The sequence below is a fragment of the Prinia subflava genome, chromosome 24 (genome assembly GCF_021018805.1).
Source record: "Prinia subflava isolate CZ2003 ecotype Zambia chromosome 24, Cam_Psub_1.2, whole genome shotgun sequence".
Classification (NCBI taxonomy): Eukaryota; Metazoa; Chordata; class Aves; order Passeriformes; family Cisticolidae; genus Prinia; species Prinia subflava.
The window spans coordinates 4,440,638-4,580,334 of record NC_086270.1 but is presented as its reverse complement, the minus strand read 5'-3'; the positions used below and the strand labels follow the sequence as shown (position 1 = coordinate 4,580,334).

At 49.3% G+C, this 139,697-nt stretch overlaps 6 protein-coding genes and 1 non-coding gene across 14 annotated transcripts; 5 read left to right on the top strand and 2 right to left on the bottom strand.

Moving 5' to 3' along the window:
- Positions 1-30,791: 30,791 nt before the first annotated feature.
- Positions 30,792-32,942, top strand: LOC134561714 (cbp/p300-interacting transactivator 3). Its single transcript, XM_063418945.1, has one exon. The coding sequence runs from the start codon at positions 31,089-31,091 to the stop codon at positions 31,698-31,700; it is 612 nt and encodes a 203-aa protein (XP_063275015.1). The 5' UTR covers positions 30,792-31,088; the 3' UTR covers positions 31,701-32,942.
- An 11,750-nt stretch (positions 32,943-44,692) lies between these two features.
- On the top strand, positions 44,693-80,343 carry PPP1R8 (protein phosphatase 1 regulatory subunit 8). 3 transcript variants are annotated; one of them, XM_063419011.1, is made up of 14 exons: positions 44,693-44,869; positions 48,534-48,603; positions 50,381-50,480; positions 52,224-52,361; positions 53,231-53,274; positions 55,036-55,141; positions 55,536-55,608; positions 55,771-55,849; positions 68,803-68,863; positions 72,708-72,861; positions 73,440-73,660; positions 75,370-75,514; positions 76,610-76,674; positions 77,742-80,343. In XM_063419011.1, exons 1-14 carry the CDS (start codon positions 44,758-44,760, stop codon positions 78,093-78,095), a joined length of 1,722 nt encoding a protein of 573 aa, XP_063275081.1. In that variant the 5' UTR covers positions 44,693-44,757; the 3' UTR covers positions 78,096-80,343. The 3 variants fall into 3 exon arrangements, with proteins under 3 accessions (XP_063275081.1, XP_063275080.1, XP_063275079.1); XM_063419010.1 differs by lacking the exons at positions 68,803-68,863; positions 72,708-72,861; positions 73,440-73,660; ... (1 more) ...; positions 76,610-76,674; positions 77,742-80,343 and adding an exon at positions 56,331-57,767 and having other exon boundaries at positions 55,767-55,849; XM_063419009.1 differs by lacking the exons at positions 44,693-44,869; positions 48,534-48,603; positions 50,381-50,480; ... (3 more) ...; positions 55,536-55,608; positions 55,771-55,849 and adding an exon at positions 59,305-59,437.
- Positions 70,423-70,578, top strand: LOC134561892 (small Cajal body-specific RNA 1). Its single transcript, XR_010083005.1, has one exon. It is a non-coding gene; the product is annotated as a small Cajal body-specific RNA 1 (non-coding RNA).
- On the bottom strand, positions 78,583-89,302 carry SMPDL3B (sphingomyelin phosphodiesterase acid like 3B). The gene is made up of 7 exons (XM_063419008.1): positions 88,813-89,302; positions 87,310-87,407; positions 86,683-86,826; positions 85,975-86,147; positions 85,649-85,829; positions 83,788-83,921; positions 78,583-82,775 (listed from the first exon to the last, which is right to left on the bottom strand). Exons 1-7 carry the CDS (start codon positions 89,103-89,105, stop codon positions 82,392-82,394), a joined length of 1,407 nt encoding a protein of 468 aa, XP_063275078.1. The 5' UTR covers positions 89,106-89,302; the 3' UTR covers positions 78,583-82,391.
- A 236-nt stretch (positions 89,303-89,538) lies between these two features.
- RPA2 (replication protein A2) lies at positions 89,539-93,938 on the top strand. The gene is made up of 9 exons (XM_063419118.1): positions 89,539-89,651; positions 89,788-89,900; positions 89,974-90,075; positions 90,154-90,267; positions 90,936-91,010; positions 92,033-92,146; positions 92,430-92,540; positions 92,625-92,719; positions 93,345-93,938. The coding sequence occupies exons 1-9, from the start codon at positions 89,636-89,638 to the stop codon at positions 93,427-93,429; spliced, it is 825 nt and encodes a 274-aa protein (XP_063275188.1). The 5' UTR covers positions 89,539-89,635; the 3' UTR covers positions 93,430-93,938.
- A 577-nt stretch (positions 93,939-94,515) lies between these two features.
- On the top strand, positions 94,516-100,880 carry XKR8 (XK related 8). 2 transcript variants are annotated; one of them, XR_010082982.1, is made up of 4 exons: positions 94,516-94,907; positions 95,459-95,655; positions 96,368-97,292; positions 100,746-100,880. XR_010082982.1 is itself a non-coding variant. In XM_063419116.1 (3 exons), the coding sequence occupies exons 1-3, from the start codon at positions 94,612-94,614 to the stop codon at positions 97,093-97,095; spliced, it is 1,221 nt and encodes a 406-aa protein (XP_063275186.1). In that variant the 5' UTR covers positions 94,516-94,611; the 3' UTR covers positions 97,096-99,820. The 2 variants fall into 2 exon arrangements, 1 of the variants encoding a protein (XP_063275186.1); XM_063419116.1 differs by lacking the exon at positions 100,746-100,880 and having other exon boundaries at positions 96,368-99,820.
- Positions 98,286-139,378, bottom strand: EYA3 (EYA transcriptional coactivator and phosphatase 3). Of its 5 annotated transcripts, XM_063419111.1 has the most exons (19): positions 139,284-139,366; positions 137,202-137,321; positions 127,801-127,895; positions 125,874-125,917; positions 124,694-124,773; positions 122,141-122,207; positions 121,203-121,345; positions 116,846-116,983; positions 112,243-112,325; positions 110,685-110,868; positions 109,803-109,942; positions 108,031-108,114; positions 107,376-107,465; positions 106,007-106,065; positions 104,864-105,021; positions 103,247-103,361; positions 102,753-102,874; positions 102,401-102,501; positions 98,286-101,561 (listed from the first exon to the last, which is right to left on the bottom strand). In XM_063419111.1, the coding sequence occupies exons 3-19, from the start codon at positions 127,831-127,833 to the stop codon at positions 101,481-101,483; spliced, it is 1,722 nt and encodes a 573-aa protein (XP_063275181.1). In that variant the 5' UTR covers positions 127,834-127,895; positions 137,202-137,321; positions 139,284-139,366; the 3' UTR covers positions 98,286-101,480. The 5 variants fall into 5 exon arrangements, with proteins under 5 accessions (XP_063275181.1, XP_063275180.1, XP_063275182.1 ...); XM_063419110.1 differs by lacking the exon at positions 137,202-137,321 and having other exon boundaries at positions 139,284-139,378; XM_063419112.1 differs by lacking the exons at positions 137,202-137,321; positions 139,284-139,366 and adding an exon at positions 134,599-134,808.
- Between the last annotated feature and the right edge of the window lie 319 nt (positions 139,379-139,697).

Genomic DNA, 139,697 nt, shown 5'->3' with positions numbered 1-139,697 from the left:
GATCTGCTCCTTGCCAGCCCTGGGGAGGTGCCAGCACAGGAGTCACAGCAGGGTCACCCCAGAGCTGGCAGGACAACACGGCACTGCTGTGAGTCACCCGTGGCTCTGCCAGAGCTCCTCACACGGCACTCAGGGTCACCTCTGGAGACCAAGGCACTGAGGGAATGGCAGGGGCTTTCAGCCTCTTGTGGGTGTCCTCTCAATGGCCCACACTCCCAATATGCACCCAAAGGCCACAGCTTCTCCTCGCAGCTTGTGACACCCCTGGTCACAACCCCACTGCTCATCCCAACTCTTGGGGTTGCTTTTCCCTGAGATTCTCCTCGGGGTTGCTGTTCCCTGAGGTGTGGAGGGTTTTTGAGCTTCTCTTGCCCGAAAGGTCTCATGCCAGAGCCAGAGACGACAAACTGAGCCTGCCAGTCCGTGTTTCCAGGGTTGTTTATTCTTTCATTATCTCTCAGTTCTCTCTCAGCTCTGAAGGGCGTCCCCAGCAGAGCAGGACACGGGGGGGACTGGGCAGGTCAGAGGGTCCTTTTGTACCATTCCCTGACCCAACCACTGTCCACAATGAACTTTTTATTTACAAAATCTTACCAATACTTACTACCTATGTTAACATGTCATTTCTACTCTAAACTAATCCTTGAGATCCAACTCAGCAGAAAATGGGGGACGAGAGCAAGAACAAGGAGGACAGGACCACTCCCCAATTCCTCCATCTTACCTCTTCAAACCCATATACTAAAAATCCTGGATTCTACATTCACACTCTGTGATAAACTAACTACTATTTATTTCTAATTCCCTTGGTTTGTGATTCTTCATACAATGTGGGCATTCACTCCCATGGCCAGGGATCAGAGGCAGTGCCCTCCTGGGCTCTGTGTGAGGCTGGCTGAGCCCCTTGTACAGATCCCAGACCCCCCTGTCCGGTCTCCAAACCCTCCAGGGTGGCCAGAGGGATGTCCTGGACTCCAACACCCCACATTCCTCAGCCCTGTGGGGCCACAGCTGAGCTGTGGGCTGAACACAGCATGGAGAGCAGAGGGGAGTCTGAGTGAGCAATGCAGGAAGGGCAGGGGATACTGAAAGCAGAGAGGGAAAGGCACCCTGAGGAAAGGGTAGCAGAGCACTGGTGAGCTGCTCCTCACAACCACCAAGTTAAAGCAGCTGAACTGGCTGTTTGTAAACCCAGCTCCTCTGAATCTTTGGAAAAGCATTCAGTAGCTGACTGAGAGAAAACCTGCACAGGACAGAGCAGCTATCACCCCTATTCTGATCAAGCCGCTGAATGATCCCAGGAGGAACTTCACTCAATCAGAACAGCAGGAACTTGACAAAAATCCCAGTGGTGCACCAGGGGACACATCAACCCAGCCACTGCTGCAGCCAGCAGGCAAAGCCCTGCATCCCTGGAGCAGCTGCATGGACACCGGTGAGGCTGCTTGAAGCACAGATGAATGCATGTTCTCAAGAGCTAATTTTGTACAGGCAGCAGGCCTGAAATAGCAGCTTCTGGGAAACATGGCCAACAGGCAGGGAAATGAGAGCGTTCCAAGCCTGGGTGCTGAAGGAGTTCTTGGCAGTGTGGCAAGGAAGGTTTGGTTACTGTTGAACCAGCAAGTTTGTGCTCTTGTCTTTTGCTCAGAGCTCCTCTGAAAGCAGCTGAAGGGCAACCACATGGCTCCAATGGGAGAGTGGGATTGCAGGATGAGTCACTTGGCAGAGGACAGTCCATGAGTGACAGAGATCCCATCTTGCTCCAGGAGTCACACTCCTCTGTGCAAAGAGCTTCTGGGTCTAAGAAGTCACATTCACTGCCTTGAGACTGAAATCTGCCTTCCAAGACCCCTTTTCACCCTCAGAGGAGAGGGAAAGGTGCCAGCATGCTGGGTTCACACACAGCACACTGCTGATGGGCACCACCAGTGGGAACAACAAACAGGGAGTTAGATGGAGAAGTTAACATGGCTCCAAAAAATTAACCTGCAAAAATTTCATCAGGGACAGTTGGTCTCAATGAAACTTCAGGCACATTCCTAGAAAAACTTGGAGGTTTTTTTCACCTTTAAGATCAGGCTTCTTCTTGTCTGTGTCTTCAGTCAGTCTCTGTTCCTTTGTCCACCTGCACATTTTAAGAGCTGAGTTCATCCTGCTGGTAACCAGGGTGCCTGGGTCCTGTGAGGGTGGAGGAGGCACTGTCCTTGACTTCTCTGTGAGCATGAACCAGTCACCTTCCCCTTGCAGACCTCATTTTCCCAGCTGGAGATGGTTTTATTTACCCACACTTGTCAATACACTTTTACAGCCTGGGTTAATATTGATTTCCAAGTGAATGCATTAAACCCATATCTAATCCTCAGCACCCGCCCAGAGCTTCCCTCTCTCCCAGCACTTCACAGGTCAACTGCAAAGCAACACAGATGCATTGGGAAGCTTCTAGAAAAGCACAGTTCTTTGCTGCAGCTGCCCTTCAGAATGACCCCTGGGACAGGTCACAGCACCCAAGGAGATAACTTGGCTTCTCTGGATGCATTTTACTCTTCACAGCTGTGCCTCCTGTCACTTTTTCCAGATCTGCTCTTCAGGAACAGGTGGCTGACCCACTCTGGACACCTCTGTCCAAGCAGAGCCCAGCACACATCCCCCATTCCCACCCACCCCTGGCTTAGTAGGAGCAGATAAAATCAGAAATATTGTGAGAACAATTACACAAAGGGGTTATGTTTTGTTTACATCCTTGCACGTGTCTGAGCAGCTCTGCTGGGCTCTGTGGGTGTGTGCATGGTGCTGTCCCTCCTCAGCCCCCTGCCCCCCTGCCCGCAGCCATCGCTGCCCTCTCTGCCTGCCCCATGGAAACAGGGAGGGGCAGAGAGTGTCTGGATTCCATAAGAAGCTGAGATCCTCACACTGGCAGCATTAATTGCAACTTTTAACCTTTAATTATAGGTTCCCTTGGTTTCCACTGTGTATTTTCAGCTGACTGCCTGTGTGTTTCCATAGGTCATACATGAACTCACACTCAAGCAATGGCAGAACCACTCCAAGTGATCCAGGCCAGTTTGTGACCTTAATAATCTGCTATCCATTTACAGGCACCTGGAGAGAGCCCAGGTGAAAATCCAAGTGTTCCCCACTGATTTCATCCCCTGTTAAAGCAACAAGTCCTAAAAATGGCCTCAAGCAGTTTAGGAGAACAAGAGTCTCCTTCACATCAGCAAAGTTGAGCCTTTGGGGCCAGTAATCCACAGGGAAGTTGGGACCTTCAGTCACACAAGATCCTGCTCCAGTGGAGCTCCTTCTAAATGGACTGCCAAAAAGATTTGATCATATGCAAAAATATGCAAATAGAGCTGATTGCTCTGAGTCACACCCTGTGTGCTTCTCCCAGTGCCCACGGCTTCACAGGAATGCGTGGAGCAGGGACAGCACAGGGGCTTACCTGCCAGAACTGAGTCACATCATGACAGATCCCATCCACATCCCTTCTTTGCAGTTCCCTGCTCCCTTCCCAGTCTCTGCTGTATGGAAGTGCCCTTGTTTGGGGGTGATATCAGCTGCCAGGGTGGGTTTGTACTCCCCTTGGAGCAGCATGGCTCCAGGCCTGGAGGGGAGCAATGGCAGGGCACAGCAAGAAGGGAGCACCCTGAGCTAGTCCCAGCACTCTTCCAGGAAGCTGGACCTGCAGATCTGGGCCTTAATTAGGACTTCAGACTCTGAGCACTGGATGCCCATTATCTTTGCTGTGAGGGAGGCAGCTGCTTCCTTCAGCTGAATGACGGGTTGTGTGACCCAGGAACGAGAGCCCATGGCGTATTTTGTAAGATCAACCATCTTCCCCTGAAGATCCTCCCTCAGAGCTTGCCAAAGGGACAGGTCTGACTGGACAGGAGTCACCTGGCCATTCCCAGAACCAGGTGTGACCTGTGCCAGTGTGCCCTGTCCTGCCCTCCCAAACACAGCCCCGTGCAGAGCCACTCCCTGCCTTCCCTGGAAGGGATTTGCCACGGCAGGGACGTGCCCGTGGGATGAGTGCACAGGAGCCCCACGTTGGGATAGTGAGGAGCAATGAGCTGAATCCACCCTCAGAAGGCAGGAAGGAAGCAGCACTCAGCCTTCCCCAGCCTCCCAGGACAGCCTGGCCAGGCCCAGGTGTCCTGGCTGCCCCACCCCAGCTGCTGCTGGGACATCCTGAATCACTGCAGGACATCACATGCCTCATCCACCCTGGCACTGGGCATCACAAAATCACCTGCAGATGCTTCCTCCATCTTTTCCCGTGGGTTATGCCTGCCCCAACCACAGAGGGCTTGGAAACTTCCATCTGTGTTATCTCATGCACCAACTGGCTCGAGGAAAAGAGCAGCAAAACAGCCCAACTGCCCCTGAGGCTGCCAGCTGGGCCCCCGTGCATCACCCCCTGGCTGGGTTATGCAGGTGTGGGGGCATCAGGGGCTGCTGTTCTGCATGCACAGCTGGCCCTGCATGTGCAGGGGCAGGGAGAGGGGCTCAGCGTGTGCCTCCCACTGGAACCCCCTCCAGCCTCCTCTCCCTGGCTGTGCTGGGTGGTGCACAGGCTCCAAGTGCCCCAGTGCTGTTTGCATCTCATCTCCACTGGTACATCAGCCAGACGCCTCCCAGGCCCTGGGATGCAGCCCACAGGTCCTGGCAGAGCCACATTCCTGGGGCTGGTTGCAAAGGGCCGGTGGCACAGATGGGAGACAGATCACAGGATCATTTAGCTTTGGAAAGACCTCCAGGATCATCAGGTCCAACCTGTGACCACTCCCCACCTTGTCACCCAGCACTGAATGCCACTTCCTTGCTCACATCCAGGGATGGGGACTCCACCACTTTGCTGGGCAGCCCCTTCCAATGCCTGACCACCCTTTTCATGAAAAAAATTCCTTCTTGCTGTTCAACCTGAACCTCCCCTGATGCAAACTTGAGGCTATGTCCTCTTTTCCTGTCCCAGTTGCCTGGGAGAAGAGGCACACCCACACCTTGCTACAAACTCTTGTCTGGTAGTTGTAAGAGTCACAAGGTGTTGGAGCCCTGGGCACTGAGAATTTCAGACTTTCTGTGCTGACAGGCACTGATCCTCAACAAAACTCTGCATCTGACCTGAGGCCTTGGAGAAGGCTTCCAAAATTGAGTGACAGCACTGGGATTGTGGGTTTGTAGTTTGATTAGAAGTGTGTAATATCACATGGTGAAAAACTTAAGAGTTTAAGGGTTTAGAATGTAGTAATGTATATAAAGCAAAATGGAGGATTTAGGGCAGAGGCCAGTCCTTCTTCTTCACCTTCTTCTTCATGGGTCTGGGTGGTATTTTGTAATTGGGTAGAAAAATCCACATTGCGGGCCATGGGTGGTTGATTATTGGGTTAAAAAGTAAAAATAATTCAGGTGTCATTTCATAATTGGACAATTTGTTCTTAAAAGACCTTGAAAAGAGATAGAGATGGCCATTTTTCACTTTGTTAGCTAGAACTCAACTTGTGAGACTGTATTATAGATTAATAAACATCTGAGTCCAAATATGAGCTGCGTCTCTCAAGCATTTAATTCCAGCTCTAACAGAAGAAAAGAAGATATAAAAGCCACAATAAGGTAATCCCTGGGACCCAAACCTTGTGGGACCTAAGCAGTGACTCCCCCGGGTACAGCAGGTCTCCCTGGCTTAGCAGAGCCCTGTACCTGGCATCAGGCTCTGGCATCCCCACAGAAAGGCCAGCCTGAAAGTTTCTCACCAGAGCTGATAACAAAGGGCACACACGGCTCCCTCCCAGAGAACCACCCCAGGGCAGCTCCTCATACAGCAAAACATCTCACAGGACAGCAACAGGGCTGGGGAGGAACCAGAGGAGCTGCACCAGTGGTGCCATGCCAGCCCTTTCCTGCCTGCCCCACCCCAGCTGCTGCTGGGGCACCCTGAATCACTGCAGGGCACCACCCAGGGGCACAGGGCAGTGTGCCTGTCCATGGCATGGATGTTTCTGCTACACCTGCCCACACTCCCATCCCATTCCCAAGGGGCTTTCTCTTTCTTCTGCCCTGTCAGTACCTCTGATGCTGTGCCCTGCAGCCTGTGGTCCCTGGAATAACCAGGTCTCCCCCATCACAGCACCCCATCCCAGCCATGATCTCGCGTGCACAAGCTTTAAACTCCTTCCCTGTGGCTCAGCCTGTTTGCACTCACCGTGGCCACAGACCTCACTCAGCTCCTTAACTCACACCTCACTGGGTGTTGCTTTATATCCAAAATTGCAGGATGCTTTTAAGCAAGGTGTCGTCCAGCTCTCATTAGAGCCAGAACAAGAGCTGCTGTGGCCTTGGGAGGATCCAGATGAATCCTCTCTGGGTTCCCTGTCTATACACAAGCTCATTCTTTAGCTCACCAGTCACAAGGGGTTTCATTCACATGTAGGGAAATTACCACATTTGTCCATGTCTGTTACACACATCAGAATAAAACTTTCGAATTCCATCTGAATGGAGTCCAGCCCCTAAGGGACCAAAACCTTTTCTTCACAGCAGCCCCTGTCTGAGCCATGCATGAGCACTTGGAGATGTTCCCAGTGTTTAACCTGAGTCTGGGAATAGCTGCCATTCAGCTGGGCTGCATGGAGTTAAAGCCTTTATCAAACTCTTCACCAGAGCAGTCCATGGAGGCTGATCTGCCCTGGGTGGGTTCTGCACCACCCAGCCTGCCCAGGGAGGAGCTGGACTTTTGCTGTGTGTCCTGCTCCTGCTGGGCAAGCAGGACTCCAGAGTCTGCAGAGAACAGGGCTCAGACCCTTGGCCCTACAGCTCTTGGGCCTCTCTGTTGCTTTGGCTCAAACCAAACTCCGACCCATCACATAAACAATCCAAACTCCACATGTGACTTCCCAGGGTGATAAGAGGGAAAACTATGGGCATCAGTATAATCCCAGCTGATCTGAATGTTGATAAAATAAATAGCACATGAATATTATCACAGCCACAGGACAACATAATTACTGGTTGTACTAATGGGACCACTGAGGCCCAGAGCATCACATGTCTGGGGTGGTGGAGGCCTCTGATTCATATGCAGCAGCAGCCAAATATTCCATTCCACAGCTTCAGCAGAGAAGCCACCCCAGGGATTAGAGACAGAGGATGGTTTGGGTTGGAAGGGACCTTACATCTCATCTTGTTCCACTCCCTGCCATAGGCAGGGACACCTTCCACATTCCACCATCCCACGGAGCTCCAAGCTCTGTCCAACCTGGCCTTGGACAATTCCAGGGAACGGGGCAGCCACAGCTCCCCTGGGAAACAGAATCACAGGGTCACAGAATTGTTAAGGGGACCTCTGGAGATCATGGAGTGCAACATCCCCCAGGGAGGGTCACCTAGAGCAGGTAGACAGGAACACATCCAGGAGCATCTGGAATGTTTCCAGAGAGGGAGACCCCATGACCTCCTTGGGCAGCTGTTCCAAACAGAGGCTGGCTTAGCAATAACCTCTGCCAGCTCTGTCAGCACCCATGGGTGCATCCCATGGATTTATGGGTGTCAATCTGGCTGATCTCCAACCATCTGTGTCCAGGTGGAAGTCTTCCTTTCTTCAGCCTATCTCCAAGGTCTGTGACTCCTGAGGGCCAACCTCAGCAGTTCAGACTGAGGCAAAGGAGGCATTCTGGAATTCCACCTTCTCCGTGCCTTCCCCCTTCCAGGGCCTCACCACTTTCACAGGGGAGAATTTCTTCCTAATATGTCATCTAACCCTGCCCTGTCTCAGTTTGAGAACATTCCCTGTTGTCCTGTGAAGGGTTCAGGGACTCCTGACTGCTCAGGGCATTCCCAGCATAGAACCATCTGTCCAAAACAGAAGCAGGGGCTGGAAGGGAGTCAGACACTTCCCACCCAGGACAGGCCGGAGTCAGGCTGCCAATGACTGAGGGATGGAAAATGATGGCTGAGGAGGGATGGAGGGATGCTGTCCCTGTCCTGGTCAGGGCATTTCTGAAAATTCAAGGGCAGTGAAAAACCCCCATTTCCCTGCACCTCACTGGTGCCTCTGCTTCCTGAGACACTCATGTCTTTTCCCAGCTTCACCTGAAGAACAACTGCCCCTCCCTGCTCTGTTTCTCAGCAGCAAAAGGACTACAAATAATTGGTAATAAAGGAATTAAAAGTGAGCCAGAGGGAATTCATAATCCACAACCCACTGCAGTTTCAAACTTGCAGAAAAATCCTTTCAGCAGCACCAGCAGTGTCTGATTTGGCTCCCCAGTGATGAGATGGAGCCCTTTGCTTTCCCCACGGGGGTCAGTCCTATCCCCATCTGTGCAAAAGGGGCTCAGCCTGTGCCCAGCTGCTGCCAAGTGCACTCAGACCCCACATGATAAAAGGTTTAGATGTCATTCTCTCCTGCATTACATCACATTAAGTCATGTGCTGTCACCCCACACTGTGTCAGCTCACCAAGCAGCCGTGTCCTGGTGACTCAGTCATTTGGGCTGAAATACAGTCCCCTCTCCCAAGGCATTCATGTCTGGGTGACATCTGAAGAACACACAAAATTCTGTAATTCTCTGAGTAACTGTCTTCTAGGTGCAAAAATGAAATATCTGAAAAATGACAAGAAAATTATTCATTAGCACATGAGGTAACATTGACACAAAGAATACCCATTACAAAAGTGGTGTCAGGGAGCGTGTCCACCACTGATCCCATCAACTAAACAGCACACACTCTCAGCCTCTGATACAGATGAAATTCTCTAAAATCTCAGGGAGACATCACATTTCAAGAATACTTTCTCAGAAATAACAGACATTTCTGCCTCCAGCACGCTCTGAGAAATTTCCTTCTGCAACAGCTCTCACTCCTCCTGCCACTCACAGCTGTGTCACTCCTCATTCTCAATTAACATGAAGCCATGGCACTGTTATTAGGAAAACTCATCTCTCAGAAGGGTCACTGCAATTTAAACCTAACTTCAGCCCTGCCTTTCCCCTTTGCTACAACTGAGTATAAATAACTTCTGAAAATATTTTATCATCAATTTTTGAATCTGGGCACCCCATCTAGCAGACTTTCCTGGCTGCTCCCCATCCAGAGGCGTTTACACCCCTGCTCTTTGCTCTGGCCTGTGCAGTGCTGCTTTCACAGGTGGGGTTGCTCTGTGGGTGAGAGTTGCTCTCATTTTTCACACGCTGCAGCAGAGCTGCCTGAGCACAGCCGAGGACCACTGGCACTGCTGATGAGCTGGAAAAGAGTCACAAAGCTGATTATAGTCTGTCATCTTCCCTAACCACTTCCAGCAATTAGATTTAAGGACTTTCTTACTAAATTTGCAGAAATTGCTTCCTTTCCTCCTGTTCCTCTGAGCAAAATCAGCAGAGCCTGGTCCCAGGTCTGCCCACTTGCATTGTCAGGACAAACAGACCCGAGGCACCCAGGCCAAACCACACCTGCAGACTGCTCAGGCAGAGCCAGCACCAGCTCCCCCAAGACCCTGACCTTTTCCAATAACCCAAGCAAAGAGAGCAAGGATATTTACCTCCAAGCCAGGTGCGTGTCATTCAGCAGCTGAAGCAGCCTCAGTTCACAGGCAGTGGGTGCTGGACTCAGGTCAGGGACTGCTTGGATTGATGCCAGCCAGCTCCAGGGATTTGTGGACTAATTTCCTCCCCTTTCTCCTCAACCCCATGCAAGCAGTTCTCTTGCAATTTAAAGCCCTCTAATTCTGCCAAGGCAGGGGCTGCCTTCTGTGGAACAGCCCCTTCCCTTGCACCAGGCACTGGCTCTGGCCATGCAAACAGCCATCACACGGGGCTGGTTTGCACAAAGCACATTTGCAAGGTTATTTTTCCCTGAATTAGCTCAACCAGCATTAGCACTGGGGCAAGCAGGAAGATGCCAGCAAGGGCAGGAGCCCTAGCAGGGTCATGGAAGCCTCCACTCAGATTAGCTCCAGCCACGGAGTGAAATGGATGCAGGAAAGAGAAGATCTATGTAGGGGACAGTTCATCCCCTCCCTGCCACACTCGGTGTTCCTTCCCTTCCCTCTGTCCTTGGCATAATACAAGCTGTACCTTCCCTCTGCAGAACACGTATTTTTCTTCCTCTTGCAAAGAACCAGGCAGGAGGCAGGAGCTGTACCAGAGTCCTTCTTCCCCAGGAGACAGACCAGCTGACACCCTGCAGAGGAGTGCAATCCATGGTGTGTCCTTTGTACATCACACACAGAGAACAAAGAAACAGAGCTTCTAGAAACATTCCCAAACCACAGGGATGGCAGAAATCTACCCAGAGCCTGAGTGGATGAACATGGACCTGCACAGGCAAAAGCTTTGTGGACCTTTTGGGCTGGAGAGAGTGAGTAGAAACCTAAAGGTCTGTCCTCCTGCTCAGTTTTCTCCCAAAGAAAACTTCAGGTCTAACAAAGCTATCTCTCAGCTCAGCCTGTTTCTTGCAAAGCAATGGGAGCCCAGGAGTGATTTCTCATGCACCATTTTGCCATTAGCTACTCTGCAAAGAGGCAATGGATGTCCAAGAAATGTGGCTGTATGTGCAGAGCAGAGCAAGTGCTGCTACCACATCCCAAAAGAGAACTCTAGTTGCAGCAGTTCTCTTTATTTGCTTTTTAGCTGTTTTATTTAGCACACATGTTCAGCTGGCAGGAAAGGTCTTCATCACAGAGTAACTTCCCTCAGTGATGGGCCCAGAAACCCTCCCATGCTCTGGTCTTGGCCAAACACAAGGCTCAAATGGCCCTTCTGTCTCTTCAGCTTTCCCCCAGAGGGAACCTGGTCAGTGGAAGGGTTCTGGATGGTTTCCTCACACCTCCCTGCTTCCTGTGCCCATCCTACACATTTTTCCCTCTTCATGGGGAAACACAATCATGCTGGGGATAGCCAAGACTGAAGCCCCAGCACTGGAGCCTTTTCCCCATGAGGCCTGTGCTGTGGAGCAGCTTTTCTCTCTCTGTGCCACTTCCCCACATTCCCTTGTCTTAGGAAATGCAGTACTTACAATTTAGAAACATTCTGTCAACACATATCAATTTTGGCAGTTTTTCAATTTAAAAATCTGTCACTTTCCCCCCACCCCTCCACCTCACCTGATCCCTGCTCTCATGTCAAGTCTGCTTTTTAGCTGTAAATACAATGCTGCCACTTCCAGTCAAACAAAAATATCCTCTGTATCCTCAAACTGGCTTAAAGATCATTTAGAGCATAATTTTTAAAAATTATGGGAAAATTAGCTTGGTGTAATTTGCCATGTATTCTTGAGCCTGCAAAGGTTCATTTCTGTCCAAGGGTCTCCACCCAAGACTCTTCTTCCTAGGTGACAGCTAAAGCTCAGCCTGGCATGAATGGAGCTTCCTTGGGGACCAGAGCTGGCGTGAGCACAGATTCTGTTTTCAAGTCGAGCCCTGGGGCTTCCCAAACGCAAAACCTCAGGCAAGTTCCTCTCACAATGACATGCAACATCAGCTGGGTGCTGCCTTCTGCCCTGGGCTCTGCCTGGTGTGGGAGAACCCAGAGCATGGCCAAGCAAACGTGGCAAACCCTAAACTGGAGAGCAGGAGACGAGGTGTGCCTGGCAGGCTGAGGGAAGGGATTATCTGCCCTGAGTGGGGCTAACCTGGAATATGGGGAGCAGTGGAGCCCAGCTCAGGAGGGACATGAGGAAACTGGGGAGGGCCGGGAGCTGGAGGAAGGGGCTGAGCCAGAGTGGCAAAGAGAAGGCTGAGGGCAACCTAGCAGCCCACGTGGAAAGGGAGAACTTCATCCCATCCTCATCTCAGAATTTTTCAAATCTAAGCAAGGCAGACACAAGCAGCTTGGCCCAGTGCTGGGAATAGTCTTGCTCCAGGTGTGAGGCTGGGCTGAAAACCTTCAGACATCTGACACCAGCACTTCAGTGATTCTGCAAGGCTCCCTGCCCCTGCTCTGCACCACTCAGTGCCACTGGAAAAGTTAGAGAGGAACCCAAACAGCTGTGTCCCTCAAAATGCTGTCAGGATTTTATCACTCCCTCAGGCTGCAATAGGTACAAAATATTGTGGAGAAATACTGGAGAGGCATGAAGAGTACAAAAAATGGGTTTTGTGGTGTCCACAAAATGGACCAGGCTCATCTCCCCAGCCTCTGGGGGCTGAAGGGCAGGGGAGAAGAATTGAGGAGACCAAGTGCTGCCCTCAATCCCAGCACACGCTCACCTGAAATACCACAGCAGCACCACGGGAACGGGGCTCTGGCCAGTCCTACCCACCCCAGCTCTCAGGACAGAGAGTTTGGACACATCCCCAAACATGGGTTGCACACTGGGGCCCAGTGCCTGCCTGTCGGAGTCCAGGACATCCCTCTGGCCACCCTGGAGGGTTTGGAGACAGGACAGGGGGTCTGGGATCTGTCCAAGGGGCTCAGCCAGCCTCACACAGAGCCCAGGAGGACACTGCCTCTGATCCCTGGCCATGGGAGTGAATGCCCACAGTGTGTGAAGAATCACAAGCCAAGGGAATTAGAAATAAATAGTAGTTAATCATTGAGTGTAAATGTAGAATCCAGGATTTTTAGTATATGGGTTTGAAGAGGCAAGATGGAAGAACAGGGGAGTGGTCCTGTCCTCCTTGTTCTTGCTCTCGTCCCCCATTTTCTGCTGAGTTGGATCACAAGGATTGGTTTGAGTACAAATGACATGTTAACATAGGTAGTAAGTATTGGTAAGATTTTGTAAATAAAAAGTTCATTGTGGACGGTGGTTGGGTCAGGGAATGGTACAAAGGGTCCGGGACCCTCTGACCCGCCCAGTCCCCCCCATGTCCTGCTCTGCTGGGGACGCCCTGCAGAGCTGAGACAGAACTGAGAGATAATGAAAGAATAAACAACCTTGGAAACACGGACTGGCAGACTCAGTTTGTCGTCTCTGGCTCTGGCATGAGACCTTCCGGGCAAGAAAAGCTCAAAAACCCTCCACACCTCAGGGAACAGCAACCCTGAGACCTGCCCTGCAGTGTGCCCACCTTTCCAGCAGCAGGAGGGCCCCTCCACACAGCCCAGGGGCAGCAGCAGGAGCTTCCCCTGAGGCCCCAGGTCAGCTGCTCTGACAGCCAGGACATCACTGCAGGAACAGCAAAGCCAAAGAGCTGGCAGCACTGGAAGCAGACACAGGAGATGGCAGAGACTGTCCAGAACCTGGCTGGAGCCTTCACACCATCAGTGTAGCCCCAGAGAACATCCAGCAACCTTGGAGTCCGCTGAGGACAGCACAGGGTTGGGCCCAGATCTCATCCAGAAGGCAAACTAAACCTGCTTTGTATGTTCTTGATAACTTCTGTGCTTGCTAGCACATCATGCAATTGACTGAACCTCACCTCCTTTTGTCTGGAAGCTTCCACATTTTAGAAGGAGCCCAGCTGAACAGCACTAAGGGTGCACACTGAATTGGGCCCCTGATCTGGCCTGTGGATGTCTCACCAGGCACTTCCATCACCAGTTTGTGGCTGGGAGCCATCCCCCTGGCCCACTGCCTGCTCCTGTGGGGGTGCAGAGCTTCCTTGAGGGCTGTCAGAGAGCTCAGCCACCCAAACCCACTGCAGCCCCCCTAACAGCCCCTCTCCAGGGGAGCCACCTCCTGCATCACCCAAAGCAGCATCCTCCCACCCAGCGCCCCTCAGTCAGACAAGGGCTGGGACCACCCCCAGGACAACCTCACTGCCAGTTCCTGAGTGCTCACCCTCCTCCTCCTCCTGCCTCTACCCCAGAAAGCCCCCACGGCTTTCCAGAAATGCTGAAACGTGGCCAGTCCAAGGTGGAGCATCCTGGCCTGGCTCTGCCGCCTGGGCTGGATGGAAGCGCCAGCCCTGCCCGGGGACAAGGGGGGCTCTGGCACAGTGAGCCCCCAGCCCCTGCCCCCAGCTCACACCCTGCCTGCACCCTGAGGCTGCTGCTGCCTCCTCCCCGGTGGGGAAGCAGCTTCCTCCTCGCAGAGCCCACAGGAAGCACCGTGGTATTTATAGAGCCCTGAGAGCGCCGTGCACAAACTCGGGGAAAAACCTACACTCAGTCAAAAACAACCTCCTGCACCAGAGCTGCTCTGGGAGCTGGTGCCTTGGGACATGTTCCCAGCACTCTTCTGGGCCCACAGGTCCTGGAAGGAGGTTGTAGGACCTTCTCCACCATAGAGATGGGATGTGGAGCCTTCCCAGGACTGTTTCTGACCTTCTCTGCTGTCTCCTCCCCATGTGTCTCCTCCCATCTCCCACTGTTTGTCATGTTCCTCCTTCTTCCATCTTTCTATCCCTTTCTTCTCATGATCTGTGTGATCAAAGCTACTCCCACCTGGCCACGTGCACTGAGCAAGGAAACCAAAACACAGAGGAGTCTCCTCACAGGATGGGAGAAGAAACCTGCTGCCCTGCATGGGGTGAAGAAGAGTCAGAGCTACTCATTGACAAGTGGCAACATGTGCTCATCTCTCTGGGACATCCCTCTCTAAGGGGCACAGACCCCTTCCACCAAGAATTTCAAGACATCAGAGTTTGACTTTCATCTCAATTTTTGGAAAACAAATTTTGCATTCATTATTTTAGAGAATTCCAAGTTTCTGTTCTGAACTTGAGATCATTTTCTGCCATCACAAACAGCAGGAAAAACATTGAGATTTCAAAATATCCACTTCAAACGGAAACCTGGAAGTGTTTCATTCTGAAAGAGCTCTGAAACAGGTTCAATTACAACCCTCAGCTTTTCTTTCCTGAATGAATTCTGATTCATCTGACCCAGTTCCGTGATTTCTTAGTAAGTTTGTCTAAGCTGAGGCAATAGTAGTTCCAGGAATTTTTTCCCAGCCACTTGTGGCCCTAACCTGAAGTCCACTTTCAAGCCCAGCAATGTTCATTTCCATCTGAGCTGGAGGTAGCCTTGCCCTCAGCTGTGTCCTGCAGTCTACAAGACACAGGGGATGATGATCCTCCTACATCTCACTGCAAATGACCCCACCAGCACTTTTGGCCCTCTTCTCCCAGTCCTACAGCTGGCCAAGCATGGCCAGCAAAGCTCTGCTGTGGCTGGGAGAGCCAAGATTATCCACCTCCCACTCCAGAGGGATGCAGGGGCACGCAGAGCCCAGGCTGGATGTGCTCACAGCAGCAGAACCCTTGGAGGAGCAAAACTGCTGGACCTTTCCCAAGGCTGTCCCCCAGCAAGAGAGCTGCGAGCCAGAGGTGACCCAGTGGCAGCTGGCTGTGCTGAATCTGTGTCTGCAAGTGCTCTTACCTAAAATTCCTGCCAGGGAGCCAGTGCTGCCTCAGGAAGGAAAGTTGAGCCTGTGCTACATGGCTCAGCTGAGGAGACAAACCACTCATTCCTTGCTCCTCCACCATGGATGTGGAATTGGCTCTCCCAGCTGGGCTGGAAATGGGCAGCATGGGCTGGGTCCACTGGAGCCGTGGGCTTTCCTGAGCTGCTCCACTGGACTCAGACCCATTTTTAGGGACAGGTAGGCTCTCATGTTTAACAAACCTGCTGTGGCTGAAAGCTTGGTCCACCAGAAAAGAACTCTTTGCTTTCCTCTGCTGTGTCCCAGCTCTGCAGCAGCACAGGGAGAGCAGGAGACCCTGAGGCTTGGGCTGCTTCAGAGAAAGGAGGGGGCAGATGACTAATTCCACCTCTCCACTCATCCCATCCCACCCCACCCCACCCCACCCCACCCCATCCCATCCATCCCATCCCATCCCATCCCATCCCATCCCACCCCACCCCATCCCATCCCATCCATCCCATCCCATCCCATCCCATCCCATCCCACCCCATCCCATCCATCCCATCCCATCCCATCCCATCCCATCCCATCCCATCCCATCCCATCCCATTCCATCCCACCCCATCCATCCCATCCCATCCCATCCCATCCCATCCCATCCCATCCCACCCCATCTCTAGAGTCAGGGGCACAAACAAGGAAGCCTGGAAGGATTACAGTAAATAGCATTTTACTCTACGGGCACAATGCATGAAATACATATGAAATCTGTGCTACAGTTCCATATTCAGGACTTTTTTTGGATTAGCAGAACCCATTGTCATAGCTGCAATGAGCTGTCAGTTCCAAAATACCAGCAGGGAACATGAAAAGGACTTTTGATGTGACAGAACTCAAACTGGCATGGATTTTGCCAGTTTGCTGGTGCCATTCCTCAAAGCTGAGCCCACAGGGACTGGCAACAAACCCACCATACATCCTCCTTCAGCCTGGTGCCCTTCTCTCTGTGTATATGTGCAAATGTGTGGCCTGAAAATTCCTGCTTGCATCTGGGAGCTGCAGAAGATGCACTGGAGAGCAGGAGCAGCTTTCCATGACCCCAGGTTGTCCTAGCAGAGTGCTGAGACAATGCACCTTTGCCTGTAAACCATCCTCTCTCCATCCTCTCTGGGAGGCCCAAGCTGTGGCAGCATCTTGGAGATAACTTCTAACACAGGGATGGATATTTGCACAGCTCTCTCTCCTGGAGCCAGGCCAAGCTGCCTGTGGTTTGTGGCCAGCAATTACAAACGTTACAGAAGAAGACAGTATTTGTTTAACTGCTTGTTCTGTCAATACTGCAGCTTGCAAAAGCCCAATTGCACAGCCAGAGCTGGCAACAGGTTGGAAATCATCTGTTCTTGCACCAAGAGTAGGGGCTGATCTCCTGCAAGGTGGGATTGTGCCAGGCTTCACTGCTCTGGAGATCGGGGGGGATGGGATGGGATGGGATGGGATGGGATGGGATGGGATGGGATGGGATGGGATGGGATGGGATGGGATGGGATGGGATGGGATGGGATGGGATGGGATGGGATGGGATGGGATGGGATGGGATGGGATGGGATGGGATGGGATGGGATGGGATGGGATGGGATGGGATGGGATGGGATGGGATGGGATGGGATGGGATGGGATGGGGCTTTCTAGGTGAGGTTGCTCTGCTTCCCTGTTACACTCTGAGCCATTCACAGCCATCCCATCAGACCTGCTCCTCTGTGCCAGGATAACACTGATAACAGGATAACAAAAATCACCCCATGTTCGTGGGGTTTCAGCACAGTTTGGCCCAGGTTCATACCCAGAGCAGAGAAGGAGCAGCACCCAGAAGCCCCAGCACAGGGCTGAGCCCTTGGCCAGAGGCACAGGGAGCTCTGAACTCTGAGAAAACCTTCAGCAGACATCCCTGCAATCATTTCTGGTGCTGTTATCTTGCTAATGGTTTCCTCATCATCTGTGTTGATGTGAGGATCGACACAGATCCAGATGGAGTGTTATCCACTGGTACAAGAACAAAGCCTGGAGCCCTGGAATGGCACAGGTTGCAAAAGCAGAGGGAATCAGAAGCCCTGTGTTTTATGGTGTATCAGGTGTGGCTGGTAGCTGTGTCTGTGGACTCTTGCCAGGATGCAGGAAGGTTTTCTGGTGGAGCTTGGGATTCAAGAAGCATTTGGACAACATTCCCAGGCACAGGGCGGGATTCTGAGGCCAGTCCTGTGCAGGGCCAGGAGCTGGACTCGATGATCCTTGTGGGTCCCTTCCAGCTCAGGAGGATCTATGATTCTAGGAAGAGTTCAGCACAGTGAGAGAGGCAGGCAGCCCCTGGCAGCCAAGACCCTGACTCTGTACAGCACTTCCACGCCTGCTTTGCAGCCCAGTTCCACTTTCCTCTTTGTGAAAGGCTTCAGGTTTCTTTTTGTGATGGCTCGAGCTTGTTGTGAACCAGAACTGAAGTGTTGAGCTGGACAAGCTGCTGGTTTCGTTGCCTCTCAGAATAGCAGCTCTATTTCCTAAGCCTTATTTATAAACTGCTGCTGTTTGGGGTTTTATGACAAAGATAGCGAGCTCAGGAAATCAGCAGTGGTTTCTGTTATCTGGAGCACAGCCACACGAAAGAGGGAAGAGAGTGTCATACTCCAGGAGCCTATTCATGGAAACTAGTATCTCACTGCTCTGCCCCTTGAGAGACAGATATTTATAATCCCTCACACTTCCTCTTCCTGCTCCTTGCTGTCACCAGCTCCAAAACCTGCTCATACTTCTCACCCCACAAAAGAACTGGCAGGGGAAGGCCACCTCTCTTCACCTCCTCCACTTCCATTGCTCACACCTTGCACAGAACAACACAGAAGAGCTGCAGCACCCCAAGTTGTGTCCAGTGGATCTTCCCACCTGCTGGGGTGCTTTGTCCTGGCCTTGGGGGTGCCCCCATAACCCAGGCACACCTCACACTCCTGCCCAGGCACAGCTCAGGTCCACACAAACCCTGACGTGTCCCACACCTCTCAGAGCCCAGGGCAGGAGGGTGCAGTGAGGAGCAGTGGGTGGGTGGGCAGGGCAAGCAGAGCCCAGGGCTCACGGTGGCTGCAGCACAAGGACGGGGGCACCCACGGTGGCTGCAGCTCCCAGAGGCAGCTCCCAAATGCAGCAGTGAGACATCAGCAGCACAGCCCTGCAAGGCACTGCCAAAGGGGCTGGGAAACCCAAGGAGATCTCGAGGTCTCCGAGAAGCAGTGCCCAGAAACTGCTGCACAAACTGCAACACAGAAATGGTGTGGAGTTACTGGAGCAGACAGGGCCAAAAAATGAAGGGGTTGGAGCATCTTCTATCTGAAGAGAGGCTGAGAGAGCTGGGACCCCTCAGGTCCAAGAGGTCCCTGTTCCCTGTGGCACAGAGCTGAGGAGGACAGATCATCTCCTGGCCCAAGAGAGGAGCCAATGGAGGCACAGGACAAGGCCACAGCAAGGTTTGTCAGGCTGGAAGATTTTAGAGCTCAGAGCAAGCTCAAAGCCTGGGAGACCTGTGCTCCCAGTCCTGCCATCACAGCAGGAGTGTGGGCAGCCCCAGTGAGCAGTGCAGACCTGTCGCTGTCACCACGCTGAAATGACCACAGGACACTTGGAACTTTGAAGAGATCAGAGCAGGGGCCAAAAGGCCCTGATTTGTTTATTTCATTCTATTATATACTTGTAGAAAGGTGACTGTGGATTGGAGGGTGGAATTCCCACCTCGCAACCACATTGGTCAAAAGGACTGTCAACCAACACTCTCCTCTCATCAAGAAGAGTGCAAAACAATGACAGTGTTTACAAAAAACAATCTCTTGTTTGCATGAACAGAGCGTGAGAAGTGAAAACTTCTACTTTAATATGAATGCTCAGAAAACTAGAAAAACTCATAGCGACACAGACCTTTGCAGTGATTCAGACCTTGATCTGCAGCTTTGGAGCAGCTTTGTCCTGACACAATTCTCCAGCCAGACCACTCCAGGGTGCAGCCACAGACCTCACCACAGCCCAGGTACGATATCTTAAGGCAACTGCTCTGGGGACAACACCTGAGTGGGTGCCCTGAGACAGCAGCAAGTGCATTCAGCCACCAGAAAAGCCCCCTGTGCACAGAGCCCCTCACCTGCCTTGTCCTCCCCTTCCCCCAACATCACCTGGCCCAGCACACACCCAAAGCTCAGGACCCAAATGCTGCACAGTCCAAAACATGGGCAACACCTGCCACATTCCTGAGCAGTGACACTGGGTCACCCAGGCACAAGCTCAGAAGCATTCCCCTGTGGCTATGGGGCAGGGGCTGTGAGACACACTCTGAAATCTGGATGAGCCCATGGAACACATGGGTTGTGTTGTCTCCAGTGGATGGTGATCATTCCAGGAGTGCCTGCCAAGTCTGTGTGCTGTGTCACCTGCTCCCACACCTTGAGAAGGAAACTGCATCGCTCATACAGCTTTGGGGAAGGGGATCTTAGCTGGGAATGCTGCAGGAACCTGTGCAGCTGGGATCAGCTGCTGATGTGGGGGGAGTAGCAGCAGCTCTGTGCTGCCTTGGGCTCCTTTGCAGGGCCCACATCCATGCTGGACCTTGCCAGTCCTCTGGATCCAAGCCCAGTCCAAATCCTCCTACCTGACAACATCCAGCTGAAAATGCCCAGAGGAGGTCCCAGACACTGCTGGGGCTGCACTGCCCTGGACACAACTTTGGCTCCTGCTGTTTCTCCTCCTCCTGGTTGCTCCAGCCTGGTGCTCCTCTTTGCTCTGAGGGAGCTCAGCTCCTGAGGCACGAGGCCCTTTGGACCTTCTCATGGAGACTCTGGATCTCAGCTGGCAGGGGACTGCAGTGCCACCAGCGTGGAAGCTCAAAGCTGGTCCAGATTGCTCTCCAAAGCTGAGGGTGCATCACATGAGAGATCATGGACCAGATTAATGCTACATATCCATAGCAGGAAGGAGAACTTGCTTCCCAGCCCAGTGCCCTTCTTCCCTGCTTATCAAGAGCTCCAGCACGAGATGAGCTCCTGTGTGTGATGCTGGAAGTCCCTAAAGCATCAGGTAACTACACCAGTGAATCCAGCTGCCTGCAGAAATGCAGCCGTGGAGCACAGTTCTGTGTGCTGTTCCCTCAGGACAGCAGTAACACAGCCACCTCACCCCAAGGCAGGGGAATTCTTTCACAGTGATGCTGAAAAGTGCAGCACAACCAAGCCACAGGAAGAAGAGGAACACAGGAAGAGTTGTGGTGCCCAAACCTCACTCAAAACCTCCAACTTTGTCCCAGGTGAGAGGCCTGTAACTCCATGCAGAGCTGTCCCCCAGCCTTACACTGATGTTTCCAGGGAGTGCAGGTTTTTAATGTGGATTTTCCCATTACAGACCCTTAACTTTTCCCTAAAGTCATTTCGTGCTCTCAACTGCAGAGCCCAACTCAGACCTTGCCAAGGCCAGAACTGGCAGCACTTGCAGCCACTGGTGTCAGGAAATGAGACATTTAAAGGATGCCAACATATGACTGGCACTATCTCATGTCTGTGCTGGGTGCATCAGGGAGACCTCAGAGACAGGAGAACCCCAGAGCCTGGCCTTGGCCACTTCTCCACTGAGATACAGGAGAACCCCTTGAGACAACCCCGCCCTGTCCAGAGATTCAGCAGCAGAGAGAGATGGATGGGGCAAGTGGAGGAGGGTGGGGAGTAGGGAGGGGTGCTGCTCCCACCCCTCCTGTGTCCCTGCAGCCCGGGCAGGAGGAACAGCATCAGAGTGTGCAGCTACAAACACCTTTCACAAGCCCACAGCACAGCCAGGGCAGCAGGAGGAGGAGGTTTCTCTCCTCACCTGACAGTCTTCTACTTTCACCAGCTCATCCCTTACACAACCTTCAGCAGTCAGTGCTCCCAAAAAGAGCAATCAAGTTTTAATCCTGGCAATGGCAGCAGCAGCACGAGCTGTTTTCCTAACATCACAAATGCCAGTAGAATTTCAGTGGACACTGCCCAGCAACGTGCATTTTCGGGCACCACACATTTTCAGTTGACTCCCAATAAACAAATAACTCACTCAAGCGTCCAGAAAATTTTCTTGATATAAAAAGAAAACCTGTCCACACGAGAACTGGCGTTCCTTTGGCCACAGGCTCTGGCTGATCTCCACGTGCCCTGCAGCAGGCCAGCAGTGCTCTCTGACACGCTGCCCTGCTGACATGACAAGATCACTGAAGCTCAGGCGGGCAGCAGCAGCAGGGCTGCTCCCTGAGATAGGCACAGCTATGCCTCTCTCACCACAAACACCAACAGATGTTTTCTTCTGTATTTCCAAGATCATCAGCAGGTTCCTGCTCCCTCTGTCAGCTTTTACCGCGATAAAAAGGAGAATGGGTGATGCAAGAAAAAATTGTTCTTTTATTTCTTCTAAACAAAACAAATATTTTCATGTGATTGGTTCGCTGTTAAGCAAAAAATTACCTATCAGTGAAATCCCTGGTTTAGCTGGCAGGTTTTTCTGCTGAAGCTTGGCCTAAGAAGAAATGTCCAGCTCCAGAAAGATGTTGTTGCAGATGAAGGAAACAGCAGTGTCCCACCACAAGCACCTTCTCCCCAGAACTGTCTGCAGCCTCCCGAGGTTGTTCAGGCTCTGTCAAGGGCCCTGGCATCAGCCTCTTGCCAGCTTTTCTCCTCTCTATACCAGCAGTTTCTCACACAGCAGTGACTCTGTCCTGTCCTGCCCCAACCTGGTGGCGACTCAGGGACCATCATCAGCCCAGAGCCTGAGCCAGGGGCCAGCAGAGCTCACCTCTGCTGCAGGAGAGCAAAACCCAGGGGTTTTTGTGCCAAAGCCCAGTGAAGGGTCTAGAAGAAACAATATGAGGAGCAGCTGAGGTCACTTGACTTGTTCAGCTGGACCAGAGGAGACTGAAGGCAAGGGACACTGAGAGCTGCTCATGAGGGGCACTGGAGGGGCAGCTCCCATCTCTGCTCTCTGACCAGGGGCAGCACCCAGGGCACGGCTGGAGCTGGGCCAGGGCAGGCTCAGGCTGCAGAGCAGGGAAAGGTTCTTCCCCAGAGGTGCTGGCACTGCCCAGGCTCCCCAGGGAATGGGCACGGCCCCGAGGCTGCCACAGCTCCAGGAGCCTTTGGACAGCACTGCAGGGATGCACAGGGGGGATTGTTGGGGGTCTGGGCAGGGACAGGGGTTGGACTGGATGATCCTGGTGGGTTTTTTCCAGCTCAGGAAGGTTCTACAGTTCACTGAAGTCCCTGCTGCAGGCTCAGCCCACATCCACCACACTAAACTCAGACACACAGGACAGAGTCTGAAGGTCTCCTCTGACAGCAAAGGCTGTGGTGCTTTGGCCTGGCTGTGGAGGAGCTGGTGAGGGGCAGGTCCCCAGGCGGTACCAGGGCTGTCCCAGGGGCACAGGACTGGGACAGCTGCACATGGCCCAGCAGAGCCAAACCCCGGCACTGCAGAGCTGAGGTGCAGCCGCCCAAACAGGCTCCCCACGAGGGACACTGTCCACGCTCCAACACCTGCAATGCCAATCAGGTGACAACAACACTGTTTGTTTTCAGGAATACTGAGCTAGTGAATAACAAAAATAGGAACCTGACAAACAAGATCCAGCGACCTGGATCCCAGGCAGCTCTCCCAGGACAAAACTTTCAGTTGCCCTGAGTCACCCGCCCTGATCCTCCCCTGGCCACGCGAAGCAGAGCTGCCAGCACCCAGCCCATCCACAAGCTTGCATCTTCCCAGGGCTTTGCTGGAGTCCCTGCTCAACACCTGGACTCATTAATGCACTGGAAAAGTGCTTGGGGATCCTAATGCAGTCAGAGAGGGGCACGTGTGACACTGGATGCTGTAGCCATGAGGGTCTGGAAATACCAGCAAGAGTTTTGTTGCTACACCAACCCTGGAAAAACAACCACTGACATCTCAAGAGGAGGTTGCATAACACAAAGGAAAGAGAAGGCAGATAAACAGCACCAGATATTCCTAATGATAATGAAAGAAACACCATTCTATAGCCCCCCCCAAAGACTCACCACCACAGCCCCCACTACCACAACCTCCAAATGCAAGGCAGTTGCATGAGGCAACAGCAGAGCAGAGAAACCGCCACAGCTAATCTGCCTCGGCACAGCAGCAGTGCAGGTGCCTGGAGATAACAAGAAATAACCCTGAACCTCTCTGACTCCCTGCCCCAGACAATGCTGGGTCTCACTGGACAGCCCTTGAGTGAGAAAGCCCCACTGCTGTCCATCTCCACTGAGCCCACCAGCACAGCAGGTCCTGGCAGGTCCTGGCAGGGATGGGCAGAGGGACAGGGCATGGCAGGGCAGAGGGACCCAAGAAGAGGCAATCTTGACCCATGATGAGACAGGACACAGGAGGCTTCTTGCCAGGGAAACCTCAGCCCTGCTCTGTCCACCTGTGCCTCAAATCCAGCCTGAGGGAAACCATGGTGACCAGGTTTTGTGCCAAACCATGGTGACCAGAAAGGCCTTGCAGTGATGACCACAAGCCTGGGCAGCAATGTGAGCCAGGCCTTGGGCAAAGCAGCTTCTTACCCTGAAGCAGATCTATGGGTCACTCACATGAGAAGGGGTGACTCCTTGGCTTGTCTTTAGAAGGGAAAGAACGTGCTGGGGCACCTGGACAGGACAGCCATGGGACTGATGGGACCCTGCAGGAGCAGAGCCCCATGACCTGGCCAGGGGACAATCCCTTGGACACCAGAGCAGCCAGTTCATGGTCTGTGGACCACAGGCTCCATACAGAAACCTGGAAAACTCTGGGGTGGAAAGGAAGAATAGAAGTGGGAAACACCAACAGAGCACAAGCAAGGCCTGTGCAGGCTGGTGGCTCAGCTGTGGCCAGGACAAGGTCAGTGCCTCAGTTTCCCCAGCCACAGACCTGTGCTGGGCAGGGATGACAGCACGGGGAAGAGGTGAGTGGTGACACGTGCAGCACTGAGGCAGGAGCTGGTGGCACTGGTGGCCCTGCAGCGTGTCAGAGGCTGTGCTGGCAGACTGCTCTGGCAGGCTGCCTGCTCCTGCCATGCCCAGAGCAGCTCCTGGAGCCCTCTGGGCCGGGCTCAGGCTGCACATCCACGGCTGAATGGTGCTTGGGCTGCCAGCCCTCCCCAAAGCAGGACAGATTTTCTGTTGTCAGACCCTTTAGGGAGGTCCCTGAGGGTCTGAGGGGTGATAAGTGGAACCTCTGGGCAGGGTGGGGACAGGCAGCTGTGTGGGCTCAGGTACCATGATACCTGTTTTGGGTTTGGCTCTGCCACAGGACAAGAACCCCTCTGGGCCTTTGAGGCTGAAGTGCAGCCCACCCCAGCCATGGTACAGCCCAAAACCCAAAGCAGCTGCCCTGAAAAAGTCAGGATGCAGAGCAGGAGCTCACCAAGTGCCAGCCCCACCCTGCAGGGCATTCGTGAGGACAGCCCAGAGCCCACTGCCCCTCCTGCTCCCCGCCAGCATCCTGGCCCCAGCCCCACAGGGACATCCAGGGAAACACTGGGTGGTGCTGAGCTTGCTGTGGTCACTCTCCACGAGAGCAGGAACCAGAAGCAGTGGGCAGAGCAGGAAGCAGGCCCAGAGGAGAGCAAACAAGAGAAAGCCATTGAGGAAGCTCGTGTCTCATTCGTGTGCGTCTCAGCCAAAGTCCAAAGCAGGAGGCTCTTGCAAAGGACACTGGAAAAATTCCAGTGATGTTATCTGCCCCCACAGAGCAAGATTAGCCCAGAGGGAAAAAAAAAAAAAAAAAAAAAGGTTGTTTACAAGCTGGGCAAGCCAGCCTGGTGGTTGGAGCACACAGGGAGCTGGTATCAGCTATGCCTGCCCTCCCCAGGGAGCACCAACCCCTCCTCCTGGCTCTGGCCTCAGCCACCTTTGCACCCTTTAGTGCCCTGGCAGGTGAGACGCTGCTGAGGGGCCACATCAGTGCACACAGGAATCTGTGCACCCTGCACACGTGTGCAAGGGCACTGCACGCCCACCCGTGCACGTCTGGCAGGCTCCCACGGAGCTGAGAGGGAGCACAGCCTCCCCATCCTGGGCATCCCAGCAGGGTGAATGGCTCCCCAGAGCTGGCCAGTCCCCAGACCTGCACCCAGTGGGGCTGTCAGGGATCAGCCCACCCTTTTTCCTCTCCAGTGGGCTCCCCTTGGCTCTGCCCAGCACCTCCTGCTTTTTATGAAGTGTTTCCATCTAAATGCAGATGAGAATCACAGGCTAATGTAGCACCTGGATTCTGCTCTCCTGGAGGACCCTTTTACCAGGCAGAAGTCAGGGAGAGGAGATTTGGGGCTGCTCTTGGGTGAATGCTTGTGTGGCTGCTGTGTGGCTGTGCAGCTTCTTGTGCTCAGAGAGGAGCCACATCTGAGCTATTTGCTTTTCCTCCTTAATATCTGGGGTTTTTAAAATCTTAATGAAAAGTCTTTCCTGGTGCACACCCATAGTTGCTCCCAGAGAAATGAGAAAAGCCACACTCATCCCATCCCTCTCACCTGAGAGGCATTTGCTCCAGGAAGCTCCATGCTGGCACGAGCCTGTTCCTGCCCTCCCCGTACTGAGGGATGGTACAACACCATGGTGTGCTGGGCAAAGTCCCTCCCTGTAAATCACCTGTGGGCTGACAGCTCCACAGACCCATCACGGGGCAGGCAGAGCTGAGGCACCTTCCCAGGAGATGCTGCTCTGCCCTCTCACAGCCCCCAGGGAGCTCAGACCCACCACACCCCCGTGCTGGCACCCACGGCCCTGGTGAAACCACGGAGTCCCCACATCCTGCTCAGGGAATGGTGATTATCACCTTAATTGTCATGTCAGACCCATCTGGGCACAAGAAATAGGTTTGGGAACAGGGTGTCTCAAAGGATGTGCTGTTGGCCAGTTCCTTTTGTCAGAGACATCTGTAAGTGTGACTCGGTGTAAAGAAGATTAATATTTCATTTAAGTTCTGAATCTTGGTTTGTTGACACACTTATTTAAAGCCAAACTGAAGAAATTCCATCAGATTTGCTCCTGGTTCAGTATTTATAGCTCCTTAGTCTCTGCTGGACTTCTCAGCTTCAGAGTTGAGTTGCAAACTGTGATGGTCCTTAAACAAATGACAAACAACATTGCACCTCCTTCTCATCTCCTGCTTGTCAATAAACAGATCTGCTGGGAAAGCATTAGATGTGCAGCAGAGACTCCTTAGGATCCTTCCAGACCTGGTATAGAGACCTTCAGCAGCTGACAGTGAATATTTGATTAAACTGTATGTCCCAAGACAGTCAAACATTAGGTAGAAAAACCCTCAAGCCCTTGGCAGTGCAGGGAGAGGCAGCAGATGTGCCCCAGGCAGGCCGTGAAGGAACCAGATCGTGGCAATCCTTGCACCAGAAAGGGCAAAGCAGGCCCTGTGGGTGGGCACTGTGGGCTCTGGGACCCTCCAAGTCCAACAGATCTGTTTAGCCCCACTCTGCCTGGTTTGCAGCCCCCCTTTCTCCCCAGGAGCCTGAACCAGCAAGGAGCTGGCTGTGGGCTGGTGAACCTTGCAAGGTGGAAGTCTTTGCTTACAGAAAGCACATGCCTGTGCTACCTCTGATCCCTGGGGAGCTGGGGGGCAGGAGTTCCCCACCAGAATACCCCTGGAGCTGCACAGACAGTGCATGATGAGCAGGCAGCAGGTGTGTGGAGGGAGCACCTCACATAAAACCATAGGTGACTCCGAGCTGTGAGTCAGGCTGCCTCCTAAGAGGGAAAAGAGAAGATCTGCAATGTGCTGGTGGCCAGATTCCTGAGGTTCTGCCCACCCACATGGATGCCTTGACGTGGGACAAGGACACATGGACAGTGCTGCCACATCCCCAGTCATACCGGGGCAAACTGGTGCCACTGGAGCAACAATCTGACTAATTCCCAACCTGGGAATGCACCCTTGATAACACAGGGCTGATGATACCAGTACAGCAGAGACCTGGGAGTCTCAGTTTGCACCCAAATTTAGGAGAAAACGGTCTGAAATGAGTGTTTCCTCTAAAGAGAAAGGTTCTAGTAATCCCTTTTCTCTGATAAGAAATGAACACTAGTGGGTGAAAGTGAAAAAACCCAACAAAACTGGTTATTAACAAAAAAAGAGCAAACCAAAAAACAAAGAGGTGTCCACAAGGCACAGAAAAGGTTTGAATAAATGCTAGATATCGAAATTTTGAACCTTAACCCCCACCCCTCCCCAGACCATGTGGCCAGGAGGCAGAGATGGTGGCTGTCCCCCTTGGTCACAGGGAAGGGGAGCAGCAGGAGCTCACACAGCCTCCCAGGCAGAATAGATGGAACCTCTCTGGCGTGGGTCCCCTCCTCACAGCAGGCAAAGCTGGTGGGTTCTGGTGTCCTTTCTCATGTTGGTTCAGCTTCTCCAAGGTCTTGGGTTCAGGGTGGCCCCTGCCAGCTCCCCAGATGCACCACAAAAAAAAAAAGAATCAAAGCCAAAATAGTTCAAGGAAAAAAAAACCCAAAAGCTGCCAAGAGGATTCCCAGTACAGCCTCCAGGCTAGGAGAAGGGGAAAAAACTTCTTGCTTCAAGCCAGCAAAAAAACAAATCCAACAAAAGGAACAATGTCATGTCCTGGTCCACACCAAAGCCTGAGCACGCTGGAGAGAGAGGGGTGAACCAAACCATGCAGGAGCCCAAGGGTCCCCGCCCTGGGTCCATCATAAAGCTCCAGCAGCCATTTCTGGGCATAAAGCAGATGTTCAGGGAATAAAGTATCATCAGAAAATCACTCCAAGCCATTGGGGAAGTCCCATGCCAGGAAGCCACGAACGACACACTGATGGAGGTGGCTGATGGGGTGACTTCAGCCAGGGCTCACTCAGGCCCAGCAGCCCAAGGGCTGGGTCTGGCAGCTGATCTGCTCTCTCAGAAAGGCCACTCTGTCCCTGGGCTGATGGCAGGGCAGAGGGGACACACAAGCCTGGGGTTAGATGGGTCACACACAGTGTTTGTAAATGTGGCTGCAGAGGTTTGGGTCCTTAACCCTCAGCACAACCAGGACCCACTGGTTGTTGTGGGCCAAAAGGGCAGTGAGAGAGATGCTGCTAGAACTGGTCAGCCCTTCCCAGCTCTGCTCCCCAGACACCAGCTGGGGCAGTGTGAATTGCAGCAGGCCCATCTAAGCTGGGCCCTGTAAAATAAAATATTACTGGTTCAAGAACAGAGAGCACAGGAAAGTGGCACACAGGTGGCAAACGTGGAAGCTGTGGATCTCTGGACGCCTCTGCCCACCACAAAGCCTCCCATCCTCCCATCCCCCTGTGCCCTTCCCTTCCTGCAGCCACTGGTTCTTCCCAAATACCCCAGGTCATGCTGGGGAAACCTTTAGGGACAATGGCACAAAGCTGGCCCACAGCTCTGTTTCTGGTCAAACTATTTTCAGACTAGAGAAGTGGCTGGTTGGTCTTACCCTTGTAGGAGAGGGGGCATGAGTGAGGGTAGAGATAGAGGGGACCTTCCCATTTGTGTTCAGCAACTGTTTTCTCATCTGCTGCTTTCTTTCCAACATGAAGGGCAATTTACCACCTTTGGGGTCTTCAGAAATGCAAATACCATGGAGAGCCCTTTCCCACCTGGTACTCGTGTCCAAGAATTCCTGCCCCTGCCCAGGTCTTGCAGGACACACCACACCTCTCCTCCAAGTGAGAGATGTTTTCATGGCTGGATGCCTCTGAAAAGACAAGGGCAGACACTCCCCTGGCATTTATTCCTCACCTGGGTGTGCATCTGCATGTGAACTTGTAGGCAGGCAGGTGTATGTGTGTGAGCGTGTGTTTATTAATACTAGAAATGCATTTGTCAAAATCTCTAGAGTTAAAAAACAATCATTACGTAATTATACTGAACAATTAACCAACTGATTCATCAGCTAGAGGCTCACCAACAACACCTGAAACCTTTCCCAGCCACCTAACAAGGCAGAAGGTGGCACAAACAAAAGCAGCTCCCAGAATGTCCTGGAGATTATTGGACCTGTGCTCTGTCCAGGTAAGAGAAGACACTTTCCATTCCTGGCTGCTGGCATCTTGAAGCTGAAGGCTCCAGGTGTTACCTGCTCTGAGCTGCTGGTTTAAAGTGTTTCAATACAGAAATATTCCTTATAGGTAATCCTCTGGGTCAGTACCATGGCTCAGAACTCCCCTGAGGCGCCCCTGCTGCCTGACTTGCACCTTCCCTCTGCTCACCAGGGTCTGCCAGCACCATGAATATGCAGAAGACTTGAAACTCCATGAAACAACCTTCTCCAAGCCAGCAGAAAAATTCTATCACTACCAGTCCCGTGGTCTGTACTGGTTAAGAGCTGGCTGGGAGATGACAGAGATAGAGACAAAGAATGAAGTTGGGGAAGCAAGTTGAACTGTGTCATTCCCTGCCTTCCAAGCAGGTAACTATGCAACACTAATATCTTTCATAAAGAAGGCTCTAGTTCCTTCAAAACACAAAGCAGACGAGGAAGATCACTGCTGTTGTTTCACACACTACTGGAATGCACCACGTCCTGGAGGGAGCACCAGAGCTGCTGTAGCCTGGGCCCACAGTGGTGTGATTTGGGTAGCAAAGCTCAGCAGGTGGGAACGTGGCCTGCACCAGGAGCCGTGAGACAGAGCTCATCTGAGGTGGACAAGACACTGCTGCAGACAGTTCCACCAGCAAACCCCGGCATGTGCAATGCCCTCAGCACCACCTGTGTTTGGAAGGGTGCTCAATCCTTGCTGGGAAGATGCTGCTGACACAGTAAGCAGCCACGCAGCTGTTGTTATGATTTTCAGACGGCACAGGAATAACGTGACTCTCTGTATGATGGTAAAATGAGAGCAAATCTTTATTCTTCTAAATTCTACTTTTATTGAGTAGTTCGGTACAAGAACATGATTGGTCGTTAGAGTTTACACCCTTTTGTAAACATTTCTCACTTCCCAAGGATTGTTTTTGGTTTCCTCCTTAACATTTCCCAGGCCACTTTCTCAGGCCTGTGTGAAGGTAGCATGTGATGATTTCACACACAGCGGCTGCCTGCTGCCTAATTTCAGACTATTGTCACTACCACACGCAGCTGATGCCACCAACTATTCCCGGGCGCTAACCTCGGCCCTGGGAGCACCTGACAAAGGCGCATCCTTCAGGACAGACAGGGAGCACCGCAGTGGGAGCTGACCCCCAACCAGCCAGCCCGTCAGCGGGCACGAAGAATTGGGCAGGGGCCCTGGGAGGAGGAAGGCACCGCAGAGGCGACTCCGGAGGGCTGGCGTGTGCCGCCCGGGTGTCACAGGGATGCAGCGGCGGGACCGCCGAGCGGGCAGAGCCAGGGCAGAGCCAGCCCCGGGCCCGCCGCGCCTCCCTCGCTCCGGCGGCGGGGCCGGGCCGCCCGCCCGCGCTCCAATGGGCGCCGGGGCCGCCCCCGCCCGCCCCGCCCGCAGCGCTATAAATGCGGGAGCGCGGCCGCCGCTCCCGGCCAGCTCAGCCCGGCTCGACCCGCGGAGCTGAGCCCGGCCCGAGAGCGGAGCCGTCCGCCGGAGCCCCGGAGCGGTGCGTACGGCGCAGGCACAGCCCGGCTCCCGCCGAGGCTCCCCCGCTCAGCTTCCCCCGCCCGCGGGCTCCAGCGGACGGAGCGGAGCGGAGCCGTCCCCCCGGGCGGAGGCGGGGGCTCTCCGGGACCTTCCGTCGGAGCCGGCTCGGCGGCAGCGGGACGCGGGGCCGTCCCCGGGAGCCGTGCCCGAGCCGCTGTCGCCTCGCGGGGACCCGGAGCTATGGCCGAGCACATGATGATGCCGATGAGCCACGGCGGCGCCGGGCTGCAGAGCTACCGCATGGGGGTGAGCGGGCTGCAGGGACCCCCGCAGCACGGGCAGCATGTGCTGAGGACGCTGCCCGCCGCGCAGATGATGCCCTACGGAGGGGCTGGCATGGACGGGGCGATGCGGCCCAGAGCCAGCCTCGGCGGACAGATGGGGCACCACCAGATGCAGAACGCGATGATGTTCAATGGGCCGGGGCAGCAGCAGCAGTACATGGGGCCGGTGGGCACCCAGCAGCTCATGGCCAGCATGCACCTACAAAAACTCAACACCCAGTACCAGGGGCACCCGCTGGGCATGAGCAACGGGCCCATGGGCGCTGGTGCCCAGCAGTACAGAGTGGGGCCGGGCCAGCACCCGGGCATGCAGCACATGCCCTCGCCAGCGCTGACGTTGAATGTTATGGACACTGATCTTATAGATGAGGAGGTCTTGACATCCCTTGTGCTGGAACTGGGGTTGGACCGGATTCAGGAGCTGCCAGAGTTATTCTTGGGACAGAACGAGTTCGACTTCATTTCAGACTTTGTTAGCAAACAGCAACCCAGTGCCATCAGCTGCTGAGGGGCTTTGAGCTCCTCCTTGTGTCTTGGTGGTTTTGAGTTTGTTTCTAACTTTTCCCCACCTGCCATCCTCCTCCCTCCCCCCTCCTCGCCCTGTCCTGGATTCCTGCCCTCCCCAAAGGGACAATCATCGGACACTGGCTTGCAATGGATTGCTTTTATCTTCTGTGTGTTTTGTCTGTGTGGGAGTTTCTGGAGAGGGGGTTGGTGCTCCCCAAACAGAGAGCAGAGCAAGAGCTCCTGCTGTAGAACTGCCTCTAAATGACATTGACAGGATTTCTGGCTTAAGTAGAAATAATGGACTTACGACTTTCCTCAGCTAGGCTCGGAGCACAAGAAGCCATAGGCAGCTGGCAGCCCTGCTGGTAGCTGGATTTGCTCGTGGATTCTGTGGTGCCAGCGGAGTTGAAGGATCCTGAGAGAGAATTGTCTCCCTGGTGCATGGTTTGAACCAGTTTTCCCTTGCAGCCATGGGTGGGGTTAGTTATTTGTTGGGATGTTTTGCTGTGACAGTAAATGGGTCTGCAGTCATGTCTGTTCAGCTCGGGAAGGGGCACTTCCCCATAGCAGGCTTTTTTCTAACTCGCAAAAATAAAGTATGCCTTGGGGAAGGGTGTGCGTTTGTTCCTAAATGTTCATCTCCGTGGAACTTCAGATCTTGGACCTGTATTGCTAATCAGCTGTAAAATTTACCAAGTGTTTGAGGTTGATTCAGGCATGAGGCTTAAAGCTGCAGTCTGGCTCCACTTTTTTCCGCCTCTGAAACCAAATAAAGACCACGTAACTGTATATTTCAGTTCTAATCTTATTTATTTTTCCTGTGATTATTTATTTGCAAGGGCTCCTTTTGTTATTTGGCTTTGGGACTGCTGGGAAAGATGCCTGGAGAGTACTGCAGCTTTAAGATGCTGGCTTTGGGGAAAAGCAAGCCTGGGATAGTTTTCAAGCTGCCCTGCAGAATAGCCACTTTAACTCGAGATCGTTATGCTGAACGCGCAGGACTCTAAATCCAACACCTTTCTGAATGTGATAAAGATGGCTCGATTTCCAATCCCCTTGCTCGGAGAAGGTGAGATGTGCAAGGCGGCGGGGTTGGGTTTCCTCCGCTGGCTCCTGTTTCCCGGCTCGGGGAAGCTCCGGTGACTCCTGGCTGCTGCTGCCCCCTGGTGCTGCCGGACCCTGGCAGCTGCCCCTCGGCGAGTCGGAATGTACAGATGGATTTGCGAATAAACGCTGAAATCTCTCCCGTGTGCGTTTGTTCAGTGCCCGTCTGCAGGCTGCGGACCACTGGGAGAAGCGCTGCCTTTGCTGCTGCTGGGTCACCTGTGTGCCCCGCCTGATACTCGAGTTGGAAGGATTGGGTTTCTAGTTTAATGCTTGGAAAAAAGTCCTTGAAGTGTGGCTGCAAGGATGAGATGCTCCTCCTCTGTGCTGAGGAGAAATTACAGATGTGGATGGTGTTGCACTGTTGCAGAGTGGCTGCTCTTGCTGGCTGAGCCAGGTGATAGAATCATAGAATGGTTTGGGTTGGAAAGGACTTAAAGATCACCCAGAGCTGCTTGGACAAATGGGCTGTGACTCCATTTGACTGCAGCTCTCTGCTGCAGTTTTCTGTACCACAAAGCCTCTAAAAATCAAGACAACCATTGCTCTCCTACTCTTACAGGGCTTAGATATTTCTTTTTAAAAGGTTTCCAGGCAGTTCCTTTGCAGAGTTGAGGTATATGCCCAAGTGTTCCTTTCCTGCCCTGTAGCAATGGGGCTGTGGATGCTTGTATTGGAGTGGCTGAACCACTTTGAACTGTGTCAATGTCCCCTGGGCTTGTTCCTTGCACAACTCAAGACCAGATATTAAAGTCCCATACTTTTGATGGTTATGCCTGTGCAGTCTGGAGACCTGGTCAAAAAATAACTGGTGGAGCTTTGTTGAAGGTGGGAGAGCCCTGCTTAGGCTGTCAGCTCTGTAGCAATGGGCTCTTGGACAGCTGGAAGGATTTTGTTGTCTCTGTGCAGCTGCAGGTTGTAGGTAAGCAGTGAAGAGTGGGCAACCTCAGAATAAAAGTAATTAAAGCACAAAATAAGTGTTTTCTAGGCTGTCAGTTCTTTTTGGGGAGTGTAGGCTCTGTGGAACACACCACTGTAGCCTACAATGTCCCAGTTACAAGTGGGGAGCTGTGTCCAGCCCACAGATGAGGACTATCAACTCTGCAATTTCTGCAGAACTTTCCTAGGAACAGGTTTCTGTGTGATAAGCTCTTGGCACCTGATGGCCAGAGGAACGTGTCTGTACGTCCTCTCCAAGGGCTGTGCAGTGCCCTGGGAAAGGCGCTGTTGATTTAAGTCAGAACTGATAATGTGGAGTGACTGGGGGTTCAGTCAGGATTTTCTTGGGTGTCTGTCCCAGCAGACTCAGTTGAGATTATTTCAATGCTTCTTGACTATGTCACCCCTTCATTTCCCCAAAAGACCCTGTTAAGTGTGGTCAGTCTATGATTTTCTAGAAAACCCAGGTCAAAACCATTTATCATTTCTGCTAGAGGCCTATTGCTCCTGTCTGGGCTGGACTGGACAAGTGCTGTGATCACCTCCTGTGTGATGCTTTCTTAGTCCAGGTGTTGCGGGCTCTGTGTGCCCTGGATCAGGCACACAGGACCTGCACAGCAGCACAAGCTGCAGCTTGAACACCTCAGGTCTCCTCCCCACTCAGGTGTGGGGCACCCTGCCTGCCCAGGTCCCCTGGGAGGGTGACTGTCCCCACACTGTGAACAGAGGAGCCAGGTGGCACAATGGGACAACCCAGCTACCTGGCTCTGCTTTCTCAAAGGTCACCAAAAATATAACAGGGCTGAGTTCTGCTTTTCCCATCCAGCTGACACGGAGCTCTCCCTCCCACACCAGGCAGGAGGGCAGCAGAGGGATCCCCAAAGCTCTGGCAGGGACTGCAGAGCACTGCACACTGCTGCTGAGTGACAGTGCCCGTCAGTTTGGGAGCTTGGAGGGTGTGTAAGTGAACTCCTCACATGGAGAATTTGTGTTTACAGACAAGCACCTCTCCTCTGAGGTACCAGGAGATCATTTTCTATGTTGTAGAAGAAGGGAGGTTCACAAACCCCACCCTGTCCCCTCGCCTAGGCTGGATCCTCTGTAACACTCCAAATGGGTTTTGTAGCAATCTGTGTGATGTGCAGGGCTTGAGGCAGCCTTGGGAGCATGTGAGGGTGACTGCACAGAAAGACAAGGCCTCTCTGCACATCCCTGTCTCTGGCCACGTGCTCTGGGGGTGATGAAGTTTGTTGATAGCACAGGGTGATGCAGAGTTACAAAGGTGAAAGTCTGGTGCAGAGCTGGTGGAGGATCTGCTAACAGTGAGTGCCCAGGCAATACCATGAGCAATGCTTGGTAAATACAAAATGATGGCTAAAGGGTTAATCCTCCTTGACTTCACACAGTGCTGGGCTCTAAACTAGCCACAGCCACTCAGCAAAGATCTTAGTGTTGCAATAAATGTTTCTGTGAAAAGCTCAACTTGCTGTTCAGGAGGAGCCAGACAAGCAAAAGGAGAGTTAGAAAATCATTAGGAGATGGATGAAAAGTAAAATCAAACAGTGAATGCCGTACAGAACTGACAGACCATTCAGCTGCATCCTGTGCACTGCCCATGATGGTGAATTGTCAAAAATTCTGCTCTGTTTAGAGAAAAATGATAATGCAGAACTAGAGAATTGGTAGAGGAAGAAGAAACAACTGAGGCAGAGTAATGTTTCTCAGAAGAAGCTGCAGAATAGCTTGGGACTCCTCAGTCAGGAAGGAGCTGGGCAACAAAAGTTTATAATGTAAGTGAAAGAAGGTGACAGGAAATTATTTTTCCTAAGTGTGATGGGAGGTATCTGCTGATCTCTGTAAACTTGGCAGAGGCCAGGGCCAAACCCGAGTGAGCAGAGGAGTTTCTGCAGGCAATGTGTGCATCATCCAAACTCTTTCTGACAGTGTGGCAGGTACATGGACACTTGGGGATACCTGAACATTTCTGTACGACCAAAATCTCTGATCTGTGGTTCAAAAGATCTCCTGAACCAAAGGTTCCTGACTCAGAAACAGGGGGTTTTGTTTGGGAGTTTTTTGGAGGGGTTTTTTTGAGGGGTTTTTGTGGGTTTTTTGTTTGGTTAGGTTTGTTTGTTTGTTTTAAGTCATAGATAGATTTTCCTTCAGTGGTGTCTTGTGCCAATGAAATCCACAGGGGAGAAATCAAGGTCTTTGTAAGAAGCTTAAGCTCTCTAAGCTCTTGTTCATTTTAAATCTGCCGCCCCCTCACTTTGTCCAGCGTCCCCAAATTCCCAATCATTTCTTGTTCATCTTCTCCACATCAGTAATGATTCTGCAGCTCCTGAGCTGTTCCCTCCTGAGTGTCTCCCTGTCCAAGCATCACTGTGTGCTGTAGATTGTGATCACCTTTTCCTGCCCTGTTTCTATCTTTATGGGATGGGGGAGGGAGCAGCACTGCTTTAAGCTGTAGATAGATGTGTCATGGATTTCTCCAATGCTATAATTAGCTCTGGTTGTTCTATATTTCAAACATCCATCACAGAACCACAGAAATATTTAGACTGGAAGGGACCTTTTGAGGTCATTCAGTTCAATCCTCTGCTCCAAGCAGGACTGCATTCAAAGGCAGGGCAGGCTGCCCAGGGCTTTGTCCAGGCAGATTTAGAAAACTTGAGGGGATGGGATTTGTTTGGAACCTTGTTTTAGTGCTGTACTGCTCTTCTTTCCTAATTTCTCCATTTCCCTTGATTCCTGCCTAGCACAGGCACTTACCTACTTTATCTGGAGACCTGTGCAGAGATTCCAGATCTCTGTCCCAAGGGTTAACACCATACCATAGCCCTGTTTGCATGTGCTGGAAGGTTCTCTCTCACTCTTGGCCTGGGAGGTGGTGTATGTCCACCCCCACATCATCTAAAATACAAGTGCCAGTGTTGCCCAAATACCCAGTTCCTAAAAACTGTGCCCCAGTTCTATCCCTTGGTTTCCTCACCAGCTCAGGCAGCTCCCAGGGTCATCCTCAGTGAGGAAGCTCTGCCACCCACACTGCAGCTGCCAATGTGCACAGACCAACCCCGTCCTGCCATGAGCCATCCCTCCCTCTCTGCTGCTCACAGGCTGGTCCCACACAGCTCTGCCTTGAGCCTCCCCTCCACCCTGGCTTCAGGAGACAGCGCTCTGGGAGGTCCTGGAGGGCTTCCATGGTACGGCGTGCATTCGAGGAACAGGCAGGCACCCCTGTGACTGTCAGGGTGACACACTCCTGAGCTCCTGTATTTTCTTTTTGTTTTAGGGCTCCATTTCTCTATTATTTAATGCTGGGTTTGCATTTGCCTCGAAAGTTTGGAGTGAGGAGTCCCATGTGCTCCTCTTCCTCACAGTTTTTGCACTGCTGTCTCCTCAAGCCTTTAGAGAAACGCCTGAGTTTCCATGAGCAGGGGTAAGCTTTGCTCTGTTTCTCTGCAGCACTCTTCTGGGGATGGTTTGTTCCTCCTCAGAATAGCCAGAGTAAGAATATACTCTGTTCTTGTGACATCTTGACTTTGCCCAGCAATTCTCTGGACTTCCAGAGGGGTGAGGAAGAAAGGGGATTTTACAATTTACCTCACCCTAAAACTCCAAAACACACTTACTAAGAAATATTCAAATAGCTTTCGTATTCTTGGCTACAACAGAACTGTCTCAGATGTGGTTTTCTCATCTAGAAAACTGGAGATGCTCCTGGTCAAATCCTGACCACTTGTAAAAATAAAACTATGGCTGTGCCTGATGTCATCCTGTGCAGTTCCCAAAACAAGTCACAGCACCTGCCTCAAATACAAGCTGGCTGCCAAGGATACCCATCACACAGACACTGTCACCTGCAGCAGAGGATGCTAGAGGCTTTCTTGGCTTCTTCTGTAAGAGCCAAATCTTTAGAATGGAGGGCTTGGGGCTTTCCAGAAAACAGCTTATTTCAAATTTAAAAAAACATATCTGCCTGGTGCAGTGGACTGTGAGGACTGGTGTGACTTACACAGCATTGCCTTGGCACTGGGTAGGAATGAGAAAACCAGAGGCAGGCAAAGGTCATAGATTGAACATACCCAGGAACATCTTCCTTCAGCTGCCAGTGCTCACATCCAGCAGCAGCCTGAGGCTGAAAATGTTCTTTTCTCCTTTTCCTGACCTCTGCCATGTGTGAGGGAATTCCCCATGCTCAGATGCACCTCATACACTGTGCTTACATACACTGCATTCAAAAGGCAGCCTGTTCCTCTCCTCTCCTCTCCTCTCCTCTCCTCTCCTCTCCTCTCCTCTCCTCTCCTCTCCTCTCCTCTCCTCTCCTCTCCTCTCCTCTCCTCTCCTCTCCTCTCCTCTCCTCTCCTCTCCTCTCCTCTCCTCTCCTCTCCTCTCCTCTCCTCTCCTCTCCTCTCCTCTCCTCTCCTCTCCTCTCCTCTCCTCTCCTCTCCTCTCCTCTCCTCTCCTCTCCTCTCCTCTCCTCTCCTCTCCTCTCCTCCTGGGTTTACCCTGCAATGCCAGTAGCAGGGCAAAGAACCAGGCAACAGGCTTGTCCAGGGAAAACAGCGTGAGAAATAGGTAACAATTCACCTCTTTGTTATTGACAATGCACCAAATGGAATCTGGAGTCACAACAGGGCAGATTTGGCCCTTTGCAAAACATGTTCTCCCCAGGTAGGAACCAGTAGGCAGTGAAGTGCAGTGTCTGTGTGTGACACAGGGAAGAGCTGACACATCTCTGACACATCACAGCACGTGCCCCATGATGCCCAAGACCGGGGATAAAGCTGGATGCCCTCCTGCTGCACCTTCTCCACCATCTGCTCAGAGAAGCACTGCTGGAGGAGCAGTGGGAGCTCGTCGTGCCACCACTCATCTCCACGTCCCCATCCACCACCCAGGGCAGCCAGCTCAGGCCTCAGTGTGGATTCACAGGCAGGGCTCTGCCTCATGTTTGCTGACTTGCTGTTCCATCTCTCAGGTGTGTGGATCATGGGGAAGGACATCACAGTCAGAAGGAGCAATGCAAGGGGCTCTGTATCACTCCCTAGGCCAGGCAGATCCCACTGTGGAGTATTCCCAGGGAGTATTCCCACTTTTCTGAACCCAAATCCCCAGTGCAGCAGAGATTCCCAGGAGCCTCCACATGTCTCTGCATGAACAGGGATTAGGGAAAGCAGCTCTTTGCCAAATCCAAGTGATATTCCAGAGACAAAGGACTAAGCCCACAGTAAAAGCTTTGCAAGTGACTGCTTTCGCAAGCGTCTGATCCCAGCCCAATTCCCAGGTCAGCCTTTGCCCTGAAGAAGGGAAAACAGGGATCTGCACCCCTTGCCTTTGATAATGTGCTGTTTTTACAAAGCCAGTGGTTACCCTGTGGTCCATCTCAGCAGTATTTGCATGCTGAGGGGCTCCTCTGGGGCACATCGTTGTTTGGCACATTACAACACTCCCGATTTTCAGATGCTGGTTACAGTCTGCCGTTAGGTTGCTTCATAATTGCTACACCAAGGTATGGACCAAGTCCTGCTTTTCCTGTTTCAACTGCAAATACAAAATTCAGTTGATTGCAAGGCACTGTAGTGAGCTGAGGAGAGTTTTGACAAGTCAGCCAAGTCCCGTATCAGTTGTATGTGTGCAGCTCAGAGGCAGGGGGACCTTTCCTTGTGCAGGGGCTGTGCTGCATCCTGCAGCCTCCGGATGGATTATTATTTCCTTTCCAGATTTGCCAAAAATATCCCTGAGTTCACATTTCCAGGGAATTCTGCAAGTTCAGCCTGCTGCAAACATTCATGACCTGCTCATGACCACTGAAATACCGGGAGGGTGAAGAGACCTCCATATAACAGTTTTCTGATCTCCCACGCTGCTGGCTCTGATCCAGGGTCCATTCTTGCTGCTTCAGCTGCAAAATGAAAGCAGATTTCCCCATGGAAATCTGGCTCTCCCTGCATGGCTGAAGAGCTGTGTGTCTGCCCCATCCTCTCCACATCCCTCTGCACACCTCTGCCTTTCTTCAACAGCACAAAAAAAATCCAAAAGAGTTTTATTTAATAATTTAATTGGACAGAGGGTTTTATTTAATTCTTTAATTCTCATCTAAACCCCTGTGCTGGGGGTTTTGCCAGGCACACTGGCTTTCTGTGTCAGAGCCACAACCAAAATCCATCACATCCCTACAGGTAGGAGAATACAGGTAGTAAGGCTGCAGTACTGTGAGCAGTGCCAAGAGCAAGCCTGCTTTGTCAAGAGGGCACAGGTAGGTAAGGAAAGGAACAGTAGTTTTAATAACTAAACCTAGCTGCAGCTTCCTCAGAGTTTCTGGAAGGGTTCGAAAGAGGATCTAATTGTCCCTGAAGGAAGAGGAGCTCAGCACTGCCCCCAAGGCCACTGGCCTGCTGGGCAAAAACAGGGAGGGAGGGAAAGTGTTGCCCAGCATCCCAACACAAACTGGGTAAAATCCAAAGAAAGGCATCTCATGAAGATGGGATTTGAAGGTGCCTATTTCTCCTTTTTCACAGGTGTTGGGAGCAATGGGTTAAAAAAAGAAGACTGGTGAGGAGGATTGTAAATACTCAATTGACCTTGCAGCTGGGAATAACCCTTGATAAAGCAGGGTAAGCAGCAGACCAGGGTTCCTCCAGCATGGTCCAAGTTTGTGTACCTCTGGCTGTTTCTTTGGGGATCCCTGGGACAGCTTGGTAATGGGAATTAATTTGCTCTTTGTGCTTGAGCCATGGCTTTGTGGCTGTCCTGACTGCCTGCCTGTGCTGACTCACACGACCCAGAAGCAAAGTTAGCCAAGGCTCCAAGGCTCTGTTTTAGACATCTTGGAGCAGCCAAATCCCACCTCTAGTGTGTGGATGCAGTGAACACTGCACTGTTCAGCATCTTGGAAAGATGGAGCTACAAGTGCTCCTGATTTCTGCCCGTGCACCACAGGGATCTGTCCCTTTGGACAAGCCCAGCTGTGTCACACGTTAAAGGACGACTGCCACAAACAGCCAATTTCTCCTGCAAAGCTTTTGTAAGGATTCAGGCTGTGAACAGCACCAACTGCACAGCCAAGGGATTTAGGGCTGAATTAGGTACTCACTGGAGTTTGACATTTCCAAAGAGTTACTACAAGCTGTTGGTACAGGAGCGTGCCTCCAGCAGATGGGCAGCAAGCCCTGCTCTATTCACTCCTGGCTGAAGGATCTCTGGGTGAGCTCAAGGCAGCAAAAGAAAAGCTGCAAGAGTGCCTGGCCCCCTGCAAGGGAAGGCTCAGTACGGCAGGCTGTTTATAAATAGCCAGTTTCAGGAAAGGGCCTTTTCCGTTCTGGTGTCAGTACGCTGTAAAGAATAAACAGCTTTCAGGGCTGAAAAAAGCCCTCGTCTTCCCATGCAAAACCTGCCCCCATGTGCTCGGCAAGCTCCAGCATTTAGGGCACAGCTGGGGTCCCCTCAGCCATCAGGGAAGCAGGCAGGACACCCTGAGTCACATCCTCCACAGAAATGTTTGTGGCAGTTTTGACGTGGCCACCAGGCAAAAGGCAGGCTCGTTAACACAGGATGTGCAATCAGGGCCCTCATTTCTGGACTGCTGACCTGAGTTATGCTCAAGAAGGGTTGAGCATATTGGAGTAGTGCCCAGGGTGTGAGGGCACAGCTTCTCATTAAAGAACATTACCACACTTCCACAAATCACCTGAGCTGGACTGTGGGTTAAATACATGGTATCCCAGAGGAAAAACAGGTGAATACTCTGCCAGTGTGAGACTGACAACAACAGATCTAAGAGCAGTGGGAGGGAGCCTGCAGCTTCTGCTCTGAGCACTGGGCAGCTCAGCCCAGCAGAGACCCATGGGAACTTCTTTATGGACTTGTCTAACTCAAAACAGCTCTCAGACCTTGCTAGTGAAGATACAGTTTTTCTGGAATCTTGGCACTTTCTGGAAAGCATGCCCTGACTTTTCCTTTTGTCTTCATCCCTGGGAACCCAGGACTACTCTGATGCCCAGTGCAAAGGGGTTGGAAGGGACAGGAGAGGATTGCCATTGGTAGGGCTGGAGGGGACGAAAAGCCCTGTGTATAGCTGGGTCCATCGCCACGGCAGCATCTTGAAGTCAGCCCTTTGGAGTAGCCAGTAAAGCAGAAAAGAGTAAGGAGAGGGTGAGATCAGCCTGTCCTCCCCATCCCAGCATGGCTGTCCCCAAACGAGGAGGGACGCTCAGGGCCTGCGGAGTGATTGCCTGGGGGCCATCGGCGGTGACCTCGCCATGGTACGGGCACCGCTGATCACCCGTGCTGCTGATGGAGCCAGCGCGGGCAGGAAGGGTCCCGGCACCCAGGGGCACCCAGGGCCACCCGGAGCCACCCAGGGCCACCCGGGAACTCCCGCGGGGCGCTGCTGCCCCCTCGCGGCACTGGGCGAGAACCGTCCCGTCCGGCCCCAGCCCTGCGGGAGCGAGGTGAGGGGTGCCAGGCGGTGGGTACCGAATGCTGGGTGAGGAGTGCCGGGTGCAGGGTGTCAGGTGCGGGATGCGGGTTGTGGGGAGCGGGATGCGGGGAGCGGGATGCAGAAAGAAGGGAATGGGGTGCAGGATGCAGGGAGCAGGGAATGGGGTGTGGGATGTGGGGAGCAGGATGGCGGGTTCTAGGTACTGAGCGCTGGGTGTGGAGTGCTAAGTGCGGGGTGCTGGGTGTGCGGTGTCAGGTGCGCAATGTGGGGTGCCAGGTGCTGGGCACTGAGCACTGGGTGCGGGGTGTCAGGTGAGGGATGCGGGTTGTGGGGAGTGGGGCTCGGGGTGCCAAGTGCTGGGCACTGAGCACTGGGTGCAGGGTGTCAGGAGCAGGGTGCTGGGTGTGGGGTGCGGGGTGCGGGGTTCGGGGTGCCAGGTGCTGGGCACTCAGCGCTGGGTGCAGGGTGTCAGGTGCTGAGCGCTGGGTGGAGAGTTCAGGGGAGAGTGCCAAGACCTGGGTGATGAGTGCTGAGGGTCCTGGGGTTCACGACTCTGAGGTCCCTTCTGCAAAGCAGGTGCTGGCCCCGTCCTTCCCACAGCCACGCTGTTTGCTCCAGAGACACGGTGATTTGTGGGCTGTGTGTAACGGTGGTGATATCTTCACCCTGTGCACCCTCAGAACACACAGCAAGGAGCCTGAGCCCTGGGAATCCTCCTTTACTGAAGCAGAACACTGTAAGCTTCAGCCTACAGCAGTACCATGGGGATTCCCTCAACAGATACTGCTGTCACTTTAACTCCTCCTGCAAAACTCCTTTCCTGCCGCATGGGCTCCCCGTGCCCCATCTTCCCACTTCCATTTATGTCGCAGGTTGGTGTGAGCGTGACTCCCAGAGTGGCATCTGGGTGGGCAGACAGGAAAGTTTCTGTTCTTTGGGAACCTCACCACCCTCGCAGGGAAGAATCCCTTCCCAATATCCCATCTAACTCTGCCCTCTGGCAGTGGGAAGCCACTCCCCCTTGTCCTGTACCTCCATCCCCTGTCCAAAATCCTTCTCCAGCTTTCCTGGAGCCCCTTCAGGCACTGGAAGGCCTCAATAAGGTCACCCTGGAGCCTTCTCTTACTCTATTACACAAGTTTCATCCACGGCCTTGCTCCACATTTACCATTTTGACCTGTTGTGGATGCTTCTGAAATTAAAATTTTTTTGTTGCACCAAGCATTTCTCAAAGAAATATTTCCACTCTTACTTTACGCACACATCCACCAACTTCTTAAGTTCTTACAGCGCACGACCCATTTTTTTATTCAAAGATTGGATGTACTTCCCTTAAAGTATTACAACTCCTGCAGCAGGCAGCAGGAAGGGATCTCCTCTTAAATAGCTGTACTCTTGATTTGCAAGCATTTGCATTATTGCTGGTGGGATTGCTCGGTAGTGGAAGCACAGCTCCTCCTCACCCAGGCCAGGTGGTCACCGCAGCCCTCACCCTGGCAGGGCTACTTTGTCCTGTACCAAGGACCAGCAGGGCCAGGGAGGTGACTCCATCCTGCACTCGGTCTTGATGAGACCACACAGCCCCTCACCTCAAAAAGGACATTTATCTAAATGTCTCTGGAGCGTGTCCAGAGAAGGGCAACAAGGCTTGCGAAGGCTCTAGAAAAACATGGCTTATGAAGAACTGGGTTTAAGTCTCGAGGAGGCTCAGGGGGGATCACATCGCTCTCTACAATTCCCCAAGAAGAGGTTGGAGTGAGGTGGGTGCCGCTCTCTTCTGCTGTGCCCGCAGTGAGGGGACAGGAGGAAACAGCCTTTAGCCAAGACAGCGGAGATTCAGATGAGATACTAGAAAAGTGTTCTGTCAAGCACTGGAAGGGGCTGCCCAGGAAGGTGGTGGTCACTAGCCCTGGAAATGTTGCAGAGGTGCTGAGATCTGGCGCTGGGTGGTGTTTCGGTGGGTGAGGGGTTACAATGGCAGTGCTGGGCAGATGGTGGGGCTGGATGATGATCCAGGTCTACTCCCACCCTTGACGACTCCGTGGTTCCTCTCTCCAGCACTGTCTCCCCTCACTCCAGCCCTCACTGCCCCGCTGTCCCCTCACACCAGCCCTCCTCCTCACTGCTCTTCTCTCCCCGCACACCGGCCCTCTCTCCCCTCACTCCAGCCTTCGCTGCCCCGCTGTCCCCTCACACTGGCGCTGTCCCCTCACAGAGGCCCTCTCCCCTCTCTCCGGCCCATTCTCCTCTCACACTGGCCCTCACATCGGCCCTCGCTCCCCTCACACTGACCCTTCAAGTCACCCCTCTCTCCCCTCACTGCCCCTCTCTCCTCACTCCCCCTCACTGCCCCTCTCTCCCCTCACTGCCCCCTCTCCCCTCACTGCCCTCTCTCCCCTCACTGCCCCTCTCTCCCCTCACTGCCCTCTCTCCCCTCACTGTCCCTCTCTCCCCTCACCCCAGCCGCGCCCGCGTCGGCTCCCGCGCTCTGGCCCCGCCCCCGGCACGCAGGCGCGGCGGCCGCGCAGGCGCGGGGCGGGCGGGCGCTGTCAGCGCTCGCTCCGGCCCGGCCATGTCGTACGGGCCGCTGGACCCGCGCGGCCCCGGGGCGCCGCCGCCGCCCCGGGACTTCGGCGGCATCATCCAGACATGCAGCGGCAACGTGCAGCGCATTGCGCAGTACAGTGAGTGCGCGGCCGGGGAGGGACGGGGCGGCCCGGCCCGGCAGCGCCCCCGGGCCGGGAACGTGAGGGTGCGGCGGGAGCCGGGGTGGGCACAGCCTCCCCTGAGCGGCGCCCGGCAGGGCTGCCCGGGCCGGGCGGACCCGGGCTGGGCACACGGCATCACACGGTGATGCCCAGCCCGGCTGCAGGGCGGGGTGAGCGCTGTGGGCGCTCTCAGTGAGTGTCTGTCCCTGTCACCGAGCCTCCCCTTCCCCCGCGACACCGGCACCTCGGCCGGTCCGGCCGCTCGCTGGCATCGGGTGCCCTCGGTGAGGGGCTCAGGGTGCCCTCAGTGAGGGGCTCGGGGTGCCCTCAGTCAGGGGCTCCGGGTGCCCTCGGTGAGGGGCTCGGGGTGCCCTCGGTGAGGGGCTCGGGGTGCCCTCGGTGAGGGGCTCGGGGTGCCCTCGGTGAGGGGCTCCGGGTGCCCTCGGTGAGGGGCTCCGGGGGCAGCAGGAGCCCGAGGTGTCTCCGCGCTCGGGAGCAGCTGCTGTGCCGGGGATCTCGAATGGGGATGGGAAGGTGCGTCTTTGCCCCTCGCTGTGCTGGCAGTGTCCTGCTCCCGGACAGGATGTCCCTAAGGACACGGTGTTGCTCCTTCTTGGTCGAGTGGTTGTCGTTAGAGAAAGTTGTGGGTATTGTGTGATAATCACAGAAATGTCAGTACTGATTGCTGAAATGCTGCTCGTTAAAGCAGTCGCATCCAGGAGAGTCTTTGATGTAATCCTTCCTAAGGATTCCCGAGGATACAGCCTTTGCTAAAAAAGACATTAATTGTTCAAGTGCCCGTGCAAGTTTTTAAGGACAAGATCAGTTGAACGTGTTGGTTCATCAGTAAGCTGGTGACTTCTCTGATGATACAAAGCTATTTATGTTACTGAAGATGCTTTGCTCAGTCATGTTCATTTCTCCTTAGTGTAAGCATTGCTGAATTGTCTCAAAGTTTGCCAAATAACAAGGCTTGTTGAGGTATTTAAATTTTTTCCCCTTATTTTTTTCCTTTATACTCCTTTCTTCCTTGCACGGGATTTCTTTGAGCCTCCTGTTGTAAGCAGCTCAGCTTCTCTCTCTCATAGGACAAGCTTGTGCTGTCTCATGACCTGCAGCCATCCTATCTCCACGCGCTGCCTATCTCAAGTTAAACAAATAGCCTTACAGTTTTACCGAGGTGGGTGGGAACACACACAACATCTGACTTAATGTTATAGTAGTTAACTTTATTACACAGTATATAAAAGCTTTCCGTTCAAGCCTAAGATAAAAAGATACATTGAAGCCTTAGGGCTATCCTCATTTCTTCTTCCTCTATAAGGAAAAGAGCAGGCAAACAGTATGCACAGCTGAGTGTTATTCACTTCTTTGGGGAGTCTCTGTGGAGTGAACATTTCACACAAAATGTACAGAAAACCGGTGGCCTGAGCTGGCAAAACTGTTGTTTGCTCAGGTAATGTAGCAGACTTGAAGCTGGAGGAGAGATTGAAGTGTTTCAAGAAATCTTAGCTGTCAGGTAGTGAGTGTGGAAGGCTCTACAGCCTGAAATTAAAAGGCCTTGGAGATGGATAGCTGTTGACTTAGGAGTTCTGTGTGTTGGTGCATACCCACTGCCCAAAGAATAAAGAGCTCCTGCCTCTTCCTTTCCTTTCCCAGACACTTTATTCTCATTTTGTGTAGTCTGTGTGCGTTGCTGCTGGCTGAGATAAACTAAGCAAAGAGCACTGCTGACCCTGGCTCAGGGCAGGACAGAGCCTGGCCTGGAAATAGGACTGTGCAAGAATCTCCCCATGCAGACAGAAATAAGTCACAGAATGTCTGGACATTATGGCACAAAATGCTGTTTGCCAAGTCCTCGGCATCCGCACACAGAGTGCAGTCCTTGTGCCGTTTGTCACCAGCTTGACTGAATTTTTCTGACCTTCCTGTGTCTGACAGAGCTGTGAAATATGTGCAGTCTTGCTTGCTGGAAGCCAGGCTCAGTGTATGAGGAGTTGCCAACAAACTCCTCACTGTATAACCTGATAGAAATCTGAAATTCTAGGTGAGATTACATTTGATAGATGTAAAATCTAATTACTGGCTAATTACTGATTAACTCATATTGCAGCTTTAGCTGAGCTGCCCTTGTTATAAGCCATTGGACATCCCTTTAAAAGAAGTGGTCAGTGTAGGGATCTGATGCTTCTCCAGCAACACATTTAATCAGCTGCAGAGGCCCCAGGCTGAAAGCAGAAGTTCCACAGGAGGGTCTCTCTGATTTGAAAGAAACTCTTGTTAAACTCGTGGGATAATTCAGTTCAATTCAGTTGCCTGTGGAACTGTATTAAGGTGATCCTCCCTGGTCTTGCCTCTCCCTGCATGATGCAATAGCACAGATTTCATCATTGATTTGGGACAATCAATCTCTGTGCTGCTCTTGTAAGTGCTGAGCCCAGCACTTCAGTAATGATAAAAACTGTGCTGCTGCAGAATAAAGTGGATCAGCTTCTTGATCTGTCAGAGAGGAATTCTAAGGTAGAGGGAGTGAGGAGAGAAAATGTATTTGCTTTTCAGATAGGTTAATGGTTTGATGTGATTCATTGTGTGGTTTCATGGTCATGAGTGCCTACATAAAGAAAATAGTGGGAAAACATTGGAGATAAGGGGAAATGAGGTCAAAAATATCTCTCTGAGCTACGACGTGATTTCAGATTGACAAAGGCAAACCGTGAGGTGCACATTGCTATCTGTTGTTCTTGAAAGGTTATTTGTGCCAGTATTGTGAAAGATTTGGACTATCATGAGTAGAAAAATTCAGGTCTGGGGCCAGGGGAGCTTTGAAACTAAAAGCATCACTTGGCATTTTCTTTCTATTTTTTTTAAACAGAGCACTAATAATTTAAGTAACTTTAAAATAATGTAAAAGTGACAACACAGCGTAGTGAGGTTTTTCTGCAGCAGTGATAGCCTAAAATACTGAAATAGCAAGGCTGGTAGAAACAGCTCTGTTAGCTGGTCTAAAAAGGAAAAGGAGTGCACAAGCTCCCAGCTCCACTGACTTCTCTTCAGGGATATCTATGCCTCACTATCACTTTCTTGTCTGAAAGTTCTTTTTTTAGGCTGGATCATGTATAGGTGGGGATGTTTAAAATACACTTTGCATTTCACAGAATCCCAGAACAGCTGGATTTGGAAGGGACCTCTGGAGTTCATCTGGTCCAACCCTGCTAACCCAGGTTTCCCCTGAGCAGGTTGTGCAGGGTGACATCCAGGCAGGGTTTGAATATCTCCAGGGAAGGAGACTCCACAGCTTCTTGTGCAGCCTGTCCCAGCTCTGTCACCCTCTCAGCAAATGAATTTTTCATCATATTTAGATGGAACTTGCTGTGTTTCAGTTGTGGGTGTTGTCCTGTGTCCTGTCTCTGGACACCAGTGAGAAGAGGCTGGCCCCATCCTCTTGCCATCCACCCATAAGATACTTGTATATTGTTAAAGCAAATAATGTAAGTGTTGCCTTACTAGGTTAAGTCAGATATTGAAATAAATTTAGCTTTTAGCTTTCTTTCAGGGGAAGCTAAAAGAATACATTCAAGAAGGAATAAAATATTTTTGAACTTGTCTTACTAATTTGTTCTTGTTATCTCTTTATCTTTAGCTGCTCAAATAAAGAATTTGATGAGCCAGCTGGGAACCAAGCAGGATTCCAGCAAACTTCAGGAAAATTTGTGAGTATTAAATGAGCAAACATTGGCATAGATGTTCTTTCATTTCTGTCTGTGTTCTTAGAGATAATGGGTTACTTGCTTTGGGGTGATGCTTTATTAGATAAATTTAATACAGTCCTACAAACCCAGAATAACTAAGTAGTTTATTGGACAAATGAAGGTATTTCTGCAGGACTCTGGAGAAACCATTCAAAACTGCTGGGTAGGAACAGTTCTCTCTAAGTTTTTCTTCTATATAGTTTTTCTGTAGTTTCTTTTAGAAGCAGTAGTAGCTCAGCCATGCACTAGCATTCACTGTCCTCTGAGGAACAGTCATACTATCTTCCCTCATGGTTCGGAAGAAATGAGTGCCATAGCAGGTATTTGGTGCTCCCATTACACCAGTAACAAAAAACAGTCAGGGAGCCCCATAACTGGTGAAAAAGTAGCTTGTAGTACAGATGGATTTAGGCAGTAGAAAGATTAGCAATCATATCTGGCAGACAAAATGTCATATGTAATTTCAGAAGAAGAATATGCCAGTGGGGGATAATGTGGAAGATATTTAAACTGGTGTAGTTCAAACTGACCCCTGGAGAGACTGTACAGGGGCTCTCTGTGTCTGTGCATCTTTTACAAACTCGTGGGGAACATAAATATGTTTCCACATTATGGAAAGAATAATTCTGGTCATCAAAGAAAACTTGAAACTACATTCTTCCACTCTCTCTTTATGTGACAGTACCTTGAATCCCTGAATGCACGATTATCCTGGTTTTTATAATAGTGATTTTTGGCTAAGTTCATGACTTGTGGTGGAAGATACACATACGACATTTGAAGGATGAGCTCAGGGTCCAATGGGAGAAAAAGGGATTTGTTTCCTTGAGCTGCTCAGTTGACTCAATCTCTGTTTAATCAGTAGATTAAAGAATTAATCACTGGTGACCAAACAAATGCCTTCCCATTTAATGTGAGTGCATAATCTCTCCTCTTTGGGGTGAGAGTGGCTGCACCCCACAAATTGTCAGCTGCCGTATGAACTTGCCAAAATGCATGTATGGTTTGTTTAATTCACATATACACCATATAAAATAATGGAGCCTTGATTTGTGTGTCCATTGGGCCAAGTAAGTGACTTTCACTTTAACATCTTGTACCCACTGAATGCAAAAGAAATTGCTTCTGGTTTTAGTATTTTTTCCTCCTAGTTTACAGTGTGGGTTTTATGTAATAGTATTAGATTCTTCACAAAAATAGCTCCATATTGCAATGTTGTTGGAAAACATAAAGGCTCAAGGGAAAGCCTTGCAATTCCTGAAGTAGAAGCTGGATTGTTCTTCTTTCTGACCACTGTTTTTCACAAAAATGAAGAATTTAATATCAGAATTCCTGAACTTCTATCAAATTATATTTAACCAATAGAATTAGTGGTTGTCAAGTGAAGAGTTAGTTACTAATTGGTGCCATAAGGAATTCACCCTAAAAGAGGGATTATGTTCACTGAATCAAGTTGTTTCTCTCTTATGCCATTGGAGGAAAAGACATTTTTACGCTCCTGAATTATACTAGTTAGCAGGGAGCAGAGAAATTATTTGAATCTTTTTTTAAAAATGTAGTTCAGAGTCAAGTTGATGTTAAAACATAAAGTACAACTCTGATCCTTTAGGTTGAAAAAAACCTGCTGTAAAGCTGTGTGATCTCAGAGCCCTACTTAGTCATTATTCTGGATGCTGGAATGCTCAGTGGCTGCTTTTTAGGTACATCTTGTGTAACAGCTTTGGAATTTGTGTTTCAGACAACAGCTGCAGCACTCTGCAAACCGCCTTGCCAAAGAGACCAATGAATACCTGAAGGAGTTGGGGTCTCTGCCACTTCCCCTGTCTGCCTCTGAACAGGTAGGCAGGCAGGACTTGCTGGACATTATTTCTACATCACTCATTTCATGAAACTAAGGTAGACACAACATCACAAAACCTGAACTGGCACAGCTGAAGAGGCAACAAAGGATGATGGTGGTGCAGAGAAACTCTTTAAGCTGGCTGTATCCTGGCTGCTTATATGACACTGGGAAAACCACATTTCCCAGGGGGAAATAGGTGTAAAACCTTCCTGCATGAGAATAAGAGGCCCTAAATGTTTGGGGAGAACTCAGTATGCAATCCTGGTTTTCTGAGTTAATTTCTGAAAAATAATCTTGTTTGCAAAGTGCCTGGTGGTGCAAGGTAGTGTTTTAGGATAAGAATTCAGAGCAAACTGCCTGTCAGTGTGAAATGTGAGCATGCCAGAAAGCTTTCCCTTGCATGTGATTTATTACTGGTGGAGGGGAGGAAGCTGACTCACTTTGCTTATATTTGAATAAAGCAAAATACGATGAGGCAAAGATGATGATTTTCTCTTACCAAATAGTAGTTCCTGCTCCCTGTGGGACAGGGAAGGAGCAGTCCTCTGCTGCTAGTGTCGATTCGCTGCTGCCTGCTTTTGGGATTCTGTTGTAGGATGATCTGGGCATGTGGGTCAGCAGATGTTGTCTTGGTCTAATTCTGTATTTAAGGTTTTTATGCAGTTGGAATCATGGTTGTGCTGTGCTGGTTTGTTCAGCAAATATTTTTCAGTTAATCTTCTGTAGTGAACAAAATCCTGTCATGTGCATCTCACTGAATGCAGCCCAGGGAAAATTCAGTCAAAATCTCCAGAAGCTGGAATCATGCTCTGGCAGAAGGGTTGTTGCTTCCAGAGGCTTCAGATGGAAGCTTCAGTGTATTATGAGGCTGCTGTAGTGGCTTATTATAGCAAAAATATAATTGAAAATACTTATTTCCTTGAAATGATTGTTGAATTGGTACAAGCTCATTGCAGGATTACAGTCCTGGAAATCCCACAGTTTGAGCCAGCTGTTGCAAATCTCTCTATCAGAAAACGTAAGAACTGACCTAATGTTGTCCTTGGGACAAGCTCTCCCACAATTTCTTCTTTCCCATCACTGGACTGTCACAACACTCAAAGGAGATTTTTATTTACATTTATTCTTTTTTTTTTTTTTTTTTTTTATTTAGCCTCCTGTGGAAGCTAAATAAATTGTCATTGTAAAATGAGAATTATTGCAACTAATGTATTTGGAGAAAAGATAAACGGAAATGGTTATCAGGACTAAAGATGTTATCTGATCTAATAACAACAGGCTTGTAGTGTGGCATGGTTGGGAGAGACAGCTTAGGAGACTGGGACAGAGGGTGTTTTCGTTAGTTGGAAGTGTGGAGCTTCCTGTATTTATGAGAAAGTTTAAGTATTATGGGGTTGACTAAGTGAAGGAATGGAGGGAAAAGGCATTGTAGGTAACTGAAAGGTGTGTAGTTAAATGTGGTGAGTTACTGGAATGTGATTAGAACAAAACTAATGGTGTAGCTCAGACTTTAAACTAGATTGAAAACTGTCCTGCAGCTGGCAAGGCATGGAGCATTGCTTTAAGGAATTAAAACACGGTGGGCTTTTTGTTCTATCCAATGCCCCAGACCACTGGCACCAAAAGATCACTGAATGCCAGCATCCATTGTTGTTGTCATGATGGTTTTTAAGAGTCTGACAGTCACTTTATAATGAATGGGAGTATCTAAACTCTTGTTTGTGTTTCGATTCTTCAGCGCCAACAGAGGCTTCAGAAAGAACGATTAATGAATGACTTCTCCACGGCCTTAAATAATTTCCAGGCAGTCCAGAGGCGAGTGTCAGAGAAGGAAAAAGAGACTGTAGCAAGGGCAAGAGCTGGCTCCCGTATTTCTGTAAGTATTTATGGGAATTTTGGAGTGATATAATGAACTATGAGTCTTCTGAGAGATCTTGTACTCGCCTTCCAACGTCATACCTTTCTACTGACACCTTACTGAGTGAAGCTGAGGCCTTGGTGCAGTAGTTTTCCATTCCTGGTGTTGGAATTAATCTCCATTTGAGTCTGCTCCAGTGTCAGTGTAGAGGAGGGAAGAAATCCTGGTAGTTGCAAATGTTGCAGAAGATGAAGTCAAAGCATAGTGAACAGCAAAGTATTGCAGGCTACTCTTCACTTCATGTCAGCCCTATGCTCTAAAATTTAAGACTCAGATGGAAGCTTACCACACCTTAAATTACATCTCAAATCTCACACTGTGTTGCTTTATATTCTTATAATTTCTGTCCTGCTAATATCTCCAATGTATGTTCACTGTTATGTTTTGACAAACCCTCATGGCTATTAGAATTCATAATGAAATGGCCAGTGAAAGCATTTCTCTCCTCTTGCCTCAGAGCTTTCTGCTAGCTCTGCATTCTTAATTTCTGCAAGGGATCACTTTTGTCCATTGAATTATGCTCTAAAGTTTTTGCTTCATGTTGAGAAAGGAGGTTACAAACTTTGACAGCTGATCCAAGGACATGGACTGGCTGCTTTTGATCATTCAGTTGCCTCTGATTTGCAGAGACAATCTGAATCGAAAAATCTAAAGGTGAAGCTAAAACTGATCTTACATATCCTGAGTTAAATCTGAAAGCTACAGTGACAGTGGCATTTTCCAGGAACTCTCAGGACAGTATGTGCCTTGGTCCTCAAGATGCTGCTGGTGATTTTGTGCATGGTGCTGGTAGTCTGTGAGAGTAGTGACTCATTTATCTCTTCCAGGCTGATGAGCGATTCAGAGAAGAACAGCTTGTTTCATTTGATAGGTAATAACTTCTTGTACTCTTGAGGTTTTCACTGCATATAACTAAAGTTTTTATGGTGTGATATATTACTGTAACTTGGGCCAGGCTCTGCTGGCTGAATGCAAAGCAAAAAGAGTTGAAAAGCAACTATTACAGCACACGCAATATACTATGTAAAAAACTGCATATGACAGTATTTTATCCTCCTTAAGTACAGAACATGTGATTACTACCCTGAGGGGAATAGCAGTGCCCTTAGGATGTGGCCTGGTGTTCTGGCCTGTAAACACAAGATTTCCAGAGAGGATTTCACTCACTGTGACTCTTTCCACAGAGAGCTGCATATTTATATTATGGGTTTGGATCTTCTTTAGCAGCCCAGTTGGAGCTAATAGCAGATGAGGCTGCCTAAAATTCAGAAGTCCTGGATGTTGTGCACTGGCAAACTAACCCTGGAATGTGCACAAGACAGCAGTACTGTCACCTGTCAGATATTTGTACTGCTTCTGCAGTAACAGTGTGCCTGTGTGGTAGATGGCTTTGTAAAATGTTATATCAGCTCTGCAGTGTGGTCAAGAGAGCCTGAGCCTCTCCAGAAGTATCTGTGATTAATGTGTCAACTGGGCTGAAATCTGTTGGCCGTGTCTGTATAAATCCTTTGGCTTTGTGAATCAAGAGACCTCGCTTACCTCTCATCCTCCCTCTGCAAGCTGCCCTTCTCCTGCTCAGCTGCTTGGTGTGTGTCCCTTGTCAGCCCTGTGCTTTCCCTCTGAGCCAGGGTGAAACCCCAGGTCCTGCAGGTGCTGGGATGGGTTAAAGGCCTTTCACACTGAAGCAGTGGGACCCAGAGATAAGAGATGATGGCACACAGCAGCTATTCCACATTCAAAGCTGTTCTTGTGTGCTATGTGTCAGAAACTTCTGCTTGTGAGATCTGCAAACCCTGTGGTCATCTCAGAGCTGAATTACTTTAATGGTCGGCTGTGTCTGACCTGTTCATGTAGTTTATTTTCATTTTTGAGCCACTTTTAAGACTTTAAAATTTACTATTTAGTGTTGTACACTGGGCTGGTACAATGTTTTCTGGCAGACTTCTCTATTGAAAAGATGGAGATGTTGCCTTGAAGAACATTCTAAGCTGAACATAGAGGTGGCCTTGTGTTATAGATGCTGGCTGCACTCTAATTGATGTAATTTCTGCAGCAGTTGTGAAGAACCAGCTCATCAGGAGAGAGGTAGACTGGGATGCAGACTTACTTGAGTTATAATATCTCTTTTGGTGTGTAATTTAATGTGAAGTTCCTACTAGACTAATGAATTGAAATACTTAAGCACTTAAGAATCTTTGAATCCAGATGCTTTTCAGGTGTTCTGTTCTGTTAATGTGCTTGCAGGCTGCTCTCTATCAGAGCTTTCACCCTGATTTCTCCCATTTAGAAGGATGGTAAGAAGCAAGGAAGGTACAAGTATTTTTTAGAAAAAGCAGAACTGAAATAGGCAGGTTTCTTCTATATTGCTGTAGATAACTTTTACATTCTAGAACAGAGTGTGCTATGCATGTAACTGCTTTTCAGTGTCTTCATGCTGCCTGATCTGTCCCTTTCTTCAATTGTTCCAATTTGTGACTTGTCACAAATCGATCCTGTCCTTGTACACAATGACAGGGCCAAGAATCTGGGGGTTGCTCTGTAGGAAACTCTTCAACTTGAACTCATTTTGCCATAAAATGCAGCATGGAAGTGCCTGTAGTCAGAGAGAGACTGACTTTCCCTCTCTTTCCAGTGGTGAAGATTGGAATCAGATGCAGTCTCAGGAAGAAGATGTGGCAATAACTGAACAAGACCTTGAACTCATTAAAGAAAGAGAAACTGCAATCAGGCAATTAGAGGTGACCAGTCGATCAGTTAACAGTACTGGGAGATAAATCAAATGATTTATTAATTATTAATTAATGGGATGGGCTGAGGAGAGCTGATGGTGGAGTAATAGAGTTCCTCACAGAGAGGATTGATGCCAAGATAATCTCCCTGCTCCTGTTGAAGGAGATATGGCAGGAGCAACTCATGTTGCAGTGTTCATAATGTGCTAATTGCTGGTGTGATTAAACAAATATTCAGTAGCTGGAGTATTTTAGGCTCCATATAACATCAAGTCACCTCAGTCAGTGAATGCTGGTGTCTGTTCTTATCCTTTGAGTGATGGTCAGAAGAAGTACTAAGAGTGAGGATTAGAAAATATTGTACCCAGTGTTGGTTGTAACTTGTTAAAATTGTTGTCTTCAGGCAGACATTTTGGATGTCAATCAGATATTTAAGGATTTAGCCATGATGATTCATGACCAAGGAGATATGATTGGTAAGTGCATTTGGATAGTAATAAGTTTTTTCTTCTTTTGCCTACATAGATTAAATTTTTCAATGTTTTGCATTAAAAGTACTGTATTTTTAGCTATAATTTTTAAAAAACTGAAGCTCTGAAATATTTTGCAATGAGTTCTCCTGTTTTTTCCATAGATAGCATTGAGGCAAATGTGGAAAGTGCAGAAGTCCATGTGGAAAGAGCCAGTGAGCAGTTACAGAGAGCTGCCTATTATCAGGTAAATTCTGTGAGCCTGCTTGATTGTCATTGTATGGCTGAGCAGTAATGAAACAGGCAGAGCAAGACACTGAGGACTGCAACACACCAGACTAGTTACTAAAACCAGCTCATGCAAGCTGGCATTCATTCAAAATTGCCTGTAAGGAATATATAAAGCACTTTAATCAAAAATGTGGTGTTGTAGCTACAAAGGTTTGGCCTTCTCTGAGGCTTGTATTTTCCTTAAGAGAAGCAAAACCTGCCAGATTTTGACTTAACTGCATCTCTTAGACCACTGCACTCCTAAAACTGAAAACATTCATGTGTAGAATCATGTAGTTTAAAGGAACATGTAAAAGTGTTCAGACTACACTGGTTACTTCTCTCAAATAACTGTGGCTATCAAGTGCTCTTGTTCAGCCAGGTTAGTAACATGAATGGTAGCCTTGCTTTTTCCTCAAATGTTCCTGCTGTCAGTGGCTTTTTTCTTCTCTTATTAGAAGAAATCCCGTAAGAAGATCTGTATCCTGATTCTTGGCCTTGCTGTGACCTGTATAATCATAGTACTCATCATCTGGAGGACAAAATGAAATCTTCCCATGGAACCCAGTGTCACTGCTGAGATTTTTTTGTCAGAGCAAACAGGCTGACTAGTCTCGGAGATGAATTGACCACCCTGAGAGAGCACAAGTTGGAACTACTTTATTAATAGATATTAGCAACTAATGTGCAGGTAACTAGTATTTGGAATTAGTAAACCATGGAGACAGTATTTATGAGTTTATATACAAATTATATTGTTTTATGTAACTAAAATCTTGTGGGTTTGCTTTCTGTAATGTGTTATCCCCTGTCCCAGCTGTATGCTGAAGTGTGATCAGTAATTGGACATGTCTTGTTTTTGACAAGTCGCACAACTTCAACGTTATGTGTAGGTAACTCTGTTGGACTGGAATGAGAGTGACATTCAAAGACAGCCCACCACCAAATCACAGGATGTAAATCCAGCAGTTTCTAAAGTCTCCAGTATCTGCCCCATGGTTTTATTGTCTCCAAGTGGCTGTGGTTCTAGATTCTCCTGAAGGAAAGGATGTCGTCACAGATTTGAGAGGCAAGGAGGGTATGTGTGAATGATAATTTGAACCTCTACATGCTGGCCAGCTTAGCCTTGAGACTCATAACTGTGTTGTTTACTTTTTTGGGGTGTGGTTGGGGTTGTTTTTTCACTAAATGCATCACTTGAGGACAGAATGTTCTTTGACTTAGAATCTAACAGTGCAATCTTCTTAGACAAACTAGCTGGTCGCTTGCTAGTGGACAAATAAATCTCTTCCAATGCTGACTTAAGCACTAACTAGAAAAAGTTTAGCTGCTCACTCACATTGTTTTTAGAAGCTTCCAGGGGGGAAAAAGCACTTAAAAATGAGGAAGTGGGCACCTAAGTTTACAAGCTAGCAAGATTAGTGAAGAGGGTTAGCAGAAATCTGGATTCTGAAGAAGTGCTCTTGATGCTCACTTGTAGTGTTTGGGTAAATATTCTGTGTGGCTTGTGAACATTTGGTGTTTTCAGTTCTTTATGAAACAAAGTGCAGAAACTGGCTGAGTGAAGTGCTAGGATTTTCAGACTGAGGATGTGTGTGCAAATGAAAAAGATGGCTGGTTCCAGCTCATAGGGTTGGGCAGAACAAGCAGCCATTCCCCACTTCAATGTAGCTCTGAACTGAGATGCACTGAGGGAACAGTAATCTGTCCAATGCCCAGTGGGGGTGGTAAATGCAGCATACTGACCCATTTTGTATTTAATCCTTCTTCCATGTCTCGTCTATAATAAAGTAAACGTGAAAGCTGGGAAGGGAGCGTTCTCCCAATTGCACAGTGGTTTGCACTATTGCGCCATCATTCCATCAAATAATCATCAATAAACACTTTTAAAAGCCTCTGTCAGAGCTCATTTCTCTTGCAGTTTAGACATTGGCACAGGTGTGTTTGCAGTTCCCCCTCTAAGCAGAGTAGAGGACTTTATATCCACGTAGCAGTGTTTCCTGCAGCTTTAGTTCTGTGGTCCCTGATTTTTCAGAATTAAACCACCTGCAAACACAAAATTCATTTCATGAGAACATACACAATACTTCTGTGCAGAGTCCTGTGCAGTAGCTGATCCCAGAAAAATGAACCTCATACCTCAGAGCAGCATTGGGTCAGCTCTGATTATTTGCCTTTTGCTAGAACTGGGAGCCATTGGTGAGCCTGTATGATAAAATCTGCCTTGAAAGCAAGGGAACTCTGTGTTGTTCTACTCCTTTATTAAAGTTTCCCTTGGAAATGGTGGAAGCTATTGATTTTGTGCATGCCTGCTGCTAGGCAGAGTCTTTTGGGTGTCACAGTGCCATATAAGAACAAAAGCACTCAGCTCCTCACCAGACCTACAAGGCAGCGTTATTTGTAGGCTCCATCCTTCTTCTAGCCTGTTTTAGTCCTCTGGAAACTGGAATTGAGGACACAGGTCCGGGTTGCTGAGCTCAGGTTTCTGTAGCTGCTTGACTCCTCTCTCCTCTCTGCACATCGTTGATCGCGGCAGTGGAACTGGAGCAGACACTGTTTTTAACAGTCCCGACTAAAGTTCCCGAGCTCGAAAAGCCCCCGTCTTGAAAAGAAGCTCCCGTGGCTTTTGCACGGTGTGCCTGGCGCTCGGGTGTGCGTCCTACCCCTCCGGGAGTTCTGGAAGCGTTCTGGAGAGCCTGGGAGCCGTGGGAGCCCGGGCAGGAGCGAGCGTGGCTGTGCCTGCGGCGCTGGGGCTGCGGGCTCCGAGCCCTGCGGGGCCGGGGACACGGGAGAGAGGCGGCTTTCCGCCCCCACCGGGCAGCCGTGTGTGCTCGTACCGTGTGTGCCCTGGGCTCTGCTCGGACACAGGCGCCATCCTCTCCTCCCAGGGTCGGTACCGGGGGCTGTCCCCGCGTTCCAGAGGCGGTACAGGGGCTGTCCTTGCGTCCTGGAGTCGGTATCGGCTCTGTCCCCGCGTTCCAGAGGCAGTACAGGGGCTGCCCCCGCGTCCTGGGGTCGGTCCCGACGCTGCCCCCGCATCTCAGGGTCGGTACCGGGGGCTGTCTCCGCATTCCGGAGGCGGTATAGGGGCTGTCCTTGCGTCCAGGGTTGGTACCAGCGCTGTCCCCGCGTTCCAGAGGCAGTACAGGGGTTGTCCCCTCCTCCTGGGGCCGGTACCGGGGCTGTCCCCCCGTCCCGGGGCCGGTCCCGGCGCTGTCCCCCCGTCCCGGGGCGGGTCCCGGCGCTGTCCCCCCGTCCCGGGGCCGGTCCCGGCGCTGTCCCCCGTCCCGGGGCCGGTCCCGGCGCTGTCCCCCCGTCCCGGGGCCGGTCCCGGCGCTGCCGGCAGTTCCCGCGCCGGGCCGGGCGGGGGCGGGGCCAGCCCTCAGGGGGCGGGGCATGACTAAGCCCCACCCAATGCCTGCCGGCGCCGCGCGGGGCACGCCGGGATCGCCGCGCGCCGCTCGCCGATCCCATGGTGCCCCGCGCCGGCTGAATGGGGCAGAGCCAAGATGGCGGCGAGCGCGGCCGCGGCGGGCGGCGGGTCCCTGTTCGAGTGCCCGAGCTGGTGAGCGCCGGGGCGGCCGAGGGGGATGAGGGACGCGGGGCTGCGCTCCCCGGGGCCGCAGAGTGCAGGCCGGGCCGACGGGGTCCGGGCCCGGGCGCGGCCCTGCGTGTACCGCCATCGACAGCGCTGCGGGGGCCCCGGGCCCTCCCTGAGGTGCCGGGGCTTTTCCCAAGAGCTCAGACAGAATCCGTGATGTGGTAGAAATTAAATATCCTGCTCAGGGGATGTATCCGCTAGGGGAAATTTGTCAGCTTGAAACTAGCCTGAGGTTTTTATTAGCTTGAGTTAAGAAGTCGGGGCTGAGTGAAGTGTTGGAGAAGAAGCATCGCGACCATGCCTTCGGCTGCCTTAGAGTCGTGGGCAGCCCTCCTTGGAAGGGATCTCTGAAAATGTCCTGCCTCCCCTCCTGAGAGGAGAGCTTTGGATCAGGGTACCCTTGCTCATGGTTTTTTTGATGCATCACTGAAGAGATCTTGGCTCTGCCCTCTTCTTTGGGCAGAGCATTGCGATGGTACCGCTGTGTTTTAAATCGCACAAGCACAAGTCTGCACCTGAGAACTGCAGCAGTTCTGTGCTCCAGCCCTGCCTGTCCGTGCTCACTCAGCTCTGTTGTACCTCTCAGTGCATAAATGCGTTTTAATTTAGACCTGGATTTTAAGTGCCTGCTTTAGTTGGTAAAGCCATTTAACCCCCTCAGGGAAGAGAATTTCGCATGTATTTTCGTGTCTTATTTGTGCTGAACATGCAGAATAATAAACATCTACATGAGGCAGGATGGTGTTCCATAAGATGATGACACAATAGACCAGATAAAGCCAAAAATTATTCTGGATATTCAACTTAAAATTTGAAGTATCATCCTTTTTTTTCCCTAGTGTTTTATACAAAAGTGTTCATAATATGCATTATATTCCATGGTAAAGTAGAATGACTTGTACCTTTGGAAGCTGTAGATGGAGGAGCTGGGGGAGTACAGCTTGTAAAGTGCTCAGTCTCAGTGGCTTGCACGCTGAAAAATTCCTAAAGAAATCCCATCTGTAACACCTGTAGCTGTGAGAGCCTCTTCAGGTACCTGGTTTGTGTCTTTAGCTGCAGCAGGGCAGGGTCTGACACCGAGAGTTTCCCTCTGGTTTGGTTCTGAAGCACAATCTATTGTGGGTTAAGTGAAGTGGGATCTGGAGATGATCCAGATCCAGGGGTAAAAGGGGCATTTCTGGGTGCCAGGTCCTGTTCTGTCCTCACATTTTTAAGATTTTTTGTAATTTGCTTACCGCAACCTGAATGTCCTTTTACAGTAATATCCCAAAATAATGATTGGATACAACAAATTCCTGTCTGGACTGTCGCCTTACATATTGTAAGGAAACTTTTTATTTTCTCACGGACTCTGTTGTATGTTTGCACATTGTAATGGTTTTAGGGACCAAGCTGGGTGATTTATATGTTTAAACCTGTGAACTAAAGGAGAGCCTGAGACAATTTGATCTTGTCCAGTTGGCACGTGCAGACATGGCAGCTAGCACCAGTGAAAGCTTTGTGTTTTTCCTTAATGCTTCTATTCAAACCCAAAAGCTGTTTCATAGGAGTAAAACTAAAAAAGTGAACTCGCAGGAAGCCAGCCTGGAGAGCTTCCAGTCCCAGTGTTTGTGTTCTGCTGAACAGTGACCCCAAAATGGGGGTGATGCTGACTGCTGATAACCATGGCCTCATCCTGTGGGAGCAAGGAGCTCTCCTGCCAGGGGGATTTATTTGTTTCTGGTTATTTTACTGTTTTGCAAAGCAGGTAGAGTAGATTTCATGCTGAAGCTCTGGGTGCCTTCTGCTGACATCTGCCGAGCTGCAGATTGCAGCTGATGGTTTTAAAGTGTTTGTTCCTTTCAGAGGCAACCAAAGAGTGCACAGGTACGATGTGAATCAGTGATGGGCCTTTCCCAGGGAGGATTCTCCAGAGTGGAGATATTTTGCAGGAGCAGGCTTGGACCAATAGTGGTGTTATTCAAAGCTTTGCTTTAGAGGGTGTAAAGGTACCCTGCAGGAAGCTGGTCTTACACAAGCACCTAAAAGTCTCCTGTACAGGCAGCATTGTAAGGCTTCATTCCAAGAGATTTGGGCAACCAAAGGCATGGAGTTGCAGAATCTTCACAGTCTCAGAATTCACAGTAGCAGATTCTTCTGTAGTGAATTATCTTCAGTCTCCTCAACCTCTGGTAAAATCAAAATCACAGTCTTTACTATCTATTTATTTTCCTGCTTCAAAGGAAAGCTGGCTGGGGCTTGTGTGCACCAATCAGATGAGAAATACATCATAGATGTCATCAAAAGGAGCTTTTTTCTTTGCCTTTAAGTTGTTGCCCATGCTTTTGAGGTTTGCCTCTATCATTGTAGCTGTTCTTCCATAACTTGGATAGTCTCTCTCATTTCCAGAAAAGACTCCTGCACTGAAATTCCCAGTTTTCATCCGATTTAAGTTGTGGCTTTGATTTCATTTCTGTGCTGTTATAGGTTGCCTCTTCATAATCCCTACAATATTTATTCTTTCTTTCCTTGTGTTCCCAGCAGCTGAATTTAAGATGAAGAACAGTGGTTCCCTCCTGAGTAGTACTTGCTGATGCCAGAACGTGTTTATGCATGTACTGGGACTTCTGTGTACACATTAGCCAAGATTTGGGCTGTGCATGTACAGTTGTCATAAAGGGTGCCAGTACTTCCTTTAGATTATAATTTAGCCATTCCGTGAGATCAAAAAATGTTTTTAGATAACAATTACACATCTTAGTTTGATCAGGACTTCTGCAAACCCTCTGAGCTGGCCTTAGGTAGTAAAAGTGATTTCTCTGAGGTGCAGATTATCTGGTGTGTAGATTTGAAGTGACCATGAGGTGTTTAATGGATGCTGCCTGCCTGTCCTTTTGTCCTAGTGTAACCTGTATTTGGAATTGTGACTCTCTCTTTATTCTCTTTGACACACCAGTAGTGGGGATGGCAGGGTTGTCCTGGAATGGACATGCATTAGAAATAGTTCATTTGAAAGCAGCAATTGTTTCTCTTTATTTTCTTTGGCCAAGAACTGGCTATTCCTGGCAATGCTTTTACACAGATTTCTGGAGAGTATGAGCTCCAGAGTTCTCCAAATTTCACCCTGTCCTTGAAGTTGGACGTGGAGATGTGTACACTAGACACAGAGGCCGAGATTTTTAGGCAGTGGCTAAATTTAGGTTCTGAGTCCATGTTTAGAAACCCAAATAATTGACCTAATTTTAAACTAACATAATAGAATTATGGCTGTCCTGTCTACGTCCTTAATAGCAGCAACTCAGAATTTCCTGTAGTGACTTCAGTCAGGCTGCTGAGTTTCAGCTGGATATAGATATTGTAACCCTGTTGGCGTGTCAGCATTGAATCTGCACTGTGCGAGAGATCCTGATTTGTAAAACCTCACTCCTCTTACTTGGCACATTCCAAAGTGTCAATGGCCTTGCTCTTCTTTCCTGAAATGGTTTCTCTTTGTTACAGAGACATGGCCTGGCCTGTGGAGCATCAGGTGAAGAAAGCAAAGAAACACAATTTTTTGTTTCTAGTACACAAGAAAGATTTTTTTGCTTGTAGATATATGAAACTTATAAAAACCTGTGCTGGAACCTGGTTTTGTTCAGTGGTATCCCTTGTAAATGTTTAACTGCTGATCATTGTAAGCAGTTGATGTCTTCTCTAAGGCCAGCAAATCCATGCATGCAGCTGTGGGAAATCCCAAAATCACCATGTCCAGCTGCTCACCATGGAGGGAAGGGATTAATTATTCAAGGCAGCAAAGCAGAGGTGCCAAAGGCTGCCAGATGGACATCTCTCTTCAAGACTCTTTCACACAGGACACACAGAAGTGATCATTTTAGGAAGCAGTAGAGGATTCAGACAAGAGCTATGCATGTATAAGGAACTGACTTTGAGGAGGTGATAGCAGTTGAGTGGAGTCTGTGGTCTGACCCTATTAGTGTTGGGGGGTTTTATTAATTACCTTGACAAAAGTGACCACAATATTTGTTAGTGACAAAAGTGTCATCAGCATATAGACCAGAGAATTATCCAGTCCTTTTGGTATAATATGAATAACATGACAGTAAAAACAAGATAAAATGCAGAAGTGTATGGTGGAAAATGGAGACTAAGAACAGTAGAAATATTACTCAGAAGAAGAATTACTCAGAAGTAAAATGACACAAGTTTTTCTTCAGAAATAAAATAACAGATACACAAGTGTATAGTCTGAGCACAGGGTGGCCATCAGTCACCAGTAACACACAACTGCTCCAAAGCCAATGGAAACACTGCTAATGTACCTGCTGGGTAACAATTTGGGGCAGTCCCAAGCACACATACAGGCTGGGTGGAGCACGGATGGACAGCAGCCCTTAGGAGAAGGACTTGGTGGTGTTGCTTGATGAGAAGCTCAGCCTGCCCCACCCGTGTGTGGTGGCACCCAGAGCCACCCCCTGTGTGCTGAGCTCACCCCCCAGCGTGGGCAGGGCAGGGCAGGGCAGGGGGTTCTGCCCCTCCATGGACCCTGCTGGGGTCAGACCCTGCCTGCAGAGCTGCCTCCAGCCCTGGGCTCCCAGCACAGCACGTGGAGCTGTAGGAGCAGCTCCAGAGGAGGCCAAGGAGATGCTCCAAGGGCTGAAGCCCCTCTGCTCTGGAGCCAGGCTTGGAGAACTGGGGGTGTCACTTGGAGAAGAGAGGGCTGCAGGGAGAGCTCAGAGCCCCCTCCAGGGCCTGAGGGGGGACTTTGGACAGGGGAGGGAGGGACAGGACACAGGGAATGGCATCCCACTGCCAGAGGGCAGGGAGGGATTGGATATTGGCAAGGAATTGTTCCCAGGCCCTGGCACAGGGTGCCCAGAGAAGCTGTGGCTGCCCCTGGATCCCTGGAAGTGCCCAAGGCTGGACAGGGCTTGGAGCACCCTGGGATGGTGGAAGGTGTTCCTGCCATGGCAGGGGATGAAACAAAATGATCTTTAAGGTCCCTTTCAACACAAACCATTCTGGGATTCTGTGTGTGTGAAGTAGAGAAGTGTCAGTGCTGCTGTAAAAGGTGTTAATAAAAATGTGTAGTCTCTTACTTGTACTTGTTGAAGCTTACCTTTACTTAAAAAAGGGATTATTTTTTATAACTGAAGGGAAAGAATAAGAAAAATTAGAATGGAAATTAAAGGATGTAATGAAAAATTATATGGAAATCAAGCTGTCAGAATAAGAATGTCTTCCTGGTAGACATAAACGTTACAGTCCTGTCTTCCTTTGATTTCTGCAAGTAAATTGCACTTCCAAGATATGTGTTCTCACTCTGAAAATGTAGGAATAATCTTATGAAACAATTGTTCCATTGTTGCTCACTGCCTAATACTAATTTTCCTATTTAATTCAGTGCCATTTGAATTAATTTTTTGATGTCATAAAACCTGAAGTTCTCTCTAATAGAATATTTATGGCCTTGCTCTCAAGAATTAATTTTTATTCAATTTCCAAATTTCACTGTATTCCATGGAGATTTCATTCCTGAGTAAGTAACCAAGGGAACCAAAGCAAGCCAGTAAAACCTAGTTCTGTGTGGAAGTGCATTGTAACAAGAAAAGGTGCACAGTGCCAAGGTGGAGTTGGGCAAGTGCTTTACTCCAAGTGGAATGCTTTGTTCAGTCGAAGCAGGCACATTTCTAATCAGAAATCCTCCAGAAAACACAGTGCAATTTTTCAATTCAGGAAAGGTCTGTAATCATCCAGTCTGAACGACAGGCTTTTTAAACTGCTTACAGCTGGAAGTTTAGCAAGAATAATGAATGTTTCTGAGGGCAGCCTGACTTTGCTGTATTTTGTTTAGAGATCACTGCTGAAATACACTCTTGAATTAGCAGCATGAGTTGATATCTGCATTTCTGACTGATGGTGGTTTAGGCAAGTCTAGAAAACAGGTATTTGAGTTGTGTTAGAGTGCCTGGCTGAAGCTGCCTGGGGATTGCAGTTTGTCACTCCTTTTATCAGTTCTTTACTTTCTGACACTACTTTGAGTTCCTTGGGCTCAGTGTTGGAGAAGAAAAGCTCTCATGTGGAATATCCTCTCATCTTTTCTCTGATCCAAAGAATTCCTTCAGTAATGCTGCTAATGCTCATGTTCTCCTTGCCAGTCAGCTCTGGTAATTCTCTGGAAGGTTCCACATGCCCCTGGGAGCTTTGGCGGTTCAGGAGGCACTCAGAGCACCCCGTGTCTCAGTCACACTCAGCCAGTGCCCCCCACAGTCCGTGCATTTGCAGGGTTATTTTCAGGGTTATTTTCAGGCCACTTGCAGGGTGCTGCCCTGGGGAGGCCCTGGGGGCTGTGATGCACCATCTGGAAGGTACAGCAGACATTTCTTGTTTCTCATTTTCAAACACAAGCGTTTGTGCTGGAGCCAGGTTTGATAGGAGAGCCTTGGGGCAGTGCTGAGGGCTCTGTGTGTCCTGTAGAGAGGACAGTCTGCTGACCTCAAGTAACTCTTCATCCTTCAGAACAGTGGAGGAAAATTACTTCAGTGGATATTTTAGCACATTAGTTAGTGGAAAGGGACTTTTTAACACTGTATGTAAGATGGGAAAAAACTGCCCTCCTGTAATAGCATAAGGCCAGCTTTCTAACAAACTCTCTTCTAGGAGATCTTTGCAAGAGATTTCCTTTAATGTTTTACTCTTTGATCCATGAGGTGAGAGGTCTGATGGGGCAGAGCATGTGAAGGGTGACAGATACTTCCAACAGACATTACTTCTGATTTTTGGTGACTCTGGAGCCAATTAGTTTTGAATATAAAACTGAAAAATCTTTCTATTTTTTTCATTAAAAGGCTTTTCAAGTATCTAACTTGTGCAGCCTGAACTGTGACATTGGTTTAAAATGCTCCGAAGGAGTTTTCTGTCACAAATTACTTCTGTGAATTTGTTTCCATGGTATCATAATCAACATTTACAGCCTTCCTGTGTTCCCTGTTTTGCAGGAATAGGTAGATGAGGAAATACTGCCTACAAAGGATTCTCAGTCCAAAAGAATCAGAGAATAGGTAGATTTTTCAAGCACTTCAATTCAAAGCTGAAGGCACTGCCTTGTAATTCTGCTGAGCAAAGTTGAGGGTAAAGGTAGAGTAAAAATAAGAGCAAGGGTGAAACTAAAAGTAGAGGGGGGGAATGAAAAAGCAAAGCTGGAAAATAGCAAAATATGACCATCAGACAGGATTCAACAGTGCTGGAGCTCCTGGGGGCTCTCCTGTGACCTGACAGGTACAGGGAGGAAGTTCCTAAAATGTGTTAGGACAGGCTGACCACTGAGTATCCAGGAAGAGATCACTGAAAGGAAAAGCAGAGGCCAGACTGAGTAAGAAGTACACTTGTAGAATGAATTTGTTGAACGGTTTACCTATTTGGAAAGAAAAAAAAATGGGGAAATAGCTGTTGTTTGATCAGAGTAAGGCTGGTATGTGAAAATTACCAAAAGTTGTGTTGTGGAGTAACTAGAACTTGGCAGTTTCAGAGGAAGGGGGGAAAAACAAGCTTTCCAGTGCTCAGAGGCAGAAAGAGGGAATACTGAGAAGTGGACAGGAATGAAAGGAACCTGTGTTTCAGTGAAAACTGAGCCCTGAGATCTGCAGGGAGCACAAGGAGACAGCAGTGCTCAGGTACAGCCTGGCTGTGGGTTGCTCAAGCAATGCCCAAGAGGAGGAGCTTCCCTGGCTGTGCTGGAGGGACTTATCATCACAGGCAGTGTCCCACCTTTGGGAGCATTTCTGCTTGCTGGTCTGTCCCCCACTTCACCATTATCCCATTTCAGTGGTAAAGTCACCACTTCAGCAGATTGTGCTGGAGTTTAGCATCCTCTGCTTTTGCTGCTGCTGTTTGTTCATCAGTAAAAGTCAATATTAACTTGTTAGGTTGGTATATCCACAGTGTTTGAGAAGGGCCTAACAAGAAAACTTGTGACAGTCCCAAATGGTCAATTCAGAAAGGGCAAGGGAGATCTGGGCAGGCTGGGGTAATGGATTGGAAACAAGAAAGGAAAATGCTTGGGAAAGAAATGAAATAGAACTAGCAGGAGACTGTGTTCTTACATGAAATTATTGATGGGAGCTGACCTCGCAACAGAAGAAACCAATAAATGTAAGGCACACCCCAGAAACATGAACATCTATATATAACCCCTTCAAACAGCCACCAGTAACCTTTCTTTCTTCCCCAACCACCCTGAGAACATCACTGCCCATTGTCACTGTTCCTTGGGCTGGCTTCATGCACTGAGCAGAATGGGAACATGATCTCTGCAGAGTTCCTCAGCAGGGCAGCAGTGGAGGCAGGAACTAGGTCACTGCTGCTGCCTGGAAAGCTGGTCCAGCCTTGGAGACAAGCAGCAGAGATGTTATCTGTCAGGAATTACTAGAGATGCACATTCTGAGATATCTGAGCAGAAAAAGATCCTTTGCTGCCGAGAGCTGAAGGATCCTGTGTGGTGCAGGGCAAGGCATTGGTGCCACAGCAGTGTCCTGGCTTTGAGCACTGTAAATGCCCAGGATGTTTCTGCTGTGCCCTGTGAGTTCACCCCTGTGCTGGCCTTGCTGTGATCTGCTGTGTCCCTCGGGGCTCTGTGCTGCCTTTGCCAGGTGGGAATAACGCTGCTGAGAGGTGAATCTGCTCCTCAGGAGGAGCAGCAGGGCTGGGGGAGCTGCTGCTGTCAGTGTGGGACGTGGTGGGGCAGGACAGGGGTCCCTCCAGGCCTGCTCTGTGTTCTGTGTTACCTGCATGGGCAGGGCAGTGTGATCATGGGGGAGTGTGGGGGAACACTGGGCAGCACTTTTATAATTTATAATATTACAGGTGTGTGCAGAGCCCCTTTCAGGTTTTTGCCATCACCACCCTAGAGGGGGAAGATGGGAGAAGTTTCTGTTCCTGTGAGCAGCCAAGGGTAGAGATGTGCTGTTTTGAGGGTGACATGAGAAAACAGAGCTCTTCAGCAAACAGTCCCAGCCTATCCCCATCTCTGGTTGTTGGTCTCTTCCTGCCTCATCCCATGTACTCTCAAGAAACACTCTGTTTATAGTGTAAATCACATGGTTGTCACCTGGAGAGGTAAGACCTGAGATGTTCATGTCCTGTTAGCTTCACTCTTACTATAAAAAAATCTTGGTTTATGTGTTGTCAGAAGGAATCTGCAGGGAGGAAAAGAAAATGATGGGATTTTCGTATTTTCCCCAAAATACTTTTGCTTACATTTGTGTAGGTTTGGTCTGTAGCTCGAACAGCTCTAATACTAATAAAATTTTTATTAAATGTTTTGATACTATATTTTTCCTTCCTTTATTTTCCAGGGCGGGGAAGCCACCACCTGGATTGCACCTGGATGTAGTCAAAGGAGACAAACTCATTGAGGTATGGAAGTAGGGTTTGATGGATTTGGTGTATCGTGTACATAGGCACCAGCAGTAGAACATTCCCTGTCATTTTCCACACTTATTCATAAGTATTTCCTTTCTCTTATGTGTTCATTATCTTAAAATCAGTTTGTTTTGCTCTGAAACAATTAATGAAATTACTTTTCCCGTGCCTCATGCCATGCAGGGCTCCATCAGTTAAACCTCTTCCCTTAGTACTGCTTGTTTGAGAAACCTGTCTGGTCAGTTTATTTTTTTATTTTGCATCACAGTCAGATTAACCAAGCATCCTGTGTTTTGCAAGCGTGCTGCTCTGTCCTACAGTATGAAATACAGTTTGATTTGATTTTCTCCTCCCACATTCAGGATCTGTGAGCAGTGTTGTGATCAGCACAGATACAGCGAGTTATTTTTATTACAGCACCACCCCATTCTCTATTTCATATTTTGTCTTATATCACACTGAAACTAATAAATAAAGAAAAGTCTCCTTGCTATTGTTGACAGAGAGAATACAAACCAGTGAATTTATTTCAGCTATGGAGAGACTCCTAACTTGAAGCTGACTGAAACAGAAATGTTTCTGGGTGTAGTGGTTTGACACTGGCCAAACAGCAGGCACCCACAAAAGTCATTCATTTATCCTCTCCTGCTACAGCTGGGCAGAGGAGAGGGGAAAAAATATTGAAGGGCTCATGAGTTGAGATATGGATTGGGAGAAAAACTTCCTAAGGGCAAAACAGGTTCAAATTTAAAAGTACACAGTAAATTTATTATTAACAGAGTCAGAGGAGGATAGCGAGAAATAAAATAGGCCTTTAAAACACCTTTTTTTCCCCCCTCCAGCCCCTCCCTCTTTCCCACCAACAGCACGGGGAGACAGGGCATGGGAGTTTTGGTCAGTTCATCACTCAAGATGTATTTCTGTTTGCTCAGGGAGAGGAGTCTTTTCTCTGCTGTGCCACGGGGTCCCTCCCACAGGCAGAGTTCCCAAAACTGCTGTGGCATGGGTCACTCACCCATGGGTGCAGTCTTTAAGGCTGAGCTGCTCTAGTTTGGAAGCAAGGGCTCAGTCTCTGGAAGCAGAGGCCTTCTCTCTTTCTTTGGGTTTCCCACTGGGTCACAGCTTTCTCTGGCATCCACCTGCTCTGGCATGAGCAGTTTCCCCATGGGCTGGGAGCAGATCTCTGCATCCCCCGTGGAGTTCATGGATCACAGGGGGACACTTTGTGTCACCACGGCCTGCAGAGGAACCTCAGCTCTGGCACCCCTTCTCCACTGACCTTGGTGCTGCCATGTTGTCTCCCTCACATGTTCTCACCTCCTCCTCTTCTCTGTCTGGAAGAAAAAACTGCTGCTCGTAGCTACCATTGCCAACAATTTAATTAATTCCACTAATTTAAAGATTCTTGCACAATCCCGTAGCGCCGAGGCAAACAGCGCTTGGATGTGATCCTCGTGTTTCCCTGTTCAATACAGGTGGCAGAGAGCCTTTCAGTTTTGTCTTTTCTGGTAGCCAGCAGTTACCAAGGGCTTGTTAAATCCTGGGGGTTACCTAAGCACTTGATACTAACCGAGCCATCAGTGTCCCAGCCTCGTGCAGGGTCACGCTGTGATTGCTGGGTCTGCAAAGTGCAACAGCAAAACAAGCCATGCAGTGTTTAAGCTCAGTGTGTGAAGGAAGACACTGGGTTATAGCTCAGAGGCACAGAGTATTTTGGAAACGTTATCTTGAATTAAAGGCAATAAAATCACCTTCTCTGTTGATGATTTGTTACAGTACTTCCATGAATTTGTGTCTTTGCAAAATCTCTTGGAAATGCTGCCTAGTCAAGGCAGTGTTGTTTGTGTGTAACAGGTGCAAATGAAAACTTACAGGATGCTTTTGGTTTCAGTTGTGGGCAAGAATGAGAAATGGTTTGATCAGTTTTTGTGGTAACTGAAATTGTGTGGAGCTGATCAGTGATTGTGGAGGAATAAATCAGCTTCCAGTTATCAGATCTTTGTTTATATAGGACTTACTTTCAAGTTTCAATAAGGAAAAGTTAATATTTATCTTTTTTTACAGTGTGGAATCATAGAATTCACTAGTGCAAAGGTGTTGAGAGTGGGAAGAGTCAAGAGTGCTAAATCAAACGAGAATTAAATGCTTATTCCTGAATGATGATGAGAACTTGCAGCTGACAGATGGGGGCTGACAGATATTCAGCAGAACGCTGGAAAACCCAACCTGGAAAATACAGAGCATGTGTATGGGGGAAAAATCAGAAAAAAAACCCAGTGGGAAAGTGGCATGTGACTGTAGCAGTGCTAAAACCATAGTTGGTAGGGAGGTGAATAGATGTGATTTGCAAGGTGATCTGCAGTAGAAGCTGAAGCCCATGATGAGATTTTTGTCCTCACAGATAAGGCAGGGGAGTATAAATGCTGCCTCTTGTTCCAGTTGTCTCTTTATTTTCTGTATGACTTGGTGGTGCCCTGGGGTGAGTGACTGTGTGGGTGCTCCTTGTGTCATCTGACAGCTCAGGACACCCCAGCCCAGCCCCTGGGCCTGGCCACCCTGGCTGGTTGTGGCTGAGCTCTGACTCAGGTTTGTACCTGGCAGAGGGAGGAGCAAACGCCTGCTTGGCTGGAGTGCTGCTGCAGGGAGGGGGATCCTTGGCATCCCCCACCCCATGCCTGGGACGTGTGTCTGACCAGAGGCAGGCTGAACCAGCCCACTGAAATGGGGGAAGATGAACACAGGGAGGGAAAGGCTTTGCAAGGCAAAAACTTTGTCCAGACATGTGGCAGTGGGATTGAGGAGAGGATTGAATAGCTGGGAATGCAGGGAGGCAGGGGGAGAAATGCAGCTGCTCAAACAGGCAGTGTTAGTTCATCTCAGACCATCTCGTGGAAGCAATGCTCTCCTGAACCAAGATGTGGGGTTTTTTCAATGGGAGATGTATCAGCATTCCCTGGATGATGCTATTGAAATGTGTGGGCTTTGGTAAATATTTCAAAAAGCAGGAGAAGCCTGTTAACAGATCTGTAATGTGCTGCCAGCCTTTGCTTTGTGCAGCTGGAGCAGGAGAGAACAGATTAGAGGAAGTTCTTGGGATCCAGTGAGAAGGTTCTGCACATGCCGTGCTCAGTAATGCAGCATTCAAGTGCAAGGAGTTCCTTTAACAACACAGTCTGGTAAAATAAATACTGTAGGACTTGGTCAACTTCATAGAGATATTTTGTGTAACTAATATTAAGAGTTGTAAGATATTTTTAAAAGAAGAGATTAGCACTTGGATCAGTAAAGAAGGTGAAATACCTGAAATTAATGGTTTGCTTGAATACACTAATATGGATTCAGAATACACCACATACTCAGTGTAGTTTTGTCTTTATACCAGAGGTCTGGAATCTCCTGTAGATCCATTTCTGTACAGAAGTATAATTTTGATGTCCTGTATGAGACTGGAGATCACCAAGCACAGGTTCCTGTCTTAGACAAAGCCTGAGGTCATCCATTGAGGAACGAGTTAAATCTCTGGGAGCAGATGTCAGAGGAAATCTCCTGTATGAGGCAGTCTAATGCTTTGAAGAGTGACTGTCCTTCCCAGACTGTCCAGTGTTGGCTGGTAAAGAAGGGAATAACTGGGACTCTCCCATATTCAGCTGTTCTGATTTTATAAAGAGCAGACTTGAGTTTATGTATTTACCAGTGCCAGACTAAACTGAAATATTGATGAGCTGTTGATGCTTTGTTTTGAATTTGCTCTATTTATTCATGTTCTTGAATTTTTTTCAGGAAGATCCAAAAGATTCTAGGAGTCTAATATGCTTCTCTGTTTGATATTCTACCTCAGAAACTCATCATTGATGAGAAGAAATACTATCTCTTTGGGAGAAATCCTGATCTGTGTGATTTTACCATTGACCACCAGTCTTGCTCTCGGGTCCATGCTGCCTTGGTCTATCACAAACATCTCAAGAGGGTTTTCCTCATAGATCTGAACAGCAGTAAGTAGTGTGGCATTTAACCAGACAGAAGAGCTGTACTTCGGTGCTTAAACATTCTGAATCTTAGACACTTCTTCCTTTTCCATTGTTGTCTGCACTGTGGGCAAATGGATATAATTTGAATTTGCATCATAGGGAAAGACAAGGGTTAGGGCAAAAGAGTATTTGCTCCAGTCAGCCTACAGCTGCCTCACTGGGTGTTTCAAACATTTCTAAGTTGTAAGAGGCCAGAGGAGAGGAGATTCACAATTTTAGTGAAGCCTTGTCTTCTGAGGGTGATTTCCCAAGGTCTGAAACCTGTCAGGTGGTTTTTTGCACTGTCCAGGCATAGTACATTGGGACCTGCAGGTATCCAGCAAGTAAAAAGGTGCTTGGAATTTATATCCAGTGATTTTTTGAGGTCTTCTGGTGTGAGTTATCTCAGTTTGTGAGATGGTGTGTCTACACAGCTGATGCTTTCAGCAGTACCTCAGTGCCTTGTACCTGGAACAATTCTAACAGTTCCTGAGGTTCTCAGACTTGAACTGGAATACCATGATCCAAGCTCAGCAGACTGTTTTACATTTTGCTGTCCTCAGCACATGGCACGTTCCTGGGCCACATCCGTTTGGAGGCTCACAAGCCGCAGCAGATCCCCATCGACTCCACGGTGTCCTTCGGAGCCTCCACCCGCGCCTACACCCTGCGGGAGAAGCCGCAGACGCTGCCCTCGGCAGTGAAGGGCGACGAGAAGATGGGTGGTGAGGATGAGGAGCTCAAGGGCTTGCTGGGGCTGCCAGAGGAGGAGACAGAGCTGGACGTGAGTATGATGGCACGCTGCCTCCAGGGCATTTCCAGCAAGGACAGCATTCCCCCTCGTTTGCTTAGTCTTGGAATCTTCTAGGTTGGAAAAGACCTTTAAGATCATCAGGTCCATAAATCTAACACTGCCAAGCTGTTATGAACCATGAACCACCCCAGGTTCTTGTTAATAGATCCCTTGGGGCAGATTGGAGTGAAACAATGCTGAATGACTGATGTATATATATATATAATTGTATCTATATATAGGATTTATTTTAGAACTATTAGGTTGCAGTGGAAAGAAGGTAGTTAGCCATTTTGGTTATAATTATCTATAATAATATAGAATAATAAAAGTGCAAAAATAACACTTAAGAAAACATATAAGAAAAGAAAGAAAGGATATGAGTAGAAAGATCTCATCACCCATGGATCCAGCAACAAGACTTGATGTCCACTGGTTGAAGTGATGTTGCAGTCTTGATCCATGAGGGTGAGAGAAGCCCTCAAACCCACAGAATTTAATGGTTTTAGGTGGAACACCCAGGTAGGGGTAGTTTTACACTGTCTCTTGCAAGACTGGATCTTGTGCAGTCTTCTGGTGAAAGGCCCAGAAATTAGTCTGGGGGCACCTTGAGGGACTTTAATGGTTTATGACCCTAACTCTCACATCAGTGCAGTTGAGCCAGTTATGCCTCATCAGAGGGAAGAAAAGCCTCAGCTCTGGGTGGGAATGGGAATGGGAATGTCCCAGTACCTTCCCCAGAGGGGCAGGGTCTCAGAGAGTTGAGGGCTGTAGTTTTACAGCTGAGCCATGGTGTAAGGCAGAGCATTGCCCTGACAGAAAGCACTGTCCCCCCTCACAGGATCTGCTTCTCATTGGCCTCTTCCCCTAATCTGGTTCAAAACCCAGCTTGTTGCTAAACAAGGGTTGATTTGACATAGTCATCCTCTGGTGCTCACACCCTTTGTGCCTGGGCTGTTCCTTCATGCATGTCAGCAAAGCACCCACTGTGTTTGCAAAGGGTCTATTGTTTGAGCAGTTTCAGCCTGTCACACAGGCTCACAAAACCCTAAATCATGTCCTTAAGTTCAATGTTTAAATGTCTTTTAAATACCTCCAACTATGGCGACTGAACAACTTCTCTGGGTAATGCTTCCTTAGGTTCAGGTTTTTAATTTCTTGGCTTTGGAGATAGTCTGAGGTGTCTTCTGCTGTCCAAACCATCTCCTCTGCAATGATTAACCTGTGATCATGCTGCTTCCCAGAATCATAGCTCTAATAATCTTATTATCCAGTGGTCATCCTACCAAGGTTTGCCAGGGACGTGCTCTCCAGCTAACACTGCCCCAGGCTGGGGTGGTTTACCCCGTTCCCATTGCCGGAGACCTGTGAATGCTGCCCTGTTCCCTAAGTTAGCTGGTGAAGAGGGAGAAGCAGTGTCTGAGACATTCACAGACTGTGGATGGGGGAAAGGACTCTCAGAGTCATCAACCAGCTCAAGCAGGGCCACCTGGAACAGGCTGCCCAGGATTGTGATCCATTCTAAATATCTGCAGAGACCCCACAGCCTCTGAGACAGCCCTAAACCTCTGCTTGTTCCTCAGGGTCTGAAGCTGAAACCAAACAATGTCCTGTGGTCTTCTGCTGTGCACAGTCATGTGATTAAATCAGATTTCATACACTAGTTGCTTAAACTCTTCCATGTCTAAATTTGCTGTTAGAATCTGACAGAGTTTAACACAGCCCACAACAAAAGGATCTCCACGCTGACCATTGAGGAGGGGAACTTGGACATCCAGAGGCCAAAGCGAAAACGGAAGAACTCCAGAGTGACGTTCAGTGATGACGATGAGATCATCAACCCGGGTAAGGGTTGGCTTTAATCCTCAGCTGATTCAGGACCTCCTTCCAGCAGCTCACAGGGATTCCTCATGGGTGCATTTGGATAAGGAGAAAATTAATTTGGCAATCCATATTTGGGATCTGCTATTTCAAAAAAGCTGCCATCACATCTCACTGAAGTCTGTGACCTCTTTCTGTTTCTTTTGTTCTATCTGTAAAGTAACTGCAAGTTCTGAGCAGGATGGGGATTCAAACTCAGCTTCATTGTTCAGTTACTGGAGAAATGTCGTGGGTCCAAAAGGAGGAAGAGGGCTTACATTTTTTGCCCTCTTTAGAATCTCAGTGAGAACAGAACTTGTTTCCTTTTCACCTGTTTTTTAGTGCTTTCTTTACCTGTTGCCTCTGGGATGTCTCAAGCTCAGAGGGTTTTTGCTACTTTTCTGCACATCTGAACCAGCTTATCCCTAATCCTCATTCAAACCAATACATTTGAAGATATATCCAATTCCAAATTAACATTTTTTCCCCTTTAGCTGTTCTGTATTAATGGCATTCTTATCATTCATACTTTATTTGGATAATATTCCTGTTAATAAGAGCAGCTAATTAATGAGCAGGTATTTTGAAATACAGTGTGGAGGTGGTTCCTTTGGCACCCAGAGTGACCTTTTTGGTTTAGAATGTGATGCAGTTCAATGATCAGAACCTCCTAATTCAAACACCAGTCATTCTCATCATGGAAAAAAGTTAATTTTTCCAGACTTTCAGAGACTGACTGCTTCTGACTCCTGCTTCAAGGCTCCCCAAGGACATTAGGGCCTGGCTGCTGTGCCTTTAGCACATGCAGTGCCTTGCCAGCAGCAGCTTTCAGCCCAAACTCCAGCCTGTCTGATCCCAAACCACTCATCCAGCTCTCCCATTCTCCATCTGAGGGAAAGCCAGTTTGCCTGATGAGCCAGCTGGAGGCAAAACCAGTGGACGTTCCTCCCTTTATTTGGTCACCCTTGTGCTTACTGGGAGCTGCTGGAGTGCTGGCTTTGGGAGAAGATCCGTTCCAGTGCCCACAGAGGTTGTTTTTCCCCTGTGCTCACTGAAGGTGTCTCTGTTGTTGCTTTGCAGAGGACGTGGACCCGTCCGTGGGGCGATTCCGGAACATGGTGCAGACAGCAGTGGTCCCTGTGAAGGTACGGGTGACTCCTGCCTTCCTCACCAGCACTCACTTCATGATTTATGAATTGCACCTTAGAAACACAGGGCTCCCACATGGAAAGTGTTTCATTGTTAAGCAGAAGTCATGTCTGTGTTTCACAGTTGTCTTTTTTAGCAAATTTGACCATTTCCCTTTGAACCCACTTTTAGCTTTTTTCTTTAATAACACATGGGATCAATGGTGATTTCTTTTTCCTCCTAAGAAGAAATATTTTCTAGAAATTCTAGTTCCAGGCATTAGATAAAACTGTGGGAAATGTGGAAAATAGGAGGGAAAAATGAGAGTTTGTTTATTTAAATACTGTGTTTGACATTTCATAAGTTTGTATGCTAGGACAAGCAGGTTTAGGCTTTGCTCTGAGATGAGTGTGTTGCCAGTGTTCTATTTAATTGGAATATGCAAGGAGGAAGAAAGATCTGCAGAACTTCAGAGCAGCTAAGGCACTGTGTAACAGCAATTTCACTTGTTGCTGGTATAGACTAAATACCATCATGTGGAAAAGGATAAATATCCCATAAACCCAGACTGTAGGAGAAGATTCCAGTGATGAGGAGCAAAATTACCCAAGTGATCCAGAAGTTGCAGTTTCTTCCTGTGGGCAAGGGGAGGTTTGTGTTAAACTGCTCCCAGGCACAGGGTGGGACTTGGTGGATTGTGTGCAGGGCCAGGAGTTGGACTCGGTGAGCCTGGTGGGTTCCTTCCAACCCAGGACATTCTGTCACCTACTCAGTGTTTGTTCAGAACTGCTCAAGACTGGCAGGAGTGTACGGGAGGTGAAGAGGTGCTCAGACTTCATCTAAGTCACACCTGAGTGTCAGCCTTTGTCTCCCTTCCTGCACTGTGCACTCTGAGAGTTTATTGTTGTGCTTTTCCAGGGAAGCCAGAGGAATCCTTGTAGGACAAAGACTGAGACATGGTCTGTTAGCACTCTGTGTGTGGCACATTTAGGTGCCTCTTGGGGGAAATGGTCTTGGCGCCCAGTTTGAGCAGGTTGAAGGTTTCATGCCTTGTGAGTGATTCTGTAACTGCTTCTGCCTGCAGAAGAAGCGCCTGGAGAACGCGGGCTCGCTGCCCACGGACGAGTCGGCGTCGCGGCGCATGCAGAGCTTCCCCTACAGCGGAGGATTGTACGGGGGGCTGCCCCCCACCCACAACGAGGCAGGGTCGCAGCCCCACAGCGTCCACGGCACCGCGCTCATCGGGGGGCTGCCCATGCCCTACCCCAACCTCGCCCCCGACGTGGACTTGACTCCAGTGGTGCCCTCCACAGTGAACATGAACCCAGCTCCAAACCCCGCTGTCTTCAACCCCGAAGCTGTGAACGAACCCAAGAAGAAGAAATACGCCAAGGAGGCCTGGCCGGGCAAGAAGCCAACCCCGTCCCTGCTGATCTGAGCTGGGCTGAGGGAGGGTAGGAGTTCCCAACTCCAGACACTTTTCATGTGCGGTATCGTCTTTTTAAAATTTCGGTGTCCTAACAGATGTAATACCAAGATTGGAGGAGTGAAATATCCTTTAAAGATCTGTCTTCAAATGTTTTTATATGTCTGTTAAAAAAAAAAAAATACAGCTCCCATCTCCTTTTGAACCAAAACCCCTACAGCCTTTTCTTGGCCACCACTGTCCCAGAGGTCTTTTTGCTGAGAGTGGATCCACGAGTCGAAGGGGCAGTCACACAATTCAATTGTCACTCATGGCATGACCCTGCAGGTCCGTGTATTTCAGTGCTGAGCTCGCTGTGGTGACGCTGTTCCTGCTGGACACGCTCACAGCAGGGCAGCTCTGTCAAGAGGAAATATTTGTGGGGCCAAGCCTTGCAGAATCCCACTGGAAGGAGTTGTAAAATTTGCAGAATATAGGTCAGCTTTTATTTTTTGTCAGCTTTTTATTTTTTCAAAACCCCACCCATGTGGGGCATTCTCTTTTTTATTATTATTATTATTTTTAGTTTGGCTACAGCTTGTTTTAATTTCCACATAAAACACTAGATGATCCCAGGAGTCATGAGCTGAGGTGGATAAGCAGCAGGTGGTTCCTTAGCTGGGTTGCAGTGCTGCAGAGTGGGGGCTGTGGGATGCAAACAATGGGAGAGCCCTGCAGGATCAGGCACTGTGCACTGTGCCATGGTGAACTCCCCTGGGTAACTCAGGGTGAAGTTAACACAGCCGAGTTTCTTTTAGACTTGGTGGCCCCTGGAACTTAAGTAGTTTCATTTTATTTGCAAATGGAACTTTTTAAGTATATGAGATTCAAAAAGACAAAAAGCTGGGAGGACTGGCACGCTCCCCACACAGATATTTTGGGTGCTGGGAACTGTAGGTGAGAATTGAGTGCTACTGAGGGCCAGAATGGGAATTCTCAGTGGACTTGGGTTGTTGCTTAAGCCCTTTAGTCCCTTGGGTTTAGATTTAAAAATGGTTCACATACTCAGACATATTGTGGCAGTACTTTACACAAGGTGAGGCCAGAGCTCTATTACTCTTAAGTTCACTCTGGATTTTTGTTCACACTCTAATGCAGTTCAGCTACAAGTCACATTCCTTTGCTGTTTGGGGGATCCAGGAAATGTGCACCGAAATGAGAGCGTGTCCCTGGCAGTTCACTGTGTGCAGGGCTGCAGCTACCTGGGGAAGCAGTGCCAGGCTGCTGGGGCAGGGCTGTGTCCCAGTGAGCTGGGGATGCTGGGGCAGGGCTTGTCCCAGTGAGCTGGGGATGCTGGGGCAGGGCTGTGTCCCAGTGAGCTGGGGATGCTGGGGCAGGGCTGTGTCCCAGTGAGCTGGGGATGCTGGGGCAGGGCTGTGTCCCAGTGAGCTGGGGATGCTGGGGCAAGGCTGTGTCCCAGTGAGCTGGGGATGCTGGGGCAAGGCTGTGTCCCAGTGAGCTGGGGATGCTGGATGCACCAGACCCATTTCAGACAGGTGCCCCAAAATCTGTGTGGGTTTTGCTCCACAGTGATTGCTTCTATCATGTCCTTGAGGTGCCAGCAGGCAGCTGCCCAGCTCACAAGAGCCATGGCTTTAGAGACTGCTCTGTTCCCATCACATCCAGCTCAGACTATTCCTTGTGTGGATTCAGCACCTGCTCCATGATCCAGCTGTGCTGCTCTGTCTTTAAGTTGCCATGATGATGCAGCAGGGTGTTTGTTCTGCTGCCCAGTGCTCCCACAATGACTCAAAATCTTCCTCTCTTTAGTCTGGCCTGTAGGATTTTCATTTCCCAGCCAGTTGCTTTCTGAAGGCAACTCTTTAGGGTAAGACTAGTCAGGACAAACAAAAGTTGAGCAGGTTTCCTTATTTTCCTTTTTTTGTTTTTTTGTTTTGTTTTATTTTGGGGGGAAGAGGGTTGGGTTTGGGGTTTTTTGGGATTTTTTTTTGCAAGTGGCTCTTTGCAAGATTTTTCTTGACAAGGGAAACTTCACTGCTCGTTGTTTTTTAAAGCTCTTCTCCTCCCAGACTCTGAACCAGCTCTTATTATTTCAGAGCTTAGGGGCCACAGCTGGCCAGGGGAGGACAGGAACATCGAGGAGCTTTGTACAGACATTTGTACACTTGTGTAATATGTAATAGGCCTTTTCACACTTCTGTTGAGCTTTTTACCTGTAACCTTTACTATGTTGTAAATTAAATGCAGATTTTGCCAGGTTGGAGAGTGTTGTGTGTTCGTTCCAGTGTGCACTGGTGCAGCTGCTGTGGCTCAGGGGAGGATCCTGCCTGGCAAAGTGCCCTTCTCCCTGCAGGCCTTGTCCTTGGGCTGCCTCAGGCTGCAGCTCCTGCAGCTGCCCCAGCTGCTTCGCTTGTGACCTGCTCTGCTGCCTCCTGCTGCAGTTTGGTACACAAGTACTTAACAGTGGATTTTGAACAGTGCTTGCTTTTGTTTTCTGAGTCCAGTTTTATCTGGTTCTGGCATTAATGCTCTCTGTGAGTTGTACTCCAGAGCTCTGCTGCTCTCAGTGCTCAGCCTGCTCTTCCAACACCTTGGGCAGGCTGAGGGCACCATCCCCTGTCACTGGATCTGCAGCTGCCCTGGGCTCTCTGGGGACAGCTGCAGTGACAAACTGGGGACAGGTGACCACAGGGCCTGCAGTGTAGGGTTGAGAGGAACTGCCCAGCCTTGCTGAATTCAGTAATATTTAGGGTATGTGTAGGTTTTTTCCCCAGTGCAGCAGCAGCTGGGGCAGGTGCCCTTGCACTGCAGTGTGGACAGAAGGCCAAAGTTCACAGTTCATGTGCCAGCTGCTCACCTGCCACAGGCAGAAACAGGGGAAAGAGCTCAAGGTGTTCTCTCTGTGGTCTGACGCTGTCAGTTTGGGTGTGTTAATCTATTAAATGAAGGAAATTTGCAGAATAAACTGAAGCCCTCTGCAGAGGAAATGCAGAGATGGGAACAAAGTGGAGACCAGTGCTTTAGAACGAACCTGGTCTCAAAGGGGCCCAGCTGGGACCTGCCAGCTCAGTCCTGCTGCTGGGGACAGGATTTCAAGGTAGGCAACACCAGCAGCCTGTGTCCCACCTCAGCTCTGCCTTTGCTCTAGAGAGCTCTGGTGGCACAGAGCTGGACAGGGCAGGGGCTGTGAGCCCTCGGTCCAGGAGGGAGAGGGGTGTTCAGAAAGGGCTGTTCAGAGCAGAGTGAGGGGTGTCCACAGCAGGGTGAGGGGTGTCCACAGCAGGGTGAGGGGTGTCCACAGCAGGGTGAGGACTATCCCCGTGGGCACCGAGGCACCAGCACATCAGACCCTGAACTGACAGGCCCACAGTGGGTCCCAGCCCCTGGTTGGGTGTTGGAGCACCCACACATCACCCCACACACGCTGAGCTGGGTCTGGGACAAACGCCAACCCCAGCAAAAGAAGCAGAACTTTGTCCCCTCCATCCCCTGCATCAGCCCCCTGGGAGAGCCCAGAGCCACCTTCACACAGCACAGAGCTCTCATCCCACACCCTCAACCCCTGCCACAGTCCAGTACCAGCACCGTGTCCTGGTTCCCTCTGGGGGCTCCGGGCAGCTGCCAAACCCAGGCTGTGAATCACCACCTCAGATCTCACTGGCCAAGGGGCCCAGGTCAGGGGCCAAGCCCAGCTGAGGGAGAGAACTCAGTGGAGGCGAGTGAAGAGGGGACAGAAGAGTGAAAAAAGCTATTTATGCTCAATAACTGAGGGGCAAAGAATCATCATTACCTCATCTCCAGCACTGAAACACCAAAGTTGCTGAAGTCCAGGCGCTGCCACCCCACCTCACTTTGCTCATAAGCCACAGGCTGCTGTGGAACAAAGCCACCACAACAGAATTTCCTGAGTCACCAGCTGTGCAGACTTGCACAAGCGTGTGCCAACATCAGGAATGCTGGCAGCAGCCTCTGGAACACCTGGCAGCTCCCTACCCTCGCCCCTGCCAGTTCATGAGCACAGGGGGGCCTGGTCTTCATCTGATTTGTGAAGCTGTCCAGCAGTCCCAGCAGAGGGGGGACACTCCTTGTTGCAGTCACTGTGGCACAGCAAGGCTCTCAAAAGCATTGCTCTTCACACATCAGCCTGTCTAGAAAACTTCAAACCAGCATCACAGGGCTTTCAGTAAACATTGATGATTTTGTCCTGGTTTCCAAGCAAGTTCTCAATGCCAAAATCACCAATTCACATGCACTGTAGTGTGATCTCGTGCCCTCCTCCTTTTCCCTTGCTCTTGGCCATCACAGCACTCACTGAGGACTGAGCAACCCTAGGAACATGCAGAAAACCAAAAGCCAAACGCTGCTGGCAGCAGAGGCAGAGCTGTTGGTTTTCACACACTCATTGTACTTTGTAAAATCGACTTCCCTGATGGCACACAGGTGATCCACACGGCATTCCTGCCTGCACGGCTCCAGGTCATATCTGGCAGAGTTAAACTCATAGTACAGCTGCAGGTAGTGTGGGTCCCTGGAGATCCTCTCCAGCACTGTCTGCATGGAGCGTGCAGAGCCGTCGGGGACACGGAAGGCTCCTGTCAGCCTGTACTCCTCTTCCCACACCGGGAACGCTTCCTCCCGCCGTGAGGCCACCGTGTTGGCACGAGTCAGGTTCAAGTAGTACGTCACCATATCCTGAGGGAGAGAAAAACAGAATTGAGGACACATCAGGACAAGACTGGCCCTGGAGTGAGACACTGGGCTGGGCTTAGCCCCCACTGCAGCACCCAAGGGCCACCTGCCCTTTGAGGGGGCTCCCTACCGAGATGGGCCTCAGCACCCACCCCAAAGAGAGGCTGTTTCCTAAGGGTGAAGGGGTGGCTTTCCTCTGCTTGACTTTGACCTCCAAACCTCAGAAGCACTGAGCCTGGCCTGCTGCAGACATCAGCCAGTTACTATCAGCACTGTCCAGTGGCAGATGGGGCTGCAGGAGCGTTACTGAACAAAGTTATCTTCTCAACTGTGAACAAACTGAAGAATCAAGTTTTTCACAGCTTCTGTTCTCAGTCTCTTGCCCTTTTTCTCTCTGCTTCACTGGCTCCCCAGCCTTGCACAGCATGTTTTAGCATTCACTTCTATGCCATGTAAACAGAGCAGCTACAGAGAGCTCCATCCAGTACAAAGGAGGGCATAAGCACCTGTCCTCCACCTCTTGGCAAACAAGAGACAGAAAACAGGGAGACAGAAGCTGCCCCTACAATTCACCTCAACTCAGATCCACTCCAAATGCATCATTTCAGCAAGTACAGGGACACAAATAATTTTTCAGATGGTTTAAAGGTTTTGAAGGGGGTGTGACAAGTCTGTTATTCAGAGTAGTTCTGTGATCCACATTATCTGGGGAGCAAAGCAAGTGGCAAAGGAAACTTGCTAAGGACATGAAGAACACAACAAAACCTGTCTGACCCTGCCCAGGGAAACTCATCCCAGCAGGATGCCAGGGCTGCCAGGGCCATGCTTCAACTCACTGATGCTCTGACTAAACCTTTGTGCCAGACACGAGGCTGAAATATCCTGGGTCAGAGCCCTCTCCCATAGAGCCACTCAGCTTCTGCACACTGAGAAATCTTGAAAAGCCTATTCTGACTTCAGGGGGGAATTAAAGTTATTCCAGAGCCGCAGTGTGGTGCACACAGGGATCCCCTACCAAGACCTGCAGGGTGTCCTGATCATAGTGCACCACCCGGATCGCAGGGTTGTTGGCTCCGTTGCTCACTCCAGGTAATGTTGTTTTCCAGGGAGTCACTCCAGGGGCCAGGAACATGACATTGATTGGAGCACCTTCAGAGAAGAGCGAAGCAAACTGTGACTGGAGCCCATGGCTTGTCCCACACCCCGTCCCCATCACAGAGAGCACCCAGAGCAGACTGCACTGCCAGCAGCACCTTTGTCACCAGCTCCCTGTACCATCACACACAAAGATTAACACATGGAACAACCCTGGGGACTGAGCACAGGCCTGCCCCGGCCAGGAATGGGCTCTCCAATGCTGGCAAAGTGTCCTAGGGTGACTTTATGCTGCTTGTATCCCCAGTCATCTCTTCTGTTTATGCTGGATTTTAAGCTCTACACCTTTAAGACTGGTTCCAAGAGCAAAGGGGGAGAAGAGAAGCACCCAGTTTGTTTTCAGAAACTGCACCTGCTCCCCTGCATTCCTTCTCACAGACTGTGCTGTCTGCAGCACAGACAGCAGGAGAGAGCTCTTCTTTGGTTTTAAGTTACTTAATTTTCAGTTAGCTGGGGCAGAGAAGTTTCCTGGATTGTGGCCTCTCATTTTCTTGTAACTGTTCAAATTTGCTCTGGACTGAAAACCCAGGAAGCTCCTGCCTGTGGCCCACCAAGGCCTGGATGTGGCATTTTCCAGTGCTGGAGGAACTGATAAGAGACTGGGTGAGCTCAGCTACACCCCACAAGGACTTTCTGAATTTGCCATCTCTTCAGAGCAGAGAGAGGTTTTTTCATTCAATAGCATTATTTTTTTTTATGCCTGTGAATACTTTGCTTGTTAAATAAACAGGGTTTTTTCCACTTTTCTCCAAGGAAATCTTTTCCTGAATCGGTCACATGGAGGGGCTGCTTGAATCTGCTGTCTAGAGGGACCCCTTTGGAATTTTCCTCCCAAATTTGCCCTAAACCAGGACACAAAGGCTCTTGCCAGGGTGGCCAGGGAACCACACTCAGCAAAGGTGTTCTCCCAGAGCACCCCACACACACAGAGATTCAGCACGGGTCCCTCAGCAATGCCCAAACCCCTCAAGAGGGAACAGGCAAGAAACTGCCAGGCATTGAGAGGAAACAAAAATATTTGAGGGTGAATGGGAAGGAGGGCAGGAGCTACAGGGGGTAGAGGTGAGAACCGCTGTAGCCTTTTGTTGCCCGAAGCATTTCAGAAGCTTTTGCTGGCTCCTTAGCTGCATTCAGCCAAGAGCCACTAAAAACTCCCATGGACTGTCACCATGAGATTTTCCTAGTTTGCTGAGCGTTCATACTAAAGTAATATTTCTCCCCTGCTGCTTTTCTACTCTCCCAAATTCCTGGCTCCATGTGTCTTTTCGAGCGAGGCTCACAGCGACATGAGGTTTGTTTGGAGTTTGTTTTTGCTTTTGTTTTTTGGGTTTTTTTTTTGGGGGGGGGGGGGGAGTTGGTGGTTTTTTGGGGGTTTTTTGGGGGTTTTTTGGTGGGGGGAGAAATCCTCGCTTTGTTTATTACTTCCTATTATATATTTTTAACAAGGTGACCATGGATTGGAGAGTGCTATTCCCACCTCTCAACCGCATTGGTCAAAGGGACTGTCACACAGTCCTTCCTCTTCAAGTATAAGAATGTGAAACAATGATAATATTTACAAATACACTCTCCTTGTATACATGAAACAAGCGTGAGAAGGTGCACACTTCTACTTTAGTATGAATGCTCAACAAACTAGGAAAACCTCATGGCGACAATGGACAGTGGTTCTGAGAGCTGTCAGAGCTGTCACACACGTGCTTGGTGAGCAGAAGGGGTACCTGTGTGGCTGTAGAACATGCGGAAGCTGTCTGTGTGGTGGTGCCCAAAGAACTGGGCAGCAATCACCCCGTGGTGCTTCTGCACAATGCCCAGGTAGCGCTGGTTAAAGCCCCTCCGGAACCAGGGCTTGCCCCGTTTCTTCTCGAAGAAGCCAGGAGGAACGTGCCCCACAATGTAGACCTGGAGGAGCAAGAGCTGCCCTCAGCACAGAGCCCACGTGGCCTGTGGACCCGTAGCCAGCTGCGACTGCAGCCAGAGGGGACAGGGCAGGAAGAGCTTCTGGGCTGGGGAGAAGCCCAGGTTGTTTATTCAGTCATTTTAATACCATTTCATCTGCTCTGGAGGCGTTGGTCAATGTTTCTTCCAGCCACTGGAACTGCCCGCCAGGGTCCTCCTCTCCGGCTGTCTCATCGTTCTGGTCGTAGTACAGGTTGGTGTTGAGGACAACCATCCTCCCCCTCGCCCCTGGGCCAGGCAGCTTCTCGCTGTAGAAAGCTCCTTAAAAATGAAACCAACAGAGAAAAAGCTGGAGGTCTGCTCACACTGCTGGCTGTGATCCCAGATCCCTTTGTTTCCACCTCTCCCTGTTCTCCTTAGCAATAGCCACAGCAGGGTCACTGTGCCCTGGAACAGTGCTCTGACCACTCCAGGGTTTGGAGTGACTCTTCCCTGTGTGTCTCTTGTCATTCTTGTGCCTCTCCTGCTGAAGGAAGACCTGAATGGGTACAATGGGCAAGTCTGGAGAGCCCCAGCTGCTGCCTTTGAAGATATCTTTCCTCCCCCTGCAGCTCACCACTCCGCATTCTTTCCAGTAACTAGACAATGGCAGGAAAGACTAAAGTATAAAATAATTTCTCTTCTTGCAAGCAGAACTCCAAGACAGGAATCAGCATTAAATTGGACCCCACCTCTGAATGAATCCTCTATGAATACTGTTGCTCTGAGCACAGAAGCAAGGAAAATTGTTCATGGTATTCTCCTACCCCTCCTCATATCCCCAGCACACTCTAAACATGAGCCAGTGGTGCCAGACCTGCTCTGAAGAGAGGAAGGGAGGCATCACTCAGCCAGGGCCGCCACAGCTCTGCTGTTTGGTTGTAGATCCTGTGCTCCTTCCCAGGAAATTGATTCTTGGGGTGGAAGTCGTGATTGCCCATCGCTGCATAGACCTTCGTACCTGGGGACAGAGCAAAGGAGGCACAGGAGTGCTGCAGAGCTCCTGCAGGCTCCCTGAGGCACTCCCAGCCTTGGGAAGAGAGCTCTGCCAAGGCCATGCAAAGCTTCATCCTCTGCCCCCGGGGCCACACAGGGCTCTGACCCACCCTTGGGACAAGGCACGCACAGCCAAGTGACTGAGCTGGCACCAGCAGTAACACTCCCTGCTCCCTGCTGACACAGGTTATGTCTGAGAGTATCTAGCAGCCTTTTCTGCCTTAATTACTACTGACAGAAACCTTTTTTTTTCCCTCTCCTGAGTGAGCTAACCTGAAACATGAGTGTGCATCAATGCTGCGTGGCACAGCAGAATTGAGGCCACCAAAGTCCCAGTGACCATAGCCCTTCTTGTACCTTCCTCTGTCCCAATGCTGTCATTTCTCCCATCCTGGTTAACCCTTCCCATGAGTCTCCATGTGCCACTCCCCTTCCCCTCAAATCCTACCTGGAAATGTCTTTTTTATCAGAGAAGTCAGATTTGCTATTATGTGCAGAACCTTTTCTTCTCCCAGCTGTTCATTGGGGACATGGGGAGTGTCATCTCTAGAAAAAGAGAAGAGGCACAGTCACTGTCTGGAACTTACAGGGCCATGAGCAAGGCAGAGAGACTTGCCAGCTCCTCTCTGTGCCTCCTAGAAGAGAGAGTTTAAGTTTTTGGTGCAGAAGTCAGTGCTATGTTGACTGGCCAAGACACTGAGGGAGTTTCGAGGAGCTGCTCACAGGGAAAATGAGCTCCACTCCAAACTTGCCAGAGTCAAGGAGTGTTCAGAGAACACTCTCAGGGAGGCACAGGGCGGGATTGTTGTGCAGGGCCAGGAGCTGGAATCCATGACCCTTGTGGGTCCCACCCAGCTCAGGATATTCTGTGGTTCCACCATTCACTTTCCCTTACAACACCTGTGCAGGAGGGTGTGAAGGGAGGCTCCCTCTGCCTCGGGGTGTGTCACGGGCACTAAAACTGCCTGGAAACACTGCAAGGATCAGCAGTTTGCAATCTGAGGAAATCTGATCTGCAATAATGAAGCAGAGCTGTTTGCACCACTGTGATCAGCACGAAACAAGGGAATGCCTCCAGTGAGGCACCAATCTAGGGCTGCTCCATGTTTGCATTAACGTGCTTATGGCATTTGGAGATGATGCTGGGCTGTCCACAACCCCACCGGGGAGAGAGACAAGAACATGCAAGATCATGTCAAAGGACTGGGGAAAATTGCTTAAGGGGAAAAAAATACACAACATAAAGTCACAGGAAGCAATAACTACATCTAAGCAGAAACAGGTATCTCAGAGAGAAAATGAAAACATGGGACAGGCAACAGCCTTGCAAACTGGAACTGGAAGCTACAGCAAGCTGAAGCTGCACTATCAGAAGAAAGACCATATACATAATCACCGTGCAAAATAAAGCTTTTACCACCTGTAAATGCTATTGAGGCATCCCACAGGACAGGGGACCCATCCCTGGAAGCTATACCAGGAGAGAATATCCTTTACTGGGGAGGTTCCTCTGACTCCTAAAGAGAAACTGTCCCTTCTGCAGACGGGGCGCCTCATCGCAGCCAGAAGAAACGCTGCGAGCCGGTTTGCAGCGCTGTCCTCGCACTGCTCCGAGGCTCTGCGGACACAGAGCCCGCAGCTCCTTCCCCCGGACATTCCCGGGACTCGGAGTCACTGTGGAACCGGACACGGCCGGGCAGGATGCACAGAGCACGGACAGTGAGCTGTGATCCTTTTGTCATTTGGCGAGCTTATTGCCAGTGCCGGGAGCCCTCGCTGCGGCTGTGCTTTCCTCCAAACCCCCGTTTTGCATTACGAGGCACATTCCCCCCTCTCCTTTTCAAAGTGGGGACCACGGGAAGAGCCCTGACACACCACGAACTCCGAACGGGCTCCCCTGTCCTCCCCCCGGCCAGCCCCGGTGTCCCCCGGCGGGCCCGGCCCGTCTCACCCGGTCCAGAGCACGAAGTCCGGCGTGGGCAGGCGGTCCCGCATGGCCCGGGCGGCCGAGTCGAGCAGATCCCAGGGCGAGTCGCACAGGTAGCTGCCCCACGGCCCGGCGGGCCCGGTCCGACCGCCGCCCGAGGGGCACGGCCGTCCCGCTGCCGCCGCCGCCTCGTACCCGGGGTCCCAGTGCAGGTCCGTGATGTGCCAGAACCTCCCGGAGCCGCCGTCCGCACCGGGCAGAGCCACGGCCAGTAGGCACAGCAAGAGCTGCACCACGAACTGGCCCGCGGGCTGCATGGCAGACACGCTGCGCGATCCCTGCGTGTGCCGGCCCTCACCTGCGCCGGCCCGGCCCTCACCTACGCCGGCCCTGCCCTCGCCGGCCCTGCCCTCGCCGGCCCTGCCCTCGCCGGCCCTGCCCTCGCCGGCCCTGCCCTCGCCGGCCCTGCCCTCGCCGGCCCTGCCCTCGCCGGCCCTGCCCTCGCCGGCCCTGCCCTCGCCGGCCCTGCCCTCGCCTGCGCCCCGCCCTCGCCTGCGCCCCGCCCTCGCCTGCGCCCCGCCTATGCCCGGCCCCGCCCTCCGGCCCCGCCCCCTCATCCGGGCCGGGCAGCGCCCGCTCTCAAAATGGCGGTGTCGGCTTCCCCTCGGCTTCATCCTATTGGAGGGAGCCGGAAGGCGGAGGGACGCGATTGGCTGCCGGCCGGCAGAGGAAGGCGGGAGGACGCGATTGGCTGCCGGCCGGCAGAGCGGCGCTCCCGGATTGGGCGGCAGGCGGCGGCGCGCGCGGGCCGGCGCGCGGGCGGCGGCGGCGGGTGGCGGAGGGCGCCATGTGGAGCGGGCACGGTGCGCGCGGGGCCTCTCCGGGGGACGCGGGGCCCGGGGGCCCCGAGGCGGCGCCGCCGCTGCTCCCCGTGACGGCGGCAGCGCTGGGAAAGGGGGCTGCGCCACCGCCTCACGGCCCCTCTCTCTCCCCCCTTAGGGAACTTCGATGGCGGGTACGGCGGCATGGGCGGCGCGGGGCCCCCGGGCGGCTACACGCAGTCCCCGGGCGGGTTCGGGTCGCCCGCCGGCGGCCAGGCGGAGAAGAAGCAGGTAGGCCGGGCGGGCGCGGCGGGAGGGGGCCCGGGCCCGGGGCCGGCTCTGACGGCCCCTCCGCCCCTTGCAGCGGAGCCGCTCGCAGAACATCGTGCCCTGCACCGTGTCGCAGCTGCTGGCGGCCGAGCAGGTGGACGAGACCTTCCGGATCTGCGACGTGGAGATCTCGCAGGTACCTGGGCTCCGGGGCGGACCCGCGGCCGGGGCGGACCCGCGGCCGGCCCGGATAACCGCGTCCCCTGTGCCGCAGGTCACCGTGGTGGGCATCGTCCGGCACGCGGAGAAGGCGCCCACCAACATCCTCTACAAAGTGGACGACATGACGGCAGCCCCGATGGACGTCCGGCAGTGGGTTGATACTGATGTAAGCGCTGGGTTTGCAATGAACAGGCTCCTTTAGCAGGTTTTGAGGGCAGCGGGTTGTAGAATTGTGTCTGAACTGGAAGGAACCCATAAGGATCATTGATCGACACCAACTCCCCACTTCTCACAGTTTTTTTAATCCAAAAGATGTAGCTTTTCTGGAAAGTATTTTGGGGATAACATGTCCCTGAAATCCGAGGGAGATGCTGTTGTAGGTGTTGGATATGACTGTCTGCCTGTTTAGTACAGCTGAGTTCAGTTGAACGGTTCTGAGAGGTAACCAGGCAGATGTTCAGTTGCCTTACTACAAGTTTAGCATGAGTTCAAAACCAGCTCTGGCCCACCCCATCCCCCAAACAGATTATGGAATTCAACACCTAATTTTTTACTATTTGAGGTTCCTTTCCTCTTGTTGCACTGTGAGAATCTCTCAGAAGTGGACAGAGATAGCAGAGCAGACAGCTGGCTCTGACTGCTCTGAAATGTGTATCAATGTTTTTATTCACTTTTTATTTACAGTTGCATTTCTCTAACTGCTCTTAGTGGACACAGGAATGTGTCTTGTTTGTGCTTGCTTGAGCTGAGCCTGCTTTCCTAAGTCGCTTATTGTTATAATTGAGAAATGGAAACATGGAACAGCAAATCTCTCTTTTTTCCCCTCTCTGTTAGGAGGCGGGAGGTGAGAATGTTGTGGTACCTCCAGGAACTTATGTTAAAGTAGCTGGTCACCTTCGGTCCTTCCAGGTAAGGTTATGTCACCTGTGTGAGTCGTGAGGCTGGAGCAGGGGTGTGAAGGATTGCTGATCTGCCTTGGTGCTAGGGGGCTGCTTTACAATATCCACTTTAGTGTGCTCTCTGGATAAATCCTTCTATGTCTCTGCCAGGGTTTATTTAATAACGTTCCAACTATTCCTGGATGCAGAGGATTATTTAAAATGAGATTCCTTTCAAGATTCCCCTCATCATCAGTGTGTTTTCAGCAGAGCAGAGTTCTGGCCACCAGGTTCTGGGGTGTTGGTACTGTCAAACTTAGGCCAAGTTCTGGTTCATGGGGAGACTTCTTGCAGCACTTCATGTGGTTCATGTGGTTTAAATATTCAAATAATGATGCATGTGCATCAAGGCAAGGTGCAGTTGATTCCCAGCTGGTTAGAAAGAGGAGTGACTGTCTCCATTGTCTTTCAAAATCACATCCTTCTCCCACTGCTTGCTTGCTCCCATTGGGGTGGGTGGAATCAGAAGGGTCAAAGTGAGAAAACCCATGAGTTCAGATAAAGGCAGTTTAATAAGTAAAGCAAAACAAGGAATTCACTCCACACTTCCGATGGGCAGGTAGGTGTGGCTCTTCCTGCTTCTTTCACCAGTTTTATAATTGAGCATGACACTGGCTGGTCTGGATTCTCCTGTGGGGCAGTGGGGGGCCCAGCAGTTCCCCCTCACAGCTCCATCTCCCCTCTCAGCCTAATACTGGTGGAGCTGTGTGAGAAGCAGGAAAGCCCTTAGCTCTGTGAGCAATGACTGAAACATCCCTGCATTACCAACACTGTTTCCAGCACCAGTCCAAAATTAGCCCATGCTACTGTACCCCAGCCAAAACCAACACAAGATGTAGGTCAGAACATTTTGGACGAGCTGCATACAGAGAAACTCTTTCCTCACTGCTATCCCACTCCTGGAGGGAATGGCTGGGTTGGCTGTTGGGCATCGTGTTGCTGTGCTGTAAATTGATTGTTTTGTGTTTGTTTGTTTGTTTCCCCCTCTGAAAGAACAAGAAGAGCTTGGTAGCATTTAAGATCATGCCTCTGGAAAATATGAATGAGTTCACCACACACATACTAGAAATTGTCAATGCACATATGATGCTCAGGAAAAATCTTATGGTACGTACAAAGATCCTGATTCCATCATGGCCCTTCCTGGGTGACTGGTGATCTCCCAAAGAGGGACCTTTTGCTGGGAAAATTGACTCATTGAGGGGCTGGAAAGGTTAAAGCTGGGCAACACTGAAGGTATAAAAGGAGTCCTGGCTTCCTTTAAGAGAGATTGTGTTGCAATCCACTTCCATAAGAAGCTATTTTTATTATTAGAAATAACAGTGAGTCTTTAACTCTGCGGGCTTGGGCAGCCTGGGTAACCACAGCAGTTTTATTCTGATCATTCCAGTCAGCATCAAGAGTGCCACAGTCATTTTCCTCCACGGGGATGAGTGACATGGGGGGCTACAGAGGAGGTGGCAGCCTGCCAGTGAACGGGCTCACGGCGCACCAGAGCCAGGTGGGTGCCAGCAGCTTTTCTGGGAGCACAGCAGTGGCAGCAGAGGCCTCTCAGGGTGATGTAGTGTGGTTCTTGCTCATTCAGGTGCTGAACCTGATCAAAAGCTGCCATGTCCCAGAGGGGATGAGTCTACAAGACCTGAAGCAACAGCTCCACAGTATGAGTATGTCAACGATCAAGTAAGTGTGTAGAAATGAGGGATGCTGTGGAAATCCAGGCAGTCCTTCCAGGGGCAGAGAGCACGGTGGTCACAGGAGCCAGAGCTTGTGAAAGATTCACTGCCCTGAATGAGCTGTTGCCAGTTGCTTTGCTCCTTGTTTTTAAAACAAACTGTTGATCAGTTCAGTGGCCATGTGCTGCAGTGCCTCAGTAACATTTCTCCTGTTCAAGGACTACCTTGCTCTCTGCACACTGATAAAAAATCTAGGAATAGTCTGTTCTGTTCTACATCCCTGTCTCTTATAACTTCTTAAAATTTACAGAAGTAGTCATTACCTTCCGTGACCTTTGTATGATCTGTCCCCTCTGAAGCAGAGTGGTGGGTGCTACCTGGCAAGTGCAGAGTGGTGACTCAAGCACAGTCTGAGCTTCAGAGGGGGCACATTGCCACATTTTTGGAGAAAATTCTGTGTCACTGACACAGCCCATGGAACAGAGACACCAAGAGCTTCCCTTGGCAGCTGCCAGGAGGGAACTGTGGGGATGGGCTCTGTAAATGGGAATTACCTGGCAGAAAGGTGGTGACTTACCTCCCTTTGCTAACAAATTGCTGACTAGTTACCAACTGTGGGGTTTTTCTTCAAGGCAAGCTGTGGAATTCCTCAGCAGCGAGGGACACATCTACTCCACGGTGGATGATGATCACTATAAGTCAACGGATGCTGACTAAAGTTCCTTCCACCTGGTTTTAGTTCCAAGCAAATGTCTGTCCATGTTTCAAGATACCTTGCTGAGCTCTGTTGCATGGAGGGTGACCTTTGCTCTTTGTGGGAAGTCCTGGTTACTCGGTGAATGCTGACTCCTTGGAATTCAAGGACGAGCAGGATGTGTGTGATTCTGGTAATTGGACCTGATTCTGTGCTGTGACCATGTGACTGAAAGCATAAACAGACATGGGAAAACTGAACTCAAAGCTTCAGGGCTTGTTTTGGCTCCTTAGAGCGTGCCTGCTAGAAGGAAGAGCTTCTTTATGATTTGTCATTTATTTCTAGAGCTGTTTCTCCTAACTCAGCTTCCATTCCATTTTCTTCACAAAGTGGGTAGCCAAGAGTAATCTTCAACCACTGTACAGCAATCATGAGGTGTTTATTGTTTAGTTCGTGCATTTAAATCTATATTTGTACTAGAGCTGATCTTGTTACTAGAGCTTTTGAATTTTCCAATAAAATGTTAACTTAGGATGCCTTGCATTGCGTGTGGCCCCGTGCTGGCAGGACTGATGCTCCAGCCTGCCCTGTCCTGGCTGTCCCCGGAGCACACCGCCGGTGTCCCAGCCCGCCCTGACCCTCTGCGGCGGGGCCAGAGCCAGCGAAGGCGCCGTTGAACAGGGCGGGCTGTGGGGAGCAGCCGGAGACAGAGAAGGGTCCGAGCAGCCCTCACACGTTCCGGGCACCTCCACCCCGCTTCTGCCGGGGTCACACCTCGCTCGGGTCCCGGCCGTGCCGGCGGGTCAGGGCTGCGTGTCCGGCGGCAGCGCCCGGGGAGCGGGGGCAGCGGCTGTGGAGGGACACGCGGGGCCGGGGCTGCAGGGTCCGGGGTGGCTCTGCCCCGGTGTAGCGGAACCGCTGCGGGAGACGGGCAGAGGAGGAGCGGGCAGGGGCGGCTGCTGCTTCCCGGGAAGGGGCCGGAGAGGCTCTGCCCCCGGCCCGAGGCGGGACACACCACGGCTCCGGGGCGGGACACACGTCCCGAGGCGGGAAACACGTCCCGAGGCGGGAAACACGGCTCCGAGGCGGGACACAGGGCCCAAAGGCGGGACACACCACGGCCCCGGGGCGGGCCCTGTCAGGGGCTGGGTGCGGCCCGCGCCGGCGCCGCCACCGCCGGTAGCGGGCCGGGCCGAGGGGCCCCGATGTCTCCGCGAGCGGCCCCGCCGCGGTTCGGGCCGCTGCAGTTGGCACTGGCGGTGGCGGGGACGGCGGCGGCCACGCTGGACCTGTGCATGGACGGGTGGGTGGCGGCGGAGTACGCGCGGCGCGGCCACCCCGGCTGGGCCGCGCTGTCGCTGTCGCTGCTCGCCGCCGCCTCCGCCGCCGCCCAGGCCTGCAGCTGGCTCTGGCTGCGCTCCGACCCGCCCGCCCTGCGCCCCGCCGTGCCCTTGGCGCTGCTCGCCGCCCTGCACCTCCTACAGCTCGGCTTTTTCTTTAGGTACGGCACCCCCGCCCCCGGCTCCCCGCGCGTCCCCGGGCATCCCCCGCAGCCTCCCCCCGGTGCCCGACCCTCTGCGGCCGCCCCTCGGCCCCTCCCGGCACCCGGGGGGCGGTGAGCGGTGCCTCGGCTGTCGGGAGTGCCAGAGGCTCCGCGCAGGGCGGTTCTGCCCAGCCCGGATGAAGTGTGTCTTAATCCACCCGGGTCCGGGCAAGCGGAGCTTCCCCCGGCTCTGCTCTGTGCCGGTGCTGCTGCCGCTCCCTCGGACAGACGGAACAGCCTCGTCACGGCCTGGGCGCTCCCGGCACTGAGGGCAGCGGCGAGGCCGAGCCGGGGGAAGGGAATAATCCAGGCAGCTCCGCTGAGGGCGATGCTCAGTTTTTTACACTTATATGTGTATGGTGTGGCTGCTGTGGTTTGGAGGGGCAAGGAGGGGTTTGGAGATAAATCAGTGGGGTTTGTTGTACCCTCAGGAGTTTGTTGACCTGTCAGGGCAGCGCGGGGAGCAGGGTGTGCCTTGCCGGCCCCTCAGCACAGCTGTGTCCCCACAGGTGCCTGCACGCCCTCAGGGTGGGCTGGAGGGTGTGCTGGGCAAAGGCGGAGGAGGAGGAGGAGCAGAGACACATGGCCTTCCTCTCCCACGACATCAGCATGCTGCGTCTCTTCGAGACCTTCCTGGAGAACACCCCGCAGCTCACCCTGCTGCTCTACATTATCCTGCGGACAAACAAGGCTGAGCTCTCCCAGGGTGAGGGGGCTGGGGCCAGGGGAGGGGGCTGTGGGGCTGCAGGCTCGAGGTCAGAGGGGGCTTGGATGGGGCAGATCAGAGAGGCTGTCCAGGGGCTGGAGGACCCACAGGACACTTGTAGTGTCATTCTGCCCCCATGTCACTCCTTCCTTTGACATGTCACACTGTAGGGTGGATCCCTGTCCTGCACTCATGTGCCCCAATGGGTCATGCTGGGCTTGGGGTGGGGGCATTGAGGCTGGGGAACCACTGTGGTCATTCCCTTATGTTCCCCAGGAGAGGCTGAGGGTCAGGTGGATAATCAGGCACCTTACAGGGTGTAGGGAGGTGCTGCTGTTGGTATGGGTGAAGCTGAGCAGGTGCTGTGGTGCCCTTGCCAGGATGGGGAGCAGGAGAATGGGGAGCCCAACTGCATGGGAGGTAGCACTCACCTGCCTGTGTGGGCTTCCATGCCTGGGAGATGGGTTCTGCAGAGCCTTTCAATCCCGGCATCTACCCCATCTTCTGGGCAGGGCCAGGCATCAGCCTCCTTGTCCTTTGGGAGGGCAGAAAGTCAGGGGAGAGATGCAGGTGCTGATGCTCTGACCCTGACAGCAGCTGCTTTTTGAGCTGGGGGGAAAAGTCATTCTAGCAGTGGTGGACAGGGCGAGGTTTGAGCCAGGCTAGGCCACCCCTTGTTCCCTCCTCAGCATTTTCACCTCTGTGTTTGCAGGCCTGGGGATGGGCACTGCGTTCCTGTGCGTGTCCTGGTCTCTGCTGGACTACCACCAGTCCCTGCGCTCCTTCCTGCAGGACAAGCACGAGCTGAGCCGCGGCTCTTCCCTCATCTACTTCCTGTGGAATCTCTTCCTCATCTGTCCCCGGATCCTGGCAGTGGCTCTCTTTGCCCTGCGCTGGCCCTACGGCGTGGCTGTCCACTTCCCACTCGTGTGGCTGGCCATGTTCCTGTGGGTCAGCCTGCAGGGCACGGACTTCATGGAGTCATGGGGCCCCGAGCAGCTCTACCGGGCCATGGTGGCCGTGATCCTCTACTTCAGCTGGTTCAACGTGGCCCGGGGCAGGACGCTGTACCGCAGCATCATCTACCACAGCTTCATCCTGGTGGACAGCACGCTGCTGGCCCTCGCCTGGCTCTGGGACCAGGCTCCCTCGGAGGAGCACTCCTACCTCATCCCGGTGGTCTCCGCTGCCCTGCCCTGCTACCTGCTGGGGCTGGGGCTGAGGGTCACCTACTACAAGTGGCTGCACCCCAACGTGCAGGTGCAGCAGGAGGGCAGGTCCGACGAGGTGGATGCCAGCGCAGGCAGTGATGAGGCAGAGTTCCGCTCGTTTTTGAAACCGGACCTTGTGAACAGGAGGATGCAGTGGCTGGCCCAGACCCACTTTGCCTTATCCCAGCCCGCCCTGAATGGGGCTGCTGCTGTGGAGTCTGCTGTCTGAGGGCAGCTCCTCTAAAGGGACATGAGGGGGGAGGTAGACCTGCTGGTTGTGCCCCTCTTGTGCCCCCCAGGCTGTTGTTTTGGACAGCTGGAGGGACCTGGCAGAAACCAGGGGTGATGTGGAAACACCCGATGAGTCCCATGGCACTCAATGTGGCTCCCATGGCTGTACCCTCAAGGAAAGCCACAGTGTTTGTGGTGAGTCTGGCACATTGTGGCATATGCCTGCACTGCTGTGCCAGCTTTTCTTGTTATTTATTACTAGTTTTTTCAAAAACGAAAAATGAAAACAAGAGCAATGGTTTATTTTCTCAGTGCCTCTCCTGTGCCTGCTGCTGTCATTGCTGTGCAGGGATATGGGTGGTGGGGCAGGGAGAGTTGTTTCCTCCATGGTTGTGGCTATCTGACCTTTCTGTTCCCAGCTAGGAGTTTCCTCCTTGTGTGTTAGTTTTGGTGTTAAGGTCAAAGCTCACCTGTTATCTCTGTGTTGAGGGAGGGATGGGGAAGGAGCAGATGTGTGCTGGGAGGAGCGGCTGCAGGGTGGCTCTGGCTTATTATGGACACCTCCTGCTCCCTTGGGTGGCATTCCCAGCTGTCGATGTCAGCAGTGGGGGCAGTGCTGTGCCAGCTCTGGGCACAGACACCCACCACTCCCCAGGTGGGGCTGCCTCCTCCCAGCTCAGTGCCCACACCAGGCAGGCCCCAGTGCAGCCGCTCCTTTTGCTGCTGCCCAGCTGGCAGCTGTGGCACATCCTGGCTGCCCACAGCACTGACCTCTGACTCCTTCCCCTCACCTTCCTCACATCCCTCCTAGCACCCAGCTCAGGAGGGAACTTTCATACCAGGGAAAGCATCTGGATTCAGCTGGAGGAGCAGCTGAAATGCTGTTTCACAGGTGCTCCTGTGAGCCCTGCCCAAGGCCAGCAGCACTGCAGCAGAGGGTAAGGGAGAGGTGTTGCTGTGTGCATAAGAAAATTGAATGTTCATCCAGGAAGCACCGTGTGCCTCCCCTGGGCACCTCAGCAGGGCCCAGGAGCAGGTCCCTGCCCCACAGACTCCCCAGGGCCATGGGGGCTCTGGTGGCTGCACTGTGACCTGTGGCACCCTGAATGCTCCTGGTTGCTGCCAGGCCTGGCTCGGTCACAGGGGCAGGGACTGACTGAGGGGCAGAGAACAGGCTGAAGCACTGACTATAGAAAATAAAGACTTTATTATTTTTTTCCAGTTCACAGGACAGTTCCCATTACACACCATGGACAGGCAAAGGCCCCACAGCCAGCAGCACCTGGGACTCACCCCACGTAGCACAGCAGAGGAGGTGCTGTGGGCTCCAGGGGTCCCACTGCTCCCCACCAGTGCCAGCACAGACACCACCCCAAAAGCTGTTGGAGGCAACAAATACTAGTGGATCGGGTGGTTTTTAAAGCCTCTGTGGCTGTGGTGAAGCTGAAGGGGAAGGCAGCAGCACCCAGGTGAGCTCAGGTGCTCTGAGCCTGCAGGCTGACTGTCCTTCAGGTGTTCAGGTTTGCTCTCCCATTACCTCTGACCTGACTGTAGCTGAACTGGTGACAGAGACAAGAGAAAATCAATGCTTGGATAGAGATGCTGTTCTTGCCTCAAAAGAGACAGGAAAAGGCTTAAATTCAGCCAGTAGAGGAAAAAATAAAATAGCCAGGTCACCCCTTTATTAACAAACACAGAAATGTACCATCAACCTCCTGTTATAAAAGTACTTTACATACATTCAAGGAAACATCATATAAATACCAGTATGAAATGTCAGTGGCTGCGAGTTCCACACTCAGCTAAAATTTTACCAACATCTTAAAATTTCCTTAAAACATTTGAAGTAAACAAACACAAAGCACAGCCAGCTGCCAGGCAGCTCAGGCCTGCAGGTCCAGCACCTGCTGCCAGTGCCTGGGCAAACCCAGCCCCTCTCCAGCACGGCTCTGCTCAGTGAAGCACGAGGGCTGCTCGGCCGTGCCGGTGGTGGGAGGTTAAGGCACAGGTTTGAATCCCAAAGTTCAGCCAGCTGGAGTACGAGACGTGCTCCCAACAGGCTCCTGCACAGGCTGGGACAGCTCCCACACCTGCTGACAGCAGAGCTTTGGATGGGCTGAGGGATGTTCAGCATCTGCACAGACTCTTCTGTGACTACAACTGAGTCTTGATCCTCTGGTGACATTTCCGACCATGGGAGCAATGAGGTTGCTCCTCACCACAGCTCTGGCACTCCACAGGGACCCCAGAGGAACTGGACTCTATGGATCTAGAAGGAAGGGAGCTGGAGCGGCCTCAGCTGCCTTGGAACAGGTGCAAACACACCTGAGCTCTCCATTTGGTGTAGACAGAGAACATCCCTGCATCCTGCTCCCCTTTCCAAACGCACTGCTGAGCACTCCCAGCACAGCCTGTGTGCCCCCAGGGCAGCCAAACACCCTTCCCTCTGCTGACACCCACAGCAGACTCCTCAGATTTCCCATGGGATGAGCAGTTGTGCTGCTGGCAGGCAGCAGCTCCCACACAGACAGCGTGCTCCTGCTGCAGAGCTCCTGGGGAAACACAGAGCCAGCCTCCACCTGGGATCAGAGCAAAAGCCAACACCCAGCAAGGCGCTGAATGGAAAACAGATCACTCCTGACTCCAGTGACCACCCTGGAGAAAGAGAATTGCCTTTGATTCCAATTTCATTAATCTAAAAAAAAAAAAAAAACCAAACCAAACCAACAAAAAAACTCCAAGGGAAACTGGAGCTGGTACCATGTGAAATAGAGCTCCCAGGTCCAGTCCCTGAGCACGAGGTATCCAAACCCCTGGCTCTAGGCACCTCCTGCCCCATGGTCACTGGAGCTGGCCCAGGAACTGATGCTCCCAGGCACAGCACAGCCTGTGCCAAACTGGCCCAGCAGCTCCCCCTGCACTGATGGAAATTCACCCTCAGTAATTAATGCCATGAAAGGAATGCAGCAAACACATCCCTGCCGGTACGAGCACAGCAAATGTGTCAGTGTCCTCCCTGCAGTGACAGACTTTCAGCCCAGTCTCCTGCTGGCTGATGTGGGGCTGATCACAAACTGGAGGGGTCTGGGTGCAGCCACAGGTCTGGCTCTGCAGGAGCAGCAGCAGCACTGGGTTCTGGGCCACAGCACACACCTGAACTCAGGGCACCTGCTGACCTGGTGCCATCAGGGTCATGGGGTACAAACACAGCCCGAGTTGGCACAAAACCAGCCCCTGTGCCCGCCCCTGTCCTCAGCTGGCTGTTCCTGGCAGGGGAGCTGCAGGTCACTGACTCCAGCCTCTATTCTGAGACAGTAGCAGAAAAATCAGCACTACCATCCCTCCCAAGTGCTCCATGCTGCCAAGTCACAGTGTCTTAGAAAATTAAGTCCCTCTTAACAAGGCGTTTGTTTTATGTAGTTAGGCTAATGCAAAGAATATAAGAAAATTGAATCTGATTCTACTAAAAGGAACTTACAAATGGGGTCAGGAACACAGAGGTGAAGGTTATACCATAGCCAGAGCCTTCTCTGCAACATTCATGAGGATTTAGGAATTAGATTACTCCTAGTCCAGGTGAGGACTCTGTTCACATCTGAGCAGTCTGCTGTACCTGATGTTCACAGGCGGTTTTGTTTTTCTTTGCAGGGAAAATCTGTGGGATCTACAGTGCAGACCAAGGCTGGAATCCAGTGATGTCCTGCTGGCTAAAAGGGCTTGTGCACATATTGACTAGAAGCCACTGGGATCAACTCAGAACACCAGGACTTGCCTCTACAAGGAACCACATATCCCAGGAGCATTCCCTTGCCTTTATATTTTCCAGTAATCCCACACTGAGGAAATAACATAAGGACATTGTAATAAATTAACTGTTTTGAACACCCAGGGAAGGAGAGAGGACACATTTTACAGCAATAGAGGTATTTTTGACATTTTCATTAATATTTCCTATGAAAAAAACCATAGCTCTTCGGCTTTGCAAAACAAGGGAGATTTAAGCTCTGCCATCAGCGTTTTCCTATAAAAATAAAGTTTTGTGTTTACTTGGGTTCTACAACTAAGCTGAATAGAAAGGAGAAGGCTCTTACAAATCAATCTGCTGTTTTATGGCCCCTCCCTCTGGAGACACATGCCAGAGGCATGCAGCTGGCTCTCTAAGTCCCTTCTGCAGACAAGCTCTAGCTCTGCTGAGCCTAGGGCTTCTTTACAGGACACCTCTGGACTTGGCAGGGCCCGTGCTCCCGAGGAACGACCTGCTGTCGTATTCCACTGTACAGTTTGCATTAGGTATGTTTTCTTCATCAAGCTGAAAAGTGAGTCCCCAAACATGTGAGATCTGTGCCCTCCCGGGAGCTGCAGTCACGTCTTTGCTCCAGCTTCTTACAGGAAGTCTAACTCGAGGGCCTGGTGAAGGGACACGAGGTCAGCGTGGTTTGTGATCCTCCAGAATGGCATGTTGTGCTGTAAAGAAAGAGAACAGTCAGGTTTATGCGGGATTTTCAGCTGAGGGTGAGGAAGCAGGCAGGGTAGAGCTGCAGGGCTGTGCAGTGTGGTGGTTCTGAGCACACCGCTGTCAGGACAGGCTCCAGCCACATGCACATCTGTATCTGGAGCCCATCTTATGTGCACATCTGTGTGTGACAGGCACCAGCACTGACTGGCAGCTGCTCACAGTGGAAACCTTGGCTGTGAGCTGCTGCTGCACCCAGGAATGCCTGCCCAGGGCCCTCAGGAAACCTGCACAAGCAGCAGCTCTGGCACATGGCAGAATGCGTGAAGCCTGCAGAGTCAAGGTCCTGACAGTCATCTTTGCACTTCACTAATCAGCACAACTGAACAACCTGTCCAGGCCTGTCCAAATCAATCAAACTCTTTGCTCCTTGTTTGTAATCCAGCCTAATGGCAGGTGCTGTATTCATCTGCTGCTTTCTGAGCCATGACTCCTCCACACTCCTGAGAAACTGCAATATCCTGATAGTCACAGGCTATGATCAGCATACAGAACCATAGAATCTTCAAGGGTGGAAGGGATTTCCAAGATCACTGAGTCCAACCTTTCAACATGCTACATCCAAGATGCTACATTAAGACACTGCTGACAGGGACAGTGTTATATGCAATCCTAAACAATAGTAAAATAGAAACTTTAAACACCCAGGAGCCAGAAAACCGCCCATCCTAACACAATGGAAGATCTCCTGCATCAAAGGGAAGCTTTGCTCCTGGCTGCCCTGGCCTGAAGAGTTCAGCCTTGGAACAAGAGGAACTTCCCATTTCCCCACCTCTGCAGTCAGACCCACCTGCTTGGCTGCAATCTCCTCATCACGCCCATCTCCGATCACCACGTAGGTGACCTTCTTTCCAAACCGGGACACGATCCTCTCGAAGCAGCTCTCTTTACCTGCCAAAGACAATCCCCCTGTCAGGAGCCTCAGGCAGAGAGAAACAGAGCCTGAACAGGTCCCTTCCTCCCAGTACAGTAACACTTCTTGTCTTACTGGGCAGGGGTAGCACCCAGTTCAGCTCCTGAGGCCAGAAGCCTCAACCAGGTGGAACACAGCACAGGGCTGCAGAATGGCATTTCCCCACGTAAAAATCCCAGCTAATCCTCAGCAGATGCCACAGTACCAGGGACTTGGCACAACCCCTTACCTATTTTTGTAGCACTATAAATATTTTCAATGGGAAACACCTCGCCCAATCCATACAGAAGAACTTTGGCAAGAGCTGGCATCAGTTGGGTGGTTGTGATCAGGATGTTCTCACAGTTTTTTCTAGAAGAAGAAAAACACTTGTAAAAGCACATCTACAGGCAGTGGTGGCAGGACTGCTCCAGGCAGTCTGATCAGCTTCCCCAGGTGCCATGTGCTTTGCTGTCCTGCTTTCAGGAGGCGTTTTAGGAACAAGGTTTTGCAATTTTTGCTTGTTTGCTTCTGGCAGAATTGCCTGTCAGAAAAACCATTTGGTGAGCGTGGGAGCCTTGCTAACTACAAGTGTTGCAGCAGAGAAACAGTGTGGGGTTCTTGCCCTCAGCCACTTGGCACGTGTGCCAAAGAGCAGCAGTGACAGGGGCAGTGCCCAGCACAGCGCTGCACCCCAGGGTGAGAAAGGGCTGAGGAAGCCTCACGTGCACTCCAGTTCCATACCTGGACTGGATGAGCAGCAGGGATTTTAATGCAGTTTCCAGCCAGGAATCCGTCAGCACTTCGATGTCGGTCCTCAGCCGCTGCAGGGCTTCCCTCTTCTGTGGGCTGAGCAGGCCTGGAAGGTGAGGAACACGTGTTTGCCAAAGCCTGACACGGGGAGGGCTCCCCCAGGGCAGCAGCTGCCTGCTCTGCAATAAATAACAGAACTGAAGGCCTCTGGAAGCTGGTCTGCCTCAAAGCAATGAGAGAAAGCAGCTCCCAGTGACAGGAATGAGCCCAGACATCCATCCAGGAGTGTGGGGAACTGGGCAGACATCTGCAATTCTTTCTAAGCACTTCTCAGGATACAGGCAAAGGCACTTCTCTCATACAAAGCACTCACAGTAGGAGGGTCCAAGGCCACAGAGAACTCCTACAGTCACCCTTTCTGACTTTCTGCTTTCCAAGGACCCTTTCCACTTTAAGCCCTTTTACTATCTTTCTTTAAACCATCCCCCCTTCTTTTATTCCCATGCTTGTAATTGCTTTTAGATATCATTTTCTTCAAGTGTTCAGTTTTGAATTAAAAGCAGACAGAAGTGGAGGCCATTTCTGCTCCTCACAGTAAACACAGCAAGAAAGGAGCACAAGGAGCTTGCATGTCTCTCCAAGTTCCATCCATGACATATAAGCCCCCCTCACTCCAGCCTTCTGTTACACCAGTCCTCTGCACTGAGGCCACAGAAGGACCCACAGCAGGCTGCACTGACAGCTGCTTCATCATGCAGCTTTCCACAGGTCCTGGAAAACTCTGCATCCAGCTTTCCCACAAGCAAAATATGAAATCATGGTCTGATCCCTATAAGAAATCAGGTCACTGCAGCACACTGAACTGCAGACCTACACTGGCAGATTTTAAGGCTGGAAGTTGTAGCTTTGAACACCTGGTTTTTAGAAAATATGTCCAAAAAAAAATCTATCAAGGTTTCTGTGTAGGTAAAGGGTACCCAAACCCACAACCAACCAGGCCAAGTCACCCCACCAGGTGAGCTGCTCCAGCAGCATCCCTTTTCCAGGGATGGCAATGCCAAGATTCAGACTAAACAGCAAATTCATCTCCATTTGCTCACTATGGTTTGCATGATTATGACTGCTTTGGAGTTAAAAGGGAAGCAAAACTAGAAGGCTTTAAGTGACTTTGTGAAGAGAGAGCAGAGAAGTCATGTCAGACTCTGGGCCTGACAGCCCAGGGGTGACCACTGTATTTCCCAACAATGGCATGACCAAAGGCAGACTCTGTGGGGACATGAATGAGCAGCAGGGCAAATGAGTCATTCAGACCACTGCTGAGCAGAGTGCCAGGCTGCCTTTCATACCAAATTAGCAAAGGGATACTAACTGTACCAAAACTTTTGCCTCTAGGACTGAGTGACCATCCTTATCTCCACGACAAATCACAGCCTGCACTGGCGCACTGTTCAGTTTCGGAAGACGTACCCTCTTAAATTCCATGGAAATTTGATCCCAGTTAGCACCAGGAGAATGGTTTCCTTCTCATGCCCACAATCAGGAAAGCCAAAGCTCTGAGGAACAGAGCTCTGGCCCCACAAGCTCTGCTTAGTGCAGGTGAGCACTCACCTCCAACGTTAGTTTTGTATTTGTTGTAGATCTCGCGTACCCTGCGGTAGCGGAAGGCCAGCTTCCTCATCCAGTCCACTCCTTGCACGCCCACCGAGGAGCCGTGGTTTGCATTGCTCCCCGAGCCACTGAAGCCATCCGTGGAGAAGTTGTAGTTGCTGTTGCAGGAAAGCAGATGTGTTAGGTGAGCCACAGCAGCAGCACCAGTGCGGCACTTCTGGCAGGGCTGCCGATGGCACTGCTGGGAACACCTCACAGGGGAGCTGCACAAGCACCTGGAGAGAGGAGCCTGGCTCCTGTGGGAATGCTGACATCCACCTACAGCTCCTGCTGGCTCTGAACTGCTGCACTGACACAACTCCTTTCATATCCTCCACTACAGAACCTTCCTTTACTCTTTGGCTGCTCACTCTGCCATAAGGAGCATCCTTCCCACCAACCCCTTCCTCATCCTGCAGCAATAAACCCCAGCACATCTTCCAAACACAGCACCCATGCCTTTCCATCACAACTGCAGCTCCACAAGCAGATGAGCTGCTTCACCAGTTTATGACTGCAGAAAGCAAGTCCTGCTTCACCACTCTCCCTGTATTTCTTTCTCCCTGACAGATTTTTCTCAGACTTTTTCATGAGCCAGTTCAGCTCAGTGAAAAAACCTTCCTCCCCTCCCCCTGTTTGCTAGTGAGCACCATAAGCTCTCAGAGGGATGCAAACCACAGGGGAACTCTCAAAGGTCAAGATCATGGAATCACAGGATGGTTTAGGTTGGATAGGACCTTCAGGATCATGTCTAAACCCCTGCCATAGGCAGGGACTTTTCCCACTAATCTAATTAGAGTAACCATTAGATTAGGTAACTAATCTAATGCTGTCATCGTGAGATCTAAAGTGTTGGTTCTCCATCCCTCACTTGTCATGGAGCACAGAGGCAGCATTCAACAGCAGACAATATAATTCACAATATAATTTCAAAACTCTTAATGCTTTGTAGGTCTTCAAAGAAATGCCCCCAGCAAACAAACACTGCCAGATTTCATCCCCTGCACAATGCTGAGCTCCATCCCTTAACCCCATCTGCATTTGAAATCTTCACAAAACCTGATTACATCAGCGACCCATTTCCTGCATTCATCAGTACAACACCTTAGATCTTGGCCGTTGTCATCAGATGCCACATCTTCTATGTGTACCTGGTCACACTCCTGTTAAAGACAGAAAAAACCCAAAAATAAAGTCATGTTGTGGTAATCCAGAAACACACTGATTACATTTGCAGATTAAAGAAACTGTGATAGAAACCAATCCCTTCACTTCCCAACAGCAACAAGCCATGCTACACTGCCTCCACAAACCCACAGAGCTTTCACTAGCTCCAGTACTGGGTTTCACTTCCCAGCCCCCAGAGGTCCCTGCCCAGCCTGGGATCTTAGGTACCAGAAAGGATTGAAAAAAAGCACATTTCTATGGCATTCTGAGTTGTCTGCAAAAAAAAAAACTTCAACGCTCACTGAATAGGTTGGACTCAAAGTTCACTTGTCACTTGAAACCCTTCTGCCATTTCAAAAAAGGAAATAAAACAAAACAAAAATACCTCAAAAGCACATTATCTGGTCAAGCATTGCTATTCCATTTTCTCAACACAGGTCAGTGTGGTGGCACTGCCATGGCTCTGGTGCTCAGTGCAGCTGATTAAACTCACTAACCAGCAGCAGTACATTTGTGGCTGAGCACACAGATAACACATGGATGAGTCCCTTTCCAGCACAAGAGATTATTTGGCATTTTCATTTGGGTTTTTGTTGCTTTTTCCCTGAAGCGGGGAGGTAACTCATTACCGCCTTTACAAAGTTCACTGCTGTCAGCAGTCACAGCCCCACTGGAAATATCATTTAAGTCTCTGCATCAACAAAACCGTCTTGTTTTTCCATGCTGTGTATCAGTGATACACCTACAACTAAACTGGTTCCTGTTCATATTCAGACTTCCTAGGCCTGAAACTAGTGCTGTCAATTCTGCAAATTACATTGAGTGGAGTTACATCAAAGACAACACAAAAGAAAAAGGGAGGGTGTGGTGGGTCCTCCATGGGTACAGGCTGATTGTCCATGCAGTGTGTCCTTCAAAGCTGTTCCACAGCCAAAATCACCTCCTGCATTCTGTCCTTGGCTTAGTCACAGCCCCTGAGAAGTGACATCCTCAAGATTGCCTTTTCCTCACATCTCTGGTCTCCATTTCAAAAGAGGACCAGTGGAAGCAAAGTGCTCACCAGTCCAGAAATGCAAATACAGGATGGATCAGACATCACTCTTTTTATCTGTACAGGTTCAAGCAAAAACTCAGCAGGAACTGAGAGAGCTCCTGGCACTAGAAGGCTGCAGAATGCCTGTCTCAGTTAACAGTTTGGCTGTGCTTACAAGCAATAAGAGGTTCTGAAGCACAGAGCCCTCACAAAGAGTGAGGTGTAATTCTGACATGACAACCTGGAGTTCTTTCAAACACATTTGCCATGTACCTCCAAGTCATTGAAAAACAAGTGAGTATCAGCAACTTCAAAAATCATCTCCTCCATGGACAGACCTGAGCCAATCACTAGAGTTGGATCCTGGAAAAACACAAAAAGAAAATGTAAATGAACTGTGGATCCAGGCAGAAGGGAATTGTCATAAATCTCATCAGTTAAACTGCACAGTTTTCCACTGTATATCAAACCTGGCATAATTCCAGCTACATTCAATGGTGTGAACTACCATTTCCGTAATATTTTAAATAACTCTATTAAAAAAACTCATAAAACCAAACACTTCAATGCTCCACAGGAGAGACTGATACATTTTCACAGGTGGCATATATAAAATATTTTTAAAATTTACAATGTATTTTGAAGGAGAAAAACCACTTCTTTTCCCTGTGTACAAGGACCTCAATTATTCCCAGTGAGGGTGAAACCAGCTTGACAGACTTGCATTGTAAGAAGGGACATGTTGGTGATGTCCATGTCCTAGCTCTGTATAAAACAAAATTTAGTTCCTTCCCTGCCCTAAACTGCCAACAATTTAAAAGTAACACCATGGAGAGTTAAAAAACCACAAACTATTCCTTTACCAAAGACTAACATGTAATTCTGCATGACGGAAATGGGTTTTCTTCCATGGAAAAGACAGTATTACCTTGCCATATTTTTGAGCATAAGATCCTGTGAGAAGAGAATGGAAGATGATGATGGTCTCATCCAGGTCCCAGAGAAACACTCGCTGCAGAGAGAACAAGAGTGGGTTAGAGCTGAGACATTCCAGGCACTGAACTGCAATAAAGGAACAAGTTTTAGAGACAGTTTTGTGGTTAGCTGCAGTATGCTTTAACAGGTAGGAACAGCAGTTGTCATCTTACAGGCTGAACACGTTCAGCTCTTCAGTTTATTGCAGTGGAGTTTATTTACTGCCACAGAAGTACACACTCAGGCTACGGCTGTTTGGTCAAACTATTCCAAAAGCTTCTCTTGCTTTTATAGTTATAAAAGTAAAGCTTAGAGTGCTAATCAATTTTAGATCCCTGCTGAGGTAAAGTGTGATCTGGAGAGCACCAGGTGCATGCCCTTGGTGTTGCCATGAGGAATGGCAGAGTTTTGGTACAGAAGGACTTTGACATTTAGAGCTGGGCCAGGATGTTGGGTGGAATAACCCCTCACACTCATCCAGGCTGAAGGAGCTGGAGGGCAAATTGGACACCAGTACAAGGCAGCAGCACTCTCTCCCTGTGGATGACTTTCCTGCTGGACTGTGCCACATGCACCAGAATAGAGGTGCTTTCTCAACCTATTTGGCACTGGCAAGGTCACCCCAGACTGCATCCCTGGTCCCAGAGATCTGTGAGGAAATGAGAGCTGCCAGCAAAATGCTGTTGAGATGGTCAGCAGCCCACAGGAGGGGCTAAGGAAACTGGGATGGCTTATCTCAGCAAAGAGGAGACCAAGGGACAGCTAACAGGACACCACAACTGATTGAAAGGGAGCTGCAAAGGAGATAGAGACAAATTCTTTTCAGTAGTGCCAGATGGAAAATCACTGTGGAAGAAGAAGGGGAAATTTGCAGCATGGGAGATTCCAGCTGGAGACAGAAAACCTCCTTTCCTGGGTGAATGTGGTAGTGCTGGGACAGATCTAGGTACAGGATCTGTCTCATCTTCAGCCTTGGAGGCTCTCATGGCTCAGACAGACAAAGCCACAGCCCCAGTGCTGGGGATAGCCCTGCTCTGAGCATGAGCCTGCACTGGAGACACCTGGATGTCTCCTCAATGACATCAGTGGATTCCAAGATGTGTTTAAGTGATGCTTTGGGTCTGAAAGGGACTTTAAAAACCATCCAGTTCCAACTCCTCTGCCATGGGCAGGGACACCTTCCAATGGACCAGACTGCTCCAAGCCCCATGCAAGCTGGCCTTGGACACTTCCAGGGATGAGGCAGCCACAGGCACAGCCTGTGCCAGGGCCTCCCCACCCTCACAGGGAAGACATTTCCTCCTAATATCTAATCTAAACCTACTCTCAGTTTGAACTCATGGGGACAGACCTTTTAGTAGCGATAGAACAAGAGGGAACGGTTTTAAACTCAAGAGAGTAAATCTAGACTAGATGTACAGAAGACATATTTTACAATTAAAGTGGTGAGGCACTGCCATATGCTGCCCAGAGAGGTGGTGAATGCCCCATTCCTGAGAACATTCAAGACCAGGCTGGACAGAGCTCTGAGTGACCTGACATCTACTTGAAGATGTCCCTGTTCATTGCAGGGTGTCTGGACTGGATAACCCTGAAGGGTCTCTTCAACCCAAACCATTCTATCACCTTCCATTTCCATGGAGACCGAATGAAAAAAAGGGAGGGGAATTTTCACCATCACACTATTCTACAATGCTACCTGTAGAAAAGAAGATTCCTATTTACCTCCAGTTCACTGTCTTGTGAGGAGGAGGTATCTGCTTTCCTCTTCCCCCTGTTTTTTCCAGGGATGTTTTTTCTTGCTTGCTCATCTAACTCTTTACTTGCTGTTGCTCTTGGTAGCAAAGGACTTGTGGATGCATCTCCTGGAAGAAAGAAATCACACAGCTCTCATCCCCTTGTGTCTCAAAACAAACACTAATGCAGCATCAGCCACAAACCATCTTAGTAAAAGCTAAGATGTTGCTTTACTATGTGGATGCAGCAGTAGTTGAACCCTGATTAGAACTTAAACCATGATTTCTTTGTCCCATCATTTCAAAACCTCCTCAATTCAGTCTCCCAGAACTGAGCTGTTGGGAGATCAAAGCCAGAGCAGAGCACCCTCCATCCTAAGGCCTGGAACCCCGCAGTCATTTCACTACCCTTGAACTGTTTTATTACTCAACTATGTCTGTTTTATTTAACAGACAGCTGAATATAAAAGAATAACAGTGATGATGTTGGCCCTGGAGACACAGCCTTGGCCAAGCAGCATGGCCATGACCGACAGGGACACGTGATGGAGCCTGTTCTGCTACTGGTATAATTAATTTAAACACTTAATTCATTTAAACACTCCTCCTAGGGAAAGAGCACACCACCTCCTGCAGCCAGGTGCTCAGAGAACTCCCCCTCCCTGGGGCACACAGAGTTTGTGACAGGTAGCAGCAGAAGGCTTCTGATACACAGGTTTGTCTGCCCACCAGAATGCTCTGCACACCAAGGAAGGTGTGACAAGGAAGGCGAGTGTCGCATGGGGCCCAGCACGACAGGATGCTGCAGGTGCCCTCTGGAGCTGTTTCCCCTGCACTGTTTAGCAGAGCTATTTCACAGACCCCGCCTCACCAGAGGAAGGTCTCTGCACTGCCCGTGCTGGCACCAGGGCGTTTGGTTTCTCCTCTGGGTACGTGGTGGTGGCTAATGCCAGGCTCTCTGTGCTGCTGTCTGCTGGTGGCACCACTCCAAAGCCTGAGCTCGGGTAACAGGTCTGGTACTGACTCTGGCCAAGGATCGTGTACGTAGGATATTCCTGTTGGAGGAAAGAGTTAGTGATGGTCAGATAGCTCATTCAGAAAACACTCAGCATCAGGATTTTTGTATTAGAATACCCTGTCCAAGAAAAATCCCAGCAAGAGCACAGTCTGACTTTATGCTGTTTCATTCTGCACATGTAAGACATTCCCACAAAGGACTGAGAGCTCTGGGTGCCCAATGCCCCTGCACAGACAGGTTGTGCAGATGAGCCCAGTGATCACAGGGCCATTCCTCTGCTTCCAGTGTCTGCAAAACTTAATTCATAATGAATGAAGTGACAGTAACAGGGGAGTTAAGTGGATGCCAAGACATCAGGGCACTCTGTGCTCTGGAATGTGTGGTTTTGTCTTGCATTTGACTTCCTGCATTTGACAGTGACAGAAAGTGACTTTGGGCCTCATTGAGGGCACAACTGCAGGATAAATGGCCCTTACTCATGTCCTGACTACATCAAGCAGTAATTCTGCATGCTGGAAGATATCCACTTATGAAAACTACTTAATTCATCTAGGAGATCACTCAGCACCTGGAACTGTGCTTGAGGATTTTAACTTCTGCTACTGACAGTAAAAAAGCAGTTACTCTAAATGTCACATCACACTATTCTGGTCCACAGTGCTCTCTTGATTCCCTTGAAGAGCAGCCTGGGTTTGTGAACCAGGTACCTTGGTCTGAAATACTAAATCTTTTTTCCTCTTACAGTTCCAAGCAAGTTTATGTTTAAAAAGCAACAGCAAAAGCACAGAAAGATTTCTGTGCATCCATTGCGGTTTCCACACCTCCTGCATTCTCCTTCTGAAAAGCTGGACACTGAAGACTTCCTTTGTATATCCAAGTACTCAGAATGGCACTTCACCACCCACAGAGGAAAAAGGCAGGGGGAAATGGTCTTTGCTAGCTTGCAGAGCTGTCTCACTTTGTTCTATCTGCCATCAGAATGCACACCCTATTGTATTGGGTGGGGGTTTTGTTTGTGTACAACCTCATTTCCTATTCTTGCTAAGGGAGAACAAAGGCATCCAAAAAACATCCACCTCTGACCCTCCCTGCAGGTTTAGTCCTCAAAACAGCTGAATTGTTTCATCCCCTCCATCTCTCTCGCAGAGATCTCAGTTTTAAGACTCACCTCACAATTTGCAGATGAGGCAACAGCTTTGAACAGATGAAGTTTATTGCAAAGACCAAAGGGAGAAGCACCACAGTTAAAGAGACAGCAGGAGTGATTTGGTGATTTTGAGTTGCACACTGAGCCCCACAGGTCCAGCACCACTGTGCTCCAGTTGAAGCGACATTTCCATGTTAGTTTTGAGCAGTGTGTTAAACAAAGGTAAAGGAGATGGTGCACATAAATTTACCAAGGCAGTTTTACCTGTGAGATGCTGGCTACTGCTGATGTGGAAATATTGACAACAGTTGAGGATGTAGAGACTGGACTGGCATTGGTAGTTGATGCTGTAAAAATTGAGAATTACTGCATTAAATATTCCAGAAAAGCGTAAGAAATGAGAAGCTGTGAAATAAATACTTGCTAGGCAAATGTGCAAGTATTTGTGCTTCCAGCACCACTCTGCTACTAACAGCCAAACAAGGACTGGGTGTATTTTGACACCAGTCCCATTTCAATTGGGTTTACAGGAAAGGAGAGCTAGTACATCTTTAAAAACAGTCCTTTCAAATGGTTCAGGAACCTTTTCCCTCAGTGGTTGCTAAGCAATTGGTGTGGAATTAAAAAGGTTTTACATCTTTACTACGTGTTTTGATAAGACAATAATCCCATTCTGATGATCAATCAGTAGCAGTTGAAAACGAATCAGAATAAATCAAGAAAAAGGACATGAATGTGTTTAAATCAGTTCTGTTAAAAAAACCCCTGCATCTAACTCAGTATTTTTAGTCTAATTAGATTTAAAATTTAAGGAAACATTAAGAATGTTTCAAATAGTAGAAAAAGAGTATTTCCTGCTGCAGAAAATGAGCACCTCTCCCAACATCCCTGTGTCTACAACGGCTTTTTGGATGTGACTTTCTGAAATAATCTGTCAACAGCTCATAGGACGAATTCTTAGAGATGTGTAGTTGTTAGTACCAACTTGAGGATAAGTTTCACAAGCTTTATGTCACTGCAATCAGTTCTCCCAAAACACAGAAGAGGCTGCTAGAGCAGCACTTGGGAACACCAGTCAATTAGCAGGTTTGGGGGGTTGCAGACACATTAAACATTCCTCTACATGGGGTTTGGGGACTCACAAGGATAACAACAAATAATTAAATCAGAAGAAACAAAACCAGATGCCACCAAGAACAATTTGCTTGTCTAAACCACCTTTCTCTACACACAAACAAAACCAAAAAAATCACTTACATAAAGATTTGCAGAAATTCACAGTATCCCTAGTTTACCATCACACTGAGAAAACCCCTTTATTTTCTGCAAATACCACATGCAGAATTCACCCCAAGAACTCAAAATTCAGAAGGCTTCAGTCCTGCTCCCCTAGGGGAACAGACCCACCATGAACTCTTAATGAGTTTATATTGTGGTATGGCAAGCACCAATACTGCCTGGTGCCTCCTGGAAAGAGAAATGGATCCAAAATATGCCTCAAAAAAGTTAAGAAAACAAAAGAAACAGATCTTAAAGGCTGTGTAGAAATACACAGTATTTACAGGAGACGAGAAATACGAAGGGTGGAAGCAGAAATAAAGGGAAGCAAATAGCCCCAGAAACATTTAGGAAAAGGCAAAAGGGCTGCACTGAACAGCAATAATGGCAAGGAAGACACTCAAGGACCCACAGTAGCTCCACAGCTTCTTGAAGCCCGGTGTGTGAGCCAAGGAACCTGCCACAGACACTACTCATAAACCACTGCTCAAAAACAGGGGGCAGTTTCCAAACAAAGCTCCTTCCAGTTCCACATTATGGAAACAATCAAGGCTGTTATCATCTTAAGAGAAGGTCCCTTCCTAGGCCCCCATGAAGCCCAGCTCCCAGAAAAGACCCTTGCTAACTGAACAAACCTGCCATGACCTGGGGCAGAACAACTCTCTGGAGGACAGACTATTCCACCACTGCTCTCAGGACTATTACAGAGAGGAAACAGAAAGTGATTCTTATCTGTGATGCTCCGCAGAGGCTGCTTCCTCACTGAGATAGATTACAGAAGAAATGAGAAAAAAGATTTCAAGGTTTTGCATTCCCTCAGATGAACTTCATTGTTTATTTTAACTCTGGTCTCCAGCAGGGCTTTTTAATAATCCTGTGCTACATATCAGATTTTTTTCAAACAGTTCCCAGCACACTGATGCACCAATTCCTTCTGCACTGGGGGCCACTTCCTTTAACCTGTGAATGGACCAGAACCATGTAAAAATATTTGGCACAAATTTGCCAAACATGACCTCAAGGGCTGAGGTTTAAAGACCAGCAAACACAAGTACTGCATTAAAGATGCCACGACTCTTTTCCTCTTTCCCCTTCTTTATCCCCTCACTTCAGACCTCAACCTCAGACATTACATCCCTGCCTCCCCTACCTTATTAATCCAAACCTGCTTCGCTTCAATCATTTCCAAAGAGCCAAAACCAGAACCATGCACTGAAATTCCCCTCCAGTGACTCAGCATCATTGTACAGCTGTGTCTCACCCTGCTGATTTGAGTGGAGAGAAAAGACAAATATTCCAGGGATTACTACTGAAATAACCCTGTCCATCTTTCCAGCTCTGCTCTCCACCACCTCCCTGGCACCAGCCCCTGTACTGGCCTGACCCCTTGGTGGGCTATTTGAGAAGGAAATGTAGCAAATCTGAAAAAGGAAAAGTTTCCTGCGAGTCTGCAAAAAGTTTTTCCAAAAAGCAACAGCGTTTGCACAACTGGAGTGACTTTTGCACACTTTGGGGTGACTTGTGCACACTTTCAGAGAGCAGGGAAACTTCTCACAACCCATTCTCCCAGTGGCACAGATAAAATCCTTCTCCTGTGTAAAAGCCTGACAAAGCTGGGGTTGAGCAGTTTGCAGAAGAGAAGAGTCCAGGGAGACCACAGAGCCCCTTCCAGCATCCACAGGGGCTCAGAGAGAGCTGGAGAAAGACTTTGGACAAGAGATGGAGTGACAGGATAAGGGGGAATGGTTTCCTACTGCCAGAGGGCAGGGTTGATGGGATATTGAGAAGGAATTCTTGACTGTGAGGATGCTCAGCAAAGCTGTGGTTGCCCCATCCCTGGAAGTGTCCAAGGCCAGGCTGGACAGGGCTTGGAGCAACCTGGTCTAATGGAAGGTGTCGCTGCTCATGGCAGTAGGGTTGGAAGTGGATGAGCTTTAAGGTCCCTTCCACCCCAAACAAGTCTGTGATTTTATAATTCTTCTACAGAGCGAGGCCTGGCATGGGTCTGTCACCTCACCAGCCCCAGGGACATCACTGGGAAATCTGGCAGGGGTCACGTTGTGTGGAACCACCCTGAACCTTGGCAATTGAAGCTGGTGCTGTGAGACACAGTCAGTCACTCTGCTGGTGGGACTGTGGGAAGGAGGGTTGTGCTGGAAGCAAGGAGTATTTCCAGTATTGGAAATTGGCTTTCCTCGTGTTAGGAATGTGAAAAGTGAATTAAGGATAAATATTACACTGGGCCATTGGCAGTCACAGTAATGCAAGATGAGCAAGTACCATGACAGACCACATGGCTTTCCTCTGTGAGAGACATGCTAAAACCCACTCACTGCTCAATTTAAGAATTATCCTCCTCTTCTTGGCTCTCATGAGACCACATCTGGTTATGGTGCTCAGTTTGGCCCCTCCAGCACAAGAAACACATTGATAAAATTCGGTGGGTCTGGTAAAGAGACACCAAACCAGTGAGGGATCTGGAGAACATGGCCTGCAAGGGACATTTCAGGGGAGAGGGACTGTCCAGCCAGGAGAGGAGGTGGCTTTGGGGACCTGAAGCAGCCTGCTGGTACCTGCATGGACATTAGTGAGAGGACAGACACAGGCTCTTTCTGCAGGTGTGCAGCAGCAGGAGGAGAGAAATGGTCAGAACGTGAAAGAGGGAAAGCTTTGAGTCAACAAAAGAAAAATAATTTCATTATAACGACAGTCAGGCTCTGGAACTGGCAAAATTTCCATCCTTGGAGGTTTTGGACCTCTAGTTACATAAAGCTCTGAGCAATCTGGTTCTGAATTCTGTATCAACTACTCTTTGAGCAGGAAGCTGAACTAAAAATTTCCTGAAGTCCTGAATTATTCTGTGAAAATATTCCACAAGAAATAATTATGAATTCCTGAAATGCTTTATAAAATTTCCAGAGAAAGAGACCAATTTTCACAATTCGTCACCAAAACATAAATGGCAAATTCCAGCCTAAAGAAAAGGTATCAATTTGCACATACATGCCATAAGCAACAATATTCCATTATTCAGGTATCTGGCACATTCACTCCTCAAAACTGCTGTGGAAGCTGGTGAAATTCAGCACCTGCCTTCTTAGATGTGGCACTTCCAGCAACTATAATATTTGAATAGTAATTCCATACTGAGAAATTCACTTCCTAGCAGATCTACCAACCCAGTCTATGTGATATGCAAGAGCCATCTACCTCCAGAAAGAATTAAAAACAAATGTTTAAAAATCTCACTGCAGTCAGCATATTTCCTGACATCAAGCTAAAGACCACAAACAAAGAGAAATGCAAGAGCATTCCCAATAAAGCATGCAGGAACACAACATGAAGTCTCTTTCCCCTTCCCATTTGCTTTTCACCCTGTTCAGCCCAGCAGCGTGGCACCAACAAGCCAGCCTGGTGCACACACAGGTATGAGGCAAATGCAAACCCACAAACACACAGGCACAAAGAGAGAAGAGGCAAAGCGTGAAGAAGCATGCACAAACCAAAGACAAACGTGCAAGCCTCTCTAGTTTGGTATCTGGACTCGGTTAGGTGGAAAGAGATGCAGATAAAAACCATGCCAAGTTACCTTCAATGGAATAAGAATAATGTGCTGGGCTGCTCTGGCTTGTGGTTAACCCTGTAGTGCAGGTAAGAACACTGTGCTGACTTGTAGATGGAGTCTGAATTAAACCACTTTCAGGTTTCATACCTGGCCACAGTGCACCTGAATCAGATAAATTGGACCAGTTACAAACAAATATGCTGGGACCAAACAGCATGCTCCTACCTCAGATTAAGATTTTTGCTCATCACAAAAGCAAGTAACAAATGACACACAGAAAATGTTTAATTTCGGCAAAGTGCTGACTGTCAGGCTGTGCAGGGATTAGAGCTGGTGACAACATGGCTGAAAAAGAAAATTAAAAGCACCAAGAAGACTAATTCACAAAGCTTTGAACTAAAAATCTGTTTGTGTCACTAAGATTCACTGCCCATGCAGATAAAGGACCTGCCAATCCCTGTGGTTTTGGGCTGAGCTGCACAGCACTGCAAATGGCATCAGCTGTAACACAGTGAGGCCAAAGCTGGGACTTAGGAAGGCCAAGCTCAACACTTCCACTGCCTCACTGGGCTTTGGGATGAGTATTTTAAACCAAGCCACAGGTCAGTAATTTTCCTAGACTGACAACAGCAAATATAGAGCTAAAAAAAATTAAAAATCCAAATATTTGTTCCAGATTTCCTGTTGTTTTGAAATGCTTTTGTAACCATCCTGGGCACAGCACAGAGAGTAGAGGGACTGTAATTATGTGTACAGGGCACATTCAGCACGTGGCTCAGCTCAGGTGCTGTGTTAAGATTGAGGTCTCTGCACTGACAGGTGCCAACAGTGTCCAACTGAGGCAGCTCAGCTCAGGCCTCGCTCTTCAGGGCTCTTCAGGCTTTCATTTGAGTGTCTCCAAATCTACAGCCATAGCCAAAGACAGTTCTCCCTGGCCCTGGTTAGCAAGCAGAAATATTTTGAGAGGATCTACTTAAAAACAAGCAGGAGTGTTTTTAAGCAAGTGTTTTAAACAAGCAAAGCAGAGGGACAAAGGACGTTTGGAGCCAGACAGAGTTTAGGGCCATCAGAAAGACCACCCTCGTTTTTAAACACCCTGAAAACAGCACCAAGGCTGCAGAAGCCACCTGCAGCCCTTCACCCACTCCAGCAGGATTGATCCAGGGGCCATGAGCTCTAGGTTTCTTACCCAGGAGACATGAGAGACTCCATCAAGCTGGACATGAGCAGCAGCTCCAAGAGGTCACTCCATGCTGCAGCTTTGTCAGAATTACATTCTGCAATGACCCTTTGATTTATTTACATGTCTGATCTCAAACTGACACCTATGAGTCAACTTAAATCACTCCCCTCTGCACAGCCACCCCAGGGTTTGACTCTTCAACTCTCAAGCTGTGTCTTTGTTAAGGTTTGAAATCTCCAGAACTTCAATATTTAGCAAACAAAAAGGAAAGGCTGATTTAAGAAAGACTGTAGATACACTGCAGAAACTCCAGAACAAAATATATGGGAAAAAGATCCCCCAAGGAGAGTGGGAGTGAGAGCTGTTTAATCTGGAAAGGGAGTGCCACCATCTCCAAATGGGTGAGCAGTTCTTACAGGGGGCAGTAACCAGAAACTCCTTAGGGTACAAAATAGAGGGACAAGGCTCAGACAGCAACACAGTGTGATGGTCACAGGACAGGCAGAAGTGCCAAACAACCTGAGAGTGAAACACAAACCCACCCTGCTGTGGGCTGACGACCCCACAGGGAGTGTGGCACCAGGTCAGACACACCAAGAGGTGTTGGCAGCGCTGGCTGGGTGCCAGTGCAGGAGATGATTCAGCTCATGTGCTGAGGCATCTTTCAGCCCCTGCCTTCCATCACTGCCTTGTTACAGACATGTCCTACTTTCTGTACAGCCAGGCATGTTCCTGGACTGGTGGCAAATCTCCTTCCCCTCACTCTGCAGGACAGCATTATAAGCTTGCACAGCCTCAAGGATGATGGAGAAGCTGTGAGAGGGGGGAATGAGACTCTTCCATGTGCAGTGGCAGCACTGTATGTCACAGAATGTCACAGCACACAGCTCCATACAAGGAAAGGCCCCACACAGGACATCCCATCACTTGTAGGTTTTTCTTGAGTTAATGTAAGCCATCACATCCATGGTGTTTCCACTTACAGCTACACATAAGCAGCCTGAATGTCACTACACTTATTTTAATGCTTCTTTAAAAAAATCTCTCCAGACCACAAGGGCATCCCAAGCAGACCAATGCACTGAACACCAAGAGAGGTGACAAATCAGCAAGAGCACAGGTCATCCCTTCTCTAAAAGGAGCATCCTGATTTCATGCTTGTGTTTGTCATCTTGCTTGAACTTCATGCTGGTTTGTTCCAGTTAGATAACCCATGGTGCTTTCTTTGTGGCATAGAAACAAATCCACAGAAGAAAGACACACCCAGCTCTGTAACAAGCCCTCTGGTCTGGTAAAACCTCTGACCAAGCTGTTGCCCTCACCTGCTCACTGGAGATTTTGTGAGCAGAAACAATTTCCAGAATTCCCTCAGCAGTGTGCATGTTCAATCCTCTACCCTCTACCTCTCCATCAAACCATGCAAGGTCCATCTTCTCAGCAGGTACCACTCCAGTATGATTTCCATTACTGGAAATAATGACTTTTAACATCTTCCTAACACTTGATTTCACACTAAAAATTCAGGTGTTTAACAGACCTCAAAATCCACACCAGACATTGCAGTAACTGATGACATTTTGGACATTTTGTAGATGAAAGCTCCTTTGAAATCAATAGAAAATGAAGATCTCCTTCCAGGTCTTCAGAAAAATTTCTAGTGTTACATTTAGACAATTGAAGCAGCTGAGTACCCCTGCATTCCAGAACCTTTGGCTTTAAAAAAACAAACACTGCCCTCAAATACAGCCACCACTAAAATATCACACACAAAAACACTCTAACAAAACCCCTGCGCCCTCCCTCCCTCCAAAACTCCAGAAGGAAATCTAAACCACTGTTTTAAACAGCTTCACTGGAGCACTCCACATATTTACAAATATTTGCCTTTAAAAGTACCAGTATGTGACACATTGAAACACACAACAGTACACAGAGCAGCCTTAGTGCACCACTCACAACACACTGTTGAGAAACATTAAATAAATGATGCAAAGGAAACCATCAGCCACTGTTCAGATACAGCAAAAATCAGTGCAACAAGGCACTGAAACCAAAGTGCAGGCACCCAGTGAGGAGGAGTATGTTCCAACAACCATTAGTAATTACAGTAATAGTAACTAAATAATTAATTTTAATTTAAAAATTAGTAATTTATCTCATGTTTAACAAAGTCAAGTCTGGATTTATTATCTTTTCTACATCATCTTTCAAATATATCATAACAAAGGAACTGTTTTGTAACCTTTAGTAAAGCCCATGCTCTGTCAGTAGTTAACAAAAGCCAGAAAGGTAGCTGATTTTATTCAAACACATCTAATTCTTTAACTAAAGAAAAATTCATCTTTACACACATCAAGGTACTAAGATTTTAGCACTACAGATAAATCTGCAAGAGGCTCAGTGCATGTAATTGTGCAATACAGCCACAAACCTCTGAGATATACCCTTAGAATCACAGAATTGTAGAAGTTGGAAAAGACCTTTAAGATCATCAAGTCCAGCCATTAATCCACCATGTCCACCACTAAACCATGTCCTCAAGAGCCATATCCACACATTTTCTGAACTCTGCAAGGGGTGGTCACCCCACCACTTCCACAGGCAGCCAGGGTGCTCCTCCAGGTTCCCTGTGATGCTCTCCCCTCTCATCAGTGTTGCATGCTCAGGGATAAAACAGCCTCTGCTCCCTTCCATTTTTTGGGAGCTGCATTTGCAGACTGGAATAGCTATCAAAAGGGCTCAGTTATTAGAGCAAATTAAGGAAATTATTTGCCTAGTAAACTTGGAGACATTTTAGCATGAGCTGTCCTTTGGTGAAAGATGAAATAAAAATGTCTTAATCTTGGACAATAAAAAAAGGAAAAAGCAGAGAAGTTGTAGTATGGGTGTTGTGCCATTTCACTAACAAGGAAACTGCACACACATACCTGTAGCACAACTACAGACAATTATGATCCCAAACCAAGAACCATATGGCAAACCTCATGGGGAGATCCAAAGTACAGCTTTGTAAAAATCTTATTTTTTAATTTGATGTCCCATCAAGAGATCAGTGCTCATTTACCACTTTAGCTATGCATGTGCTCTCCTACAAATCTTCTCTCCAACACACCTGGTTACACTTAACATTGGCTTTTTAATGAGACATAAAACAATAATTGCAGGCACGGAGAAGTCTTTGAAAAGTCACTTTTTTACCGAAAGGAGGTAGTCCGTAGGTCTGGGTGGTCTGGGGGTAGATGGTGTAGGGCTGGGACTGCTGTAGTGCTTGGTACTGAGGCTGACCGGGGTAAGGGCTCATTGTTTCCGACACTGGTACAGAAAGGATATGTGCATATGGCCTTTGTGAAAAGAGAGAACAGAAGTCAGAAAGAACTATTTACATCATGCACCTTTCAGCCTTCAAACCAGAACATTAAAAAATTGCTCCAGAAAGGAGAAACTACTCAGACTGCCATGTCCTCTTAGTGCAATAAGCAGCCTGTGCTTCCCAAGGCAGGCTCTGAGTTAACAGATGCTGCCAGCTTCCTGCAGTGACACCGGGGAAATTCCCTCCTGTACCATGCCAGGGCACCAGTGCTCTTCCAGGAACTGGGAGGGACAAATTCCCCATTCCAACAGGCACAAGGACTCAGTCCCACTTACCCTTATCACACCAGACCCTGAAGCTACTGTGATCTAGCAGCAGCTGTAAGAACCAGTGGGACACACATAAACTACACCAACACAAGCAGCAGGGGTTAAGCCCTATCCTGCTCCAACAGGAAGAACTACAAAGATCCCTAAACACAGGGAATGATGAAAAAATCTTATATTTCCTTTATATTTATTTATGTTCAATTTGTTTATTTACAATGCACAATATTACATGTAAATAAAATTATGTGCACAAATATTACATGCATTATTCACTAAGACTATCACGTTAATTCCTTAAAGGGCCTCATTTATCTTTGTGAACATAAAACAACAGTCACTAAAGCCAAAGGGTGAATTCTGTAAGTTCAGTGTCCTCAGCAATGAGTATCTGCTACTAACAGTGGGATTTACAGCATTAGAGAAATGTATAAAGGTAGAAAAAATTACTTCCGAGAGAAGGAAGAGTTACAGAACTCAGTAACAATTTCTTCACTTACTTTGCAGAATACATTTGTGAGGTATAATCATTTGATGACCTTGGGATATAATCAGTGCATGTCATAACTGAAAAGAAAATAGTTTGTGTAACTACAGAGGTGCTTTCAAAACTCAACAAATAAAGACAAATATCAATACTCATGGTACATTTTGGTCAACACACAGTATTTACAAAGAGTTTTAGTGCCCTGAATATCTGTTTCAAAGCAAATTCTCAAAAACATACTGTTAAACTGGCACAAAAATGTTTTGCCAGCTCACAGCAGGTAGACCAGTCACTATTCCTCCCTGTGAAACAATGCTCTTTCTCTTTATCAGCTGGTACCATAATTTTCTGCAACTGTCATAAAAAACCCTTTGATTTCGGTCCTCCCCAAAACCCTCCATATTTGCCAAAGGGGCTTCATCTGCACCAAGTGTAACATTTCTGTGTCCTGGAGCAGAGACCCAATGCCTGTTTTGCCAAGCTTTCCTCTTCCCATACCCTGTTCATGCATGGCTCCAGCGATCTTTGCTGTACAAAGGAACAGCTCCAGCTCAATGAACTTAATCACACACATCCAGTGAAGCACAAGGCTCAGAGATTCCTCTAAAGCAACCTGGTCATTACATTTAACCAGATATTTCCATTTTTCTGCTGAAACCCACAGTGACTGCACTCTGAAACTGGTAAGACAAAGTGGCCCAGATGGCAGTCCAGGGAGGAAATGTTTGAAATGTTCTCACTCAGCACTGCCTGTGGCTCTAGCACACCTTGTGTGACAGAGCTCTGTTCCAGCATTCCAGGCTGGGGTGGAGGTGGAGGATTGGGCTCCATAAACACCTCTTGGATTCACATCAGCTGACCTGATTAAATACTCAGCTGTCCACCAGACTGGGCAAGCAAGGCTGGGCAGGAGCCCAGCACAGAATCTGGCCCACAGCACCACCCCAGTGCAGCACACGCTGTGGGAGCTGCAGCCTCTGTGACTGGATCTGCACAGTGCACGGGTTTAGCAGCTGGGATCCAAGAGCACCATACCCAAACCCTTGGCAAACACAGCTGCACTGCTGTGGATGCAGCTGATTCCCCTCTGAAAGCAAAGCTCCAGCTTGCCCAGGAGGTAATCCAGGCTAACAGGGGATCCCAGGGGTCCTGCTCCCCCACCACTACCCTTACAAGAGACCAGATTTTCCCTCTCCCTCTGGAGTGACTCCATTAGCAGCCCTCCAAACAGCACAGGGCCACAGGTAACAGCATACTCTGCCTTGGGATTTGATCCAAATGCCAATAAAGTGCCCCAAAAAAGTTGGGCCTTCCATATCAGGCCTGCATTATTGTTGTCTGACCATGCAGTTAGCTCTCCTCAGTTACACGAGGAAAGCAGGACAGCTGCCACAGGCCATTCTAACCTTGAGTTTTCTGCCACCTCCATACCCTTTTCTTTGTGTAATCTGAAAACAAGCAGCTGAGAAGTACAAACCATCAACCACATGTGCTGAACCTCCCAAATAATCCATGAATCACCTTCCTCTGTTCCTCAGTGTTTGTCTTTACTCTCAGCGTGAAGCCCATGTAGCACAAGGATACAGCAGGAAACACAAACTGGGAACTTTTGGACCCAAAGGCTTTCCTTTAACACTTGCCAGTTCCCACATCCCTCCTGCAAAAATGTTTAGGATTTGGAGGGGGCTTTTTTAAGAATGTCAATATTCATCTGAATAGTTATGTAGTAATGATATTTCTAGAATTTGTATTTATAAAACTGCATACAAAAACTTAGGCAATGGTGTAAAAAGGCAAAAAAATCCCACAATAACACTGCATGCAATTGCTGGGATTTGTAAATGGCTTATCCAGTTCAGCACCAGGTTTTCCAGGCTGAAATTTCTCATAACTGCTGCAACATTACAGTACATGGATTAAAATAGCAAAGATTAAATCAATTACAACTGAAAGCTACACCTTACACACTTTCAGCTAAGATAAGCTGACCTACACTTAAAATATTTATTGGCAGTCAAAGGTATTCCACACAGGAATCTGACTTTCAACTCTCTTTTTCCAAGAGAAAGGATGCACTCCACTTTTCACTTACTATGCAATCTTTGTATTCCCTGCCTGTTTCCTCTCTGTTTAATTCCTAAGAGCTTTCTGCAGACATTCAATACAATTCAGATTCTAAGATGAGGTGTATGGCATATTGCTACAAAGGACCCAACCAGCTGTGTAGAGATAATGATTTATAAAACATGTTTACAATAGGCATTATAATTGATGCTGACTCAACCCTCAAGGAGAATCATGTCTAAAGGCAGATAAGGCACAGCAGTACCCAGAAGCACCCAACAGCAAGCTGAGGGGCAGTGACACAAAAATATTTGTTAGAAACAGATATTTCCTTACCATCAGGCATTAACACTTTGTAAACACCACAGCAAATGTTCACTTTACAACTGATAGTGAGGGCAGGCTAAGGATTACAAGGAGGAGACAAAGCTTGTGGTTGATGAAACATGGTACCAGGGAAAGACACGAGGGAAGATAATGGGAGAACTCCAGAGATACTCACTCTCACTGGACATGGGAAGGTTTGAGCCAAGGTTTGAAGATTCAGTTTTCTGATCACTGACTTCTGTGTTGCTCACATGACTGCCAGGACAACAAAGGCTCAGTATTAGCATTATGAACTCTTAAATTTACATCCTTGGGCTTCATAACCCTTGGGTTCAACATTTCTGACAAGGCAAACTAACTCTTCACAAAACCTAGCCCTGTGCTCTTTGCTGTTTCATGAAGACATTCTGAGAGAGAGACACACAGCTGGAATTAGACATCAAACTACACGGGGTTTGAGTGGCCAGGGTTTGGTAGAGGGGGGCTGCAGTGGTGGCTGCTGTGAGAAACAGCTCTTGGCATCTCCATTCCCCCAGCCTGCAGCAGCCTGAACTGCTGCCAGCAGTTTGTGTGACCCTGGTGTCACAGGCTGCCCTGCCCATGGGCATTGCCTCACTGTTGGATTTGCCCCTGAAGATCAGTGTCGAAACATCCCTGAACTGGGGTCACTTCTGTACTTAAATATTTGCAGGATTATTTTGGATTTGTCCTGTATTCAGTTCCACGTCAGTGTTGCTTTGTTCATGTATAGAATAGGAAGTACAGGTAATTTCTCAATGAAAGAGTTTTTTCCTTGATGATTGCCTTCCTAGCTTTAGTTTTATTACTGCTAGTTCTGCAACAGAGCTTTTCACGAGGTTTTGAGCCATCTGTGTGCTGTTCTGACATCCTGAGACTGCAGTTTCTCAGGGTGAAGGAGCCAAAGGAATTTTTTATTGCTGTTGAGGGGGGACTTCCAAGGCGTGCAGCAAGCACGGTGCTCTCTGCCTCCCTCCATGACCCAACTCCACTCAGCATCCCAGCAAGAAACAACTGCACAGTTTTGTGTTGGATGAGCAAATTAAACTCTTGGGAAGAGCCTAAAGGTGTCTGAGCTGAACTCCACAGGGAGCAGGAGGCTGTATGAGACATTAAAACTCTTTGTAGCCACATTTATAAAAGCTTTATACCATAGCACCAATTAATTATTTTTTATTGCCAACTTAATCGAAATTATACCAAATACAAATGCAACTATATCTCTCGTAACTCTGTATAAAATAAATCAAGAGGCAAACTTCTAAAATGAAAGCTTTGTAATTGCAAAAGACCGTAAAGAAGTGTTCCACACTAAAATCAAATTTTAAATCCCATACCTCAGGCTCTGTTCTCTGGATTCCTGCATCTTGGCTTTTTTCACCTGTAAAGACAGAAATGTTCAGAGCTACAACTAACACAAGCTGGAGGGTTCGCAGTGGTGGCTAAATACACAGCCTTGTCCTGTCCTCCAAAATTCCCCAGTGTAACCACGGGCTCTTCATCTCAAAACAAGCGTTTTCCTAATTAAAAAACAAAGGTTAACACTGGATCTTGTACAGCAGAATTGTCCTGTTAGTAACAGGTGCTGAGATATACAGCCACAAAAATGGCTGGTAAGGACAATTTTGTGGAAATTGAATTAAAAAGTTGTAAATTTTAAGAAAATCTTATTCTGCACAGATTCAAGACTACTTTGCTCTTTCCCCCCTATATTTTAATATAGCATAGAGATAGGAACATGAATGCTTTTTCTGTAGTAAATTAGGAGTTCTGACTCCTGACTAAAAGCAGTACAGCAGTTTTTCTCATTCTGTAGGTGCCAGCTGGATTCTGTTCCTGTACAGGGTATTACACCACAGACAGCACAGTTTGAACACAAATTGGGTTTCTGCAGGCTACAAACATTACTGTAAACACCAGCAGGATGCCAGGCTGAGTTCCTCCGGCAAGAACGTGAACTGCACCCAAAATATGACCTCACTCATTCATTATGATCCATCTAGTCTCATATATTGTCATTTTCAGGTACTAAGAAGAAATTACCAAGAATATCTTTAGCTGAATATTACAGCAGAATCTCCTTAAAGGGCACAGCACTGAAAATTAGCTGTACCCTACCTCTCATGCCCTGAAGAATAAAGACAGTTTTCCATTATATAAGGATGTATTTAGAGAGATTTCCTTTTTTAGTACAGGCAATTCATTTTTAAACTCCTCAAACAGCTGGAGCACAAACTCTACACGGTTTTGCTGCTTAGTTTCACATTTTGTGAATATTACTGAGGCCCATCATTTGCAGGTTGTGACAAGCCAGGTTCTGAATAATTTTAAGTTTACATTTCTATTTCATTTGACTTTGTTCCTAACTCATAAAAATTGCATAAATGACATTACAATGTATTTTCTAAGGAGTTTAACTGAAGAACTTTAAATTCTCACATTAAAAAGGCATAAAAATATTTTCAATTACAACACACCCAAAGTGCCCTCAAGTACATTATTCTGTCTCTGTGTGCATTTGACAAGGTCTCCAAGATTACAAGAATCACTCCCATTGTAACTTGGCAATTTCTGGTTGAGTTTGTACCAGGTTTATTCTGGGAACAAAACATCAATACAAACATTTCTGCTTAATTCCTACGCAATTATGTTTTAGACACAATTTAATTCATCTCCTACTGTATTGATAATTCTTTACCCAACACTTCTGTGCTGTGTTAATATCAGTTATTGATAATGCAAAGAGTATTGCAAATACTTCACATACATGTAGCAACTTTAACCTTCAGACATGCTTCCCTACCCCAACATACTGTCACATTAGTAATTAAAAAATGCCTTCCACTTGTGGAAACAATGAATCACAGGATCTTTTCAAGATCTCAAGCACAGGAACAATTAAAGGCTATACACTCTGTAATAACCAGCATGCTGATTCTGTCCCTTAAATGGTGAATTTTATTGTCTCTACAACAGGCTTGAAGTAAGTCTGGTTTTCTGAGTGTAACAAGAAATCATTTTGCATAGAAACACCACAGAGTTCAAGTACACATAACTATTCCTTTTTTACTACTGCCTATACAATTATAGTAAATTAAATGTACAGCACATTTTATGAACAATAAAATGCTTTTTGTCCTCTGGATAAATAGACTAAGTACAAGCCTTCTTTTCCAATATTAGTAAAAATAACTGTATACTGAAACTGTGAGATCACGAATTTGTTTTATATTTTCATTTTCAGCATTTTTTAAATGTACTTACTGGTTGTTCGGGTAAGTCTTGTGCCTCTTCCATGGGTATTACTATTTTAATGCTTAAATGATTCAAATGGTGTGTTCCTCAGCAGTCTTCAAGCCCTGTCAAAAAAAGGTGTTCATAGCTTTATGTACTTTTTGGGGGCTTATCATGTAGACTATCAGAGAATATTAATTGTTATAAACTCCTCCCACAGAACTCGTGTGGCCATCTCCTAAATAAAATACAAAATTAATATATGGAAAGATGTCATAAACAAGGGATTTAGCTTTAAGCTTTGAAGATACAGATTTTTCATGCACATGGCACATTTCTATATCATTTACTCGGACCACACCGACTGCAGAAGCTAACATACTAGTCAGACACGTGCACCACGATTTTAAAGACATTTTAAATTATCAAATCTGGTCTACTAGGTCAGTAAACAGCATGATTCAATCTAACCTGTTTTAATTTAGAACATTTATATAACAATCAAAAAAAATCAGGACAATACTGTACACTTAAACGCATTTACACACAGTGCTGTTCCCCTCCAAACTCACAAAGCAAGTTCATTATTTCAACTGCACCTTTCAAAAAGAGAAGTTTGATGAAATTTTAAAAAATAATTCTTATTTTGGAAGCATTTAACAGAGAGATCTTATTCACTAAAAAGCTGCTGCTTTCTTGCGGCGTAAAATCATGAAAAAGAAATTTTGCAGAATATTTTCAAAACCTGATTAACTTTTGCAATTTGCTGGGCAAAAGATTAAAGCCTGTTTGCTCCTGGCTTCCACCTCTGCCCACCTGACGTGCAGGAGCAGTGTGATCTGTGTTTTTGTTCCTTTCCCATCTCATTTTGAAGCCACTTTATTAAAACCAAGCCCAACCTCTTCAGAGCGGCTTTTCCTGCTGCCTGCTCTGCCATACACCCACCCAGCAGCTTCAGGGGACTGCAGAAATCACAAGAAATGCTAAAAACATTTAGTGGGTTGGGGAAATTAAATCCAGCAACTTTCTGTGCTGAGGTGCAACCTACTCCTGCCTACACAGCCACGAAAGTCTAGTTTTAAGTGTCTGCAGAAATAAGAAAAGGATATTTTACACACTGCTCATCTTCTATGACCTGCTGTTCACCCACCCTGTCTGGAGTATCCAGGCACCTTCAAACTCACGGGATGATCCCTGCACAAAGTACTGACTGAACTAGTTTACAGAAACAACTTTCTGGTGTCCTGAAAACAGCGTCTGTGTCCCCTCCCTGGCTCCTGCCAGACCTACTTACCCTGGCAGCACGTGAGCCTGCCTGCAGCCCAGTCCCACGTGCCGGCCACAGGGATGCTATGCAGCCTGCAGTAATTTCATATTAACCACGACAACACAAAAGGCTTCTCCTTCATTTGAGGACAGGTCTTATGTGCCAGGGTGTGCTGTATTTGCCAGGATAAAATTTCATTGAGGGTTTGAGGATTTTGCAAGGCTGCCACCCTTATCAAAGCTACTTATCGTTACTGCCTGAACTCTAAGTCAACTGAGTTCACAATTAGTCTCTTCTATAACTCGGGTTCTTTGGAAATGACCCTATTCACAACACACAAGTCTACAATACAAAGCACTACTGTCACCTTCACAGTTTTCCCTCCATCAGTTTCAATCAGTTTTATTTTATATACAGATCTTCTTTATTTTTGTAGAAATAACAGAAAAATTAGGAATGAAGAGAAACTCTGCCACTCAGAGATTATAAAAAGGAGTACAAAATACAATGGCCAAGAGCAAGAAAATTTGAAGTTCCTACCAAGAGGTCCTGTCCCTCATCCTTCACTTGTTATTTAACACTGTTTTGTTGTGTAGTTTCACAGAAGAATCCAGAACTAAACTCCCTAGTACGGAAAAATATTTTACATTCCACTAATCCATACAGCAGTAACTTCCCATGCCATACTTTGCTTAAAAGCTGTGAGTAGTTCTCTAATTTTGGTTTTGAGAAAGATTTAAATAATTACAAAGACAACAACATTCTCAGAGTCTCACTGGAACATGTTACACGCGTGAAGAAAACGCTCTTTCCAGATAAACTGGGTGCCTTGTAGCACCTGAAAGCAGATGATTGAACCAAAGCAGATGAACAGAAAGTGCCTGCCTTAATGGCAAGCAGAACGTGACCTCTGGTGGCTTCATGCCTTCTCCCAGGGAAGTGAGAATTCCAAGGGAGACCTGGGCCTCGGGTGGCTTTGTGCTTTCCCTGTTCGTGCAGGCACAGCAGCAGGGGCAGGGCACACCTCACACTGCAGGGGTGGTGGCACACCCCAGGCAGCAGCGTGTGTCTGTGTGAGATGGAGGCACTGAACTCCAGCCAGGAGCAAGGGCTGAGGGCATCCTCCCCCAGCCAAGGGCAGCAGCAGCTCTCAGTGTGTGGGAGAAGGGAGAGCTCCTGGCTCTCCTGGCTCTCCTGCACCCCATCCTGCCTGCCTGACACCCCCTCCTTCCCAGCCACCAGAGGCCTGTGTGGTTGAACAGCAGTCTGGATGCAGGATCTGCCAAGGGAAAAGAAAAGAAAAACCAGAGGAACCCAAGCACACTCTTTCTGCTAAGCTGATGTCAGAAAGATCAGCTCTGGCCCCACACAGCCCTGTTCCAGAGGAGCCAGCAGGATGAGGGTGAGGAAAAACACACAAGCAGAGCAGCAGGATGTCCCTTTTCAGCCACAGCCACGGTAAGTGAAACCATAATTTTATCATCTACTTGATGTTTCACTTTGATGAAGCAGAGATCTGACGGTGATAAATATCCAACAGCCTTTTCACCCGTATCACCCACCCAGCCACCAGGTTCTCATGCAGTGCAGGCACACGTCCTCTTGTGGCTGGGCACAGAAAGTCCTTGGATCACGGCATGGCAGGAACCTCTGCCTGCCTCCCCCCTCCTGTGCTGAGGCAGAGTGAAGCTGCTGTCACCTCCAAGGCTGGAGCCAACAGAGGATCCAGGGAGCAGCTGCTCCTGCCCCACTCACATCCCACCACAGGGAATCCCCAGCTGCCCTCCAGCCAGCCCAGCCCTTGGTGGGTACATCCCCCAGGGCCCCCAGCCCCTCCAGGACTCCTTCTCACCCAGCATGAGAGGTCTGAACCACCCAGAGCTTGGCTTTCCAAAAAACAAACCCAGCATCTGGCACTTGCTCAGCCTGAGCTGCCTCAGAGGAACACTGAGCCAGCAGCTCACCAGCAACAAAGATGATTTTTAAAAACTGAAAATACACAACACTGATTTTTTTTTTGTTGGGGTTTGGCGGGGGGGGGATTTTTTTTGGTTTTTGGTTGTTTGGGGCTTTTTTTGCACATCAAATCTCAAAATGTGATTTTAACTTGTATAAAATTCAAGTTAACTGCACTTCAGGTAAGCTTATCACACGCTATTATGAAACATTTTTAAACCTCAAGTGAACACAACAGCAGAGCTATCAAAGATTCAGGTGGTGAGAATGCTTCTGTGGGCCACTGGGTTTGTGAATGAGAAAAACAGTACAAAATGGAAGCAAATGTGCAAGAAGCCATTAAATCAGCTGCTGCAGTGAAAGAAACATTAAAAAAAATGAGTCCATTGTTCTGCTTCTGGAAACCAGCAAAGTAGCACACTTTTTTCCTTTATGGGATGATTTCTGTTGATTACTTGATGAAAACTATTCTGTAACATGTAAATTAAACACCAGGTTTTATTCGATCTAGACTTGAATAACCATCCTGTTCAATTCCAACTTGCATGGAACACCAACAATGCAAAATATCAGGAACTGGGTTTGTGTGTCATTTTACTTTGTTTGCTCAATTTAAGGAGCCACAGTCTCTAAACGTCAAACCAGAAGGCATCAGAGCAGAGGAATGGGCTGCAGAATCACTCTCAACGCTGCCTTCTGCTCTGCACAACATCTTGATGACAATAATTCACCATTAAAAACCCTTGCAAGTGATCTCTAGTTTCTTGTAAAAATCCTGTTTTAAAAATCCTGAAGTACAAAGTCCAGCTTTCTCAAACTAAATACTCTGGATAGAATTTCTGAAAGCTGCCTGCTATGAGCAGCACCTGGACAGACTGCTATTTTCCTTCAGCTTGTGCTTTCAAGCCCATCTGCCTTAGTTTTGAATATAAAGTTTCATGCAAGAAACAGTTCTCCCAAGCTGCAAATAATTAAAGTCAGGATACTGTGATAAAACCAACACACAGTAATTATACTGATTAGAAAAAAAAGCTAACTGACTATGGGTTTATATTACTTTAAAACAGTCACTATTTCCCTAGGAACAAATCTTTGATTGGGGTAATGAAATTACATCTATTAAACAGAGTTGGAATAGAATCACAGGATCATTTATTTTGGAAAGGACCTCCAAGATCATTAGGTCCAAGCAATACCCAGCACTGCCAAGGTATGGGGTGTAACCCATGTCCCCAAGTCTTTTAAATCCCTTGAGGGATGGTGACTCCTCCACCTCTGCCTTGGGCAGCCTGTGCCAGGGCTGGACAGCCCTTTCAGGGAGGAAATTTTCCCTAATATCCAATCTAAACCTTCCCTGGCAGAGCTCAAGGCCATTTTCTCTTGTCCTTTCTCTTGTCCCTTGTCCCCTGGAAGCAGAGCTTGACCCCACCTGGCTCCATTCTCCTGTCAGGGAGTTGTGGAGAGCAAGATCCTCCCAAGCCTCCTCTTCTGCAACCTGAGCCACACCAGCTTCTCCAGCTGCCCTCACCAGACTTGTGCTTCAGCCCCTTCCCCAGCTCCGTTCCCTTCTCTGGACATGCTCCAGCCCTTCAACATCTGTACTGTAGTGAGGGGCACAAAACTGAACCCAAAAGAGAGGGACAATCACTTCCCTATTCCTGCTTGACACACCATTTTTCACACAGACCAGGATGCCCTTGGCATTTTTGGCCACCTATGCAAGTGCTGGCTCACATTCAGCAGGTGTCAGCCAGCACCCCCAGGTCCTTTCCTGATGAGCCCCTTGCAGCCACTGTCCTCCCAGCCTGGAGTGTTCCATGGAACTGCTGTGCTCGGGATGCACTCCATTCCCTTCTCCAGAACATTCCTAAAGATATTAAGCAGGACTGGTCCCAATACTGAGCCCTGGGGAACTCCACCAGAGCCTGGCCCCACAGGGATGCAGCTCCATTCCCCTTCACTCTCTGAGCCCAGCCATCCAGACAGTTTTAAATCCAGCAAAGAGCACACCTGCCCAGGCCCTGAGCAGCCAGTTTCTCCAGGAGAAATGGCTCAGGGAGACACATCCACAGCCCTTCCCTTATCCACGATGCAAGTCACCTTTTGGTCAGGCAGGATCTGCCTCTCCTAAGCACGTTCTGGCTGGGACTGAGCCCTGTACGTTCAGTATGATGGATGGAAGATGATCTGTTCTACAACCTGCCACTGCACTGAGGTCAGCACAGCCCCCAGCTCCATTTCCTGACCCTCCCTCTAGATGGGCTTTGCTGCAAGCATCCAGCCAAGTGGGACCTTCCTGCTTAGCCAGGAAGGCTGGGAAATGATGGAAAGTGGCTCAGTGAGCTCCTCTGCCAGCTCCTTCAGTGCCCTTGACTGGATCCCATCTGGCCCCAGAGACTTGTCTAAGTGGTGGAGTATGTATTTATAGAAACATTTTTATTGTCTTTTACAGCAATGGCTGTAATATTTTGTACAAGATTTTTCTACAAGTCATCTGTGCAGTTATTTTTACTCCTTAGTTATTCAAGGACCACCACTTTACAATGAACAGCAATAAAACACATTAATTAGGCAGCAGAATAGTATAGTCTTCCCATATTTTCTGGTGGGATAATTCCTGACAATATGCTTCATGCTGCTGCATTACACACACAGAGGATCAGAGCGTGCAGCCAAAGCAATCCAAGACATCACTCAACTGGAGCAGAGCCTTTCCTCAATGTTTTCACTCCGTGCCACTCACCCCACGACAAACAGCTTCTGACAGTGAGGAGCAGAACTTGGCACAGTGCACCACGGCAGATCTACCCCCTTTATTTGTTTAGATTTAATTAAAATACCCAAATAAAAACAAAAGTAGAAGAGACACATATTGACATTACTATGCACAGCTGTTGAGTGCTTTTTTATTCTGAAGGTTTAAGTTTTAATCTTTGGGTAAAATATGCTCTCAGTCATCCCCTGCACTGGCAATGGTCTGTGCTGCTCCACACTACAATGCAAGCAGGCACATGGACATATTCTATTCTTCCCTGTATCTCAGCATTCCTAAATCCAACCATGACAGTATTTCACCTGCCAAACTGATGAAACATTTCCAACTTGTTATCCAACACAGGCAGATCAGTGTTCTGACTATACCAAGGCAGCACATCCAACCTGCTGCCCGCTCCTACAGGATCTCTCCTGAGGATTTGGCAAAAACAGGAATTCTCTTAAGTTTTGAAAAATCTCCCATTTTGCTTTGAAACCGCTTGATTAAAGATCCCAGGAAATGACAGCATCAGGCTGGTTCCTGGTTTACAGAATAAAACAGCTCCTTAAGGAACTGGCAGGAATTGAACAATTTTGTGTACTAAGCTTCATTTTTTCCTTCCTTCAGGCAAAACCAAGATCATGGAAATTCTTCATGAGCTGTAGCATCACAGTGATGCAAACAAAACGAGTGAGTAAACTGGTGTGTAAAATGTTCAATCTGGTCAAAATCAAAAAATGTTAAGAGTAATGAGTAATACAACCCTGAGCAGAGACAGGAGCGAGCAGGAGGGGCTCAGTGAGCTTTCCTCCTTCACCATGGAATGAAATACCTGACACAAGTCACTCACCCTCAAGCAGAGCTGGCAGAAGCACAGTGCATGCCCTCCTTCCCAAGGCATGCAGGAGCTCATCTGTCACTGTCCAATTCAGGCTGCCCACTCCATGTCTCTGACTGTTACCCCGCACCTTCCAAGCCAAGGTACCTTACTCCAGTGTTTTTAAATTAGCTAAAGTAAAAAGGAAAAAAGGATGTGGGATTTCTAACTTCACACTGTGGTGCCAACCCCTCTGCCCCGTGTCCTGCTTTCTAATACTACTGACTCCTCTAAGAGCCTTGCTCTCCAAAAAAAGTCTCAAAAATGCCCTCAAAAATCCATCTTCAAGACACCATCCTTCAGGCTTTCTCTCATTAAATCCATCCTCTTTGTGAGCAGTTTTCTCCTGGTTTCCTTCTTCAGAAGCAGAGCTGAAAAAGGACTCAAACTAATGAATGAAAGCTGGGCTACACATCAGCCTGCTGATTCCCTGTCTTGAAGAATCCAGCAGAGCTCACAGCAAACACTGATACTCCACTATTGGCTTTTCTCATCCTCCACACACACCCACGTGCCCCTAGGTACAACACACACGGGTATCTGCAAAATACTGTGACAAGCAGAAGAATAAACCTTTGCAATGAGTGCTGCTGGATGATTCCCTGCTCTCTCTCCATGCTTCCCTGCTTCATCAACCAGGAAATTTCAGAATCAAACATAGTAAAAGTTACAAGGAAGGCATTCCGTCCGCCCTATTTCTGAAGGTTTGACAAGTCTCCAAATGCTGTCCTGTAGGGCTGGAAAATCATGGTTTGATTAAAATTTCGTAAGCTTAAAATGGAAAAAAAATTGTGTTGTGAGAAATAAAATAAGAAATAAACACACTGACAAAATAACTGAAATCAAACATGGAAATACAAATCTAGTTTTCTCCTCAGCAATGCCTGTTCCACTGACAGGAAGTTCCCTATGATTTTTAGATCCTGGAAGAGCTATCAGTGTTCTGACTGGCTGCAGCTCACTCTGCTTGAGGGATGACACATGCTTGTTTTCCTAGTTCTTATGCAATGCTTTTTCAATTCGATTTTGAAACACAGCAGGGAAAATTTTAATGGGGAAAAGAAGTGTTTTCACAAAAGGAAGATTTGGAAAGAACAACTTCATCCTCAAGAAAAACAACTCCCACTGAGCCCAGAAATCTTGTGGCAACTCCTGCTAGACAGAGCCAACATGCATCACTCACAGGGCACAAGAACACAGAACTGCTGCTACCTTTCAGTGACAAAAGCAGAGCACAGTGATTTACAGAAACATCAGCCAAGTAGAAGAATTGATTCTCTCCTCTCTTCCTGGGGATATAACTCACAGTGAGACCGGACAGATTTTACCCTGGAGATCACACAGGGTGTGGTACCTGAAATCTCACAGCCCATATACATTTTTGTTTCTGGAAATTAATACACAGGTCACAAACTTTTAGAGCTGCAGCCCTAGACAGAAAAAAAATCCTGTTTGGCTTCCATGGTTTTAGAAACAGACCTCCCAACAGCAAGACACACTGCCTTTAATTCCTAAAAGCCACTTCAGACATATTCTAATAGATTAGGACATTTCCTGAACAAAAGATTGAACATTTTAAACTTCTCTCAGTCAGACAGCAAATCTGCATCACATTAACCACAAAAAGGAATTATTGACATTACGCAGTTCTAAATTTCATTTTCAATAACTGATTTCACTCATACATATCAAAATGTCACACAGCACCAGAGGCTACCACAAAATGCACCTATACTTCTATTAGAGAACCTCTTCCAGTACTCAGTTCAAGGTCCCAGGAGTAGTGAAGATGACAAGTAAAAAATACAGATTGTTCAGAAGGCTGATCTGATCTGTACAGTGCTGGGGGGGGACTGAGGAGGCAGTGTCTGATCATCAAGGACAGCTTCCCCAAGCACAAGAGCCCAGTCCACCCCAAGAGACAAGAAAATGAGCAAATGCTCATTTTGGGGAGGACAGTTTGGCTGGACAGACAACTTCTGACTAAGCTCCAAAAGGAAGAATCTGGGAGGTCAAGCAAAGACCAGGTACCTGTGAGGGCTCCACCAAAACTGCTGAAGTGTGGCTTCCAGGAGGAAATGAACAACATCATGAAGATATCTTGATTGCTATAAATATATTTTCTTCAGACCTTGGCACTGAGAATCAATCCCTAACTGGATAACAAACAAATCCCAGTAAAACCAGTGCTGTATGGCCTGACCACAGAAAATCTCAAGCACAAGATGAATGTGGGCAGATGAATGACCTGGTCATTGTTTTACTGACAGATCTGTAATTAGTTGTGGCCAGGAATGAGATTGTGCACTTTCATTTCAACTGACACCAGCTTAGAGGTGTCATTATGCAGAACTGAACTGTTCCCTCACCTCTGAAATGAGGCTAGACATACCCTTAACCCCAAATAAAAGTCTGTTTAAGAGCTGGGAAGAATCCCCAGTTGGCTCCATCACAACATTATATTATTTTTCAATTACAAGGCTTGTTTTCAAGTTAGCTTGTTCAGTTATAGGACTGATGGGTGACAACCTGGCAAAGCCAGGGCAGTGACTGGTGTGAATCACAATGACCCATACCCTGCAGAGGCTGCTGTGCCCTGCGCTGTCACAGCACTCTCCTAAACATCATGTTGGGTAAGGCATCAGGAGGAGATCCCAGCCCTTGCAACAGCACCTTCACTGAGGCTCTGGAGGCAGCTGCAGGAAGAAAGAAAGGATTTGAAGTTACTCCCTCAGGTACTGGAGTGCCTCCAGTCATGGCATCTGCACAAACTGCCCCAGAATCACTGCTGGAGAGGGGCACCAGAGAGTACTGCTGAAGGGATGCTGGTCTGCAGCCCTTTAACCAAGTAAAGGAAAAGATTCTAGACAAATTAGGATGAAATAAAGAAAATAAATTAAGAGTAAGAAAAAGCAAGAAAAAGCTGAAAAAGATCTTCCTCAATGTATAACCAACAACCACTGAGTGCCACTGGTCATGGTACAGGGGACAAAATGACTCCCAGGTTCCTGAAAGAACACACTATATTTTATCTAGTTTTATGTTTAGCCATCTATAACCACCTTCTGGCACACAGAAGTTAGAAAATGGTACATTAATCTACTGTACAGGGGCTCCAACTCATTCATACAACACATGGAAACCCATTTATAGTGTCCTCTGACATATTCAACTCAAAATTCATTCAACATCTGAATATTTCCGAGGCAAAGTTTTGAGAAGTTACAAATACTTCCAAAATCAGCAAGTACTTGGGAACTCCTACAGCTATTGTATAGCCCTTGACAGGTTTTCAAACAAATTATTTGAAAAGCAACAATTTTTCAGGCAGGTGCATTGCACAACCCAACAATACACAGCTCCCCAGGTGCTGTAAGTGCTGCTGAGGCTGAGGGAAGAGCTGAGGGGGAGACAAAAGCTGCAGGCAAACACTGCAGGAATTGCAGTAGCTTGGAAACTGCAGGACCTCAAGCTCAGCAACGTTTCAAACAGAGCAGGGAGAATGTTCCAGCAGATCACTGCTTGTGTGACACAAGCTGGGTAGCAGAACTCCACAAGGAAGAGAGATCGCACCATGAGGTGGAAGGAAAATCCCTCAAACACAGAAGGTTCAGCCCAACAAGCCTGAGAAAGGCTGAGGAAGCTGCTATGTTCATGCATTTTTAAAAGTAACTTACTATGAAACCACTGACTTGAGGCACATGAATTGTAATTCTCCACTAAACATCTTACTCAGCTTCCGGAGCTGAAGTTAATCCACAACAGACAAAACTAAAGGAAACCGAAGAAGTGGCAGATAAGACTTTTATCATTATCTTAATCAGTATGGTGATTGTTAATTACCCGTTGGAGGTTACTACACTGCAGATTAGATGTATCACAGAAGCAGAGCTGGCTCCGTTCTGAAAGCAAACTCCCTCACGACTCTGTTCGATGCTCCATCAGAATGGTTACAGCTATGTTCCATCAAGGACTAGCTCCAGTCTGGAAACCATTCAGCCACACCACGCAGCACAGCAACCAAACTAACAAGGCATTGTGAGCTGCAGCTGACCGCACGTAAAGCTCCAGCAACTCTGCACAGCATTCCCAGAACCAGGAACATCCAGCAGAGCTGATCCGGATCCCAACTCGCTCGTGAAGCTCAAGCCCAGCCCAAACATCCTATTACACGCACAAGCTCCAGCACAAGCAGCTAAACCCACCCAAGAGCGCTGCAGGTGTGCTGAGCTGTGCCCTGTGCTGAGCTGTGCCCCGGGAGCCGCGGTCGTTCCTGCAGCCATCGACCGAGCCCTGGCCAAGCCGCGGGCCCAGCGCTGAATGCAGGCTCCCTCTGGCCGCCCCTCACTGCCTGGGCGAGCCCAGGGAGCCGGGCAGTGCCCCCTGCCCCTCCCGCCTTTCTCCTCCGCGCACCAGCAGCGGCGAAGCAGCCGGGACAGCCGGGCACACCCCGCGGGGCCGAGACAGGGTCCAGCCCCGCGCCGCCGGTCCCGCCGCGGCCGCTCGGGCCCGCGCCCCGGCCGAGGCAGGGGCAGGAGCACACGCCGAGCACACAGGGGCGGCCTCGCAGCCCCGGCCCGCCGGTCCCCGCCCGAGCCTGTGAACAGCACCGGCGGCTGCGGGGGTGCTCCGTGCGCAGGGCCGCAGCAGCTTCTTACCGAGAGGCGGCTCCGGAGCCGGGCCCGGGGCCCGCAGCGGACATGGCAGCGGCGCCCGCGCTCCCCGCCGGAACAGAGCGCGGCGCCGGCAGTGGCGTCACTGCCCGCCCGGCCCGGGGCGGGCCCGGGCGCTGAGGGCTCGGGCTGGGCCCGGGCCGTGAGGGAGCCGCGGCCGCGGACCCCCGGCGCTGTGACGGGCCCCGGCCCGGGCGCTGTGGCGGTCCCGGGCCCTGTGGCGGTCCCCGGGCGCTGTGGCGGTCCCCGGGGCCGGGCGCTCTGGCGGTCCGGGGCGCTGTGGCGGTCCCCGGGCGCTGTGTCTGTCCTCGGCCCGGGCCCTGTGGCGGTCCCCGGGCGCTGTGGCGGTCCCCGGGGCCGGGCCCTGTGGCGGTCCCGGGCGCTGTGGCGGTCCCCGGG

Bases quoted from the DNA above. Each gene is read 5' to 3' on its own strand.
- XKR8 (XM_063419116.1), top strand. From the start codon at position 94,612: ATGTCTCCGCGAGCGGCCCCGCCGCGGTTCGGGCCGCTGCAGTTGGCA. The intron at 94,908-95,458 runs GTACGGCACCCC...GTGTCCCCACAG, and splicing joins CAGCTCGGCTTTTTCTTTAG to GTGCCTGCACGCCCTCAGGG. The intron at 95,656-96,367 runs GTGAGGGGGCTG...CTGTGTTTGCAG, and splicing joins CAAGGCTGAGCTCTCCCAGG to GCCTGGGGATGGGCACTGCG.
- RPA2 (XM_063419118.1), top strand. The intron at 90,268-90,935 runs GTAAGCGCTGGG...CCTCTCTGTTAG, and splicing joins GGCAGTGGGTTGATACTGAT to GAGGCGGGAGGTGAGAATGT. The intron at 92,720-93,344 runs GTAAGTGTGTAG...TTTTTCTTCAAG, and splicing joins ATGAGTATGTCAACGATCAA to GCAAGCTGTGGAATTCCTCA.
- EYA3 (XM_063419110.1), bottom strand. From the start codon at position 127,833: ATGGAAGAGGCACAAGACTTACCCGAACAACCA. The intron at 110,869-112,242 runs GTAAAACTGCCT...TTCCTCCAACAG, and splicing joins CAGTAGCCAGCATCTCACAG to GAATATCCTACGTACACGAT. The intron at 101,562-102,400 runs GTGGGTCTGACT...CTTTCTTTACAG, and splicing joins AGGAGATTGCAGCCAAGCAG to CACAACATGCCATTCTGGAG.
- PPP1R8 (XM_063419011.1), top strand. From the start codon at position 44,758: ATGTCGTACGGGCCGCTGGACCCGCGCGGCCCCGGGGCGCCGCCGCCG. The intron at 52,362-53,230 runs GTAAGTATTTAT...TATCTCTTCCAG, and splicing joins GAGCTGGCTCCCGTATTTCT to GCTGATGAGCGATTCAGAGA. The intron at 55,142-55,535 runs GTGACCAGTCGA...TGTTGTCTTCAG, and splicing joins CTGCAATCAGGCAATTAGAG to GCAGACATTTTGGATGTCAA.
- SMPDL3B (XM_063419008.1), bottom strand. From the start codon at position 89,105: ATGCAGCCCGCGGGCCAGTTCGTGGTGCAGCTCTTGCTGTGCCTACTG. The intron at 86,827-87,309 runs GTAGGATTTGAG...CTCTGTCCCCAG, and splicing joins GATAAAAAAGACATTTCCAG to GTACGAAGGTCTATGCAGCG. The intron at 85,830-85,974 runs GTATTAAAATGA...TTGCTCCTCCAG, and splicing joins CCTCCAGAGCAGATGAAATG to GTCTACATTGTGGGGCACGT.
- LOC134561714 (XM_063418945.1), top strand. From the start codon at position 31,089: ATGGCCGAGCACATGATGATGCCGATGAGCCACGGCGGCGCCGGGCTG.